The following is a 144,179-nucleotide window of genomic DNA, read 5'->3' on the forward strand; positions in this document are numbered from 1 at the left end:
TTTATGTTACAGTACCCAATTAGTTCATCACTTATTTATTTTGATCACAGATAGGATACCCTTTTTTTAAATCATGTTTTGCAGATAATGTTAGCATGATGGGAAACTCGTGGGCTGTTCCCAACCTGTCTGCAGTTTTGAATAGCTAGAGGAACACAGTCCAGAGCAGCTTAAACGTGGAACTCAACCTCGTGTGCACTGTATGTGTACAGGAGTGTCTGCTAATGATGCACAGTGAGTCATAGTAAAAACAATGCCCTCCGGTCTGTATCTAGTGTAAATGTAATGAATATGTTTTTGTTGAGATGCTGTTTTGAGGTCAGCTGTTTTGTTCACATAAAAAGAAAACAAATAGTATAGGTTGGGTCATTTTGAGATATTTTTTCCCTTTTATCAAGCAGTATAATACACCAATCTAGAGTTAAAGAAAATCTCAGAGAGAGAGAGAGAGAAAAAAAATCAACCTCCCTACCTCTCCCAAATCTCTGTACCTTTAATCAACTTTTTCTGTACATATTTTAATAAGATTATTGGAAAGAATTATTAATTTAAGTAAACTAAACTAAAATAAACATCATAATAAAATAACAGAAAAATATGCCTCATTTCATTTGTTACTCTCATTCCATCACATCACAACAAATTTGCCACCATGTATCAAGAATTGTTTCAAGATGTATCAAGATTTGGACTTTAATAATTAAGCTGTGGACAAATATAACACAACTATATCATGTAGTTTTTTTCATTATTACTGTATGATGAAGTAATTGTTACTGTAGGACCTGTTCACAACTATATAGTGGTGGATGAATATATCTTCTCTAAATCAAATGAATTAAACAGTAATTTTAGATTGTATTTTCTTATTCAGCAGTTTTAAACTCTCAGATACTAGTTTTTATTCGCATGCAGACAGAATATTTATATCCTTCATAACTGTGCATATGCACAAAAAACGCAGCCAATCTTTTACCCTAATAGTGTTGAACAATAATACAGCTTTTGCCCCATAAAGGCAGAGTGTACGGTTGTCACTTCCCACATCCCCATGTCAGTATAAGGGTAACAATTAACAGGTCTTACAACAGTAATAAACATTATTAAATGGTTAAGTATTGTCTCAACCAATGATAAACTGACACTGGGTAAGACATTATTGATCACTTCTCATTTTCTCATTACCTAAGAATGATGTATAGAAACATTGTGTTGTTAGTCTGCTTGTTAATAAAATTTTGCCTCTATTTCATATGCAAAACGCTTCCATTTGTCACTGTGGGCAATAGTTACAGTGGGGATATTTTGCAGCATTTATAAGAAAGCATTCCATAGAATAATCTAATGCCTATATTTAAATTGATTAGCTGGGTGTTAATTGGGAATTTGGAAGCATAAAGAAATATTTCCTCACTGAATAAATAGAAGATAGAAAGTATATGTGATGGGAGAACTTGTGGTGGTGTGATAATGTTCCAGCTATAAATCGGATATCACATGAGATTTGTTCCTGACGAAACCTCAGCTGCTCGACAGCTGAGTCTAATTGTAAGAACAAAAAAGGATTTTTTTAGTAAGTGTTGATAATTAAACATATATTCACTTTTTTCTTTGGCCACCCCTGATTTACACACTCCTAAAATCCACCATTTTTAAGAGAATTTCTGAAAACACGTGGCTTGCCTTCTGCTCCTTTTCTAGCTGCAAATGATGTTCATTTATACCTGGGAGGCAGTTCAGGGTTCAGTGTTGGAGGAGCTGTAAGAGTTTTGAACCGGGTCCAGGATAGAAAATTGGACTTGGCCAGCAGAGTCTATTAGAGCTGTGAGACTAATCATGATTAACTTCCCCAATGGGCATTTCAGCATCGCTCCATGTCTATAAATCAATAGTGAAAAAAAGTGGGAAAGACATTCTTGCTTCTGTCATAATAATGCATTTCCTGTCAAATTCTCTATTATGAGCACGAATTAGAGGGAGAAAGAATGCTTGTGGAATGCCACGAGAGAATCTCTCGGTATTAAGAATCGTTACTCACCTGCTGTCAGTCCTGAACCTGCTGCTTTCAGTGTGGAACGACTGGATTTAATAGAGATTTTTTCTGACTCTTGTTCTCAATGTGAACAGAATATTTGCGTTTTAGCTCACAGAAGAGATGTGTCTCATAGTTACTTTCATTGTTTCATTCTTAACCTTTCATTCTGTTATGTTTGGGGGTTCTGTACATCTCAGAGTATCTTAAAATACACAGTAATTTGTTTTATTTGGCGGATCATTTGAGAATGTCACACCTAGCAGTCCAAGCACACCTTTTCTGCCTGCACCTGCTGTTAACAAAGTCTATAGGTAAGTTATTAACCATGTAGCTTGATTTAGGATGTCCAGAATAATGAACACCTTCCATGGCTCGAAACATGTAAAAAACATACTAATTCTCTTAATTAATCTTGAGTGTGTTTTGGGCGTAATGTGAAATAAACCAGTTTGACTTTGGCGGATTGGTATTTTAACAACGCAGTGCTTTAGCTTCACTCATTCACACTGTGAAGGTGCGTTAGCAGCACATTTACGGGAACAGTAATGTTATTTTATTCTGTATTCTGTTTACTGTTGTTATAAAATTTGTTTTATGCACTACAGTGTGTCCTTGTATGTGTGTAACAAGTGGGAGTGTATATTATTTTATTATTTTTTGTTTTAATATTAAGGAACACACCAGTAGTAAATCTCTGGTGGGTCATGCAACAAGACAGTGATCCAAGGCACACAGTATTTATAAATGAAGTATATGTTAGATGCCAAACATGTCTTGTCTGATCAAATGAAATGAGGCCAGTGATCAGTGTTATTTAGTGATATTTTAGTTTTTTTTTTTTTTAAAGCACTACACAGACTCTGTACATACATCTATCTCTTAAGATTAATGCACCCTTGACTCTTAGCTTTGCTGTAATGCATCATAAATTAGATAATTAATGCTGCTTCATTCTTATAAACTCCATCTTTTTGTGTATTTTTAACTCAGGGATAAAATACAGAGTCATGCTTCATTCTATTCATAACTTCTAAAAATATCTGCCGTGTGAATGATGAATCCTCTAGCAGGCCCAACAGGAGATTGCCCTCACCAGCTTTTCAGACGCCACCGTTAATTTTCAGTGACAACACTGACGGCTCATAGTCTCGTTAGCACATCAATTTTTCACAGACGCCTTTTTCAGCTCGGACCTTCTGGACCTCAGATGGAGCCGGTGGCCCAGAGAACGCTCCGCAGGAAAAACACATCGGGAGAACAACAATGATGGATCTGTCACTCCAGTCACAAACAGCAGGAACATATTGGGGCGTCCCGAATGAAATCAGAGCAGATTTCACCTTCTCTCAGTAAAATGTCATGTGCTCTTTTACCCCCTGATGTTACGGAGCTGATGGATGAGGCTCCACACACAGCTGGACTGGTCTTTACAGCACAGCTGTTGGTATAATGGAGCCTACGGTGTGGCCATCAGCGGTGGGCATGCTGCATGGTAATTTTGCAAATTATATAATTTTACATTTTTTCTCATTTTGTATTAAAAAAAATCTTCTCTTGAGACCCTGTGTCCTCATATGGGGACATTGTTTCTTATTTATTTTTTAATCCTTCCCTTTGGCATAGTATGGAAACATTACCCATACCATCTAGTGATCACATGACAACATAACATTCCACTGATTGAAAACAAGATGGTAAGAATCCCAGTGAAAAGTTTCTACAGCCAGTCCAGACAGAAACATGGGCCAGGAAAAAAAATCTCATAGAATTTTTTGTTTAAAACTTTTTTTGAAATGTATTTACTTACTGAACAAAGCTAAATTTTGAAGTCATTTTGATCCCATTACTTGTTTAGCTACTGTACATTAACCTTGTATGTAGCTCCAGATCAGTCAGCCACTGAGTCTTGGCTGAACTTTTTAAACTTCTTTAAGATGTGCGTTTCTTAGCAACTAGCTGTGCTGAGTTGGTTCCTCTGGGCCTTTAGTCGTATGGTCATTAGACTGTGGCAGCTGTGTGGGAGGAAGCAGTGAATAACATTACTGAGTCAGAATGAAAGGAGGAAACTGGGAGACTGAAGAAATTAGAGACAATCTAAATGTGCAGCTACAGAGCAGCTCCTGTTACAACAGCATCGCCTCAGACTGGGATTCAGCTAACTCTCCACTTGTGTAGAAAGGTGTCGGGTCGGCTCGGTCGCCTGTGTTTGTTTAGAGGGTGACTCACGCTACTTGTTGATGCATAGCAGATTTCGCTAATGTTGGGAATTAGCATAATTCACACACTCAGAACTGATACTAACCTCAAGCCTGAAGGTTTTGGGGATTAGCATTAGAGTGCATGGACGCTTTCTGCTCTTCTGGGAATGTGATAACAGGGGATTTTAAGCAATTTAAAACATTTTGTTTGCAATAAACTGACTACTGTGCCATGCAGTCTAGTTTAGTGGAGATATTAAGTTAAAAATGAAAGTTGTGCAGTTTGCCCTTCTACTAGATGCAGGAGCATTACTGTGAGGATTTGATTGTATTTAGCAACATGAGCATTAAAGGTGGAGGAAATGTTTGATTCTTATATTCAATTGATTCTGAATCGATTCAAAAATGACAAAAATCGATTTTGTAGACGATGGAGGGATGCAAAAGGTGGTTCTCAGGAGTGCCATATAACAGAGATGCAAGATGTTCAACAAACCCAAACGGCTCAAACTAAGCGATGCATGTTTCAATCCAGAGCATGTCTGTTAGTGTGTTGCTTAATGCTTCAAGTTAATTTTCATTTTTTTTTAGATTTTCATAAAATTAAATGTTGTATATTAGATCTTTAAATTTATGTTGAATAATGTTTCTTGGAAGAAATTTGTTTGTTTTTTTTCTAGTTATTTATATAATGATACTACTTGGGCCACTTCTTTTGATTGTCAGGAATCTAGTAAACCACATCCACCTCCATCCTCAGCAAATATAATTGAGTCAGTGTCGTACATTTATCCAACGAAGTGATTGTGTTAAAGTTTAGCTATTAGTGGTGATATTGTAAGAATTATGGAATTATGTTTGTTAAGTTAGTTAAAAATGCATTGAGATTGTGTGAGAAGCTAACAGCATGGTTACTGCTAGTCAGAGTGCAGGACAGCTTTGTGTGTGCTAATGTTTACAACTACAAGTAACGGAAATAGTGTCAAAGGGCCTATTAAATAGCGGGATTCATTATGGATCATTACAGCTATTTTACTTTTAAAGTATCAAGTAGTCATGCAATGAGAAAAAAGAAAGCCCGTATAGAAGAAAAAGATGCATTCAAGATCTATTGATAATCTAAATAACCTGAATCATAATCAAATCTTAAGATGCCTAGAGATTCCCACCCCTAATTAGCATAATGCCAGGCATACACCGTCATAGCCGACTGGATTTCAGGGTCTGTCCAAAGTTTGGCTGGATTAACTAAAAGCTTATCATGCACAGTATGAGGGGGGAAGCGATGATTAAGTCGGTTTTTTGTCAAGCAAGCTGAAAACCTTCCACAAATACACAGTGAATTCCTGCCTGCCTGGATTTAGTAAGAATGTTTAGTAAGAAACTCTTCCCCTCCTCATTCCCAACTCCCCAACTCATCCCAAAGTACTGATGAAGCACAATCATTTCCAGAGAACATTTCCAGTTCCACTACTCTACGTCTCAATGCTAAGATGGTCTAGACCCCTGTACATTCACTACATAGGCTAAAGTATAGAATTCAGGTGTTTGATTCAGCACCATTGCCACAGGTGTATAAAACCAAGCACCTAGTCTACCTGAACTAACATTAGCGAAATAATGGTTGGTTTTAAAGAGGTCATTGAATTTTCCTATGTGGTACTGTAAAAATATGTGAGTAAAATTTATTTGTGATATTCCAACATCAACTGTAAAAAAATGCAGAAATAGCACTGTACATCTCAGCTCTTGTTTTTTCCAGGTGAAGGACTGTGTGATATGTGAGCCTCATATGTGGATATTAGTGTGTACACTCCGCATACATACTCCCACATGGTATAGCCCCATGTCTTTTAGGTCCATTTGGTTTCCATTAGGTCTATTTGGTATAGCCCTTCAGCTACAGCCCTACCTCTGTCCCAGAATTCTCTTCTCCTCATCTCTCTCTCTCTCTCTCTCTCATCCTCTGTGGAGTTGATTTTCTGCTCTGTTTGTCTTCCTGTCTTTCTATCAAAGATGTCGGATAATTTGACTGCCACTTAACGTTATCAGCTGCTCCCCACAAACATGCGTGTGCAAACACACATATACTCACACGCACAATCTTAAATTCAAAATGTTGTGGTTTATTAGACAGCATATACAGACATTAAACTTCATATACTGTCCAACACATGCACACAGACACAGTATGAGACTCTGTTACAGGTTCAGTCCCACTCCAGCCTGCTGTGAAGTGTATCTAGAGGGCAAACCACTTAAACAAGCAAATGCTGATGGAGTCTGAATGGCTGCCTCAGAGAAAATAGGGCTGCTGTGAGAGTGTATCACATTCTATAATCTTTACTACAGCATACTCCACTACAGTATATTCCTCTACACCATACCCCACTGCACATTTTGTTTATACATCTAAAGAATGTGTTAAGCTGTATAGTGGTGGTGGTGTGTAGTGTGACAATGTGTGGTGAAATGGGGTACGATATAGTGTGATAGGGTATGGAAGCGTAGTGTAACAGGTGTGTTGTACTGGGCAAGGTGTAGTAGGGTAAAGTGTAGACATACACAAAACGGTTCCCTTGCACAGCCAACAAAACTTGATGACTTGATTAACTTCTTTAACAACATTTGATGCTTAATTGTGTGATTAGGTCACAGAAAAGGCTTTTTTAACTGTATGGAATCTGGTAAGGTTGTTGTTGTGTTTTTTTCCTTTATTACAGGCTATATGGTTTTAGCCTGCTATGTTAAGGTGGACTGTTTAAAATAGTAGGTGGGCAATGTGGACAGTCATCTATAGGTCATCTATAGTCAGTGTGTCCGGTATCGTAATGGTGCGAAAAATACACCTTGGGCGATGGAAAATGCACAAAAGGCATGCACTAATTCTCTTAATGAATCATGGGTTTTGTTCATGTTTTGTTCGGGATGTGAAATAAACCAATCAGCATTTTACTTGGCAAGAACAAGGTTCACTGTGACTTTGGCGATTTGGTATTTAAGGGGTGCAGAAACCTGGACATGTCCAATGCTTCTCAGCAGAGGAAACTGCCCTGCTTGTTCACACTTGTTTATTCTGTTAATTATGTTGATTATTGTATATGCTATGGGTTTGTGCACTGCTGCATTTCCATGTGTGCGTAACATGTGGGGGTGTACATGCCTTGGGAATGTGCTTTTGACAAATCACTGGCAATATTGCAATGAACATCTGAATGTTGACGCCTGCCAAGGTTCATTTCAGTCAGTAGCGCACCTGTTGTTTCTGTTGTTGAGATAGCAATATGCCTACACCTTACACATACATACACACCTTATTTTGTAGCCTCCACACCCATCGGTGTAGATATATTTACAAGCACGTGTTATTTAAACAGTGCTGGGGCAATGAAAATAGACTGTTGACGCAGTGTGTAGCATAGGGCCCATAGTGTAGTATACAAAATGTAATGTTGGCAAAATTCCTCTTTCTTTCATGTGATATGGAGCTACAAACACTTCCATGATTCTGAAGAGACAGTAATTGCCAGGGCTCATTTCCTGCCCTTCACAGGTTGTAAGGTTATACTTCACAGTGACAGTTATTGGGCACCGGACGTGTTTAAATGCCTCCTGGATGATGTTGGCTGGACTACACTGTGACCCCAGCCTTCACATAAAGAAATAATAACGCTACTGTATCTAAGACCCAGCCTGATGATTAAAAGTAAGCATTTGTAATAGTTTAATACTCATTCTATGCCAATTTATATGCCAACTATTAGCAAATATAAACATTATAAAACACAATACAACTACACTTTCATATGTATAAATACTGTTTTCTTGGCCAGAACTTCTTTGGTCTGAACATTTCTGTGTGTGTGTGTGAATGTGTGTGTGTGCTCTAAGAGAAATCTCATATAAGATAACAACAGCTACTTCATCTTTTTCATCACACTGCATTCGAGTATATATTAGAAACTGTGTGATAAATGATTTGTACACTGCTTCTTGCAATGCATTGTGGGTCTTAGGTATTGAGCTATGTAAGCAGTAAATTTATCACCAGCAGTCCAATGCAGCTGACACACTAAATACTACAGTTCTGTAATAAAGAGCAACTTTAAACACTTATCTGCAAGTATTTTAAAGTATACACACTTATAAACACACACACACATATATACATATATGAATATGAATTTATAAAATGCTTGACTTAGGGAGTAAACACAAACAAGTTACAATGTATCTGTACTACTTCTACCTGTGCAAATAGCAATAAAATAAAGAAAAGTAAAGTATATCTGTATGTGGCTTGGCCAATCAGATTTTTGAAAAAAATAAAAAATAAATAAATACATTTCAGGTCAAATAAAGTAACTCAGTGCAGAGTTGGGGGTAAGAGTTTGTTACTTTAATGAAGGTTGACCTTGAAGGTTTGCATGTGTGTGTGATCATATACGGTTCTGTTGCCTGTCAGTGTGATGGTCACATCCCCCCCGAGGTCCAATCAGCTCTAAACAGTCCCCGAACAAACACTCCAACACACAAGGTCATTCCCCTTACTGAATGTAGATCAAACCACAGCCTCCACATGTCTACTGTGGCCTCTTATATAACACACAGACACACACACACACAGGCGTGACATTCTGGAGCCATCAGTGGGAATTACTTTACTGGCCGGCAGAGCGTTAACTCATTTCTGGAGCTTTGATAAAGATGACGTTTCCATGGTAGACGAAACTAAGCTCACAAAACATTGCAATAAAATACGACAGTGTGTTTATTTATGTGTATTGTACTTAATTATATTCATAGGCGTCAACCTTTAGAGACAGTACATCTTATATTCCATGTTCAATGCAGCGCTGAACTCATTTTGTGAGACACTAAGCAAGCAATGCAACAATGCAAGCCAGCCTCAACAGAACATAAAGATTAAGCCTTAAAGCTTAATTATACTAAGAGTTGGGTAATACAGCTCTGGAGTTTCTTTGATTTTACCAAATTGAAAACCTCTGGAATATAATCAAGAATTAACACAACCAATCAAACCAATTTTTGCATCAGGAGTGGCATAAAGTTATCCAAAAGCAGTGTGTAAGACTGGTGGAGGAGAACATGCCAAGATGCATGAAAACTGTGATTAAAAACCAGGGTTTATTTCACCAAATATTAAACTACTCAAACATATACCTATAAATAGCAAAATTACAGAAACTGATTCGTGAACCAAGGTGACCTCTTCCAGAGCTGTATGACAATATTTGATGATATTGTGATATTGTTTTTAAGCATGCTAGGAATATTATCAGTGCTAGATCAACATTAAACCAACTGCATTATTTATTATAAAGAGTGCATTTAATGCTGTTTAATTGGGTGAAGGGCAGGGTATTTTAAATATAAAAAGATGTATACTGCATTTTGAGCATAGGCATAGTATTTTAATTGTATTATTAATTTCATTTGTTGTCAAGGATCTGTTGCTACTGATGCATTTTGATTATGGTATGTGTACAATACAAGATAATATTATGTATCATAAAAACTTTTGTAAATATTGTGATGAATATTTTGACCATATTGGCCAGGCCTAATTATACTTTTGCATTAAGTCAATGCAGTCAAGCTATGCTGTAGGGTAAGCAGCTACATGGATTGCACAGTGTACATTTCTGTGCTAATTAATGGATAATTAATCAGTTCAGTACTTTTTAGCTTTGTAGATATAGATTCTGTAGAACTAACATTTGAATGTAATGGTTTGGAGAAATAGAAGTTAGATGTTACACATAGGCTTCTCAAAAAAACAAGGCTTAGGCCAGTCAGAAACCTACAGCCTTTTCTTTCTTTCAGAGTGAGTAGCTTACAGTTAACATCCTGTTGTTCTAATTAAATGTAGCTTCAGGGTATTTCTCAATATATTGTCATCAATAAATAAATGTCATTTTCCCCACTCAGTAACTATACTCATAGTCACACTCATACTGTACAGGAGAATAGGGCATGAGAGCTAATACCTTTTGATTGACCTACTCGATTTCCTTTTTGTAATCACAGCTTAGGTTGTTTCCACGGAGAATCCTCTCTTCTCTCTTTCCAGATAAATGGAGCAAATTGTGTTTTTTCTACCAAATAACTCAGACTAAGCTGTTTGGACAGGAGCTGCCCACTCCTAATGAACGACTGAAGGCTGTGTACTCAGACCAGTGAAGTTCATGTACACAGCGGATGCCCCAAAAGCAAATCCACAGCGTTTTCAAGAACAGAAGCTGCTTTCTAGGAAAATATTTATGATTTTTCATCTCAGAACTGTTGATCAGCCAAGACATGGTTTGCATCGTCTGAAGTTTACTTCTATAGTTTTAAACTTAATCTACAATATGAATGTAGCTAACAGATATTGGGAGCTAATGGTGCATTCCTTTCAAAATCAGATGTCATTTTTTTCTGTAAAAAATTTGAACTGAAACTGAAAGGTTGAGTCAGATTTCCAACTTGAAAAGTTTTCGGAGAAAGCCTCACCAACCCTGACTTTAGAATTCAAGATTTCTGCTCAACAACAGAATTGTATTAGTACATCTTGCTATTTAATGACACATTGTTAACAATGCTAAAATGCTGGGAAAGTGCTTAGAGTGATAACATGGTACATTAATAAATAATGGCTGTTCAAATATAAAATCTCACGCTTCAACAGAAAGAGCTAATTTGCTTGCTTTACTGCTTACGCTTTGAATGAGCGTCAGCAGGGTCAGCACGTGGATAAGCTAGTGTATAGGCCTCGCTAAATGAGGAGATCTGTGCAAGCGCAGTAGCCATATCAAGCAGAAAAATTACATTGTGCAATATGGAACTATTTGGCACTCCTGGTTCAACTCCTTAGTACCCGAGGAACTCAAGGTGGACAGTCCTTTCCGGTTAAGAATATGTTGTGTGTGATTGGCTGTTGCTTCTCACCAGTGTGTGTGTGGATAAGTGCTGAGTGTAAGGCTGTAAGTGTGTAAAATGTAATTGTAAAGTATCATTGGGTGACTTGAAAAGCAAGAAGGTGCTATATGAGTGTAATTTTAAGATAATTTAATTTTAAGTAATTAAGTAAGAATATTTGGTTTTCTCCCTATTCAGTCAGATAGAAGGCTAGATTTGTATCAGTGGATTTAACTGTTTGGTCATGTTTCAAGGATTACCACAGAGTGAACTGACTTGCCTATAAAGGCTTTGCTTATATCCTACCAATTAGCATGGTGCTAACGGCATGAATAAATCATCACACACACCCTCGACACTTTAAATACTTTTGGACATTTGTAGAGTAACTTTTAAATTGAATCTTGTCTCTTAGGCTTCAGATTATCTGTCTCGATCACCTTCTGCATTAAAGTCTGTTAATGAGACAATCTGCAGAAAACGACTCCAGCTGCATCTCCTCAGCAGCCAAACTGCCGCCTCAGGACCAAAATCCTTTAACCTCCTCGAATTATAGCGCGAGCATTGCTTTCCTGCAAACAACAGCAGTGAGATGTAGAGATAGCAGGGAAATAAAGTTACAGCTCCATCTGTACAGGCACTGAATGTACTTTAGAACGATAAGGAACATCACAAAGACACTGTTGCTACTTTTCTTTTGATCACAAATGAAGGAAGATGGTTATACCAAAATCTGCTATGCTTAGAATGAGAGTTTCTCCTCTGGGTTATTTCTAGATCTGAGCTGAGCTGAATATTTGTTTGCTATGCTGAAATTTGCTTTTAGATTTAACAGGGACTCACAGAGCTCTTTGGTTCATGCTATTAGTATAAAAACGTAAAGAAAAAAGACCCTCTACTATAATTAGAATTTCTGTTAGCGCTCGTATGAATTTCTAACATCGTATGATGTTAACATGATTATACATCTAATAGTATAGTCAGTGCACATCAACAATTTATATAATTCACCATTGTATGACAGAAACTCCAAGGTTGAATTAAAAGTTTACAGATTAGCAAGAAATCCTCAATTCTAAGGTTGGATGATAATGGTATTGATGATGATGATGATGATGATGATAACAATGACATAACCATGGAAAGTAGGGGTGCTGGTGGTGCACACCCTCTGATGACATGAGTATGACTCTAACATACTCTAACTATAAAAATTACAAGAAAAAAAAAATGTTGTTTTTTTTTTATTTTTTATTTTAATCTGCCCGCCAAACACACAGTGTCCAATCTTTCAGTCTTTCACAGCAGCCAAACTCTCACAGAGTTTGAATGCTTGGAGACGCTGTTCACAACTCTCTATGAAACATATAGGAGACAGTCTCAGATATATCTAAAGCTTTACAGTCTCAGCTGCTTCATCCGAAAGAACATTCTCTATTGCACACCGTGTATTTGGCATATCTGGCCACCCTGAGAGAAAGGCTGGGTTAGGTAGTTAGGGAAGGACCTGGGCTGGTTTGGCTGCAGTTAGACAGTAGGACAGTGGTTTGTGCTGTTGTATAAGTAGGTTTTTTCGTTATGTTGTGCTTGACTTTAAAATATCAAGATCATACTTACTGTTTAGGTGTAATGGTTTTAAAGTGGTCCTACCCCCTTCCAAAAGAAGACCATGGCTCTGTGACCCCCCATAAAATACCTTCCAGCAGCTATGGGTAATGATGATGATGATGGTGATGATGATGATGAAGATGATGGTGGTGGTGGTGATGCCTGTGTTGTAGAAGACCAACCATATGAAAATTAATGCTTCAAGCTCAAATGAAAAACAAAAAAGCAATCAAAACAATAATCTTAACAAATACAAAGATATAAAACACACTATGATTCAGTTTTCCAGACTGGGATTAAGCCTAGTCTTGGGCTACAGAGCATTTCAAATGGAGGTTTTCCATTAAAAGAAAAATATAGCCCACAACTAGAATTATTCTCTACAGGGGGAAACTGACTATACATGTCCAAAAGTTTGTAGACACCTGCTCCTCGAGAATTGCTTTTGAAATCAAAGCTCATAGTAGACAGTTTGTTTTAAGTTTGATGCATTAAGAATTTAGTGCCATTCATCCATGAGAGCATTCTTGAGACAAGTTACTGATAATGGACGAAGAGTTATAATATATCAAAAGTGCCACATAGACTTATCTCAGAGGTATTGGCTGGAGCACTTTTGAGAAGTCAGTTCCAGTGCTCTACGACCCAGTACTAGATGGCTATAAAACGCTCTATCTGCCATTGATGGCACTGGGCATGGTGCCTCTAGACCATTGACAGTATATATTAACTGGACCAAGCCATCCTGCTGATTTCAACGGATCCAGGTGAGGCCAATCGTGTCACTTCCTGATCAGCTTCTCGTGGGGCGTTAACTGGGAAAGAGAGAGACTGCGCAGGCACCAGCATGACGCAAATCTTCTGCGTACCGTGCAAACAACCGTACTGTTCATAGGAGCTGCACAGAACTATTCACTCCACAGTGAGAAAAGCTCCATTCCATCCCAGAATGGGGCTTTTATTGAATGAACAGCAGATATAAACTAGAATTTTTGATACCCAATATTAGTCCACGGATTTACAGAAAATTATTCATAGTTTGTCTATATAACAAGCATTTAGAAACTCTGTAATGATAATAATAAATGTGTAACATAAATTATAGTTATATCTATACATTATAATTCTCATAGTCTATCTTACTTCTATTTACTTCTATCTTATTATCTACAATGTATTATCACTGTTAGTAGTAGTATTATATTTGCATAATAAAATGTTACTTTGACCCTGCTCTAATTCAATCAGCTCTGTACTTTTAAATTAAGAGGAGCAACTTCTCCAAACATTACAGCACGGTATTTTGGGTCGCGTTTTTTCATCTCATCGTTAGCATAGTTGTATAAAAAAGGTATTTTCTAAAGCTATAAACAGATTATTAATCTTATGGATCAAATAGCAGAAAATCCGTTATTTGTAAAAAAAGAACACGGGCCGTGTCATAATAGAAAACGGCTTGGAAATACATTTATTATTAGTTCAAAGACACCCCGAAATGAATGGAAGTGAATGGATAGCTTCGCTCAAATGGTCCTCTCATCCCTCAGCAGCACACTTCCGGTGGCACGTTTTGGAAGGGAAAAGCTGGGGGCCTGTTCTAGACTCATGGCTGGCTGCTCCAGAGCATCCTGATATTCTAGCAACTGTTTTGTGGCGATTAAACAAGCAGTACATGTGCACCAAAATACCTCGGCTAGTAAAGAGTGCATTATAAAACGGTGTATGGTCTGTATACTTTTGCACATATAGTGTATATACAACTTCAGTCCAAAAAAAAAAAAACATGACAAAGTGCAGAACACAAACCATACAAGCCGCCAGACTGTTTACAATGCTCTAAATTATGACCTTATTCTTTCTTTATTGCATGTTCTCTGTAGTTGATAGATTGAAACAAGCTTTTTCCATTTGAAGACATTTACTGCTGGTGTGTTAAACTCAGCCTCCACACCAGGCATACACAGCCGTAACCTTTTCGAGAGGACATGTGAATCTATCAGCCTTACGACTTCATTTAGTCCGGAGGGGATGTTATACTGTGAGTGATATAGTCACATCTCCGTGGCTGCTGTACCTGATAAGACTGAAAAACCTGGGCCATAAAACTCTCTATTTTTCTACTTTTCTTTCCTAGTTTATATACAAACTCTACTGCGAGACTGTAGACCTCTCAGAGAATGCATTACACTGCAAACACACAGCAAGGGATGCTTCAATCGATTTATAGTTGAGCAAAAAATGTCTTCTTCTTTTCTTATCTTCTACAAAAGTCATGAAAAAAAATCATGAAATTACGGAGTGTGGCAGTGGACAAACAGCTATTTTATTAAATGCAAGGTGATGAAAATCAGACATGTGGGTCCGGACAGGACTTAAAGTACCGGATGACCACGGAGTTCAACAAAAAACAGTAGGTAATTCATTTTCTCAGAGGATGTCTGACAAAAACACATACACAAACATGTACTGGGCAAAAGTTTTAGGCACCGAAGCAAATTACACTAATCCATTTACCTGAAAAAAGCACCACATATGATTTGAACAGACATACAGTAAAACATAAAGGGATTTCTCATTTTTAACTAAGTATGTTATATCCTGTGAGCCAAGCGGAAGAACAAAGTGTAGTTCCAGAGTTCCAGAAGAGTCTACAGTCTGTATTTATGTAAATGCAAAGTGCTTCTGTATGCTCAGTGGAATGGATACTTTAGAACTGATGAACAATGAATGTAGACACAAGGAGCATATCCCATAATATACTGTCTTGACTGTACAATTGTGTTTGTACAGTAACAATAAAGCTGTTGGAATTGTGATGTAATATCAACACACTACAGCACCCTCCCTAATTATTGGCACTTCTAGTTAAAATGGTTTAAAACCTTAAAATAAATTTATTTTTTTCACAGAAGCATAATCTCACTCTGAAAACATTTAGAAAAAAAGCAAGCTTCAACTCAAGTGAATAAAAAAAAATCCTGACTAAAAAATAATTAGTTTTTATAAAATAACCCGTTCCACAATTATTGGCACCCTCAACAATTTCTTAGAAATAAATGTATTTGAACCATTTATGCAATTTCTACTGTAGTTTATAAAGTGGATCAAAGTAAGTAGGACCCTTTAATTAGTTATTCATCACTTCCTGTTTCACTGGGCCTATTTCTCTTACTCACTCTTTAACATGGTAAAGACAAGATTACACACTATTCAAATAAGACAGATGTGTGTCGACCTTCATAAATCAGGCAATGGCTAAGAGAAAACAGCCACTCGCCTGCAGATGCCCTTATCTACAGTCAGAGCTGTCATCAAAGTTTAAAACATCTGGAACTTAGATTTTTCTCTTTTTTTTGCATCGTTCTCCTATATTATATTTAAAAAGAATAATTTATTAGAAGAACACTTCTTAACCAGTAATTACGGAGGGCGCTGTATGTAGACTTTTGTCTTATCTATGATGAAATTCCACACACATATAAATCTAGTTTGTTATACAGAGCTGGTGTGTTGATCTAGCAGTAAATGAGAAGTTTGTTTGCTACTGAATGTGGTCTATTTCTGCTGCTGGACATGGTCATGTCACTGATGTGTAATCCATTATACATACAAAAGTCATTCCCCTGAAGAGTGCTAACAAGCCAGAGTACTGCGGACCACTAATGACTAATGACTGGTAGTTCGGCACTGCGCTCATTTCTTTATGCAGGTCCAAAAGAAGCCTTTTTTTTCTGTAAAGAGAACAGATTGGTTTAGAGATGTTGTTTTAGACTAAACAGTGCTTTAAATGTAAATGGGTAAAGGCTGCTTTTCCGCTTTAAAGCCAGGCACCAAGTCCTACCAGTATATTTCTGTGGGCTGATCTGAAGCAAATTGCAGCCCTGATAGAGTATGGTGATGAATGCCAATGAGATGCTGTTTTGGTGATCATAGTGTGACAAATAATAGTTTTCTAACATTTGATTAAACACAGAAATTATGTCAACAGAGTGAGATTGGGCTGAGCTGATGCATCAGCAGTTGCCCACACACATTTTAAGGAGATTAGTGAAAGCCTGCAGCATGGATTTTGTGACCTAAATACTCCAAAGAGTTATATCTGTGGTTTTCAACTTCTAAGCCAAAGTCCAAGGCATCCAACGACTGCATCCAAATGCTGTTGTTTGGATATCAATGGACATTGTGTAGCCCTTGCAATATCAGGACTATACCTGATCTGATCTTTAGAGAATGTATCTGTTAATCAGATCACTGAGGTACAATGGAGCAAGACTATGAATAAATTTAAAAAATTGCTCCTTTTCTCTATCTGACTGTCTGTCTTTCTCTCTCTCTCTCTCTCTCTCTCTCTCTCTCTCTCTCTCTGTATACTAGTATATGCAGTAGTATGCACAACCACTCTATCTCTCTTCTCTCTTTAATTCCTTATTATATACAGCTCTGGAACAAATGAAAAGACCACTTCAGTTTCTGAATCACTTTCTCTGATTAATATTTATAGGTACATGTTTGAGTAAATTGAACATTGTTGTTTTATTCTATAAACTACAGACAACATCTCAAATAAAAATATTGTCATTTAGAATGATTATTTGCAGAAAATGAGAAATTACTGAAATAACAAAAACAGATGCAGAGCTTTCAGATCTTAAATAAGACTGAAAGAAAACAAGTTAATATTGTCCAGAGATGTATTTCCTAACAAGTGTGTGATTTGTTTAATTCACTTTTGACATATGTGAATAAAGCATTGCTATTGCTGGATTTAGACGGTAGAATACTTTTATTCATCTTGAAATATGGAATAAAACTAACACTCACTACCCCTCCCTCTCTCTCTCTCTCTCTCTCTCTCTCTCTCTCTCTCTCTCTATCACACACACACACACACACACACACACACACACCTGCTAAATCCCAGTTATCCTTTAAAGGGGTGTTGATTAGTAGAAGTTTTACAGTTTCAGGTGAATGCTGCACTGTAGTACCTCCTCATTTCCTCCATTGAAGCTTTGTAAGCATTTGTAGAAAGAAGAGTAAAGAAAGAGTATGTGATTCATCTTGTGATGATCATGCATTGATTCCTTTATATATAGATGGATCTCTCTCTCTCTTTCTCTTTCTTTCTGTATACTAGTACAGTGCCCTCCATAATTATTGGCACCCCTGGTTAAGATGTGTTCTTTAGCTTCTCATAAATTGAGTTTTGTTCAAAATAATATAGGACCACGATGGGAAAAAAAAGTAAAGTCCAACCTTTAACTCAAGTAAATTTTAAGGGGGAAATAAAATCCCTGACTAAGAAATAATTATTCTTCATAAAATCACCTGTTCCACAATTATTGGCACCCCTAACAATTCTTAGGAAATAAATTTAATAAAAGTATTTCTGTCACTTCTACAGTAGTTTACGAAGTTGATCAGAGTATGTGGGAACATTTAATTAGTAATTCACAACTTCCTGTTTCCCTGGGGTATAAATATGACGTGACACAGAGGCCATTTATCTTCAACATGGGAAAGACAAAGGAACATACCATTCAAGTGAGGCAGATGTGTGTTGACCTTCACAAGTCAGGCAATGGCTACAAGAAAATCGCTACTCGCCTACACCTGTCCATATCTACTGTCAGAGGAATTATTAAGAAGTTTAAAACAACTGGAACAGTGGTAAACAAGCCTGGACGAGGACGCAAGTTTATTTTGCCACCACGCACAGTGAGGAGGATGATAAGAGAAATAAAAAGTTCTCCAAAGCTCACTGTTACAGAATTGCAACAAATGGTAGCTTTTTGGGGTCACAAAGTCTCCAAAACAACCATCAGGCGCTATCTACATGCCAACAAGCTGTTTGGGAGGCATGCACGGAAGAAACCATTTCTCACTCACAATCATAAACGCAAACGTTTGGAGTTTGCTAAGCGGTACTGGGACTTCAACTGGGACCGTGTGCTTTGGTCAGATGAAACAAAGATAGAGCTTTTTGGCAACAAATGCTCTAAGTGGGTCTGGCGTAACACAAGAGCTGAGTATGCAGAAAAGCACCTCATGCCCACTGTGAAATACGGCGGGGGATCAGTGATGCTGTGGGCCTGTTTCTCTTCTAAAGGCCCTGGGAACCTTGTTAGGGTGCATGGCATCATGAATGCTCTAAAATACCAGGACATTTTAAAACAAAATCTGGTGGCTTCTGCCCGAAAGCTGACGATGGGTCGTCACTGGGTCTTTCAGCAAGATAATGACCCTAAACATGTGGCCAAATCTACACAGAAATGGTTCACCGCACACAGAATCAAGCTCCTCCCATGGCCATCTCAGTCCCCAGACCTCAACCCCATTGAAAACCTGTGGGGTGAGCTGAAGAGGAGAGTGCAGAGGAGAGGACCCAGGTCGTTGGATGATTTAGAGAGAATGTGCAAAGAGGAATGGTCAAAGATCCCTCTTTCTGTATTCTCCCATCTTGTGAAACATTACAGAAGATTAGGTGCTGTTTTGTTGGCAAAAGGGGGTTGTACAAAGTATTAACATCAGGGGTGCTAATAATTGTGGCACACATGATTTGATGTTAAATAATTATTTCTTAATGTGGGATTTTTTTCCTACTGAATAAATTCACTTGAGTTAAAGGTTGTATTTTACTCTTTTTTTCCATCGTGGTCCTATATTATTTTGAACAAAACTCAATTTATGAGAAGCTAAAGAACACATCTTAACCAGGGGTGCCAATAATTATGGAGGGCACTGTATATCTATACAGTATGTACAACCACAGTGTCTGTAATACCTTATTGTACAGTATATCTCCTAACTAGCGAATGATTTGTGGTTAGTCCCAGTGCAGCAGCCAAGTGAACATGCAGAATCCGACCCCCTCTCAGCCCCCCTCGCTGCGTAAACGAAGGAAACACTCCTTGAACAGAGCAGCTCCATTGTTCAGCCAGGGCTGCGGGGGCGGGATCTAATTTGAATGCAAATTTTCAGAGACACTCCACTTTGGACGTTCATTTATTCAGCTTCTCGGAAATGGAACAGTTTATTCCTCATCTGAAAACAATCGCCAGCACTGAAAAACAAAGGGAGGTAATGGACACTATTCATCTAAAGGGCCTGCTGGGGCCGGCAGGGCAGAAGCGCTAGCTAATTGGAAAAGATGAGGAGGATCTTGAGAGGAAGCATTAGGGCCCATTTATAATGACACTACAGTCTAAAAGAAAGCACATTTTTACTGTGTTTTACAATTAACACATTAATATTAATATTCTTAACATAATTGTTTATATTCATAAGTGTTAGATTTGTACCTCAGCCTTTTATTCACCCTTATTCTTTTGCATGTTTGTAACAATTAAACCCCTCCTGGTTAAAGCATAACTTAACTGTGGTTCACTGTCGCTCTCTAGCCACTCCCAGGCCTGATTACTGCCACACCTGACTCAAAAGCTAGTTATCATTCCAATATACAAAGAATTTTAGGAACAAATAAGAAAGAATTAATTGTAACATATCAGTCTGGAAAAGGTTATAAAGCCATTTCTAAAGTTTTGGGACTCCAGCAAACTCCAAATTGAAAGCCATTATCAACAAACAGTGAAAATGTGGAACATCTCCCAGAAGTGGCTGGCTGACCAAAATTACTCCAAGAGCACAGTGATGACTCATCCAAGAGGTCACAATAGATCCCACACCAACATCCAAAGAACTGCAGACCTTATTTGCCTGGGCAAAAATGTCCTGCATGGCTAAGCAAAAAGAGCATTAAGGTTCGTCTCAAATTTGCCAGAAAACTTTTGATAATCCCCAAGATTAATGGGGAAATACTCTGTGGACTGATGAGACAAAAGTTGAACCTTTTGAAAGGTGTGTGTCCCACTTCCTCTGGCATAAAAGTAACACAGCATTTCAGGATAAGATCATCATACCCACAGTAAAACATGGTGGCGGTAGTGTGATGGTCTGGGGCTGTTTTTCTGCTTCAGGACCTGGAAGGCTTGCTGTCATAAATGGAAGCATGAATTCCAGTGTCTACTAAAAAGTCCTGAAGGAGAATGTCCGGGCATCTGTTTGTTTGGGTTCTGCAGCAGGACAATGACCCAAAACACACCAGCAGGTCCACCTCTAAATGGCTGAAGAAAAACAAAGTGAAGACTTTGGAGTGGCCTAATCAGAGTCCTGACCTGAATCCTATTGAGATGCTGTAGCATAAACTTGAAAACGCCGTTCATGCTAGAAAACCCTCCATCGTGGCAAAATTACAACAATTCTGTAAAGATTGCAGTTGTTGGGTGGCCCAACCAGTTATTAGGTTTAGGGGCAAATACTTTTTCACAGAAGGCCACGTAGGTTTGAATTTTTTTATCCCTTAAGAATGAAAACCTTCATTTAAAGACTGCATTTTGTGTTTACTTGTGTTGTATTTGACTAATATTTAAATTTATTTGATGATCTTAAAACATTTAAGAGTGACAAACATGCAAATAAACATAAATGTTAAACATAAATGTTAAATATAAATATATACCTAGGAAAACTAAGATTACACAAATTCTAATCCAGTGAAATCACATATAACTTAACTATAAATAAATAGCAAATAAATAAATAAATAAATAAATATGTAAATAAGATTGTATATTGCACATAATGACACATATTGCACTCATGGTGGTGAATGGGGGATATTTTACATAAAGCAGTTTTGCAGTAAACAGCTGTTTTAAATATCTCCATTTTTATATATCATTTTATTCTTTTTTGTATAATTTAAAGGCACCTTCACCAGCTGCCCTTAACATTTTGTAAATCGAATGGAAATTGACCATCTGTTTTTTTTCCATGCTGCATTCTATTGGCCTCTCTTCACCTTTGGGTATTACATTGCAAATTGCAGGCCTGATACAGTTTATGCTGATGCATGCCAATCAGATGCTGTTTTGGTGATCATAATATGTCAGAATGAGCTGCTCCTATTGTTGTCCTGCCTGTAAACAACAGAGCTTTCAGTGGACTCAGGTGGTTTAATCACCCTGAATAATGAATGAATTAAACTCAGAAAGAGCCCAATCTCTCACAGCTCAGCTGGTGCCTCAACAAATGCAAACACACTTTTTTACTGCCCACACTTTTTAGGAAATTTGTGGAAGCCTGCAGCATCAATTATGTGACCCAAATACTCTCTTTGAAAAAGTCTTTGAAAAAGTCACAAACTAAAGTCCTGAAGTCGTCCAAGGACTGCATCCATATGCTGTCCAGCTCTTGTGATATCGGGTCCACAGCCATCTGAAAGATGCCATTTTGAAAGGAGGTTATTATAGCAAAATATGCTTCAAATTGAAGTCATTATAGATGTGAACTGATACATTTGGCTTCAAAATGTGTCATTATTAGAACTGTCAGGGGAGCTCATCAATGTGAATAGTATATATGAAGTTAATGATGGTAAAATAATGGAGGAATAGAATGGATTTTTGGGGGCAACTATTTTCTCACACAATACTCTGCCCCCAAACTATGGTAAAATTGTTTATGAGCCATAATTTGGTGAGACGATAAACTAAGATATCTCTCAGATATCTGCTTCCATTCATCATCACTTTGAAAATACAAACATTAATTGGCAAGTGTACATGGTGTTTTACCTGTGGAAGTGGGGTGAAATAACGATTACTAGCCTTTCTCAGTGATTTTAGTCTCATTTCACATCTTTAAAGATTCCGCAATTGTTTGCCTCAGGTAAAATGAGCCATAAAATAACTTCACGTTTATATAAATTTTGTGTGAACTCACGCGTGTGAGGATACATTTTCCATCATATCCTGTGGAATAATAGAGCCTTTGTGGCTCTTCTAAGGTGTGGAGGAAATTGTGGAGGCATTTAAATTAATTTTGCATGGCACAGATATCTCAGAGGCCCTCAAGTTCGTGGCAAACCTCAACACTAGTGTAAGTAAGCCAATTTTAAGTGTAGCCTATGGCGTACATATAGAATATATAAACATGTAGGTGATAATTTTCTAACTAATTATAATTTCATTATTACTATTAGTGAGTTATAGGATAAAGATTTAAACATTTTTTTGGATGGGACAGCAGTGTGTAAATTGAGTAGCCACTCCCATCTCAGTTAATTTTGCTGATATTTCTTATCCCTTTATAAGGGATTATATGAGGTTAATCCAAAAACGTGGTCAACAACAGGCAGGGTCAAAACCAAAATACAAAAATGTGAGGCAGCAAATATATCAAGGAAAATGAGACAGTATTAGAGTGCAAGGCAAAATTCGTAAGGGTAATATAAAAAAGAGTCATACACAAAGAATAAACAGAAACATGAGTAAGAATTACACTTTATAGATGACGGACAGAACCACATCAAATACTCGGAGAGGACTGCGTGAAGTGCAGGGGTATATATAGAGAGTGCAACAGGTGAAGTCAATATTCAGGTGATTGTGGTCTATATGTGTGGGACATGTGAGGGAGTGAGTAAGTAATGTCCGTGTGTGATGCATTCTGGGCAGTGTTGTCCGGAGATGGAAAATCACAAAGGTGAAGGAGGAAAAATTATATGTTTTGATATGACAGTCATATGACATCCTGTAGTATCACACCTGCACACTCTGCGCCTTTAAGATCAGCCTCTCTGAAGTACTAATAAGCTGACTCTGCCCTCCCACACACCTGTGGGACATCATCTAATAAGCTGGACAATTTATACTAGGGCTCTTGCTTCGTCTAGTCCAGAGATATTGTCACTCCTTATCGAGCGTTATTTGCGTTTTTGTTATTTCAGTTTTTGTGATCCTTGCTTGCCCTTGACTACGATTATTGCCATGTGTTCTATATCTTTTTTCTTTTCTTTTTTATCTCTGCCTGTTTTTTGACTATGTTTTTTCATGGTGTTTTTTGACTATAAACCTGCTTGCATTTGCATCCAAACTATCCTGGTTGATTCTTACATGTAGTAAAAACACACCACTCCACTTAATCTGAATAGGGCAAGATTTATTGTGATTCGTTATGCAGATAAATTGCCAATAAAATTGATTATTGAGGCAATATTATAATGTTTTGCTGGTCTAAAATTTGTGATCTGAGCCTGCATCTTCACAAAACTTGACACAAATCAATTCACCAAGGAAATTCAACAGTCACTGCTTTGCTAATGGGCGATATCAGTCTGTGGGCTCTAATTGAGATAATATTAAAGTTTACTGCATCATAAAGGTCACACAGAGTTAATCAGACCTGATTGACTGTCTAAATGCCTGCTGATGTTTTCATCAGGACTATTATTCTGCAGTGACACTGATTAGCTATTGTGACAGTGGGGAGTGAAAGAGCAGGCCACCTCCATCTGCTGGTTCATTTCACCAACAGGAAGCTGATTAAATATCACTTAACTTCTTAACTGCACTGCACTGAGCTTACTGAATACAGACATTACAAATCTTTAAAGTTCAATAAAGTGGTTTTCCTTTTACCATAAACTATGTGTCTTGTGAAAGGCAACACACTGAAGTTTAAATATAACTGTATGAAATGCTGCAGCAGTCATATAAACATACCTCAACTCATTAAATATAAATAAAGATCCAGTGCCCTCCAAAAATACTGGAACAGTGAGGCCAGTCTCTTTATTTCTACTGTAGACTGAAAACATTTGATTTGGACATTAAAAGATGAATATGAGTATTGAGTATTGGAACATTTGACTATCAGGTGTGTTATGGTGCCCATGTGTGTCCTTGATTGATTATTCAGACAACAAATAGTGCTTTCAGGTTCAGATTTCGAATTTGCACATGAGGAGTGAAGAGTGTTCAGGTAAATTTCTGGCAAATTGCTATCATGGTAATGGAAAACACAGGTGCACCACTGATTGCTTTGAACCCTGACAACAGTGAACAGTCAGATGCTCATTGTTAACGTAGCAACACTCATTACACACATACACACAAAGACACACAATAGTGCACAAACCTAACTTTTACATCTACAGTAAACAGAATACAGAATAAAATAACATTGCTGTTATATTAAATTACCTGCTTGCACACATTGATCAAGCTTCACAGCGTGAATGAACAGGTCAGAGTCCTCTGCTATAAAGTACAGAAGTGCTGCGCCATTAAAATACAAATCCACCAAAGTCGTAACACACTTGGCTCTTAAAGGGAATGGCGAGTGACACGCTGACTAGTTTATTTCATGTTATGCTTAAAACTCACTTTTGTGCGTTTCTAACTCTGCAAAGTGTACTTTTCCTGTCGCTATGATATCAAAGACCCACTTACATGTCTTAAATCAAGCTGTGCAATGCACGGTTGACTGCTCTCCTAAAAGCTAACTAAAAAAGGGCTCTAAAATAGGACTCTTTAAAGACTCATCTGAGAACAAAAAAAAAGACTAGGCTTGAGTAGCACAGCACTAGCTGGTATGCTAATAAAAAAAAAACCTATTGAAACTTCAACATATGCTATTTTTTTTCTTTTCTTTTTAGCAAAGCTCACACAAGCATGTCTCTTAGAGATTACTGAACTAGCCCTGAGGCGTTTTGATGAACATCATGATACACAATTAGCACTATGCTAATTAGCGATGGTGTTTCTGATTGTTGATGTCCGTCGGGCTGCAAAAGGTCAGTCATCCACTCCCCACGGCCCCCGCGATGCCAAGCTGATGAGGAGGTGGGGGCTGAGGGGGTTTTATTTGGCCCTATTTCCTTCACGACCCGGTTCCAGCAGGGGCTACATCACTTCTCCTTTAATTGACCTCGTGAGAGCTGAGGCGTAGGCAGCTGCCATCTCCACTCAGAACCTCTGAACAGACCACACGTCTCTCTCTATCACTCCGTCACACTCACGCTGTCTCTTTACATCACACGTGCACCTCGCTCTGCACGTCCGAGAGCCCCTGATGTGCAGCTTCAGGCACCACGGGCGGACACTGTACACTGTGTATATCATTACAGGCACTACATGCAAACATTACTCTACATGTAACCTGACATGTTTGTGAGTCTGTGATGGTAAATTATCACTCATTTCATGTGAATATGTCATATTTGTTACAGCTCTGAGGATGAGAAATGACTTTCCCCTATAAGATCAGCTCAGCCCCCTCACTTTTAACCACTTTCCATAGACTCTTAAGTGTTGTTTCTGCTGTTTAATCTTCTTTCCTGTATTAATAATATGTTATAATGCCTCTGATGTTGATTAAAGCTGAAGCGTGTAATTTAATTGTCAAGGCCACAGGTCTAGGGGTGTGCCCCATACATGATAATATTTAATGTGTTGTAATATTTACTGTGAAGCTCGCAGTTTATACACATGCAATATACACTATTGGTCAAAAGTTTTACATCACCCCTATTTTTTAGTATTCCAGTTTTCTCATCTTATCAATGACTTTATTACTGCACTTCACCTGTCAGACCTCTTATTCTTCTTTTCTCTGCTGAATCTGAGACTTTATACAATGTTAAGATAAAGGCGTTGCCATGTGTGTGTCAGCCAGACCTCCTCCTTTACCAGTTTTCTCAAGTCTTGTGTAGGAAATGGTATTCACCGATCTCTGTCTTCATCTGTAATTTCTTTAAAGAATATACTTTTAATAGTTACAGAGTCTCTGTATTTCTGTGTCTTTTTCTAGTTATTAAGTGTGAAAGTGCTGTGTGTAAGTGTCCAAATGCTGCAGTAACATGATTTTACCAATTAATTGTTTGACTCTCTTTTTTTTAAACAATATATGTTTTTTTCAGGGTTTTTCTTTTACAATATGGTATTTTTTTACAATGCCAAAATTACTGTTTTCTGGTTTTAATTTGTTTTTCTTAAAGGCTCTGGCAGCACACTGACCTTTGTACCATTTCCTTTTTTTGATGGGACCATGGGCATTAGTGGGGGGACCTGACTACCCAGGGTCCGGGAAGGAAAAGGGGCCCCATTTTGCTCACGTTCCTTGTGTACTGGCATGGATTGGGGCCCACTGACATTAAAAGTGTACAGGGCTCACAATTTGCTGCTACGCCCCTGGGCGGGACCCCTGAAGAGCTTAAATGGCAAAAATTAAGGGGAAAAATGGGAGTGTTCTAAAACTTAGTAGCGTATACTCTGCACTTTAGTATTTTTTTTGTATGTTTTCATTTTTCACTTTTTTTGTATTTTTTCTTTTTTTTTCATTTTTGCATTTTTACATGACATTGTTTTTATGTTATATTATTTACATTGTTACATATTTATAATTTAATGTAAAATCTTGAAAATTAACTAGTTTTACAAAGCACATTCTTGAAATGGACATAGTACTTTTTAATGTTTAGTGATATTACCAAGAACTTTGCAATAGTTTAGGCCTGTAACACTATGCAGTACAGTTCTCATGCTTTAACACAGTTAAATCAGGATCAGATTCTTTAAAACCTGTAAGAATAAAAAGCTATTAACAGGTTAACCGCTTCTGTCATGTTTTGAAGCAATACTGGAAAAAAAAGCAAATTTATTTAATCTTGCAGAGGATTATCCAGTAACATAATGTAATGTTGTAGCGGGTTCATCCACTAGATGGAGACCATTTGCAAAAGTGTCTTATCATTCAGTGCCTGACATGCTTTTTAAATTGGCCAGAGCTGTCTGGCACAGGAGCATACTGTAAATATAGGGAGAAGCTTCTGTGTTCCAGCGCTTATATCTGTGCAGTGTGCAGTTGCTGGGTTGGATCGAGACTAGATCATGTTCTTACCACAAGCAAACCACTCCAGGAAAAAAAAAAAAATCTGTGCATTGGGCAGGGGCAGGGCAGATTATGCCAGAAGTAGAGGTTAAAAAATAATAATGCATTACTGATTAAATGAATCGCATGAATTAACGCCTGTATGTTACTAAAAGTAGGAAAGTCAACAGCACTCCACACAGGACAACTGACACTTCTCAGATTATAAGATTTAATTTGACCTCTAAAAGCTAAGAAACAGGGTCATGTAGAAAATCATCAAGGCAGTAGTTTCAAAATGTGTACAGACTTATTGTGCTTGGAAAGATAAATATACAAAAACCATGACATTATTTATGGTTAATTGTTTAACCATGTAAGGCTGCTATGAACTAACAATGACAGAGAAATAAGGTTTAGCTGTTCTGATGTTCAGCGAATGCCCATTGCCCCCTGAAAGAGCTACTGTAGATTCCATAGTCCAGGTTTAGTTTTTTTTAGTCCGCATTTCCTTTTATTTCAAAGGGAAGTGTAGATGTAGACAAAGATGATGACCAGCAGGTTGAGGATGGTTCCTGCGATCCCCAGACAGGCCAGAATGGACTCCTCCCTGCTCTCGCTCTTCTGCTCTCGGGGCTCTTCATTGTCCATGGAATAGTTTAGCATTTTCCTGTGGTGGGTGAAGAGCCTCCTCCTGAAGCCAGTCTGCACAAACACGACAGATTCCTTTTAAAAACAAAAAATGAACACAAGACAGAGTTACTGTATTACTGTATCACTCCAGTGCTGATTAAAAACTAGTCTTACGTGTTTTTGCCGTGGGAGAAACTGCCTGACTGTCATATTTCTCTGGTTTAAGTAAAACTTGCTGGTGGTGAAGCTTCTTCTGCTGTTCTGTCCTTTGTCCCACTTTACTGCTTTGGCAGGAGTTTAATAACAAACATACCGAGCAGCTCCATGTGAGTCAATGTACTCTCCATGCTGACTACTGGTAGCTTTTAAACATTGTGTTAACCCTTTAACTCCTGCTCAATCATCTGGCAGAGCACATTTGACTCACTATTTCTGTATTTATTTTTTAATTTTTTAATTTGCACACATATGTGAAAGAAGGAAGCAAACAGGGATGCGTATTAGAGAAATGAGAAAAAAATAAAATAAAACGTGCAGGGAAAGCCCATAGGGGCTTACATACAGTACTTTCCCTCTAAATAACAAACAAAATCATAAGAAAAGAATTATAATATATCCAAATAAACTTACTATAACTGATAAGCGGGGAAAAGCTAGGTTTAATAATTCCACCAGAAATCACTGTGCTTTACAGTCATGTGCCTTTTAAGTTCTAGTCTGTATCTCACTCCATATATGTGGTTTGATTTTGATGGAATTTTGAAAGGTAATGTGACCTAGTGAAAATGAATGAGCAGTGATGCGCAGGTAGGAGGCTCACGCATGAGTACACAATAAATTCACCAGTGTTATATCAATACTATTAGTGTTAAATTAACACTAAGAATGTAAAATTTAACACTAACAGTGTTGATTTACCACTGGTGAATTTACTGTTTAGAAGTGAGTGAGTGGAGTGGCTGTATGACTGTTATAAGTATAGCATAATTGTTTTAATTATTACTAAGTAGATGTTGAAAAATGGCACTTATGCGCAGCTGATATCCTTAATATGATCCTTTTTTGTTCCCTGATTTTCTTGAATTTCTCCCATGTGTATGTCTCCTAGTGATTGATGTTATCATGAAGCTGAGCTTATCTTAGTACGTCTTAGTACCAGACAGAAGTTGGGACACGTCATCTCATTCAGTGTTTTTCTTTTGTATTTCTATTAAATTTATTTTCTAAGTTGTAGATTAATGTTAAAGACATGAAAACAGTTAAAGGACATATAGGGAATTACATATTGAACAAAAAAAAAATTTGTCCTCCACAATCCTTCAACCTAAACCCAATTGAGATGGTGATTCGGGATGAGCTGGAGCTTCACAGCATGAAGGAAAAGCATCAACTATTGTTCAGCACCTCCAGGAACTCTTTCAAGAGGCTGAGAAAACTATACCAGGTGACTCTCCCTTATAGAGACACTGAGATTAAAATACCAAGAGTGTGCAGATCTGTCCTCAAGGATAAATGTAGAAGAATGTATAAAAACTATTCTGAATTTGTTTAGCTTTAATATCTTCAATATCTTCAATATTAAATTTACAACAAAGAAATTCACAAAAAGAACGAAAACACAAAAAGAAAAAAAAGGGGTGTCCAAACCTTTGACTGGTACTGTATAACCAGCTATGCTGAATACTTTAATATATATCATATTCATGTTGAGATAAATAAAACAAATATTTATAAGACAAATGTTTATAAGACATAAGACAATTTTTTTTTACTATTTTACTATAAGTTATTCTAATAAAAACATATTTTTGGAACTTGATCTTGAGGAAAGAATACATTTACACTGTTATATAAGCTGCACAAAGACTACTTTTCATTGTGTCAAGGTGTCATTTTGTCAGTGTTGTCCCATGAAAAGATCTACTTAAATATCTGCAGAAATGTGAGGAGTGTACTCTATTTTGTGATTCACTACATTTTTTAAATCATGTATCTTTGATATTGTGAAAGGGGTGCGAAAAAAAAAACGAAACATTTTATCAGATTAATCAATATTTTAACATCCTCTACATTACATATGGTCCATGCTGGTGCTGTATAATTACAATAAAAATGCCTTATTTAGGCTGTAGTTATGTTAACCTCAAGTAACGTTGATACGTTTCTCTACAGTAAGCCATGTATATGTGTTCATCTTATCTGTGCAGAGAAGTCTCCTTTATTATGCTTCATTTTGGTGGATTGTTTCTTCTCTTTCTGTAAAAACCTGGGTAAATTATAGCAGTAAAGCAGTTTATGAATGAATGAATATAAAGGAAACAGTATATTGTTGTTGTTGTTTGTGAGTAGAAGACACACCTGATACAGCATCAGGAGAACGTGAGCTCAGCCTGAGTATCAGAATTGTGCAGAAGGTCAGTCTCTCTGTTCCACTTCACCAGGTCTCTCCTCACACCTGCTGCAGGGAGGAGCTGTGTGTGAGGGTCTTCACACACGTCCAGTCAGATACACGTCCAGAGTCTGGGAATCCTGATCACTGCTGAACAAAAAAACAGTGATATACCTCATTTCCTTGAACCTAAAACACACAAACTCATTATCTAGTTGTTCTTTCATTTAGACAGTACTACTCAACTCTTCGACTCTGTACGATATGAAGCAGTTTTAAGAAGCTAGAACTGGAAGTGCGAATGCAAAAGATAATGTGAAGAAATTACTAACTTTCGAATTTCTCTGCAAATCAAGATTTTCCACACATACGAATATAGAGAAATATAGAGCACACCTAACCGTAGTAGAGTATTCGCGACTGTTTTAAAAACCTACTAAGTCACATGTGGAACATCTTTGTGTCAGTGCAGGTCAAACCATCACATTAAGTGTGTAAACACATCTAATTATCAAATTATTATGGTCTTATTTTTAGAAACCATCACAGCAAGTCTCTTTTTTTATTTGTGAAGGTAAGTTAGGAATTTTGAACCCTACACTGCAAAAAATGCATTAATACAAAAACAGAAAATATAGAAACATTTTGACGTATATGCTTATATTAAGCAAAAAAAAAAAAAAAAAAAAAAATATATATATATATATATATATATATATATATATATATATATATATATATATATATATATATATATATATATATATATGTATATAATGGGGTTTACCAATTTTAGTTAGATTTCTTAAAATAGGCTAAATTTCTCAAAATGACAAATGATGGAATTTAAGTTTTATAATTTTACTTGCTAAGATTAATAATTTTGCAGTGTAAAAAAAGGGGGTTGCACAGTGAAAAGGGTAAAAAAACACCACAGAGGAATTATGTTTGTTTTTCTTAGGAAACTTTTTAGGAGACCATCTTAGTCCAAAATACGCTAAGTGATCCAATAAACACAGTCACATGGGACCTAGAACAAACATTGTTTAGTTCCAGAGGATAATTAACAAAGAATAAAAAATATATATTTTTGATTCTGATCTTGAAATGCTCTTTGTCGTAACAAAAGTGGTTCTATAAGAAAAAATTAAACACACAGCCATTACCTTATGTACTGAAATAATATAATAGACCAAGTACCAAATAAAGAAACTCCCCTTACCTGCATTCTTACATCTCCTAAAGATCATGTTGGCTCCAGGGGAAGGACATCTGTGTGGGGCTTTTTTATCCGAGGGTCCAGCAGGAGCACCTGTAGTAATTATCTCTTTGTTTGTCCAGTTCAGAGATGTTCCTGAGGACCGTTCAGGCTGCTGAAGATCATCCAGCTCCCACCAGGTCGTCTCTGTCTCCCTCTGGAGCAGAAGTGTCAAACACCCTCCAGGCTCCACAGCCACTGACCTGATTCAGTGAGCACAGCCAAACCCACATGGAGGATTCCTCTAACACACTGCCTCGCGTTTTACAGAAAAAAAGGGGTTGCCAAGCAACAAGAAGAGAACAGGCGAAGTGCTGTGGGAAGAGTGGGTGTTGTAGATGTCTGTGGCAGCCTGCAGGTCAGTGTGTTTCTGTTTACATTTCTCTATAATGGTCTTTTTAGAACCACTCATGCAAGTTGAGTTGAAAGTTGCTTCTACTGCTGTTTTTATTAGTGCCATTTACTTTTCTAGTCTTTTGTTGTTACGTCCCAACTTTTATCAGATGCATTGCTGCCACCAAGTAAGTAATATCAATATTATTGTTGTTATTTCCATGTAAGAAAGAAAGAAAAAGAAATACAAAGAAAAGATAAAGAATAGATCACACAGATGGAAGTCACATCTGTATTCAAAATTGGCGAATGTGGTGATACCCATGGGAGGGAGAGAGAGAAAGAGAGTGGAAGCAACAATGCATGTTTTGATGTATCTGTGTGTGTGTGTGTGAGAGAGAGAGAGATAGAGAGAGAGAAAGAGAGAGAGGAAGTGTATTCTTTACACATCTGCACAACAATACATGTTTTGATGTATCTCTATGTGTGTGTGTGTGTGTGTGTGTGTGTGTGTGAGAGAGAGAGAGAGAGAGAGAGAGAGAGAGAGAGAGAGAGAGAGAGAGAGAGAGAGAGAGAGAAAGAAGGATCCATCAACTCTTAAAAGCATTGTGAAACAAGCAGGACACAGTACAGTTATGCACAAAATATAATACATGTATATCTAATTATTCATCAAAGCAGCTGATTACTGTTAGATTACTGTAATTACAAGTCTTTAGTTATTTTCCAAAACATTAATTAAGCTCCAGTGGAACATTCTCATCATCATTATGTTCTCCTCTGATCCACCAGGACATGCAGTGTTGAGCAGGTGTGCCATAAGTGTGAAGAATACAGGACCTATTGTACATTCTGTGTGAAAGTGTGCTTATGCTATTGAGAACAGGACATACTATACATGTACTATTGTGCTATACAATAAATCGATTGGATCTAGTAAATTTATTCTCAGCAAATTAAAACCCATTTAACTATATCTTTGGTTATAACACTAAATATGAGTGAAGTTAACTGCTGTAGGCTGAATGGGTGGAGCTAAACTGCACACTGTCTGACGGTCACTCACAGGACTGCACACTGCAATACAGACAAGGAAAAACTTTCAAGAACATCAGGCAGATGAGGAAAATTGTAACAAACATAACATTAAAGACTGGGGAGAGTATGATACATTTGGGGGAAAAACTTGTTAATAACATGGGAGCTGCCCAATTTTTACAGGTATAAAATGAACCATTTACCTCCTGAGCCAACTCAAATAAATCAGTGGTAGTACATGCATGTGTGTATTTGGGCACTAATTGGGTTTTATAATCATCACAGTGGTCAGAAAGAGTATTCTGTGTGAAGCTTCACCGTGTTCGCTGGGATGTTATTAGGTTCCTCATGCAGAATGTAAATGAATCTATTAGGCGGACTAATGGATTTACTAATGGATCTGACCAGGCTGAAGAGTCTCAATCAATAAAATCTCTTAATTCCACCGCACACACAGTGAGCTAAGGTGGAAGAGAGAATTTCAGAAATGAAGAGCTTTTTACACCTGTCTGCTTTGTGTGTTGGGAATGAACAGGTCTCTGATAAGAAAAAAATAGTCTCAGAAGATTGGATTTGCATGTGATGCTGGAAAAGTAGCCGTGACAAATGTCAGATTTCTTATTTACTTGTACAAGCTTATTTGCTGAGCGCCGGAGGTCGATATGAATCTTGCCCAGTCTTTATCTAGTGTGTAATTTATGCTCTTCAGGGGAGCTTGCCAAATTTATGTATAACCTTCTTTCTGTACTGAGGACCTACTAAGGAAACTTTTGGGTATCAAGTTTCTTATGGCTCTATTAAACTACAATGTTCAATGTTTATAGCGCCTGTTCTTCTTTTGAACAATTTCTACTGACTTACCCTCAGAAGGCAACCAAAAAGAGCCATATCTGCAAAAAATAAAAAATAAAATAAAATAAAAAAGCTACTGCTTAATCAATAGATCCACAACATTGTAACTTAATGCTTGATATAATTTATCGTTTACAAGAAACTTTGCCCGGATGGACGGTGCTAAATCAAGGCCTATGGTGCCTGGAGGGAGGCACTCCACTCTTTCTAATGTCCATAGCTCTGATTCCTTTAGTTTTTGTCTGTAAGCTGCATGTTTCTGCAGATCGACAGCTCTATTTGTTTTGTCTATTTGTATGCAGTGACTAGGTCTGGGAGAAAGTGGAATGCTCGAGAAGCTACTCAAGCCGCAAGGAGGGCACTGGAGCACAGGGATGTTGTGGGGCAGGTGCAAAATGGGAGGGCAGGATTAGGTTTAGGTGATTCTTGGAAAGCATTCGGCAAGGCCACATCACCTGAGAAAAGGCGTATGGTTACAGGGTTTATTCGTGAGCAGGAGGAGGAAGCAAGGAGGGCAAAAGCAGCAGGGCAGAGTAAACAGGGGCAGTGGATGAGATGGGAAAGTGTAGAGAAGCGGAGAATCACCTGGCGAGAGTTATGGGGATTGGATACAGGCCGTATAAAGTTTCTTTTGGGAGCTACATATGATGTTCTGCCAACGCCACAAAACCTTGCTCAGTGGGTGGGTGAGGATCCAAGTTGTAAGCTATGTGCAGGAAGTGGCACGCTGAAGCACATTTTGTCAGCATGTAAGGTGAGTCTATCCCAGGGGCGCTACACATGGAGGCATAATCAGGTACTTAGATCTCTTGCAGGTGCACTTGATAAGAAACGGTTAGAAGTTAATAACATGCCCGTGGTAGGTTGCAGTAGGGTAATCACGTTTGTGCGTGAGGGGCAGCATAGTGGAGAAACAGCACAGTGCTTGAAAACTGCTGGTAAGTGGGCCAATGCACAAGATTGGAAGTTATTAGTGGATGTAGGTAGTAAACTGCAGATCCCAGAGTGCATTCTGGTTACAACCTTGAGGCCGGATGTAGTGTTGTACTCTGAAAGTAAGCGGATAGTGTATTTTATAGAGCTGACTGTTCCGTTTGAAGACGAGGTAGATGGAGCTTATGAAAGGAAAAGGCTGAAGTATACAGACTTGGTGGCTGAGGTGAGAGAGCGTGGGTGGCAAGCGTATATTAGACCGGTAGAGGTAGGTACTAGAGGCTTTGTTGCGAAGTCTGCCACAAGACTGCTGTCTGAATTCGGAATTAGAGGTCGTGTGCTAAGGACTGTAGTGAAGGAGTTGTCAGATGTAGCTGAAAGATCTAGTCAGTGGTTGTGGTTCAGAAGGGCTGAGGCTGTGTGGGGAAGGGAGTGAGTTTGTGCTTCTACAGCAAGCTTGGAGGGGGGTGGGTCTGGGACGCCAGACTTCACTGTTGAGCCTTCTGGAGGTGTCGTGGGCCTAATTCAGCGAAACACTGACGAAGGAAGGTGCCTACCTGATGACCCCTGAGAAGAGCTTGCACTGAAGTTTGTGTTAGAGTTTGGATGAAGGGGATTGGTGTGGTCCCGCTCTTGTAATAATTTGTCTCATGAGTTTTTGTAGACGTCTGAGTACTTGGCAGTTGAGGCACGGACCATGAACATAGTTCGCTATGCTTCTGGATTCTTGTCGAGCCAGTATCAGATGGTAGTGGTTGCTGTGTTCTGCTCACGCAACTTATAATGTGATTTATTGTGTGTGATTGTGCTTAGGTCAGTGTGTTGTTGCCATAGTTAAAGGAAGTGAGCTTAGATTAAGGAGGGATTCTGTTTGTTCATAGGTTATTTTTTGGTAGGTCTGTTACTTGGCAGTTGAGGCAATGGACCATGAACATAGTGTTAGGCTGTGCTTCTGGATTCTTGTCGAGCCAGTATCAGATTGTGGTGGTTTTGCTATTGTTGTTAGTTGAGTGAGTAGTAGATCCTGGCTGAGCCCTATGCATAACCCCAGCTGTTAGGTGCAGGATTTGTCAATTTCCTGTATTATATTACTACATGATTTTTTGCATTTTTCTAGCTTGGTCTATTTTTTCTTGGTGTACTGACCTCATGTTTGTTCTGTAAACAAACACAGAAATAAATCTCACGCATTCCAAACCTATCCAACCAGACCTAGACAATGGGCATCATTTCTAATGTGCAATACATCATCACCACCTAGTGGAGACTCCTTAAACTGCCCTTTTTCCTTTTTCTCAAAGAAAGTAAATTTCCCACATTTTCTTTATCCAGACCTGGGGACCCTGTTACAGTCCTGAACCTGGTAATTATCATTCATAATTGTATCTAACCCATTCATGTCCATGTTCTTCCATCCTGGATAATGATTGAAAGACTTTTTAAGAGTAGAAGTCATTGATGTCATTTAAAATTTACAGACACATAAATAAAACCTAATAACCATGCTTTAATCCAATGTTAATCTCTTCCTGTTGTTTTTTTTTTATCCTTGAGAGAGTTTCTCCCACACAGCAGATACTCCTGTTATGCAAAACACATTGATTGAAAGTTACTGTTTTTGTTTTACAATGTTCACAGAATAATACAGTTTAGCCTGAAATGTTCAACTCATTCCTATATATTACAAACCAAAAGTAGGGTTTCAATAATATAACATTCTGCAGACAAATATAAAATAAAATTCTGGGGAGTATTTAAATAAATTGTTGCAACCATAGATACCATAAAAACAACAATATTTTGTTTCAGAAATCCTGTCAGAATTATTTAAACATGTTAATTAAATGTTTTGTATTTCATATATAATATATGAAATACAAAACATTTAATTAACACATTTAAATTGTTTACATGGTTGAAACAAAGCTGTAAAAGCAAAAAGCACACATTAAAATTAGCTAGATTTATCTCCATCGCTCATCCAGCATTCCTACACTTTGTGAATAAGGTCAGATAAACAGATTCTCATACTGTGCTGTATGGACGCTCTTAGGATGTTTAGTTAATAGTATGTCACTTAGAAACTTCATGAATTTAAATGAAGGACAGAGTGCTGTAGGAAATTTTACATGTTTTAAATGTTCAGTGACACCATGGGTTCTAATTAGAATGTCTGTTGTCGTCAGTTCTCTTTTAAAAATATATATTTTCAAAATCTTTTCAAAATCTCAAGTTCAATTATTAAAACATTAAAAATATGGTTTTGGTCAATTGTGTCCTGAATTTTTGTTTTTTGCTTACTGAAAAATGGTCATTTCAGTGAATTCACTAGAAACTCCAGGGGCCAGTTGTTCAAAAAATGTAATCCGGATCAAAATTATCCAGATTTGGTAATCACATTTTTTGCTATCCAGGATCAGGTGATCTGTCTTACTTTTAAGACAGTTTTTCAAAGCAATATTGGACTGGATCAACCTGATCCAGAAACACAGTTTTCAGGATTACCTAATCCGGATTACCAGCTATGTAAAAAACAGATAGAAGAACCAACATGGGTTGATGACTCCTTTTCTTGCAGTAACAAGATACTGCTTATTGCAAAACAATACGAGCAATCGAGTGTTCTGCAGAGACGCTTTGCATGCCTTAACTATTTGCGAGTCGAACCACAGGGAGCATGCAACATAACACTTGCATGTATTGTCCTGCCCAATGTTGCTACCAGACGCAATATCCCTCTCTGTGATGTTCATGATGCACCTGAGCCTGTTGAAGAACCAGAACAAACTCTGGTGTTCTTTTCAATTGTTCGAAATTATTTTTGACAGCTTCATATCTGATAAATGTTTCTTTGACATTAATATACAGTGATGAAAGACAGTGACGTAGATGAAAAAAATGAAAATATTATTTTTGTTTGTTATTGAAATCTTTTGAGGGGTTTATTTAATGGGGTCAAGAGTGTTTTTATTTTTACGTTAGTAAAAGGCTTAATTGGTAGCCAATGTCTACTTTATCACTGTAACGGTTAAACAGGTCAAGTGCAAAATAGAAGTAAATGTATATACACTAAATTGTACAAATGTATTTTTTTTTACTTTAAAACTTTGATTTTAAAGTTTTACCACATTTACTTCCTGAAATCCCCCTTGAAATCCTACCCCTTGTTGGGATCAGGGTAATCCTGTTTTTTTTGGATCAAAGTTATCCAAATCCTACTGAAAAGTTTTGAACAACAGAAACTGAAGGTTTGATCCATTTACAAATTAGGATTGGATTGCGTGATCTGATCCGATTTCAGAATGCTTCTTTTCCTTTTGAACAACCCGTTTTTCAGATTTGATCCAATCCGATAACCAAAATCCGATCAGATTTCCTTTGAACAACTGGCCCCAGAACGTACATTTTTACACACCTCCACTAGGGGGCAACAGGAAGCGACAGGGAGGCGTGTGGAGAACATTGTGTTGACAAAAGTAAGGTTTTTAAATGTGGAATTTACATCCATTTTCCAGGCTTACATATTTTTTTAAGTTGGAAGACTGATCTTCAGGGCACCTACTGGATTCCTAAATTATTTATTTTTGTCTGGTTTAACAGCTACTCGAATAGAAAACAAACTAAATGTGGTTGTTTTTGTTTTTTAGAACCCTTAAAATAGCTTTTTAAAATAGCATTTTTATATACTGACCCAGAAGTAGTTTAGTGCCAATGAATTGTACTGTATTGGATCAAGACTACAAAATATATATAATTTAGTTTAGAATGTTCTTTGTAGGATTAAAAAATTAAAGATGAAAAGTAGGTTTTTTTTTTTCGTTTATTTCGAAATAAACTTCTTTATGCTGGATTATCAACATCATACATTTGTTTATTTGTAAAGAATTTTCACAAATCAGTGCTTTTCTCAAGTCAAGTAAAACTGTGGCACCTAAATCTGCTTTTAAAAACAACCACAGTGTTATGTGTTCTGAACACTGCTATGATAGTCAAACAGCAACACATTAGCAACCATTTGAATACTTCTTAACAGACACTGGTAAAACATTGTTTGGGACTTTATTTGGCTCCCGAGGGCACGTTATTTAATGGTTTTGGAGCCAAAATAAGCAGAAAGAGAAATACAAAAATGTATCTCTGTTAATCAAATACCTTGAGATTACTGTCCCAATCGAAGAGACTGGAGTATGCTGTCTACATTAGAACCTTAAAAACTAAAATCTGACAGTAAATATATATTTTTAATATGGATGTTAACAGGCTTTAAGTGTTTAAGTGTTACCCAGGAACACATTTACAACAATGTTAAATATAAAATAATTACAATTTTGAGTTTAGGAGTAATTTGTCTGTGCATAAACAAATATACAAATCACCCCCTATTTAAACAAGCAAAGTAATCTGTCCAAGCACAAGTATTTAGGAAAAAAATGCCTGCCAGATGTTTTATGGAATTGGGAGGAGAAACTCAAATTAAATTCACATAATTAAAGAAAAGTTTTCAGGGTTAAGAATATAATGCCTTTAAAATATTTTATTGACAAAAAGTATGTATTATTTCAAATCTACAGCTCATATTTCAGTTCATAATATATTTCCATTGTACATCTTAAATATGCAGTGCATTACATGAGTGTTTCTAAAATGATCACAGGAGTAGACAGCTGAGATAAAGTAAGTGCGTGTTGATGCATTGTGGTTCTGAAGACTGGAACTTCTGATGTTTTTGGTACTCTTGACATCACTTCCTTCAGTCGGCTGAAAGCAATTTGGTCTGGTCAGCCTCAGTTGAAATGTGCGCATCTCCAAATCCACGTGGCTCCCACTGACTGGCTCTGCTCCTACTGTTCCTTCTCTGCATCCAGAAGAGCGGACCTGATGCCCAGTTTCTCCAGTTCCTCCACCAGATCTCCGCTCTGATGCATCTGCAGGAGAATATCGCAGCCTCCCACAAACTCCCCATTAAAAAACACCTGAGGAATCGTCGGCCAGTTGGAGAACGTCTTCACTCCTTTAAAGAAGAACAGAACAAAATCAATTAATTTCCCTCAAATCGTAACCAATTAACCAATCATACAGTCGTATCAAAATATATTATGACCACCTTCTTGTTTCTACTTCTGTTACTCTGTGAACTTCGTTAGCCTCTTTTCCTTCTGTATTTCAAAAGGTCAGGACCCCAGAGGACCACCACAGAGCAGCAATTATTTGGATGATTAGTGATTATTCTCAGCACTGCAGTGGCACTGGTGAAACACATAGTGGTGCTGTATTATTGTGTTGTATAGGTACAAGTGGTTGGATCAGACACAGCAGTGCTGCTGGAGTTTTTAAACACCTCACTGTCACTGCTGGACTCAGAATAGTACACCAACCATTAATATGACAAACTATGCAGGAACACAAACTTCTGTCTCTGAAGTAACAACTACATGGTGGAGCTGCTAGGTAGGAGACTCAGTATTAATGCTGTGCTGAGAATGACCCACCACCCAAAGAAACTGGTCTGTGGTGGTCCAATGGACTATTGAAGACCATTGAAGAACAGGATGAAAGTAGGATAATAAGGTACACAGAGAGACACAATGACTACAGTCTGTGACAACTAAACTACACAGTGGACCTGAGAAAAATGTATAGTGAGTGTAGAAACAAAGAGGTTGTCATAATAAGAAATATACATGCTATAGTACTATTACTTCTGCTGCTGCTACTAGCAATAAAAATAGAATTTGCCTTGATGGTTTTAACACAGATTCTCATTAATTAATTAATAACCTATTTTAAGCAAGACTATATGTACTAACTAACTAAAAGAAAAGTAAAAATAAACCCAAAACACAACACTGTAAAGGTCCAAGAAAGAGATAAAAAGCAGGCAGCAGTGTCAGACTGTATCTGTACTATAGGATGAGGTTAAAAGGTACAGCAGAGGAACCATTAGAAAACAGCGGGAACATAGGACAGACTCCATGTGGCAGATCTGTATCTGAAAACATACCGTAAACATATCTACTATAGACACATTATTGTCCAGAATGGTTTCATGCACGCGCGCACATACACACTTCAGTTTTTTGGGGGTAGTATCTAGTTCTCTGGGCTGTGAAGTCGACGCCCAGTCACTGCTGCACATGACAGATAAAGGCAATCTGAGGGCACAAAGCTCACACTTAACGTTTGCCTTCACCGGAGAAGCTCAGCCATCAGCAGCAGCTGACGCTCACATTCAAACTGCACTCCTGACTGATCCTGAAAGCAGATGGAAGCTCAGGGCAGGGACTGAGGGGCTTTTCAGAAAGAAGTGACCACAGTCTCGCTGCCTTTGTCTTCTCCTGGATCACATTTCCAAGCTTCAGATAGATAAACTGGAAAACAAAACTAACCCTGTTCAGGTACATTTACATGAGCTTCATGAGCTACAGATAAGGTAAAAATGAGGAGAGCAGACAGTATAAAAAAAATTAAAAAAAATAATTAGTTGATCCATCATGGACTGCTACTTTCTTAAGTTCATAAGTAAAGAACATATTTTCACACCTGCCTACATTTATTTTTTTGTCACGCAGCCATAATCTTACTGTAAAAACAAGCAAGAACACCACTTAAGCTACATTTGAGATTTTTTGGCCTTAATGTGATGCTGATAAGATTTTTCAGGGCTGTGTGGACACATTTAATCTGATCTCAAACTGCATTAGAGTCATTTCATATATGGTCCCAAATCTGATATGTTTCCAGGTTATGGGCATGTAACACAAATGTATCCACCCAATGCTAAGCATTTCAACTATAAGCATATCTGGTCTTATGTGGCTGTATTACTTAGATCTGAGAAGATCTAGTTGATTGGGCTTATTCTTAGAATTAAAAGGTACTTTAGTTGAACTGTGCGGAAAACAAAACTTAAAAACCTAAAAATATTTTTTTTTTCAGGAAAGCCAATCACTTAGTTCCCAAATTGTCTGAGAATGGAAGGACACAATGAGTAGTGACTGGGCTGGTGAACTAGCAGTGTGACTCGCATTAAGGACACAATGGGCATTACATGGATCACATGTGACCAACTATACTACAACAGAACCCAATATCAAGAATTCAGCAATACTTAAGCGTTTTCATTATTCTGAAAAGCAAAGCTTCTTGCCTTATGGTCAAACATCCACCAATTTTTTTTTATCAAGTTCTAGCACACATATGCCTGATTTGTGTAACAAGCTATTCTTCTATATCTAGCACAGTCTGGCATGCTTACCAGTGGTGGTAATCCTGGGAAATACAGAAACCTGACAATTAAACTAACCAAGAGGTTAACAATATAATATCATCAGGAACTAAAGTGATATTAGTGTGTTAATGGGTCACCATCTTGGATTAGGGTTGGAAAACTAGTTTCTGTAACTATGTGTGGGTTACAGACTTATGAAAGTTTAAGGTAACTTGAATTATGAAAGCCTTTTTGCTAATGTGTTAGACCACTAGCTCCTTGAACATGAATAAGACAGACTACAGGACTCTCTTAATTAGCATTACAATCTTCTCTGACAAATTTTCTTCGTTTTTGGCACTAGGCTTGTATAACTGAAACTTTTTTTTACTCAAAATAGGCTATACTATGAGAAACAGGTTTTAATTGATGTTAGCTATATTAGCCTCACAGCAATATGCTTATTGTAAGCTTCCACATTTTATAAGCTACATTATACTTGTGGCCTCAGTGTTATTTGGGGGGCTACAAGCTTAAAATACCAGCATGTCTCAGCTGACTGATTACATTTAGGGTGAGATAAACACTGATTTAAAGTAATGCGTTAATATATTTTTTTTTTACAGGAACACAAATTATCATAACACAGGAAGTGCTATCCGGTCTATCTGTTATCGACCAAAGGAGGACTGTTTTCCCCCTGCTGAGTCTTGGTTCCTCCCAAGGCTTCTTCCTCTCAGTCAGACAGAGATCTTCCCTGCCAGTGTTGCTTTTGGCTTACTCCAAGAAGCCTTTGACACAGATCTGTTTAAAGCTGCTTTGTGGCAACAACTGTTGTGCTGGCAATGTTATGAAAAAATATAGTAATTCCTGATTTGTTGTCTACTAGTTTTCTAGTTGTAGTTCTTACAAAAAAATAAGCTTTGTTCAGTTTTTTTTATTTGTGCTATTTTCCAGGATTTCAAAACTGTGCAAGCACAACACTTATATGAAGCAAAAATAAGAATATACGCTGTCTAAAGCTTTTTTTAGGAATAGCAAGCAGCTCCCTTTAACATTATACTTAACAAAATGCAAAAATAACCTTCTCATATGTCACCTAAAGAAAAGTGGAAAATATAAAAATATCTGCCACAGAAGAGTTCTCTACAGGTTTCTGACAGTAACGAAAGTCAATCTACTATTTAAAGCTTGAGTGATGCCCTGTGACAGGGTCTATATGTAAACATGTACAACCTCTATTAAATCATTTTGAAAATCGCATTAAAACAGTACTTGGAATTATCCAAATTAAATTTTTAAAGCCTGACACTACACTACATAAATTAATTTAATTAAGATTTAAAGTAATTTTACAAAGGCCTGAAAACATACACAGTCATTCTGATGTTTTTTCTTTAATATATACTTAGGTTACTTTATGGCAAACTTTAATCTTTTCAATCAATCAATCAATCAATCAATCAATCATTATTTTCCCTAGGGATTACATTACATTTACAATGCAGTAAAGCATTTACACTTTAAAAGGAACTGAAAACATCTAGATAAGAAATTAGAACTAACGTAAAAAATGATAATAAATAACACATTTAAAAACATTGCTAATCTCAAACTAATCCAAAAAAAAGATTTTTTTTTACACATAAAAAGTAAAGAGTGTATAAAATATAAAATAAAAAAGGATATTAGTAAAAGTAAAATAAAATGATTTGAATATGAAATCATACAATGATTAATAATGAACTAAGAACAGAATTATTATTATTATTATTACCCATTTAAATATATCGTTTAATGTATGATCCAAATAAATATGTAAAAACTAATTTTATAATACTGAATTCAACTTCTCATCTATCTGGATCTACTATTTGTGTACTGAATTAGCTATATTACTGTTATATTAATGAACACAGGTGAGAATGACCCAGTTCTCTCTCTCTCAATTAGGTTCGTTATTCCACCTGTAGCTGCTCCAGGCGGTGAGACAGGCCCGCTGTGAGCCGGCCTGCTGGAGGAGGTCGTATCTGCACTGACCTTGCCTAAGGTCCTGGTCATCCAGCACGTTGTAGGCGGCGTAGTTGTCCACGCCATGCATCCTGAGGATCTGCACCACGGCGTTACTGAACCCGCACATGGGCTGCGCCGGGGTTCCCTTCATGAACACCACCACCTTATCCTTCTTCACCATCTCCTCCAGGCTCTTCTGACCCTCAGCCGAGCACAGGAGCCGCGAGCACGCAGCGCCGCCGCCGGGCTGAGTTAACCTGGGGAGCGCTGACAGCGCCCGCACAGACCGAGCGGCCGCTCCGAACACACTGTTCATTCTGAAAACGGTGAAAAAAACACCAACAAAACAAACAAACGACCAAAAACTCGCTGGACTTCACCGCTTCCTCCGAGACGCCACGACAAGCCAGACTTTTCAAGACAAGTCTCTGTAGCCCCGCCCCGCCAGCGGGTAAGCAGCACATCGAGAAGCTCATTGGTGCACGCGTGTTGGTGCTTTTCTATGATTGGCTAAAGCGCACGTCTCTCAACGCAATCGTGCGCAGCTCTTGTACGCAGGAAAGCAAATCCGCCGCTATCCAGGGAGGGCGCGTCTGAAACGCTACTATATTCCCTACAAAGTGCGCCATGCGATTATCTTCCGTGTGGCTTCGGCGTCCCTCAAGTGTAATACATGTGATATGATGCGCGCTGAAATCACTTCTGCTCTTAGAATACATCAAGGACGGGCTCTGGGATTTGTTCTAACTGTTCTTACATAGTGTCCTAACTATATAGGGAGCACATATGTGTTTGAGACTGACCCAGATCAAATGCTACCGGAACTACGGTACTAGGTGTTACACAAGCTGCTATGTTATGAAGCCAAACTTTTACATGTTTATCACTCGTATCCGTGCTAAATATAGCTTACGTGTAAATGACTTTGCAGTGTAGGCGGTAAATGACCAGAATGAAAAATACTTAAGAGAGACTCTTATTTTGTAAACGTGCACCGACGGTATTTCCGGGCAGTGCTGCTTAAATTCAGGCGCCGTGTCTCCTGTGTTGGTTCAGTGTTTTCGTTTAGCGCTTACAGGGTTTTTTTTTATTTTTTTTATAAGCTTTACAGGTTTTTTTTTTTATAAGCTTTACAGGTTTTTATAAGCTTTACAGGTTTTTATAAGCTTTACAGGTTTTTATAAGCTTTACAGGTTTTTAAGCTTTACAGGTTTTTAAGCTGTACAGTTTTTTGAAGCTTTACAGGTTTTTAAGCTTTAAAGGTTTTTAAGCTTTACAGGTTTAGCACTCATGTCAGCTGTAGGGCTGCCCTGCTGGTTTAAGGTAAGTTGTTTCTTTAACTATTTATCAGGCTTATATGTGTGTTTTAGCCTAATATAATCAAAACATACATTATACTGTAAAACAGGCATGTAGGTTATTTAACTAACCTTACTATCGTTAGCTAACCTAACTAGGTTCCTACTAGGGATGCAAATTATCGATTAATTCGTTAATCATTAGTTGATTGATCTTATCGATCGACTTTCGATTAATTGATAAGCGGCGTTTTTACCTGAATTTTAGTGTTTCAATAGGGCCTTTAAAAATACCAGCTAAATAGTTAAAACACTGAGCTCAAAAAGTATATATTATATTATGATAATTATATTGTATTATATTATATTATATATTCAAGTAATTATGCATTAGGAAAAGAAAGCAGACTTTTTATGGTATAAGAAAATACATTCTTTAATTTAAAAAGAGAAATAAATTAAGGACTGGCTCAGTTTTTGCGTTTTTGTACCATTAGACATATTAAAAAAAAAAAAAAAAGAATAGAAGAAATTAAATAGAGAGCCAAACAGATTATTATTGAGCCTATAGATTATGAAGAAACTGCATCCAGGCTATTAATTAGGAAATCCTCAACAATCCTCAATGCAAAGAGATCCTGAAACCCTGTACCGTCAACTGTCTAGATTGGCATCAAATCTCTCTTGATCATGCTGCATATCCTCTCTGTAATGTCCTCCGCCCTTCTCTCATCACACGCTCGCGCTCTCAGTGAAACTGTGACGGTGTTCAAATGATAACTGAGTGAGCTAGTGGAACTGTTGTATTTCAATACCGCATTACACAGAGAACATTTGACTTCTTTGCCTAAATTAACACTGTTGAAATGGTCCCACACCGCACTTATTTTCGCCCGCTTCATTTTGTTTTCAACCCTGGTCTCTCGCGAGTCGTGTTCACCTCTCGTTCTCACGCTCTGTTCAAGTTACTACAGTAGCGCCCTCTAGCGATTAATCGCGAGTAATACATTTTGTTCGAGCAACCTCTTGATCGACAATTAATCTAAAGTCGATTAATCATTTGCATCCCTAGTTCCTACTAGTTAGCAGTGTTTCAAATGTAACTACAAAAATGTTGTTAATTAATAGCCAGGTACAAAACAACGTGAGTTATTGTCTGTAGTGGTGTCAATCGAAAAAACAAATCATATTAATCACAATATAATTGTTATATGGAATTAGATTTATATTATTGGAGCCAATCCCCTAAATAATAATGATATTAAGTGCATCTGTATTTCGTGACTAAATCGTTAATTGATTAATTTTCTTTTTAGTGTGGTTCTAAACCTGGCTGACTAGTTTTAATACTTTTTAAACTAGAATGTTGTAATGTGCTGAGATACTAAGTTTTAATAGAGAAAATAATCAATAGTGGAGCTCCACCTTGAAAAAGGCAATGTGTCATGAGCTGTGTTTGTGTGAATAAGAGAATAACTAAAAGTTAAGCTACCTTCTGATGTGTTATGTGTTATATTGCTAAATAAACTTTTTTTTATATTGCTAACTAAAAAAATGTCAGTTGATTAATTTTCGGGGGAAAAATGTTAGTTTCCAGATGATCTGCATGCATTAATGTTGACAACCCTAGTTATTAGTGATGGGCAGATGCAGCCTCTCTGAAGCTTTGGAGTTTAGGCATTGGAGCCACAGAGAAGAGCGACATCTGGTGGCTGTAAGAAATAACTGCAGCTCAGCAAAGGTTTTGTGAACCCTGTGTGATTTTACAGTTCAGTGACTGTTCTGATACTTATCATTAAAACATTTCTAAAGTGCTGTAAAAAATGTTGTTGATTAGAGCATGAGGCCATCTATGAATTGAGTATATTATAAGCAAGATTTGTTTGCATGAGTAATTTATTCACAATTCATATTGGACATATGAAAATGGGACCTTAGAGTAATTGCGTGTCAGTATTCATTGTGGTATGTATGTATGTATAAGACGGTTTGTATAGTGATTTGTGCTGGATATATTATTGTTATTGGCTTTGACAAGGCAGTGCTGGAATCAGTGGTCATCTCCTGTAGATGGTGAACGACCCATTAGCACTGCCCAGATTAATGGAAGAACCGAAGGCGGGACCTCTTAAACTTGAGAGGTATTTCGTGCGATATTCTTTCAACACCTTTAACCCTCAGTCCTGTTTCCACGGCGGTGACAGTCTGGCAGTACTGTTACCAATCTCAAAACAGGCAGAGAAAATAAGCACTGGGATATTGTCTGTTTGGGCGAGCTGACCTCTCAGACACTTTAAATTGCCACACTTTACTGTTGAACTGCTTGAGCCATTAACGGTAATGTTCAATGTGTGTCCTAATCTTTTCTGTCTGTTTTTAGAGAGAACTTCTGACTGTGCTGTGAAGAGGTGACCTGATCTAAAGCATAATGGAACGAGATGGAAAAAGCTTTTCTGCACTAGTTTAATATGCCCTTTCCAAACGGGCCATATTCACTAATTACCCCAAGCTACTGCTTGATTTGTGCTGTGTGTGCTGCCCCCACTATTACATGTCAGAGTAAAGTTGGCGACTCTTGTTTGAGGCATTTTTACTTTTTACTGTTAATTTGAAAGCAGTAGTTTTTCTGTGTTAAGGAATGTATGCTAATTCATTCCTGCATCTTCTAAAGGCAGCATGGTCTGGGAGGTTTGTTGGATGTCATTTGCTTTGAACATTTAAACAGTATTTAATAAATGAACAAAACACAGTTTATTTAAATAAAAGTACTTCACATGTTGTGTGCATTTACACTTTCTCAGCAGAGAGGTCTTCATAGCCACAAAACTTAAAAAGTGTTGCTTATCCTTAAACAGCAGATGTTTGCTATTACTCCTGTTGCTACCTATGACTAACGAATGCAGAAGAGCAGAGCTCTGTTTTGCTTGGCTGTACTGTATTGTACTTCATTGTGTGATCTTGGGCTGAAACACTCCTGGCTCTGAGCTGAGTCACAGGATGTGTCAATGTATTTTTTTTTTTACTTTTTGGGGAAAAATGCATTTTCTTTAAAGTATCTTTTTTTATTGACATATTGGATGATATATAACTTATATTTTTGGTCCCCAGTTTTAAAACGATTGCTGTGGAAGGTATGTCACTTACAGTTGCACATGTTATTTGAACAGGGGTCAATTAACTGTATTATGAATTATCAGGAAATGAACAAATGAAGGAAAATGAACAAAGTGCAAGGTGAATTGTGCAATCCATGAGCATGATTACATATGACATGGAGAGTTAAAATATGTGTAAAGATAATTACCCTCTGCAAGAATGCAGAATAATTTTGTCCAGTGTATTCAGTATGGTATGGACAGTACATAAATGTTTTAATAATTACTGTATTTCAAAACCAGTGTGTATGTACAGTCTGAACAGTTAAAGTAATCACAGTCACAAGTCATCATTAGAACTTGTGACCACTATTTAACCAGTATATGGTGAGTGGTTAAGCTACAGCAAGTCAGAAGGGACACTACCCTTTGCTACTATTAGGGAAGAAATGGTGTACTACTTTAATTTTCTGCAGGTCAGCAGATTCTGGGCTTTTATATTATTAGCCCCAAGGTGCTCTTATTATTAGCAATGAAAGTGTTTGATCTGTATGATCTATAGCAGGCATGTCAAACATACGGCCCGCGGGCCGGACCAGGCCCGTTGGATGATTTAATCCGGCCCGGCATAAATTTCTGAGTATGTCAAAAAAAGAAGCGAGTTTCTAGCTCATTTCTATCAAAAGTTGTGATTTTTTTTTTAAATGAATACAAATTAAATGCTCTCTCCGGTCGCTAGAGGGCAGTAAATGTCCCGCATGCAGCACAGACACGGCAATCTTGCTTCACCACAGCAGCAAGTAGACTGCAGAGAGAGAGAGAGAGAGAGAGAGAGAGAGAGAGAGAGAGAGAGAGATGTGATGACACGAAATTTGTTTGCACTCATGAATACAGATCATTAAAAATAAGATTCATCTGGTTTCATATTACAGTTAATATTGTGCAGTATATGTTCTCAGCTTCAGTAGGCCCAGCCTAGTAGTTTGATCTGATGTAGTCTAATCTTATTGCCCATGCACTGCTATAACTTTTATTTTGTATTTCTTTTTTTTATTTATTTCAAAGCAGTATGACAATTAAGGTGAAAATATTTTTTTCATAGCTCCCACTTGAGTTTGTTGATGTGGTGAGTTGGTTCAGGTGTAAAACTGTTAAAATAAACCAGTTGTTAACACATTCACCGCCAAACATGAAAATCATTTTTTTCCATTGTTTTATGAATAAATGTGTTGTGCTTAGAAAAGATCCCTTTTCATCCATGATTATAATATGTAGGGTAGGCTAAAAATGTAGGCTGAATAATAAAGCATAGTACTGAAAAACAAAGCTAAATATTTGGAGTTGACATTCTTTTACTGATCCGGCCCACCTGAGAACAGAAAGTCTGGATCCGGCCCCAGAGCCAAACTGAGTTTGACATGCCTGATCTATAGTATGAAATTCTGAAATGAAAAATAAATATACATACTAGGTTGTCTTCCGAATGGTACTATACTTCTCCATGTAGGTCTTTGCTCCTTGTGCCTTTTGGCCCCCGATAACAGCCTCTTGCGGCTATATTTTGTTTAGTTTTCATTTTTATCTTTTATCTTATATTTTGTTTTTGTACAATAGGATGTTAATCCTGTTTAAGGAGAGCTTGCTGAGGAACTCATAAATAATTTCTTTGGCAGTGAATCAGTTTTGAGCAGGTACCAGGTATTTAGGTGAGATTGACACAGGCGTGTACATGCATGTGGGTGTTTGTGAGGAAACTGTGTGTGTGTTAAGTCTTGCATTAAGTTTCATAATCAGCCACAAGCTTTGCTCCTTTTTGCACTGAATCCGGCCGGCTTCCTGAGTAAAATGGATTCTCCTGTGGCTCATCTGGTGGACAGGCGGTTAGAACGTGAGAAGGATACAGCAGCTAGACGAGATAAAATCACATATAAAAACTGCCAAGGTAAGACACTAACACGTTCAGACAGGTTCACTCTGACATTACAAATCAACTCGATCTACTGTACAATTCTCTTCTACTTGGCATATAATATTATAACGCCACTTTTACTTCATCTTTATAGTTCTTTATATTTTTCTACTATATATTTTGTTTTATCTTATAGCACATAAAATAGTTACTTTGTAGTATTTTTTATTTTTGTGTGTAGTTGGAACAGATAAATAATATTAGGATCGGAGTTAGGAGTTAGGTTGTCTTATGTATTGTAAATATGTTGCATTACCCAATACCTAGACCACACTCTTTTAACAGTTATGAACAATATGTTCTTAATTGTCTCCGCATGATCCTAATCGTGTTCACTAATTAAAGGATTTTCTTAAAACCTTACACACAAAGATGAAACCAAGAAGCAGTAAAGTTTAGGAAGCTTTGGGAGCGTCATTTGTAAGAGTGTAGTATTTGGCTGACTCCTCAGGCTGGAACGAGCTCCAGCCACTGCTTGTTCTCACCTGCATTCACCCGAGTGTTTTCTTAAAGGAGCGCTTAATAGCCTATAGCCTAAAAAAGGCTTTTTCACATTCCTCCTTACCTTCACAGAAATACTGCACAACATGTGAGTGATTGGTAAAAACATGAATGAAAACCAAGCAAAAAAAAGCAATTTAGCAAAATGATTCGCTGCTAATCAAAACCTGTGACAGTGGGTTTGTGACTGTGGTCTATAGAGTGCCCTGTAATTATCAGTGGTGTAATATTTGAATATAGTACAATATACTTAATTATTCTTCTGAGTAAATTTTACTTTAAGTAAATCTTACTAAGTCCACAGGTGAAATTGGTTATCAAAGTAATTGTGTGCAGTCATATAGCTCAGTTAAGATAAGAGTTAAATAGTTAAAAATACATAATGTGACAGCTTTTAATTAAGGTAGTCAATGGTTATCAAATTCTAGCTTTACAACAAATCACTAAAAGCAATAACAACTATTGTTGCTATCAGACAAAAAAATAAAAATTTTAACAATTTTTAAACTATTTCAAATTAACAGAAGCACTACTGCATAGACAGAAAATGTTGTTTCATGCCAGCATATTGCCACAGCCAGCTGTTATTAAATGTTGCTTAAGTTACTTATTTAGCGATTGTAAGCTTTTTTATTTTGGTAGTTCATGCCCTTGGTCATACTAAGCACAATCACTGGTTAACAAAAATTACTAACTAATATTATCACAGCATACAAGCCGACCAGTCATTCTTTTTTTTGTTTACTTATTATTTATTATTTATTAATACGTATACTTATTAATATGAGTTTGTTATGGCATTTGTGTGAACGTGTGTTGTAAATACGATATTTTTGACATGACTTGAAGGCAGAATAACTCCATGTTTGTCTTGAATTAAGCTAACTAAATCAAATCATCCAATCAAATCCAGAAAGATGGCTTAATAATAATATTTTTTTAGCTTGAATGTCCCATTTTTGGGGAAAAAGATGTCCATTTTTATGGTTACCTATTTCTGTATAGACTTCCTATAACTCACTATTAAAGTAAAAAAAAAAATCCCAAAGATTTTGCCAGGCATACATTACTACAGGCTTTTTGGTAACACTACAATACGGATTAATGGAATAACATGAATTAATGCAGCATTTCATGAGTGAGTAAACATTCATTCATGCACATAATACATCATGAGTCATCATGAATATACATGAATTAAAAATGAACAATATATTAGTTAATGGAGTAATCAAGGTACAAACGTCATCAACTGGCATGAGTTATTAATGATGTTTATGCAGATCTTCATGTTAGTTATTAGGGAAATTGATCAGCATTACTTAAGCATAATTTCTTCATGAGGTTATATTACTCACTCATGAAATATTGCATGAATTTACGCTATTATATGTACCCTTATTGTAAAGTGATACCAGTTTTTTTCTCTTATTTGTGCAAATAGCTGAACCATGGGGAAATGCTATCTGACTCTCCAATAGAAAAACGTTTCTGAGTTGTTTAAAGTTGTCAGCAGAAGTAAATAGTCCCACATATGCATACTTAATGTTTGCTAAAGGTTGCAAATCAGGTCTTGCTAGAAAATGTCTTCCTGTTATCCATGTTAGCGTTGCATTGAGAAATGATAACAAGCTTGTTATGACCACATCTCCAAAAACTGCTCTGCAGGCATCTCATGACTGCACTGTGTTTTTAAACAGTTTGAAAATGTGTTTGCTGTATTTACTCTGTTCTCCAGGATCCAGAGAAGCTGTTCGGAAACGAACCTTCACACAGTGGATTAACACTCATCTAAAGAAAGTGAGACATTATTTTTTCTCCTTGCTGTCATTTATTATACATACAGTGTAAGTCAAACGTTTGGGCACATCACATTTGGGCAGTGTTTGTTACCAATGTTAGTCTGGCATCTTCCATTGTAAACCAATAAAGCACACATCAGATACAAAGCATGTGTTGGCTGATCAATCATGTAGTGTCAGTGATACATTATGGTCATTAGATTTTTCACATACAGTTCCTATAAGCATAAACATTTGCTTTAAATTGTCTTGAGGTTATTTAGTTAGTCAGTTAAAACTTAAACATATTGGATGTAACTGAATGTTCTAAAGCTTTAGAACAACTCAACTGATAAGACGTTTCTTTTTTTCTTTTTGTCTTTTTTCTCTCAGTTTGACCCTTCCATGCAGGTGGATGATTTGTACACAGATGTTCAAGATGGGAAGATTTTAATGGCATTACTGGAGGAGCTCTCAGGCTGTAAAATGGTTTGTTCAGTCAGTTTCATTGGTTATGTTATGACCTTCCACACATGCACGGTGACCCTGAAGTTTTTTAAACGTACCCTGAGATGCTGTGTGTGTGTGAACGTTAATGTCTGTTGTACAGTGCATTTCCTTGACTATATTTGGACAGCATTTGTGGATTAGGCAGATAAATTACAAATAATTTAAAGCAGGTTGCCTTTTTTTTGTTAAAACACTGGACTATCATCAGTGCTGCACACTTACAGACAAAGAGTGATTGTATCAGAAATATAGCATCCAATAATGCACACACTAGGGGTGTGCCATATCGTATCATGCTAAATAATATTGCCACACCTTTTTATTAATATTGTTACGGCAAAAATACCCTAAAATACAGTGATACTATTTTAGAGCCATATAGGCCTTCAGGGTATTGTTTGCAACAAAATAAATTTTTACACTGTTCGCATTTCCTGTTAAATATCTACTACAAATAGATAATATCTGTCATATTATTTATTTTACTTTAATACTGAATATATGGAGTGCACTATTAGTATCATAACATGCTGTATCATTGAATTCTGTTACATTCTGGTGGAAATCTTAATTAGGGGTGTGCTGTATCATATTGTATGCAATAATGGACAAATGGACAAATAAAAATGTATATAAATTTTGTTGCAGGAGTGTGATCTTGAAATTGACTATTAATATATAATTGACTATGTTTTGTTATATGGCCAAGAATATTGTTATCGCAAACATACCCATAATATCATGGTATTATTTTAGTATTATATCGCCCACCCCTAGCACACACCAAATCCTAATGGCCAATATGTTTAACTAATGCAGTCAGGAATTATTTATATCTCAGTAAAATTCCAAACTCATTCACTGTCTGTATGAAAAATGACAGATTTATCATGTGTTAATTATGTGGTTTCTGTTCTGTGCCTCAGCCGTGTAACTGCTTCTCTGAACTGTAAACAAGCCTAAGGAGTTTCTCAGTCACTTTTAGAATTAGCTGCCCTAGATGTTAGTTAGGTGTCTCTGGGAGTCTTTAATCAGTGAACAATAAGTATTGTTACTTTTCTCTTCAGCTCCACAGGTTCAGACCATCTACCCATCGTATTTTCACCATCAGCAACATCGCCAAGGTCCTGGAGTTCCTTGAGGACAGGAATGTAAGTGATGTTTACTTTAAATGTCCAGATCAGATGCTTTGGTTCAATGTAGAAGCAAATTTGCTGTCAATATTTGTTACCACTGTTTTAATATGCATTTTAATATAATAATAATAATAATAATAATAATAATAATAATAATAATAATAATAATAAAGGAATCATGCATGAGGCAGAAGGCCAGTCAAATTATCAATGGCAAAATACATATCCCATGCCAAAAGTCATGGGATATGTATGTAACTTGAAAATAAAGGGCCCAGTTTCAAGCAGGATGTTAATTGCACATCGTGAAGCTAGATTTACGGTGTGTCATTGTGTCTTTGGTATTGCAAAGGTCAAAACATGCCAAAGCCACATACTAAATCTCTTAATTATTCATGGGTGTGTTTTTGGCGTAACGTGAAATAAACTAATCAGTGAGTCACTTGCCATTACTATTAAAAGCCAGCTGCGCCCTGACTTTTGCATGTTAGTATCTTAACAGCGCAGCAATGTGTGCTTCTCAGCAGAGGATACTGACCTGTGCATCAGCAGGTCATTTATGGGAAAAGTAATGTTATTTTATCCTGTATTCTGTTTATTGTTGACGTAAAAGTTGGATTTGCAGGGTCATAAAGGGGGTGTACACACACTCGTGCACAGTGCACCTGCATAGCTAAGAAGAGAGGTATGGATGGATGACTATTGACTGTTGTCAGGGTTTAAATTGGTCAGTGTCACACCTGTTTTCCACTGCCAAGATGGAAATGAGCCCGGAAATATACCTGAATACACCTCATTTCCAGGCCACACATCCATCAGTGTAGATATGTTCCTAAACTCCGACATTATTATTTTTTTTTTTATCACAGTTCTGATAGCTAAGCTTTTTTAAGCACTTAGTGTTTAGCATTAGTTTACTCATCTACCAAAAAAAACAAACAGATATGGGCAGATTAGACAGATAAGATGCTTTGGTCTGTGTAAAAGCATCTTAGCATTAAGTACATCTTAACATGGAGAGAGAATGCTCATGCTGATGATCACTCGACCATCTAAGAATCATCTTTGTGTTAAGAAGCTTTTGGAAAACTCACCCCTGATCTGCACTTCTGCATTTAAACAAAGGGGTTTTCAAATAAAAACATAGAAAAGTCAACTGGTTTTATGTTATTATGAGTTTGACAATACATGTTCCCTATCCGTTTAATCAGGCTGTTGCAAGGTCAGAACTAACTGTGGTATAACATATACTTTGACTTTAGGCGAGAGTCATGAGCATGGAGGCTGCAGACGTCGCTGATGGAAAACCTTCAGTTATACTTGCACTTATCTGGACTATCATAGTTTACTTTCAGGTAAAGAACAACAATCACATGTCTAATGCACAAAGTAACACAGAGCATGCTAGAATTTGCAGTATATGTATTTAAAACTATAACATAATTCAAAAAGATTGTTCTTATTATTATTCTTTTTACTATTATTATTAGGTGGCAGTTGCCTTAGTGAATGACACTTATTCATCAGTGGTTTATTTTATTTATTGTTAAATAAGTATAATCAACACGTACATCAATAAAAGAACATAATAAACATGTAAACATGCTGTATAATAACCATAATCATAATCAGTCCATTAATCACATCATGGTGGGATCAATGATCTATCCTAATAAACATAATGTTATCATAATAACATATTGTACTAACAATAATACTAATAGGATGCACCTACCCAAATTCTGTAAATCCTATAAACTTTATTTCACTTCTCAAATATCACCGTGTTCATCTGATATATGATATATTTACAGAAATTGCTGATCTGAACAACCAATGGTTTATAAAGTAAAATATAAATTTATATTTAAATTACACATTACATATATTGGTTTTATTATTATATTATTAATGAAAATCAAATAAAACATATTAATGAAATAACCTCATTATCACAGATTCTGCCTGTATCTTCCTCTGACAGCTAAAGGAAGTCACAGGAAGTCTGGGGAGGCGCTTTTCCTCCAGTGTGTCCAGTCTGGTGTCTCTGGCGGACAGCAGTGACTCGGCCCGCAGCTCTCCTGTGCCCTCTAGTGATGAGCACTGCAGCACTCTTCCTTCCAAGAGGAAAAGAGAATCCCGCCAACCCAAATACTACCGCAGCAGAGCCATCAGCACACTGCTGAACTGGACTCAGACCTGCACCGCACCGTAAGAACAGACGCACATAGTCTTAGCATTAGAACAGAGTATCACATATTTATTACTTGTTTTTTGAGAAGTGAAAACCTCTTTTTACACTTTAAGACACTGATTTCTTTTAAAAGCATAAACTGTAGAATTAAAATCCCTGTGAAAACATATAAAATCCCTGAGTCATGTCCAGTGTATAAAAGTTTAAGGGACATTCCAGCGAATGGGTGCCTCTTTTGTCAACAGTAAATTACATGTGTAAATGTGCACACAAAATAACTTTAAAATACATTTTAATATTAGGCATAGTGTCTTGTACATTGACCTAATTGCAAAAGTAAAATACGTAATTAAAACCATTAATTAAACTACTTAGAACACTGTAAAAATAACATTTGTTAGGTCAATCTCAACACTCCTTCCTGTTACCTAAATTAATACTTAGATCTTATTTGTTTATTTTTTTTAAATACAAATTTTGGGAAAATCACTAGAATGTGCTCAGTGTCCTCATGCTATTAGCATAGCCGCCATTGAGCTAATTCTAAGCTAAAAACTAGTTCCTGTTACTTTCAGTCCTGTTTCTCAAAACATACAAAGTAACAGGAGTGAGTTCCAGTAACAGGAATGAGTGCCGTTAACAGGAGTGATTTTTAGTCATAAATGTCAATTATTTGAACATGCAGTCAACAATATATTTAAAATAAAGTCTTTCTGAGAGAAAATTAAAGAAATGAGTAGACCTTTAAACATGCTTTTTAAATGTCATGAGTTTCGGGAACAGGACTGAGAAAAATGTTACCATCTTCAGCTTAGAAATCTTGTAAAAATGTAAGTAAAGCTGCCTGAGTTTGACCAGTACATATTTTAAATAGTTAAAAGCATGTGTTATTAGATTGTGAGTTGAAAAAAAGATACAAAAAATAAGTTTAATTGGAAGACTTACAACAAGCAAATGGCACCTATAAGGTGGAATGGACCTTAAAGTAAATAGAAAAGCTTCCAGGTACGTAGTATTCTGCAGTATTGAGACGTTTATTTGTCTGCTTTTCAGTTTGTAATACCATCTTATATGAACCTTATCTTATATGAGTGCATGAACCAAGGTTTTTCAAAGTTAGAGAACATAATCATCATTGATCTGTATTCTGTGTTTAGGTATGGTGTGGAGGTACAGGACTTTGGTAAAAGCTGGAGGAATGGATTAGCATTTCTGGCGTTGGTAAAATGTGCCAGACCTGAGTCGGTGGACATGACAGCAGCTCTGACCTCAACCCCCAGAGAGAACCTCACACAGGCCTTCAGAGCAGCTCAGCACTGCCTGGGGATCCCTCCACTGCTGGACCCAGAGGGTAAGAAAAAACTAAACATCCCACAATAAAACATGCAGTCTGAACAGTGTACAAGAGTAGAAATAGGAGAGCACATTTATATGGTTTATTATTAAAGTTTTGACCCTTTAAATGGTCAGTAGCCACTTTAAGATTTAGCCTTTTACTCCTCAGTCCTGTTATTTTCTATAAGTACTGATAAATGAGCCTCAAGCTGGAATTAACCATGAGAAATGACCTACAGGCTGATTATTCAATTATAAACCACACTTTAATCTAGAGAATAATGTGTTATTATTATAATAAGCGATTAATATTTGATTATAGCATATCATAGCACATCACAGCACAAATAAGAATAAAACATTACATTATACTATAGTATATAAACATTTAAAAAATGTAATATGTTTTTAAAAAGTTTATAATGTTTATAATCTTACTGTCATATAAAACATTTGTATTTCTATTTTTTATGTATTTTTTGATGCTATTTTATTTGACAGTTCTCATCATTTTGTCAACAATAAAGTTTAAATATTTCTTGACGAATGGACTAATAGAAATTCTCAAAAACAAATTAACTGAAATAAAATGTCTTTACATTGACATCCATTAGAAGATAAAAAGGTCTCCTGTAAAGGAAAGCTGTTTGGGAGATACATGTTTTCCATTGGCCAGTGACAATAGAAATAGCTTCAAATGTGTATAAAAGCTTATAAAACATATAGGTTTACAATATTACTATGATGTAAAAAAATCTCAATTTTTTAAATTTTTTGTACCTTTTTTAACATTATTTAAATTTTCAGTTCTTACCATTGTGTCAAAATTTAAAAATAAATGCTTCAAAATTACCCGTAATTAAATCTTTTCATATTGACTAAAACCATTGACGCTTAAAAACATGTACTTCTCTTATACAGTTATAGATACAAGGATTTGATCCAACAGGAATTATGTTATCTGAAAGCTTTATGTGACAGTGTGTTACAGTATGTTTTGTTGTGAATGCATTTTTTATCCTGGTGCAGATGTAATGGTGCGCTCTCCGGATGAGCAGTCAGTCATCACGTATGTGTCACAGTTTCTCCAGCGCTTCCCACAGATCAGAGATGTGAGTAGTTTTATAAATGTTGCAAATTTTAAAGTAGAGAAGCTATAAACACTGATTTATAGTAGCTAAAATGAAAATGTAGAAATAAACTGAAAACGTAATTTTGTTTCTGATCTTGTTAATTTTTTATTTGTGCAGGATGACACATTGATGTTTCCAGGAGACAAATTTAGCCCTATTACAGATTATTCTGACTCTGAACTATCCAGCACTTCGCTGGGGTTTGAGGACTTCTCTGATTTCACACAGAAGGAGCCAAATCAGGAGCCTGGTTCTTACTGCTGCTTGAGTTCAACTGCAGAAGAAGAAGAATTCAGCCAATCAAATGGACAGTACCTTCATAGTTCCATTGAGAGGCACTGTTGGAGTTCTTTGCCACAGAAAAAGATCCTGGAGACGTATGGAGGCTTAGCTCATGGTTCAGAGGAAGGCATACACATTCTGCCTGCGTTGGACTCAGAGGAAGAGGATGCGTACAGCTACATCCTGGAGCTGGACGATGAAGAATTAAGCCCTTCTAATGAGCTTGAAAAATGCAGTGCACCAATCAATGCTCAAAAGTCCCATCATGATTTATTAGGTGATTTGCAACACAATAATGGAGAAAGGCATCATATATGTCCATCATCGGAGATACAGAAGCCAAGTCTCCAACTGTCATCAGAATCCTCCAGAGAAACACATGAAGAACACATTTCAGAAGGTGATGTCTCTCTTAAGACCAACAAAACTGATGTTCACCACAGGCAGGGTGAATTAGCTATAGTGACACCTACAGGTCCAGATCTGTGCACCCAGAAAGATCATCTAAATCTCAAACACACTCACAATATCACAAACATTCACAATCACATCACTGCTGAGCCTTCTGTCTCAGAGAGCCACAGAACTTTGATTAGAAGTGATTCTCCCTCAAAAGATGAAGGCCTTCACACTCTGATCTTTAGTAACACGGACAATCAGTCACTGTCTATGATGAGTTTAACAGAGAGTTCCCTTATACATGAAGATGAGCTTAATGAAGTTAAAGAGCCTGTAAAGAACAGTCTATCAGATGATTCTCCCCAATCAAGAAATTTTACACATCAGACTAATCTCAGCTTATCACATGAGGAGCCAAGCGAGACGCCCTCAACTTTAGAATCATCAAAGTAAGTAAAAAGTGGGAAGTATCTCCTTTTTTATTTTCTTGATTTTTAGTTTAATACAAATTTTAAACACACAAACTGTCCTTTACACTGGCAACATTTTCTGATCAATGGAACAATAGAAATTCTCCAAAATTAACCCGAAAGAGCACATCTTGACATCATGTGCCACATACCCTTTGAAATCTGTGTAAAATTATTCACAGCATCCTGTGCTTCATTTTAACTCAAGAAGTTACACATACTGAACATCCTAAGAGCATCACAGGACAGTGTGTGAATCTGTGTTCATTTATCTGAGCTTTTTTTTTTACAGAATGTAGGTGAGGTGGGATAGTGTAGGTGAGGTGGGATAGGAGATAAAACTAGCTTATTTTAAAAGTGTATTCCCTGCTTTTTTCCCTGTTCTGTTCCAACCATTTCAACAACTTAAACACTTAAATGATTTAATGAAATGTTTACGACCCATATACGTTTTTCTAACCTCATTTCTAGAAAAAAAATCTATATAAGCTATAAAATTGTTTTTGCATCGTTTACATTACATCAGGATTTAAAAGAAGAGCTGCTCACTGAACTTTCAATTTTGAATTAGGTATCAATATTCAGAAATGGGTCCTGGCTCTTTTGGGTTAATTGAAATAAACTCTTTTTACTTTAACTTCATTGAACTGCTTTACGTTCATCTGGATGTCACATTAACCTTTTGATCATTAGGTCTGCTCTTATCTCACAGGTCATGCACTCTCTGTTTTGCAGGGATTTGAGTGTGACTGTACTTGGTGATGCCATGAACTCTGACTTACTGCACACAGTCCTTCTGCTGTGGATTCTCACCTACTGTATCTTCATGCTGCCTCAGATAGAGACCTGGACACTTTTTTGAAGCTAAAACTGCTTCCAGGAAAAGAAGATGTGCGCAAAATGGTAAAAACATAGTGCTTAAGGAATACACACTCTGCCTTCAGTATCAACTTCTGGCTGCAGTGTCCTGTACAGCCTTTCATTCATTTTGAGATCCATCATGGAACCTACTAATAATAACACATATAGAAATGCCTTATTTACATTTCTGTCTGTGCACAAGTACACAGTGGAGTGAAATCACATTCCTCTTAGACCATGGTGCAACATGGAACCATCAACAAACAGCTCATTAATGTGTTCATATTTATTTTGAAAATATATATATTAAAATATTGTAACAGACATATTTCCATAGCAATATGCTGTATGTGTTTTGGTCACTCTCCATGTTTTATTTATACCTCATTAATTAAACAGATTTAGACAATCATTTTTGTATTTGCATGTTCTTATTAATACACATTTAATGCAGCATCTGTACTATGCAAAAATGAATTTAATAATCTCTTAATAAACTCTTAAAATGTTTTTTGCACATATTTGAGTGTGCAGATGGTTATTTCAAATGCTACCTTTAGCTTTTTCAGCTTCCGCATCTCAGCTGAGTCTTTTATGTTCTTATTAATCACATTTCTTTAAATCTGAAAATTCAGCTTTCTTTAAATGTATATTAATAGTTATAAAGGAAACATGTTGAAAAGGAAGGAATTTCTAGATGGCAGAGCAGACAGGTATTAACAGAAGATTATGTAACCATACAGGCTTCTGTGGGCCAGTCCCCACTGCCCACTGATTCTAAGAATACTCTGCACTTCTGTTTGTTTGGAGTTTGCCTGTTGGTTCAGGGTCAACCGAATCAATAGCTTTTATCATGGGTGCAAGAAAACAACTTTAGCTGGAGTTTGGACAGTCTTCTACAGAATCTTCGAGTACCAGTGGGTTTCCATTTTTTTGCAAGACTAGATCACGGGTGCAAAATTGCATGACCAGAAAATACTATAATGAGATACATTGAGGTTTATGGACAAAAAAATGTTAAATAATAGCTCTAAAATAAACATTTCTGGCACGAAAACACCTCAGGGAAGGTTATGATAAAGTCAAATAAATTCTTTTCTTGGATTTCAGTGGATTTGGTTTTCAGTGAAGGAATAAAGAGTGTTTTTCATAAACAGGTTGTTTATCTGATTTTTCTTATCCCAGCTCATTGTACTTACAGGAAGGACTGATCAATTTTTCAATCAATGCTTTCAGAGTATGCAAATACAGAGAGTACCAAAAACACCACAACTGTTTGAAATAATATGATTATGTATATTATATGGATTAATATTTTATTGGCTGTGAACTGCTATAATCTGAGTTGTGCAAATGCAGGTGATCAGTGCAGAGCTCTATGTGCAAACATTACAATAGTGCAGAGGAATAGAACCAATATTGTGCAACAACTGCACTCAGTTAGGAGCAGAGTTCTCTGATGAGTGAAGGGGAGGAATTGTTTCTTAACACTGAACAGATTAGTGCTGTGGATTTATTTGATGTAAATCTGTACACAATTACTCAGATACTAGTGGTGCCACTGCAACAAAACTAATAGCTGAACCTTAGCTCTTTTATAACAGTCTGTATCGCTTAATACAGCTAGTGGCATTTGTTCAGCTTATAGTTCATTATTTATATCTGTTAATAAATGTGTATGCTCTACATATTTGCACTGTACTTAACTGTTATTCAAATATATATTTTTTTATATTTATTATCCATATTGATGTACATCCTTTCTGTATTTAATGTGTGTTATTTTATAGTCATATAAGTATTGTTGAAATGTACACATTAAACTTACAATTCAGTCATCCATCCAAATCGTTGAATACAGAGGTTCCGATCACTTCCATGGCCATGGGTTTATAAAACCAAGCAGCTAGACATCCAGACTGCTTCTACAAACATTACTAAATTAATGGGTTGCTCTCAGGAGCTCAGTGAATTCCAGCTTGGTACTGCCATAGGATGCCACCTGTTGAACCAGTCATGAAATTTCACTACTCACTACTAAATATTCCATAGTCATCTGTCAGTGGTTTAAACTTCACTGAATGCTGAAGTGCATAATGCACAGTGATCAATCACTGTAGACTTCCAAACATTATGAGGCCTTCAGATTAGCTTGAGAAAAGTGCATAGAGAACTTCATGGAATGAGCAGTTCTCCATTTGGCAAATGGATGGATGAGTCTGGGTTTGACGGTTGCCAGGAGAATGCTACTTGTCTGACTGCATTGCCCCAGGTGTACAGTTTGGTTGAGGGGGATTATGGTGTGGGGTTGTTTTTTAAGTGTTGGGTTTGGCCCCATAGTTCCAGTGGAGAGAATTCTGTTCCTTTTCCAACATGACAAGGTCCATAAAGACATGAATGAGTGACATTGGTGTGGAAGAATTTGACTAATCTGAGTGCTGGCCTCAAACTGATAGAACACCTTTGGAACGATGTAGAGAGGAGACAGAATTTCTTGTCCAACATCAGTGCCTTACCTCACAAAGGCACTTCTGGAAAAATGGTAAAAAAAATCCATAAAAACATTTAGAATTTAGAAAAGGTTAAGCTGTTTTAGCTGCAAAATGTGGGCCATCATATTAAACCCCATGGATTAAGAATGGCAGATGGGTGAATAAGAGTGAACACTTATGGCAATATAATGTACTGATACATATCTGGTTCTGGATTGGAATTTTTACATTTCAGCATAATTTGTTGTGTAGTAGAATATACAGTCATATGAAAAAGTTTGGGCACACCTATTAATCTTAATCATTTTTAGTTCTAAATATTTGGGTGTTTGCAACAGCCATTTCAGTTTGATATATCTAATAACTGATGGACACAGTAATATTTCAGGATTGAAATAAGGTTTATTGTACTAACAGAACATGTGCTATATGCATTAAACCAAAATTTGACTGGTGCAAAAGTATGGGCACCCTTATCATTTTATTGATTTGAATACTCTTAACTACTTTTTACTCACTTACCGAAGCACAAAATTGGTTTGGTAACCTCAATGAGCTTTGAACTTCATAGCCAGGTGTATCCAATCATGAGAAAAGGTATTTAAGGTGGCCAATTGCAAGTTGTTCTCCAATTTGAATCTCCTCTGAAGAGTGGCATCATGGGCTCATCAAAACAACTCTCAAATGATCTAAAAACAAAGATTGTTCAACATAGTTGTTCAGGGGAAGGATACAAAAAGTTGTCTCAGAGATTTAACCTGTCAGTTTCCACTGTGAGGAACATAGTAAGGAAATGGTAGACCACAGGGACAGTTCTTGTTAAGCCCAGAAGTGGCAGGCCAAGAAAAATATCAGAAAGGCAGAGAAGAAGAATGGTGAGAACAGTCAAGGACAATCCACAGACCACCTCCAAAGAGCTGCAGCATCATCTTGCTGCAGATGGTGTCACTGTGCATCGGTCAACAATACAGCGCACTTTGCACAAGGAGAAGCTGTATGGGAGAGTAATGCGAAAGAAGCCATTTCTGCAAGCACGCCACAAACAGAGTTCTGTTCTGTTTGTGGCGTGCTTGCACCAAACCAATTTTGTGCTTTAGTAAGTCAGTAAAAAGTAGTTAGGAGTATTCAAATCAATAAAATGATAAGGGTGCCCATACTTTTGCACCGGTCAAATTTTGGTTTAATGCATATTGCACATATTGCACTGTTAGTACTATAAACCTCATTTCAATCCTGAAATATTACTGTGTCCATCAGTTATTAGATATATCAAACTGAAATGGCTGTTGCAAACACCCACATATTTAGAACTAAAAATGATTAAGATTAATAGGGGTGCCCAAACTTTTTCATATGACTGTAGCACAACACTTTACACAATAAATGTACAATTACAGAGTATTAGAGTTTTCTTAGTATTAGTAAATTCCATTGGCAAGGCAAGGCATATAATGTACCTTTATGTTTAAACAACATGACTCGCAAGCACCACATTCTAGCTAATACTTTAACTAATAAATATGATGATACTATACCAGTAACAAAGCGTACAACATCATAAAAGATCTTGATAATGTTGATCAGAGCTAAAATACTTTGGTTCTTTTTATTCTCACTTGTGTTTTTTTAAAGTTAACCGGGGAATGGGGCACACATTGGTTCTGCAGGTAGTGTGTGTGTCACACAGATCGAAGGGCCTGGGATTGTTGGCATGATCCCCACTCTGGCCACTACATATCACTGTCTGTGAGGAGTGGGAAATGGAAGTCTGAATGGATGAATTAACCACAGAATACTGTTTTTTATTTTTTATTTTTTTTTTTGTACCAAAAAGTGCTTCTTTAGGTAGTTGATAACGCCATCAACACCCTATAATGATTTCTAACATGAATAAAAAAACACCTTAGTAAATGTCATGAACTCAAATTAGTCCCCCATTTGGATTTCAGTGGAAAACACAAAAATATGTGTTTTTAAGAACCAGGTGTTTGTTTTATCTTATCACAGCTCATTGTACTTACAGGAGTGACTGATCAATCGGTCAATCAATGTTTTCAGGGTATGCAAAAAAAATGACTGCGAAACCACACTGCCCCTCAATGCACACACCCCCCTCATCTAATCCTCTATTACTAAATATGTTTTATCATGCTATTGACATGGCAAAGGCTATTACATGTATGGTAATATATTTGTAATTCCCTACTATATTAAAATATATCTAAAATATATTAAACTAATAATATATTAGTTGTAATATATATTATACTAAACTAATAATATATTAAGATTAATAAAATGCTCCCACTCAGTGCAGGAGCTAAAATCACCTGACTCAGCATTGCTACAACAGATTGCATCACTGCATGTTGTATTAGAGTGGGTTGTGCCTGATTGGCTTCAGAGAATGTAATGTTGGTTGTGGGGTTAATGTTTAAAAGTAGTAGCTCACCATCAAAAACTATAAAAGGATGGAACTGTATTAAAACAGTCTCCTGTGGCCAGGACACTAGTGGTAAGTAGACACATTTAAAATGCCTCTATTGGTGATTGATTCCTAATTAAAAAAATATTAAAAATAAATAAATATAAAAGAAACACATTTTTTTATTTAGAAATGTAGTTTTATAAAAAATTAGTTAAGATTTTGCAAAAACATGGTTTCATGTTGGATTCCTACTTTTCCTAATATATACTCATTCATTACTAGAGTGCAAATTTACCTTTAATGACTTAACATATATCAACCATTTTTTCCTTTTTACAATAAACACTGAAATATATTTTATTTAAACTTTTAATTCCTTGTTCATGAAGATGCCTAAATAAAATAACAATACAATTAATTTTGTAGATGTATCATATAGGAAACCTCTTACAGAGGCATCTTAAGAGAGCTTTTAACCATTGACATCACTATTTTACAGAATTATTTCCTCCACTTTACGTTAATACCAGAGGAAAAGTACTTTCCTGACAAACACTGCATAAAACTTACGTTTCCTTAATCTTTCCTATTCTGTTCTTCTTTCTTTACCTATCTCAAATATATCACTATTTTAGCTTTTTCAATTTTTTCCACCATTCTGCTTTCCACCATTTGAAACGTATGTTGCAAAGTCTTAGATCAGACAATCCTATTTTAATACATGTATATTTAACTTGTTGTATATGTTACCTGATGTCATTCATTTCAAACAAAAGCACATATTTAAAATTATTTTATTTTATCATTATTACATTTTCCAGGTGATAAAATGTGGGGAAAAGGCTGTTTCTTGGGTGCCCTTCTGCTGACAGTGGCCTGGGCTGCCCCGCAGGGAAACCATGATCAACATCTCCACCATGGTAAGGATGAACCTCACCCCAGCCATGAAGGAGAAGATGATTTATGCCACAGACTCTCCCCCCACAACGCCGACTTCGCCTTCTCCCTCTACAAGAAGCTCTCCACCCACCCTGAAGCCAAAGGCAAAAACATCTTCTTCTCTCCACTGAGCATCTCCATGGCTCTGTCCATGCTGGCTCTGGGGGCTAAAGGTAACACCCACTCTCAGATCTTCAGCACCCTGGGCTACAGCACCCTCACTCCTGATCAGGTCAATGAAGGTTACGAGCACCTGCTCCACATGTTGGGACACAGCCAAGAGGCCATGCTGCTAGAGGCAGGAAGTGCTGTGGCTGTCCGAGAAGGCTTTAAGCCCGTTGACAAGTTTCTGAAAGATGCTCAGCATTTCTACCAAGGAGAGGCCTTCACTGTGGACTACTCCAAACCTGAAGTTGCTGTGCAAGAAATCAACAAGTACATCGCCAAAAAGACCAAAGACATGATCACTGACATGGTCAAGACCCTGGACCAGCAGACTGTGATGATGCTCATCAACTACATCTATTTCAGAGGTACAGTAGCAATCTTACCATGTCATACCAGAAATGTCCTTCTCTTTCTCAGTAATACATGTTTTTAAATTCTGTTCTCTTAGGTAAGTGGGAAAAACCTTTTGAAGTTGAGCACACACACAAAGCTGACTTCAACGTAGATGAAAACACCAAAGTGTCTGTGGACATGATGAAGAGAACCGGCCGATATGACTTCTACCATGACAGAGAAAACTCTACCTCCATCATTATGGTGCCCTACAAAGGCAACACCTCCATGATGATCGTTCTTCCAGAAGAGGGAAAGATGGAAGAGCTGGAGAAACACATCTGCAAGGGCCATCTCAGGAACTGGCATGGGAAACTCTTCAGAAGGTAATGAACTTTAGTTTTCTTTCAACATTAGTATTGTAACACAGTTTTCAGGGAAAAAAGGGTGTAAAGAAGAAATACCATAACTATATTATTTCATTATTGCAAACAACACTGCAGGGAGAAAATATTAATTTCAGTAGGGGGAGATAACGGACCAAAACTAGTGGCACAACTGTGGGACTGCAATATAAATTTCAGCTGGGGCAGAACAGCAGACAGGCTGACATTTCATCAACATTTTTATCCATCTTTATTTAGACAGCAAAACCCAGAGATCCCAACTGCTCAAAACCTTTTTTTGGTTTTCTGTTGAAAAAAGACAACAGACAATCAAATTCAGAGGTAGTACTTATCTCAGCAGGATAAAAACAAACTTGAATGTATAGCTATGATTTAGTAGTCAGAGGATAAATATTAATCATAAAATGTGGTCAGTCAGAGAATGAAGAAAACATGAGGACTTCACAGTAGAAACATCTGAATTCCTTTTTTCTCTAGCTCTGTGGATCTGTTCTTGCCCAAGTTCTCCATCTCTGCATCCTCCTGTCTTGTGGAGACTCTGAAGGAGATGGGAATGGTTGATGCATTCTCAGACACTGCAGATTTCTCTGGGATCAGTGAGGAGACCAAACTGAAGGCATCCAAGGTATGCAGTGAAATCTTAATCCATTCTCTTTGTCAATATGCAGCCTTTACTGTAATCTCTGAGATATGGAGAAGATTTTTATTCCTCATTTTAACTGATAACTTCATGCTATTTTTTTCTTGTAATAATCCAAATATTTTACTGTCAAATCAGGCGACACAAATGAAAGCATCAATTCTTAAGGCACACACTGATCATATATCTGACAGGGCAGATTATTGTGAAGTCACTGCTCTCTGCATATACAAGATTTTTATGCACAAAACATATACAGATGTATCACTAAACTCTTTTTGCATGTATACCCATCACTACAAATTATTCTTCTTTTTAACACTACATGGCAGTTGACAAAACAATTAATGAAAGATTAGAGATATATCTATATATTATCATATTATCTGCCGAACTTTGATAAAATGTGCTGTGTTTACTAATGTTTGATGTCTTTCACACAGGTCCTTCATCAGGCAGTACTTAAGGTTGATGAAAAGGGCACTGAAGCAGCTGCTGTCACCACCATAGAGATCATGCCCATGTCTCTGCCAGACACCATGATCCTTAACAGACCCTTCCTGGTGTTCATTGTGGAGGACAGCACTAAGAGCATCCTCTTTATGGGCAAGATATCCAATCCTGCTGCATAGAGACAACTTTATCAACCCTATACCCCCAAGCAGTATTAAGACTTATTACATCAAGTCTTTAAAAAAGATCAATTCAGATATTTTTCTTTTTTTAACCTGTACATTACTGTCAATGTTGTTTTTGTTGGCAAATTGCATAATAAAAAAACACATCCAATGAAATAAGGGACATGAAAAGTGACAAAATGTAATGCTTGCATGGTTCAAAATTATACAAAAAACACTAGATATATGACTGGGATAGTATTATATGCATATATTATTAACACATTAGACCAATAGACTATTTATTTCATTGCTTTCATAAAGTACAAGAACTACGCTCATAAGTAGCCAGACTAAAAACATGCTTTTAATATTTGATGAGCATGTATTTTATTGGTTTACCACACCTTGTTCTTCGAGCAGCAATAATAATGCATAATATGCTCTTTAGGATGCAACTAACAAATGCTATAGGCCACTTTTGGCCCTGTAAATTTTAACATAAGACAGCCCTCATGGATGGAAACAGAATCTAAAAAAGTGGTAAAATCAGCATTCCTCAACACAGGGTCCCTCTCTACCCTGTCAGGGCAGGAACCCACCTGGAGCATTAAATAGACCGAAAAGCCTTCTATTAAATTCAATCAATCCTAAAGGTATGCATAATGCTGTCCTGTTTTATTTTTCTTGCTCACCTACTGGTGATTGGCACATACATGGTAATAGTCAATACACAAATATATATTGACCCATCAGGACTAGTACTTGGACTTACTACCTTATGTAATACCAATAATACCAATAATTCCTTTATATGGGGCTTTACCAAATCATAGGAGGCAGTGTACTGATTCACTGCAGTAGAATCCAAAAGGATGGAATAGCACAAAATAGTATGATAGAATTGTAAGTTAAACCAATAAATTACAATCGTAATTACCATCATGCTGACTATAAAGTATTCTTAAAATGATAAAGCAGGGCAAATATGTTGATATGCTCTTCTCTTTTGACATATTAAGTAGTGGCAGTATGACCAGGTTTACTGCAATTAAAGCATATACATTTACCGTTTTCTTGGAAATAATATCATTCTTTTGTAAGGGAGCCACCCCTAGGCTTGCTACATTTCGCAAGAACCTCAGGTGTTTTATAATCTAATTGGGTATAAATACTACAATGTTATACAGAGGGCTAATGGCTACTAATTGACATGGCTTCTTCTGCCCATCAAAAAAAACCCTTCTCTGTGAATATCTAAGTAGGTTAAAGTAGGGCTTAAGCAAGCCTGATGTCTTTTCTACTCATCAATCAGCATTTACCAACACAGGGGCCCTCGCTAGCCTGTCAATGCAGGGACCCACCTGGAGCATTATATTTACCGCAAAGCCTCCTATTAAATTCAAACAACCCAAAAGTTATTCATAATGCTGTTCTATTTTTTTGTTTTGCTCACCTACTGCGGCTTGGCACCGAGATGGCAATAGTCAATACACAAATATATACTGACCCATCAGGACTAGTACTTGGACTTACTACTTTATGTATGCTTACTCAATTTCTTTGTATGGGGCTAAACCAAATCATGTGGGGGTGGTGTTCTAATTCATCTATCTCGCTGCAGTAAAATCCACAAGGATGGAATAGCACAAAACAGTATGATAGAATAATATGTTGAACCAATAAGTTACAATCCAATTACCATCATAAAGTGTTCATGAGTTAATAAAGCAGGACAGATATGCTGAAATCCTCTTCTCTTTAGACAGACTGAATAGTGGCAATATGACCAGGTTTACTGCAATTGAAGCATATATACATTTACATCTTCTTGGAAGGGAGCCACCCCTAGGCTTGCTACAGTTTGCAAGGACCCCCATGTGTTTTATTATCTAATTAGATATAAATACTACAAGACTATACAGAGGGCTAATGGCCACTAATTGGCTTGCCTTCTTCTGCCAATCAAAAAAACCTTGTCTGTGAATATTTAGGAGGGATAAAGTATACCCATTTGCCAAAATAATAAATAAATCACCCACAAAATGCAAACAAAACAAATAAGTACTCATATAAATATACTAATCAAAAAGGTTGCACAATATTCACACTTTGTTTAGAAAAATAATACAATGTTTCTATTTTTTTTAATTCCATGCTGAAATATCCACTGTGATAGACATGGTGTAAAGTAAAATCTTGTGCAGTATTAGCAAAACTGTTCAAATTATAGCTCATGTTTAGCTGATGGGCTAACTCCACCAGAGAGCTCCACTGGACAAGGATATGGGTACTTAGAAGGAAGTGGTGCTACAACTAGGGCAAATCATTAAATATTCTATATTGAAAACACAGATGAGTGTGGCATGGTCATCAAAAGTAGCAAATCAGTTTTTCCCAGTGGCTGATCTAGAAGACATCTTAGACAAGCTTTGCAAATACATCTACATTTTAAACAAAGTCTCCATTCTTTCTGTGGAGATAATTGTACCTAATAACAAAAATGCCATAATTTATTGCTGACATTTGTTCTTTCATCTCTATTTAGAATCACTAATTAACAAATCAACACTTGGGTCTCAACATCACAAGTTGGTCCTGTGCATCATCTAATGATGCACACCAAGTGGTTGACTCTATGGATGCCAGAAAGAAGTTTGCAGCTAGGAAACAAACCTTAAGATCAATATAACAACATAATCAGCTTGCTACAGCTAATTTTAATAAACCTAAACTAAAAAGTGGATTTTTGGATTTTCATAAATTAATCTTTAATATAGACACAAAAGACACAATGCATTCCAAATCCTTTACTAACTGTACATAATTCACACTCTGAAGAAAAGATCCTTCCTTTGCACAGAACTTTTGGCCTCAGCCCCAACACCAGTATGCTGCCAGTTTTATGAACATTTCAATAAACAACTCTCGCCCACAATAACAAAAAATAAACTAAATAAGTTTCTAGTATTGATAGCTCAGTTAAATAATTTTTTAAAGATGTAAATCATTTAAGTCTCTAATATAGTATATTTAACTTTGGCCAGTTCAAACGATCCAGTGTATGGCTTCCTAGAAATGTGTAGTAAGCAGTCCTTCTTATTAATATTGAGTGTCCTTTGGCCTGTTTACTTTAGAAAGAAAACAAATGTGAGCTTTGAGATGGACAAGGTTGTACTGTAAAAATGAAATACATACACACACTTATGGTTTCCCAGAAAGGTTTTAAACCTATATCTATATTTCTCAGATTTTTCAGTGGAGAAAAAATATGCCTAGAATATGCTCTGAGAAACATAATGACAGATTAAGCAAACTCAAACTAATTAACATTAACTTTTCTAAAACTGGGACTACTAGTTCAGACGTGCAGTACATCCCTGTGATGCAACTGAAATTCTTCACACTGCTAGCTTTACAGTAACTGCATGTTGGGATGTACTTTAATGTCTTTAATGTCATTATGTATTTTTGAACTTTCAACCAAAATTGCTTGTAATTGCAACATACTTACCTATTAAATACTAGGTAATTACCATGCCAGAGAATACTAGGTTTACCAAAATGCCCTTATTTAATGGAATTGTTGCATTTTTTTGGTAGCTTTGTTTTTGAGAAGCTTAAAGAAAAATACAAATACATTTTGTATACATAGAAATGGGCATTAGATCTCCAGTTTGTAACAAATGCAGAACATTTTTTAAAAATATTTAAAACAAGACTTTTCAAAAAAGGAATCTACTGATTTTTTATAGGGATTTTAGTGCATAAAGGACAAGCGCACAAGCCTAAGCTGAACCATGGTTTCCAATCCCTCAAACAGCTCTGCATCAAGAATCTATCATTTAAAAATAGCTCATAGAACCACATGGGCAAAAATTACTTTGGCAAACCTTGCACATAATAAAATGCAGAGATGCATTGATACATGCTCCTTACAGGTCATCAGGACCACATCTTTATAGAGACGACCATACACTTATCAGCAAGAAAATGCAAAATCACATGTTGCACACATTACAAAGGCATGGCTATGGAAAACCCATGTTTTTTTAGAAGCTGCTAACCAAGAAATAATCTGCAATTTGCAAAATAGAATTTTTATGAATATCTGCTAACACTGATACTGTATTTAGAATTGGGGTAAAGTGTAGTGTTTGTAACTAGCTGGGTATCATTGTGTCCGAGTACCAGTACTGACCCTGTGTTAGAATACTTGTCTATCTACACTAGGTGGAGTGGTTGACTCAGCTGGATATCAAAGTGTACAGTTTAAGTTTTTCTCAAACCTACTTGAAAATGGGAAAAGAGCTAGCAGAAGAAACTTTTAAATGTTTAAGTCTAAGCCATTATTATCTATATAAGCTTTGTAATTTAATAGTTTTTGCATTTTCCTTTTGATATTTTGGTTTGGGAATCAGGTTTTTGGTTCTATTTGAAAAGCGCCCACTTCAGTTGCATCACTGAGGGTTGTATAACAGTGGATTGTAACTGATTGGCTTCGGAGAAAGTGATGTTGGTTCTGAGGTTAATGTGTAAGCACTGTGGTCAGACAACCCTTATGAAACTATAAAAGGATGAAACCTCTCTTTAAACAGTCTCCTGTGAACAGGACACTGGTGGTATGTAGACACGTATATGTATTTTCAATGGTTATGAACTTTAAATATTTTAAAGACTATTCTAAAGATATTTGCTTGCAGAATGTACAAATCTTACTGAATTTAACAGATATAAATATATATATTTTAAATTACTGCTGCAGTAGTCTATGATTTTCTATAAATATGTTTCAGGAGCTATATTATATGAAATAAAAGTAATTTGTTGTTGTTATTGCTGGGTTATTTATACAAATAACCTCTTACAGTTGCATCTAAAATAATTTACTGGGCTATATCCATGCAAACAAAATGTTATAAACAACATTTCATGATCTTTCTAGAAAATATTTTTATTCACCCCCTCACATACCATAATATAAAAAAAGTTTCTTGCACACAAGAAGCCACATCCCAGGTATACCCCAACAACCAGGGAAAAATACATTAATTACAAAGCGTTGTAAAGACTTTTGTAACACAGTAACAGTTCACATAATGATGACTTTCTCTAAGCATTTGCAACTTTTGATCAAAAGTGTAATAAAGTTCCATTCCTCTATGCAGGCTACAAAATGTGGGGAAGGCTATACAGCTGTTTCCTGGTTTCTCTCCTGTTGATGGTGGTCTGGGCTGCCCCCCAGAAAGACCACGATCATTCAGAAGACCACCATCAACATCTCCACCATGGTAAGGATGAACCTCACCCCAGCCACGAAGGAGCAGATGATTTATCCCACAGACTCTCCCCCCACAACGCCGACTTCGCCTTCTCCCTCTACAAGAAGCTCTCCACCCACCCTGAAGCCAAAGGCAAGAACATCTTCTTCTCTCCACTGAGCATCTCCATGGCTCTGTCCATGCTGGCTCTGGGAGCTAAAGGTAACACCCACTCTCAGATCTTCAGCACCCTGGGCTACAGCACCCTCACTCCTGATCAGGTCAATGAAGGGTTCGAGCACCTGTTCCACATGCTGGACCACAACCAGGATGCCATGCTGCTGGAGGCAGGAAGTGCTCTTGCTGTTCAGGAAGGCTTCAAACCCGTCGACAAGTTTCTGAAAGATGCTCAGCATTTTTACGAAGGTGAAGCCTTCACTGTGGACTACTCCAAACCTGAAGTCGCTGTGCAAGAAATCAACAAGTACATTGCCAAAAAGACCAAGGACATGATCACTGATATGATCGAGACCCTGGATCCACAGACTGTGATGATGCTCATTAACTACATCTATTTCAAAGGTACAGTAGCAATCATACAATATTGTGTCAGAATTATCTTTTTTACAGTCAGTAGATTTTTTGTCATATGATTTAAATTTCCTTCTATAAGGTAAATGGGAAGAACCTTTTAAAGCGCGGCTCACCCATAAAGCCGACTTCAATGTAGATGAAAACACCAAGGTGTCTGTGGACATGATGTCAAGAACCGACCTATTTGACTTCTACCGTGACCAAGAAAACTCTACCTCCATCATCAAGGTGCCCTACAAAGGCAACACCTCCATGATGCTCGTTCTTCCTGATGAGGGAAAGATGGAAGAGCTGGAAAAGGACCTCTGCAAACACCATCTCAAGCACTGGAATGAGAAACTGTCTGGAAGGTAATACATTTTATATTGTCTCTAGGTGCAACAACTGAGCCCACAGTCTGATTCACTTTATGAGACTGGGTTCACAATTCAGTATTGTCATAGTATTATTTAATAAATCTGAAGAAAGGATCAAGAAATCAGAATGTCTGTGTGTTAAAAGGGCATGTACCATTGTTTCTCAAACACCAAAACCCTGTGATGCCACATCAGTGTCAGACCAAAATGAGGCAGTGTCTGACTTTACATGTGACAGGGGAGCTATGTGCTAGTTGCCACCCACCTAGTGTTAAATGCGTTTCTTTTGATGGGGCATATAGTATTTTCTTTTCTTTGGAGATTAGATCTGCTGATGACTGGGGTGTGCCTTTTTGCTGGTGGTTAGCTTGTTGCATTTTGTCAACTGGAGCTTTCGTGCTAAAAGTCATTTGCTGCTGTCATTTGCTGCTGTCTCCCTGTGTTGACTTTACTTGATTTCTATGTGTAGATGTGAGAAATGTATTTGTGTTCTCCAGGCCTGTGGATCTGCGGATGCCCAGATTCAACACCTCTGCCTCCATCAATCTTGAGAAAACTCTGCCTGAAATGGGAATAGTTGATGCTTTTAAAGACACTGCTGACCTGTCTGGTATCAGTAAGGAACTGAAACTGGTGGTTTCTAAGGTACGTAGAGAAATGTGAAGTTCTATATGTGGCGATAACAGCAATATAAAAGAGGAAGTAAAGTACCTTATTAGAGCAGGTACTTCAGTGTTTAATGAGGACAAGTTTCCCCTTACCACTACACACATTTGTGTGACAGTAACAGTTTATTAGATAGACACAGAGTAGGCTATTTTATAAAAAGAAAGAAGAACTAAATGTACAGATAACCATTTAAGAACCTGGTGTGATTTATAACGCTAAAATGTAAAATTGTTAAAAATAATATTTTTATTAATTTGTTAACTAACAAACATAGCATAAGCCTACCCTGGAAAAAAGAACTACCAGTAGTGGGTTTATTTATTATACAAATCAGCATTGTGTAACATTTTTATTATAATATAACAGCCTCAAAATTTATTTGATGTGCCATTGTGTGTTAGAGGGAGAATACTGGCTTGGCCTGCTGCCAACTGCACAATGTATCTTTGGTAGAGCCATCAGGATAACACTTGCAAGAACTGCATAAAATCATCTGCATAAATCTTGTAATATTACTTAAATCACAAGTCTACATATTCTTTTGGAGACTAACAATCTCTAAAAACTGTTCCACCCGTCTATAGTAGTATGAAAAAGTTTGGACCCCCCTGATAATTTTTTATGATTTTTCTTTATGAATCATTTGTTGCTCAGATCAGCATTTTCAGTTAAATATAGCATATAGCAGACAAACAGTGATATTTGAGAAGTGAAATTAGGTTTTTACAGAAAGGATTTACAGAAAGTTAGGCAGTGCTCGACCGAGGCATCCTCCAGGGCATCAGAGGGCGTGCCAGACCAGCCCTGAAAACTAATTTGGCTGATTGCCAACACCTGCGATTAATGCCTTATAAGTGACGCCAACCAGCCACCCTGTGCTCGATCTTTGATGTTCCTCAGAGCGAATCTGTGCCGGTTTGCCAAGCAAGCTTCGGCTCATTTCTTTTCCTCCCTGCTCTATTCACGGCAAGTGCCGTTTTCCTGCCTGTGCTTTGGAGTGAGATTGGACAGCATAGCCGGCTTTCTCCTCCCTTCTCGAGTTTCCACTATCTCCTTCTCTCTCTCGAGTCTGTGGGAGCCAGGGCTGAGTGTCTCTCTGCACTGCTCCCCCCTCCCTCTCGCTCACTTTCTCTATCCAGTGACCGAGTGAGTGTGTGTGTGTGTGTGTGTGTGATCGGCACGAGGTTCACACCCGCTCTCCTTTTTTTACCTTTTTGTTTCTCGACCCCGGTTCCTCCTTTTCCTCGGAGGAACCAAAGCTCAGACCACAACGTCCTTAAACACTTCCTGTTCAGTTCTGAGAAGCCGTTTGTTGTATTTTCTCTCTCTCCCCCGGTTTATAAACGCCACAGATTTTCACACCACAGATTTTCAGTAATAATTAGGTCTGGGGACTGAGATGATCATTCCAGAACGTTGTACTTGTTCCTCTGCATGAATGCTTTAGTAGATTTTGATTAGTCATTGTCTAGTTGAAGTATCCAGCCCCTGCACAACTTCAACTTTCTCACTGATTCTTAAACATTGTTCTCAAGATATCTGCTGATATTGATGAAATTCATGCAACCCTAAACTTTGCCAAGATTCTCAGTACCTGCACTGTATGTACTTAACCAAACAAATTTTGTGTTCCAGTAATTAGCGCTAAATATATTCAAATTAATAAAATGACATGGGTGCCCAAATTCATTCACCTGTCTAATTTTGTTTAAAGAATTATTACACACTTTCTGTAAATCCTATAAACTTCATTTCACTTCTCAATTTTTACTGTGTTCATCTGCTATATGATATATTTAACTGAAACCGCTGATCTGAACAACCAGTGGTTTATAAAGGCAAATCATCAGGGGTGCCCAAACTTTTTCATACTGTATTATTATTATTATTATATTATTATTTGAAATAATCCTAATTCAGTGGGTGTATGTTTATCTATGTATACACACCACGTGTGTTGTACCATTAATGCTAATATTAAGGAAAGGAAAGTTTCAGGTCATTTTTATATCTATGTTTACCTCACACTTCTTTTTGATGATTTTCCCACAGGTCCTCCATCAGGCAGTGCTTAAAGTTAATGAGGAGGGCACTGAAGCAGCTGCTACCACCACCATAGAGATCTTGGAGAGGTCTTTATTAGTTTCTGAATCTATGGTTCTCAACAGACCATTCCTGTTGTTTATTTTGGATTCCAACACCAGAAGCATCCTCTTCATGGGCAAGATCAACAACCCCACTGCATAGACAACTGAATATCCATCAAACCAGCACACAGTATAAACTCTTCAACTTATGTATTCCAGTGTTAATGTTGCATATATTGGATTCTGTATTCATGGACATAATGAAATAAATAAAGTAATAAAGAAAGAGGGTTATAGCTTTATAAATGGAATTCAATTATTTGCCTTATAGTAACTAGTGTCACTTATACTATGAAAACTATTGTTTTTTTTATAAACTATTCAAAAGCTTGTATTTACCAAACAAATTAACAAAAGTCTTTAAAAGACTTGAATATCTAACATAATCATAATGAATCTCTGCCTGACATCAGAAATACACTGACCAATCAAAAAGCTTACATAGCTCCAACCCTCTCTTCGAGTCTGAGCACCTGAAACCAGCAAGCTAAATACTGTTAATCTGTTAATATCTTATTTTTAATCATTGTAAAAAAAAAAAAAAAAAAAAGGAAGTGGAAAGGAATGTATTTTGTTCCATTCATATTATTAGTATGGCCTAAAGATTTCGGTATGGTAAACGTCTAAAATAAAGATTTGTGGAATTTTAAAGGAGAACTCCATTGTAAAATTGACTTTGGGTGTAGTAAAACATTGATAAAGAGTACTAACCTTTGTTGAATGGCCCAGCTCCGCTTTCCCACAACTTTCCGAGATCCAGTGATCTTGTGCTTTTTGCCCAGCACTCTTTACAACGGCCGCTTCGGAGCATCCAATTAAATCGACTTTTTACACCATTATTCAGGCTCAAAGTAGCTCCACATCTTATTAGTAAAATCCAGAGTGCCCTGACATCTAAAATGAGGCATCTTGATTCTTAAAAGAGTACAATAAGTTTATTAAAAAACACTGTTTACATCCCGTAGCATAACTTAGTCTCTGGGCTGGAGATATAGCTACGGGGTGTAAACTGTGGTTTTTAATAAGCTTTACAAAAAAAAATAATGTAAAAAAAATAAATAAATACAAATTGATCTGTTTATTGGATTTAACAAATGCACAACTCTGTATTATGCATCCAGAGCATGTGCATGGGGGTGGGGTCCTGTTTTTAAATTATAGAATAACGGATGGGCAGGTGATTCAAGCTACAAACAGAGTTACAAGAAAGACCTTTTTAGGGTACTGTCTTGAGCAAAGGGATCTACAGGAAGTGGTTCATCATTATTGTGAATATAGCCTGTATAGGTATATTTCAAGGATTCAAGGATTCAAGGAGATTTTATTGTCATTCGCATCACATGTGGTACATGAGGTGGAACGAAATTGTGATCTCACGATCCAGTTTTACACCCAAAGAGCTGTTATTAATAGATATATAGATAAAAAAGAATACAATAAAAGAAATAGAATATACAAAATAGATAGATAAATATCCCAAGAATAAAAAAAATAAATAGAGAGTAGAAGGTTCAGCAACATGAAGTCCAGAGTGCAAGTGTGCTATAGCAGCATGATAATGTGAATTAGAGCAGTGGAGATAAAGTGTCTCAGTGCAAGTAAAGTGACCATGTTGGTAAACAGTAAACAGTAATTTGTCCTTGGTGTCAGTGCAGTGTGTTGTTAAGTGGAGTTTAAGAGTCTTACAGCTTCCGGAATGAAGCTGTTTCTGAGTCTTGTTGTTTTGCACTTAATGCTCCGCAGCCTCCGGCCTGAGGGGAGTGGGACAAAAAGTGCGTGTGCTGGGTGGGTGGGATCCTTCCTGATGCAGGTGGCCCTTTTCCTGCACCTGGAGGTGTAAATGTCTGTGGTGCTGGGGAAGCTAACTCCAACAATCCTCTGTGCAGCCTTCACCACCCTCTGCAGTGCTTTCCTGTCTGCAGCAGAGCAGCTTCCATGCCACACATTGATGCTGGAGCACACGACGCTCTCCACCACACATCTGTAGAAGGAGGTGAGGACTACGCTCCCGAGTCCAGCTCGTCTCAGCCTCCTGAGGAAGTAGAGCCGCTGATGTGCCTTCCTGACCAGAGTGGAAGTGTTGTTGCTCCAGGTGAGGTTGCTGGTCAGGTGCACACCCAAGTACCTGTAGCTGTCAACCACTTCCACCGCAGATCCTCCAATGTGCAGGGGGAGGTGGGCATGCTTGCCCCTTCTGAAGTCCACAATCATCTCCTTTGTCTTTTTACATTGATGCAGAGGTTGTTTTCTCTGCACCAATCCTCCAGGTGTTCCACCTCCTGCCTGTAGCTGGACTCATCTCTGTTTGTGATGCATCCAACCACTGCCGTGTCGTCCGCAAACTTCACAATATGACAGCCTGGATGGAGAGGTGAGCAGTCATATGTGAGCAGTGTGAACAGGAGGGGGCTCAGCACACAGCCCTGAGGGGAGCCAGTGCTGAGGATTATGGAGGGGGAGGAGATGTTGTGAATCCTCACAGACTGCAGCCTGTTGGTCAGGAAGTCTAGGACCCAGTTGCACAGGGAAGAGCTCAGTCCAAGTGAGGAGAGTTTGGTTATCAGTGTCTGAGGAATCATGGTGTTGAAAGCAGATGTGAAGTCCACAAAGAGCATCCGAACGTAGGAATCCTTCTGCTCCAGGTGGGTGAGGGCAGTGTGGACCACGGAGGAAATGGCATCCTCTGTGGATCGGTTCTTCCTGTATGCATACTGGTGTGGATCCACAGTGATGTTGATGGTGGCTTTGATGTGGGTCTGAACCAGTCTTTCAAAGCACTTTGTGACGGAGTGAGGAGTGAGGGCTACTGGCCGGTAGTCATTCAGACCTGTCACTGTGCAGCTCTTGGGGACCGGGATGATGGTGGCGGTCTTCAGGCAAGTGGGGACAGCTGCCTGGATGAGGGACGCGTTGAAAATGTCGGCCAGGACGTCCGAGAGCTGGTCTGCGTAGTCTTTTAGCACCTGTCCGGGGATGTTGTCCGGGCCGGCAGCTTTCCGGGGGTTAATCCTCCTCAGCGTCCTCCTTACTTCTGCTGGTGTCACGCTGAGGGGCTCCTCTCCTGGTGAGTGTGGGAGTCTGGTGCTGGGGGGTGTGTCAGGGTTCTCAAAGCGGGCGTAGAACGTGTTAAGAGCCTCAGGCAGGGATGAGTCTTTGGAGCTTTGTGCAACGTTAGACTTGTAGTCCGTGATGCACTTGATGCCCCTCCACATGCTCTGTGGATCCTGGGAGGAAAAGTGTCCCTGGATTTTCTGAGCATATGCAGCTTTTGCCCTCTTAACTCCAGCAGTCAGCTCTCTTCTAGCCCTCCTGAGTTCATCCGAGTCTCCAGATCTGAAGGCAGCATCCCTGGCTTTCAGCAGGGAACGCACCTCTGCGTTCAGCCAGGGCTTCTGGTTCGGGTAGCAAGTCACAGTCTTGGTAGTAGTGACATCCTCCACACACTTGCTGATGTACCCGAGAACAGCAGATGTGTATTCCTCCAGATCCAGCTCACACTCAGCAGCCTCCCTGAAGACCTGCCAGTCTGTGCAGCCGAAGCAGTCCTGCAGCACAGGACACGGGCCACACCGTGATGGTTTTCTGTGTGGGTTTTGAGCGTCGCAGTGGGGGGTGGTATGCGGGGACCAGCATGATGGAGATGTGGTCCGATAGCCCGAGGTGGGGGCGGGGGAAGGCTTTGTAAGCGTCTTTCACAGAAGAGTAAACACGGTCCAGCGTGTTATTACCTCGCGTTGGAATGTTCACGTGTTGGTAAAACCTCGGCAGCGTGTTCTTCAGACACTGTGTTCTTCACACACTGTGAGTAATTTCCATTATTTAGGTTCCATTTGAGAACATCAAATGCTGAAGAAAATGTAAATAAATAAATAAATAAAGCGATTGTTATATTTGGAGTTTACAGTGTGTGTATGGATGTTGGTGATGAATAGTCAATCGTTCTCTACATTTCCTGATTCAGTAGGGTCTTGACAAACAAATGACAAAATTTGTAGTTTATAGCACAAAGCATTGAAGAGTTACACTGCATTATATTAGCTGTCCACCAGGCATCTCCAAAGTGTTCAAAATCTCTCCAGGAGAAGCCTTCTGGAGAAAGGCTATGACCTGATATGATTGGACACCTCTGAACAACAACGTGATCCAGTGCTAACGTTATTGGTTCAAAAGACGATCACTCAAGAAAAATAGTTGTTTGTTGACCAATAAAAAACACAGAATCTATAAGAGGACATCCTTAGCTTTGTATTCGCGTACAACTTTACGTGAAAACATTACATTGTGTGGTCGCTAGGAGCTTGAGAATATTACGTTGCGGTTGTGCTGAAACTAAAGCATGTTTGTGAGGAGCAGTGAGCAGGCGAATAAAGGACTTTATGGATATTTTATCTGCGGTTCAGTGCTGTATTGTGGATGCTGTGATAGTAAGTGAATTTTCTATAATGTAATCTGATGTTATTTTACATACTAATAATATTTATAAGGATAGTTTTGTTGGGGAGGCGTGTTTAAAATGTAAATTTCTGGCGACAGGTTCCATGTAGACGGCTGAAAATTTGCATACAGGTAGTTAAAATAGTACTAAAGAATATGAGTGTGTTTAGAATATTTGACGCTTTTAAGTGTTCTACTTTACATAGTCAGAACAGGCCCCCTAGAGTGCGCTTCTGGATTAACAGGTTAAACGCACTTGAAAAACACATGCATCGATGTTTTTACGTCAAATCGATGCATCGTATCGTTCATAGTTTGTATCGATGCATCGATACCACATAGGATATCAGGGAAGTGTTGGCCGTGTTCACAGGCCTACCTCAGTTCAGGTAGAAGCACTAGCTAGCTTGTTTTTACATATGGTTCCGTCCATGGTGAGCTTTTTTTTATAGGAGATCTTGTCCCAGTTTGTGCGATGTACAAACATTGACGTTGTGTGATGTTGTGTCTACTTAGTCTCTAAGTTGTGTCATAATTAGTTTTTTTCTCAGGGACTCCATCTGGCTACAATGTACACCTACCTGTAAATGGGTTTGGTCCATCACATTCCACTTTTCTCCAAGAACAGGACTTCCCTTTAAATTAGTGCAAATCAGAATAAGGGTTTGCATCTGTGTCAGCTCTGGTTGCATCTTTATCACATTAGTGCATGCATGACGCCTCATTTTTTGGGCAGGAAGACCATTCAGACCATGCTCCCACATTCCCGCACATTTTACCCTGTCAACAAAATTTGTCTTGGTTCCCGCAAGACAGAGGGTAAAACTGTACGGGAATGTGGGAGCAGACAGGGGTCTGTTTTATTGCACAATAAATGTTGCAACCGTGTCTGGGAATGGCAGGGGCAGAAACTAAACACACACACAAACTACACACCCACACAGGAGGAGGACAGCGGGAAGGTACACACTTTTACTAGCCCTGGGTCTAGTAGACCTGAACATCCTGTATGTAATATAAAGGTGTAATTGTATAATTCTTCCTTTGATAAAAAGTGAAAACGGGTCCCAAAAACCTGAACACCACGTAAGGGTTAAACTCCAACTAGCTAAGACACTGCATTGACACTTCACAGCGACAAATACTATTTACAACAATACTGACACTTTACCCACACTGAGACACTTTTCATGTAACTGATATCAATTCATAATCATCCATGCTACTATAGTAATTTACACTTAGACTCAATGTTGCTGCTACTGTCCTGCTCCTTATATTTTGTGTATTTATGTGTCTTTTGTATTGTTGTATTTTTACTCTATTATACTTTGTCTTTATATCTCTCTATATTAACAATTGCTCTTTGGGTGTAAACTGGGCTGTGGGACATTCCACCTTATGTGCCACACTTGATGTGAAATGACAATAAAATCTCTTTGAATCCTTTATTCAAAAATGATTTTATACAAAAAGGAAAAAAAATAAGGAAGTACTATTATCAAAAAACAAGTTAATTTAGAAACACATTAAATACTGAATTACTGAATTAATGTATTGCTAAGATATATCATAGAAACACTCATGATGTCACATAGAAAATGTATTTTACACAAAGATCCATATCTTTTGAGAACACTTAAAAACCCCTTAGACTGGATTTTAGTTCTGAGTTTCTGAGGCATTTTTACAAACTAGTGTTTGTAACTACTGTATATGGTTATAACTGTATCCAGGTGTCAGTACTGACTTTTGTATTTGACAGTAGTATGTCTTCTAGTCAGATTACACTAGATAAAAATGTGTAGTAATATTTTGGATTGTGCTGGAATTTTTTTAGATGTTACTGGGTTTGAGAATTAAATATCTAAAATCTAAATCTCCTGCAGTGCTTTAGTAAATTGCATCACAGAAAGTTGTTTTACAGTTGATTGTGACTAACTTGCTTCACAGAAAGTGATGTTGGTTCTGAGGTTAATGTTTAAACACATTAGTCAGACAACGGATCAAACTCTTCAAAATCTATTTATTATGTCTCCTGTGAATAGGACACTGGTGGTATGTAGACATGTATATGTATTTTAAATGGGTAATCTTAAAATGTAAAAACAGTCATTTTAATGTTATTATAAAATAATATAATTCTACTCCAGTTTAATTTCTTAAATCAGTGTAATTCTTCTAGCCCTGAACAGGTTCTGCAGTTAGGAATATTCCTATTATTGTGTCTATTTGCATTCAGAATGGAAACATTTGACTGACTTGATGATGGTAATGATGATTATTATTGTTTTTGTTATTATTATTTTTAAAATTATTATTATTTAAAATGTACAGTAGTATTATAGCATTTCCTTAAAGTTGTAAGGAATTTTATTTGTGGGGATGCAGTATATTTTAATGGGGGTCAGGTCTGGAGATTGGGCTGGCCATGACAGGGTCTTGATCTGGTGGTCCTTGCCCTGCTGAAAAAAAAAGTTCCACAGATTTGGGGAAAAATCGCCAGAGCAGAAGGAAGCACGTTTTCTTCCAGGATAACCTCTCCTTGTATGTGGCTTGACTCATGTGTCTTTCGAAAAGAAGAATATGCCTGATTCCAGTCTTGCTGAAGCATCCCCAGATCATCACCGGTCCTCCACCTAATTTGACAGTGGGTACAAGACACAGATCTCCGTCTAACCTGTAGACGACCAGATATTGGGCTTCATGGTCTTGTATGAACTTCTGACTGCCCTTTTTTTTGCCTCTTTTTAATAATGGGCTTTTTTTTCTAGTTTTACATAACTTGAGCTCTGCCTCTAGGAGTTTTTAACTGTCTCATCCCTGCACTCATCCCAGCTGCCATTTGCCATTCTTTTGTAGGTCACTAGATGTCATCCTTTAGTTACTGACTGACTTGTGAATGCGTTGATGGTCAATCTCTAAACCTTAACCATTGAAAGCCTCTGGAATGTAATTAAGGAAGATGGATGGTCACAAGGATTCAAGGAGATTTAATTGTCATTCGCATCACATGTGGTACATGAGGTGGAATGAAATTGTGATCTCAGGATCCAGTTTACACCCAAGAGCTGTTGTTAAAATAGATATATAGATAAAATAAAGAACACAATAAAAAATAGAATATACAAAAGAAAAGATAAATACCACCAAAAAAGAAAAAATAAATAAATAGAGAGAGTAGACAGGTAGCAGCAACATGAAGTGCAGAGTGCAAGTTTGCTATAGCAGCATGATATGGAATTAGAGCAGTAGAAGATTTAAGTTTTAAGCCATTAAACAAATCTGAAACGCTTGAATTTTGCACCAAGAGTGGCATAAGGTCACTCAAAAGCAGTGTGAAAGACTGGTGGAGAGCATGCCAGCATGTATGATAGCTGTGATTAAAAATCAGGAATGTTTTCTGAACTCTTAAAAGATTAGAATTGTTGTTTCTAAGTGAACATCAGCTTGTTTACTTTGCATTATTTTGTCTGAAAGTAGTGGATCTTTTTTTATTATTTTGACCATTTTATACATTTCATACATACACACTTACATAAATATGTATGTAAAAAAAAATATTGCAGAAGGCCAAGAGTTTATTCGCATAAACATCCCTTTATCGGTTTCTGCACATGAACTTCTCATTTATATGTGTAATGTACTGTAGGTAATTAAAAAAAAACTCCTGGTAATAAATATACATGTTAAAATATGAGCTGGACTGATTTTACAACCTCAAAACCAACAAGAAAACATACAGCTTGAGAAACTTTGTGAGATGACATATAGTCTTCTTGAAGCACTTATATGCATTACATGTATTTCACTTCACTGGCAAATCAAATAAGCGAAATTATTCAATTCTAATACTCTGCATTTTATTACTAAAGCAGTGCATAAAATTTTATTGAATTGAATTCTGAATATTACTTTTTAAAGTATTCTGAATATTAGTTATAGTTGAACCTCCTTGATAATGTTAGTTATATTATTACTTCATTAAGAGTAATCATTTGATAACAACTTAGACAGCTATTGATTAATTACAATACAATTACCATACATTGTAGCTCTGTTCTTTACATGGTAAAACATTTAAAACATATACTTTACAAATTATATAAAATGTTTCTTACACAGTAATAGTTCACATTATGATGAATTTGTAGCTTCTTATCAAAAGTGGAATGAATTTCCATTCCTTTGTCCAGGCTACAAAATGTGGGGAAGGCTGTAAAGCCTTCCTGGTTTCTCTCCTGTTGATGGTGGTCTGTGCTGCCCCCCAGAAAGACCACGATCATTCAGAAGACCACCATCAACATCTCCACCATGGTAAGGATGAACCTCACACCAGCCACGAAGGAGCAGACGATCTGTCCCACAGACTCTCCCCCCACAACGCCGACTTCGCCTTCTCCCTCTACAAGAAGCTCTCCACCCACCCTGAAGCCAAAGGCAAGAACATCTTCTTCTCTCCACTGAGCATCTCCATGGCTCTGTCCATGCTGGCTCTGGGGGCTAAAGGTAACACCCACTCTCAGATCTTCAGCACCCTGGGCTACAGCACCCTCACTCCTGATCAGGTTAATGAAGGGTACGAGCACCTGCTCCACATGCTGGGACACAGTCAGGACGCCATGCTGCTGGAGGCAGGAAGTGCTGTGGCTGTCCGAGAAGGCTTTAAACCCGTCGACAAGTTTCTGAAAGATGTTCAGCATTTCTACCAAGGAGAGGCCTTCACTGTGGACTACTCCAAACCTGAAGTCGCTGTTCAAGAAATAAACAAGTACATCGCCAAAAAGACCAAGGACATGATCACTGATATGGTCAAGACCCTGGACCCACAGACTGTGATGATGCTCATCAACTACATCTATTTCAGAGGTACAGTAGCAATCTTACAATATCCTGTCAGAAAGATCTTTCTTATATTCAGTAGATTTTTTTGTCATATGGTTTAATTTTTATTCTCTAAGGTAAATTGGAAGAACCTTTTGAAGTAAGCCTCACCCATGAATTCGACTTCTACGTAAATGAAAACACCAAGGTGTCTGTGGACATGATGGAGAGAACCGACCAATTTGACTTCTACCGTGACCAAGAAAACTCTACCTCCATCATCAGGGTGCCCTACACAGGCAACACCTCCATGATGATCGTTCTTCCTGATGAGGGAAAGATGGAAGAGCTGGAGAAACAAATCAGCAGGGACCATTTCAAGAACTGGGAAGAAAAACTGTCTAAGACATAATAAACTTTAAATTATCTTTATGGTTATTATTATGTTAGCAAGCTGTATTTCTCAAATATCAATTTCCTAATTGTTACTAAACGATTAGTCAGTAAATATAGAGACAATTATTTGATAACAAAATGGCAAAATTATAGTAACAACCTTGCTCGATATTTCCCCGTTCATAGTGGAGTATTATCAGCACAATTATTCTTATAATTATTCTTAATTATAGTTTTCAGAAGAGAAATGTGTGTAAAAATTAATTTAGTTTACTTATCTTAGATTAAATTAACTTAGTTAGCTTCTTAATAATTAAATAATAATAAACAATAAGAAGTAACTGTTGTAAATGGAGTTATAATTATATTTTAACTATGTAAAATAATACATTAGATAAATAACCACTGTTATATCACAGTCAATACCACTCCACAGACTTTTACTAATCTGAAATATTTTTTTGTTTTCAGCTTTGTGACTCTATATATGCCCAGATTCAAAATCTCTGCCTTCATCAGTCTTCAGGAAACTCTGCAGGAAATGGGAATGGTTGAAGCATTTTCAGGTGCTGCTGACTTTTCTGGGCTCAGTGAGGACAGCAAATTGATGCTTTCTAAGGTATGTGGATAAATCTGCAGTCTTCAGATAATAGGATTAAAAACAGGTTTAAAAGATGAAACAGAAACCATGGCTTGTTTTCACAAATTTAAGGTAGACCTTAAATAAAAAAACACTATTTTTTATCATTTTGTTGATTTAAAAAAATACCATAAATCTACTGTAACTTTGGTGGAGCTGTCAGTGTGAACCCCATCATTTGGATGACATTTTGGAATATTACTCAACCACGTGATTCTTTAACTTTCATTGACAAAGACTGATGTGTCTTTGAGAGTTGGAAGTCTAAACTACACTTCCCAGCTGTAGGTTGTCTTCACATAGGGTGCTATGGGGTTGAGAACTTCTCCACACTAATCTATAATTAAAAATGTAATTTTGATCACACCACCAATCAAAGAAACTGATAATGTGATCAGTCTTCAACTCACACTTCTGTATACTGATTGTCTCACAGGTCCTCCATCAGGCAGTGCTCAAAGTGAATGAAGAAGGCACTGAAGCAGATGCTGCCCTCATTGTAGAGCTCAGGTTGCTATCAGGGTGGCTCTCTGAAATCATGGTTCTCAACAGACCATTCCTGGTGTTTATTTTGGATTCCAGCACCAGGAGCTTCCTCTTCATGGGCAAGGTCAACAACCCCACTGAGTAAAAGCTGCTACATATCCATCAAAGCAGCAAATAGTATGAAGGTATTAATGTTACGTATCAGGCACATGTAAAAATGTTGCATCCATCACAAGGCTGTGTCTCTTTTGTTGGCATATCAAATCAATAAATAAACAAACAACTAAACATGGAGTTGAATGAATTATTATTTTCTTAATAATAACCAATTAGGTGTCAATAATACCTCTTAGAACTGTTGTTTATAGCATGTATCATTAGAAAAAAAACATTAAAAGGCTTGGAATCACCAGATTTATAAAATAACCCTCTGTGGTCTACAGAGCAACTCGCTCTGCTTCAGTGTTGTGAAGCTTTGGATTTAATAACGGGTTGACCCTCCTTTGGTAGCAATGACCTCGACCAAATGTTTTCTGTAGTTGCAGATCAGACCTGCACAACAGTCAGGAGGAAGTTCACCAATATTCTTGGGATATTAGTTGTGAATCGCTCTCTTAAGATCATGCCACAGTATCTCAATTGGGTTGAGGTCAGGACTCTCCACAAGGCGTATTTTCTTCTGTTGAAGTCATTCGGTTGTTGATTTACTTCTATGTTTTGGGTTGTTGTCCTGTTGCATCATCTATCCTCTGTTGAGCTTCAGTTGGCGGACAGACGGGCTTAAGTTTTCCTGCAAAATGTCTTGGTTAACTTGGGAATAAATTTTTCCATTGATGAAGGTAATCTGTCCAGACCCTGAGGCAGCAAAGCGGCCCCAAACCAGGATGCTCCCTCCATATGTCTCTGTCGGGATGAGATTTTGATGATTGTGTGCTGTGCCTTTTTTCTCCACACATAGTGCAGCAATGTTTTTTTTAACAGCAGTGGCTTCCTCTGTGGTGCTCTTCCATGAACTCCCTTCTTGTTTAATGTTGTTCTTATTGTAGATTTGTCACCAAAAAGATTTCTGTACGTCTTTAGCTGACATTTAGGAGTCTTCCTCACCTCACTGATAATTCTGTGCTGTGCTCTTGCAGTCATTTTTACAGGACGACCACGCCTAGGGAAAGTAGCAACAGGGCTGAACTTTCTCCATTTGTACATATGCAGTACTGACAATAAAACAACTTGACTTAATTTGAGTTGACTTGAGCAGGTTATTTTTATCCAGTTAAACGTGTTCAGGTAGCTGTGCACCTAAAAAGGCACGTGGCTCTTAAAGGGAATGGCAAGCGACACACTGGTTGGTTAATTTTATGTTATGCTCTAAACACACCCATAATCAATGGGCTTTTTGAGATGCCGAATGCATACTTTCCCCGTCATTATGATAGCAAAGACACACTACCATGCCATAAATCTAAACTAGAGCCTCTTATCTTGACCTTCACACTTCCTGTTAACCGGTATTTGTTTTTTTGTAAACTTCTCTTGCTTTTGGGCTGTTTTCATTTTCACAGTGCTCGGCAGCTGCTTAGAAAAACTCATAGCTGCTGTTTATGGGACAAGGTTAGAGGAGTGTGGGTGTTTAAAAAGCTTTGCAATTTGCATCACCTGGATTCCCTATGATTGCAATGATTGTGAACAATCAAAAGCAAAGTTCTTACAGCTCCTAGGATTCCCATACTTTTGCAAGGTATGCTTACCTTTCTCAACTCAAAACATTTCCAAACAAAAAAAGGAATACACAGATTTTGGTTAAAAGTGCAGAGTGTGTTCTTTGTGATGGCTTAACCCGTTCAGACCCTGCATCCATTGCAGTGGACAACATCTGTTTTCTTCTCAGTCAGCATCTTAGCCCCACCCACCCACTGCCTTATCTTGAGTCTTATTTTTATATAATTGCTGTTTTAATGGCTGCTGTTGAATCCAATATGCACCGACCTTTGTATTCTTTTTCTGCTCTAAGTCTGCTCTGTTCTGTTTGCTTGAACTCCTGATTGTGTACACTATTTTGTATTATTTGGCTGCTGATATTACTCAACTGAAGTAGTTATTCATTCAATCATTCCAGTAATCCTACTGTAGACTACTTTATATCTGCTCTAAAGATGATTCATGAAATTGATGCAGAACAATATAGCAAAATAGCAAGTTAAAATGTCATGGTATGGTGCAGCTTTACATTAGTATCTTATTTGCAAATTAAATGATATCATTTAATTTCCAGCTATTTACACATAATGCACAAGGTCCTACAAATTATTTCATTTGACAGCAATTTTAAATCTTCTTAATTCTACTAAGATGAGCTGGTGTTCAGTGGAGTAGCAGGCACAATATAATTAAAGGAAATCATGCAGTAATTTGTATATTTTCAATTTATTATTATTTATGTTTTTTATATTTTATTGAGTAGTTGAAATGGTTACATAACTGTGATTGAACAGTGCACTCATCCCAGTAAAAATGGGGTGGGAATTGGTTAATATTTAAGCGGATCAAAATCACTCAGTTCTTCAGTTCTGTTTAGTCACTCTCTCTGCAGCTGAGGAGACACTGGTAAGTTAATAACAGGATCAGTTTGAAAGAGATGTTTTTAATATATAATTTCTATTTATATAAACCTATAATTTCTGCATTTCTTATGTATTTGTGTATTTAATTTTCTAGAATTAAAAAAGAAGAATGAGAGTAAATAATTTTAAGACCTTTTTAACAGTATGCATATACTTGTCATTCAGCAAATTATGGCAACAATTATGTATTTTATTCAGCTTAACTGTCTGTATACATATGCAAGCACTGCTGTCATGCAATAAGCTGGTATCTTTAATTTTCACTTTATGACATATTTTGAATCTGGATTCTGTTAAAATATGAATTAACAGACATGCTGAACAATTAAATAATACAAATACACACATGTTTGGTGCAAACCAAACACCTGAATTTGAACACAAGAACTGTATATAAACTGTGAGGCATGGGAGTGGAAATATCATGGTTTGAGAGCTTTCTGTTCAGTAATTTAACCTGAAGAGGAGCTGGACTATGCCAGCCCAAAACGTTTCAGTAATTCCACCAAGATAAAGATAAATGATTTAAAAGAAACTGAGAATTAAAAAAAAAAAACTACAGGGAAATTACATTGCATTATACAGTATTTTACAAATATTTCTTAAAAGCCATCATCCTTTTTAATTGTATTACATTCATCTCTCAGTGTTATGTAAATTAAGCTCAAATGTCCAGAAGCATAAAAGTAATGCCTTTTTAATGTTTTAATCACTTTTCTTTTTTAGCTCTATCTTTAGCCAAACTTACATGAGAGCTCTGAATTCGATTACATAATCCAAAATTATTTTCTATGCAGGCTACAAAATGTGGGGAAGGCTGTACAGCTGTTTCCTGGTTTCTCTCCTGTTGATGGTGGTCTGGGCTGCCCCCCAGAAAGACCACGATCATTCAGAAGACCACCATCAACATCTCCACCATGGTAAGGATGAACCTCACCCCAGCCACGAAGGAGTAGATAATTTATGCCACAGACTCTCCCCCCACAACGCCGACTTCGCCTTCTCCCTCTACAAGAAGCTCTCCACCCACCCTGAAGCCAAAGGCAAGAACATCTTCTTCTCTCCACTGAGCATCTCCATGGCTCTGTCCATGCTGGCTCTGGGGGCTAAAGGTAACACCCACTCTCAGATCTTCAGCACCCTGGGCTACAGCACCCTCACTCCTGATCAGGTTAATGAAGGGTACGAGCACCTGCTCCACATGCTGGGACACAGTCAGGACGCCATGCAGCTGGAGGCAGGAAGTGCTGTGGCTGTCCGAGAAGGCTTTAAACCCGTTGACAAGTTTCTGAAAGATGTTCAGCATTTCTACCAAGGAGAGGCCTTCACTGTGGACTACTCCAAACCTGAAGTCGCTGTGCAAGAAATCAACAAGTACATCGCCAAAAAGACCAAGGACATGATCACTGACATGATCGAGACCCTGGACCAGCAGACTGTGATGATGCTCATCAACTACATCTATTTCAAAGGTACAGTAGCCATCATACCATATTCTGTCAGAAAGATCTTTCTTATATTCAGTAGATCTTTTTGTCATATGGTTTAAATTTTCTTCTATAAGGTAAATGGGAGGAACCTTTTGAAGCACACCTCACCCGTAAAGCCGACTTCAACGTAGATGAAAACACCAAGGTGTCTGTGGACATGATGAAGAGAACCGACCAATTTGACTTCTACCGTGACCAGGAAAACTCTACCTCCATCATCAGGGTGCCCTACACAGGCAACACCTCCATGATGATCATCCTTCCTGATAAAGGAAAGATGGAAGAGCTGGAGAAACAAATCAGCAGGGACCATTTCAAGAACTGGCGAGAAAAACTGTCTAAGAGGTAATCAACTTTACGTTGTCTTTATGGTTATTATTATGTTAACAAAATGTATTTCTCAAATATTAATTTCCTAATTGTTACTATATGAGAAGTCAGTAATTATAGAGAAAATTATTTGATAATAAAATTGCAAAATTATAGTAACAAGTTTTACTAACGTAAATGATACATGCTTCATTTTCAAGTCCTTATGAACTAAGATAGCATTTGTAGTGACAACACATTTATTGAGCATTAATTGAATGGTAAAATAAAGCAAACAACCTTTTTGTAGCTAATAAATGCATGCCAATTGTTGGTTTTTATTGAATAATAAATGTCAACTAGATTGCAGTTCCTACAGAAACTGCGAGTGTGATTGCAGTGCTGGCTGGTATCTGCTATGGTGTTGCTAAGGTGTTGCTATGGTATCCGGGGTGGTTGCTAAGGTGTTGCTAGGTGGTTGCTAGGGTGTTGCTAGGCGGTTGCTAAGGTGTTGCTATGGTATCCGGGGTGGTTGCTAAGGTGTTGCTAGGTGGTTGCTAGGTGGTTGCTAAGGTGTTGCTAGGCGGTTGCTAAGGTGTTGCTATGGTATCCGGGGTGGTTGCTAAGGTGTTGCTAGGTGGTTGCTAGGTGGTTGCTAGGGTGTTGCTAGGCGGTTGCTAAGGTGTTGCTAGGTGGTTGCTAGGTGGTTGCTAGGCGGTTGCTAAGGTGTTGCTATGGTATCCGGGGTAGTTGCTAAGCTGTTGCTAGGTGGTTGCTAGGTGGTTGCTAAGGTGTTGCTATGGTATCCGGGGTGGTTGCTAAGGTGTTGCTAGGTGGTTGCTAGGTGGTTGCTAAGGTGTTGCTAGCCGGTTGCTAAGGTGTTGCTATGGTATCCGGGGTGGTTGCTAAGGTGTTGCTAGGTGGTTGCTAGGGTGTTGCTAGGCGGTTGCTAAGGTGTTGCTATGGTATCTGGGGTGGTTGCTAAGGTGTTGCTAGGTGGTTGCTAGGTGGTTGCTAGGGTGTTGCTAGGCGGTTGCTAAGGTGTTGCTATGGTATCCGGGGTGGTTGCTAAGGTGTTGCTAGGTGGTTGCTAGGTGGTTGCTAGGGTGTTGCTAGGCAGTTGCTAAGGTGTTGCTATGGTATCCGTGGTGGTTGCTAAGGTGTTGCTAAGTGGTTGCTAGGTGGTTGCTAAGGTGTTGCTAGGCGGTTGCTAAGGTGTTGCTATGGTATCCGGGGTGGTTGCTAAGGTGTTGTTAGGTGGTTGCTAGGTGGTTGCTAGAGTGTTGCTAGGCGGTTGCTAAGGTGTTGCTATGGTATCCAGGGTGGTTGCTAAGGTGTTGCTAGGTGGTTGCTAGGTGGTTGCTAGGGTGTTGCTAGGCGGTTGCTAAGGTGTTGCTACGGTATCCGGGGTGGTTGCTAAGGTGTTGCTAGGTGGTTGCTAGGTGGTTGCTAGGGTGTTGCTAGGCGGTTGCTAAGGTGTTGCTATGGTATCCAGGGTGGTTGCTAAGGTGTTGCTAGGTGGTTGCTAGGTTGTTGCTAGGGTGTTGCTAGGCGGTTGCTAAGGTGTTGCTATGGTATCCGGGGTGGTTGCTAAGGTGTTGCTAGGTGGTTGCTAGGTGGTTGCTAAGGTGTTGCTAGGCGGTTGCTAAGGTGTTGCTATGGTATCCGGGGTGGTTGCTAAGGTGTTGCTAGGTGGTTGCTAGGTGGTTGCTAGGTGGTTGCTAGGCGGTTGCTAAGGTGTTGCTATGGTATCCGGGGTGGTTGCTAAGGTGTTGCTAAGTGGTTGCTATGCGGTTGCTAAGGTGTTGCTAGGCGGTTGCTAAGGTGTTGCTATGGTATCCGGGGAGGTTGCTAAGGTGTTGCTAGGTGGTTGCTAGGTGGTTGCTAAGGTGTTGCTAGGCGGTTGCTAAGGTGTTGCTATGGTATCCGGGGTGGTTGCTATGGTGTTTCTAGGTGGTTGCTAGGTGATGTATATGCATAAATTTGATTAAATGGTGTTTGCACGTTGCTACGCAACGTGCAAATACATCAATCAGCTATGCACGCTAGGTTGCTCTGGCCGTTCGGGGGTGTCCAAACTTTTGACCCGTGGCTCCATTACACACAGTACTGGGGGGCCGGGGTGTCCAAACTTTTGACCCGTGGCTCCATTACACACAGTACTGGGGGGCCGGGGTGTCCAAACTTTTGACCTAACGCTGATTTATCCCATAGCTGCTCCATTACACACAGTACTGGAGTTCTAGCTACCTGTCCTTCGATCTAGCTGCCGTCCTCCGATTGGCCCCATTCATTCCAATGGGGCCACTTCGTACGACATTCGTACGAAATCCGTACATCGTAACTTTTCGTAACGCATATTTTCGGAAAGAGCTCAATAAGTTCTACAGGTCCTCAATTGGTTTCATCTTCGTATTTCAAAAATTGCGACGTCCACGGGCGTGCAAAGTTCTGCCCATTCATTGTCAATGGGCAAAAAAACGCGTACTTACGAAGTTTTTACGAAAAACGTAAGTCCGATCGGAAAGCTGTATACAAGCCCACCATTCCCGATATGGACGCACGTTTTCTCTTTTGAACAAAGTCGATATTTCGAAAACTGCGGCACTAGTTAACCGGACAAAAAACAGGTGGAATAATAATAATAATAATAATAATAACTAGATTGCAGTTCCTACAGAAACTGCGAGTGTGATTGCAGTGCTGGCCGGGGTACCCAAACTTTTGACCCGTGGCTCCATTACACACAGTACTGGAGTTCTAGCTGCCGTCCTTCGATCTAGCTGCCATCCTCCGATGGCCCCATTCATTCCTATGGGGCCACTTCGTACGACAATCGTACGAAATTCGTATGTCGTAACGTTTCGTGACGCATATTTTCGGAAAGAGCTCAATAAGTTCTACAGGTCCTCAATTGGTTTCATCTTCGTATCTCAAAAATTGCGACGTCCACGTCCGTGCAAAATTCTGCCCATTCATTTTCAATGGGCAAAAAAGCGCACACTTACGAAGTTTTTACGAAAAACGTAAGTCCGATCGGAAAGCTGTATACAAGCCCACCATTCCCGATAAGGACGCACGTTTTGTCTTTTGAACGAAGTCGATATCTCGAAAACTGCGGCACTAGTTAACCGGACAAAAAACAGGTGGAATAATAATAATAATAATAAGAAGAATAAGACTTAAGAAGAACAATACTGTGATTGCATACTGCAATCACACTAACTAGATTGCAGTTCCTACAGAAACTGCGAGTGTGATTGCAGTGCTGGCTGGTATCTGCTATGGTGTTGCTAAGGTGTTGCTATGGTATCCGGGGTGGTTGCTAAGGTGTTGCTAGGTGGTTGCTAAGGTGTTGCTAGGCGGTTGCTAAGGTGTTGCTATGGTATCCGGGGTGGTTGCTAAGGTGTTGCTAGGTGGTTGCTAGGTGGTTGCTAGGGTGTTGCTAGGCGGTTGCTAAGGTGTTGCTATGGTATCCGGGGTGGTTGCTAAGGTGTTGCTAGGTGGTTGCTAGGTGGTTGCTAGGGTGTTGCTAGGCGGTTGCTAAGGTGTTGCTATGGTATCCGGGGTGGTTGCTAAGGTGTTGCTAGGTGGTTGCTAGGGTGTTGCTAGGCGGTTGCTAAGGTGTTGCTATGGTATCCGGGGTGGTTGCTAAGGTGTTGCTAGGTGGTTGCTAGGTGGTTGCTAGGGTGTTGCTAGGCGGTTGCTAAGGTGTTGCTATGGTATCCGGGGTGGTTGCTAAGGTGTTGCTAGGTGGTTGCTAGGTGGTTGCTAAGGTGTTGCTATGGTATCTGGGGTGGTTGCTAAGGTGTTGCTAGGTGGTTGCTAGGTGGTTGCTAAGGTGTTGCTATGGTATCTGGGGTGGTTGCTAAGGTGTTGCTAGGTGGTTGCTAGGTGGTTGCTAGGGTGTTGCTAGGCGGTTGCTAAGGTGTTGCTATGGTATCCGGGGTGGTTGCTAAGGTGTTGCTAGGTGGTTGCTAGGTGGTTGCTAGGGTGTTGCTAGGCGGTTGCTAAGGTGTTGCTATGGTATCCGGGGTGGTTGCTAAGGTGTTGCTAGTTGGTTGCTAGGTGGTTGCTAAGGTGTTGCTAGGCGGTTGCTAAGGTGTTGCTATGGTATCCGGGGTGGTTGCTAAGGTGTTGCTAGGTGGTTGCTAGGTGGTTGCTAAGGTGTTGCTAGGCGGTTGCTAAGGTGTTGCTATGGTATCCGGGGTGGTTGCTAGGGTGTTGCTAGGTGGTTGCTAGGTGGTTGCTAAGGTGTTGCTAGGCGGTTGCTAAGGTGTTGCTATGGTATCCGGGGTGGTTGCTAAGGTGTTGCTAGGTGGTTGCTAGGTGGTTGCTAGGGTGTTGCTAGGCGGTTGCTAAGGTGTTGCTATGGTATCCGGGGTGGTTGCTAAGGTGTTGCTAGGTGGTTGCTAGGTGGTTGCTAGGGTGTTGCTAGGTGGTTGCTAAGGTGTTGCTATGGTATCCGGGGTGGTTGCTAAGGTGTTGCTAGGTGGTTGCTAGGTGGTTGCTAAGGTGTTGCTAGGCAGTTGCTAAGGTGTTGCTATGGTATCCGGGGTGGTTGCTAAGGTGTTGCTAGGTGGTTGCTAGGTGGTTGCTAGGGTGTTGCTAGGTGGTTGCTAAGGTGTTGCTATGGTATCCGGGGTGGTTGCTAAGGTGTTGCTAGGTGGTTGCTAGGTGGTTGCTAAGGTGTTGCTAGGCGGTTGCTAAGGTGTTGCTATGGTATCCGGGGTGGTTGCTAAGGTGTTGCTAGGTGGTTGCTAGGTGGTTGCTAAGGTGTTGCTAGGCGGTTGCTAAGGTGTTGCTATGGTATCCAGGGTGGTTGCTAAGGTGTTGCTAGGTGTTTGCTAGGTGGTTGCTAAGGTGTTGCTAGGCGGTTGCTAAGGTGTTGCTATGGTATCCTGGGTGGTTGCTAAGGTGTTGCTAGGTGGTTGCTAGGTGATGTATATGCATAAATTAGATTAAATGGTGTTTGCACGTTGCTACGCAACGTGCAAATACATCAATCAGCTATGCACGCTAGGTTGCTTTGGCCGTTCGGGGGTGTCCAAACTTTTGACCCGTGGCTCCATTACACACAGTACTGGGGGGGCCGGGGTGTCCAAACTTTTGACCCGTGGCTCCATTACACGCAGTACTGGGGGGCCGGGGTGTCCAAACTTTTGACCTAATGCTGTTTTATCCCATAGCTGCTCCATACACTCACAGTACTGGAGTTCTAGCTACCTGTCCTTCGATCTAGCAGCCGTCCTCCGATTGGCCCCATTCATTCCAATGGGGCCACTTCGTACGACAATCGTACGAAATCCGTACGTCGTAACTTTTCGTAACGCATATTTTCGGAAAGAGCTCAATAAGTTCTACAGGTCCTCAATTGGTTTCATCTTCGTATTTCAAAAGTTGCGACGTCCACGGGCGTGCAAAGTTCTGGCCATTCATTTTCAATGGGCAAAAAAACGCGTACTTACGAAGTTTTTACGAAAAACGTAAGTCCGATCGGAAAGCTGTATACAAGCCCACCATTCCCGATAAGGACGCACGTTTTCTCTTTTGGACGAAGTCGATATTTCGAAAACTGCGGCACTAGTTAACCGGACAAAAAACAGGTGGAATAATAATAATAACTAGATTGCAGTTCCTACAGAAACTGCGAGTGTGATTGCAGTGCTGGCTGGTATCTGCTATGGTGTTGCTAAGGTGTTGCTATGGTATCCGGGGTGGTTGCTAAGGTGTTGCTAGGTGGTTGCTAGGGTGTTGCTAGGCGGTTGCTAAGGTGTTGCTATGGTATCAGGGGTGGTTGCTAAGGTGTTGCTAGGTGGTTGCTAGGTGGTTGCTAAGGTGTTGCTAGGCGGTTGCTAAGGTGTTGCTATGGTATCCGCTGTGGTTGCTAAGGTGTTGCTAGGTGGTTGCTAGGTGGTTGCTAGGGTGTTGCTAGGCGGTTGCTAAGGTGTTGCTAGGTGGTTGCTAGGTGGTTGCTAGGGTGTTGCTAGGCGGTTGCTAAGGTGTTGCTATGGTATCCGGGGTAGTTGCTAAGCTGTTGCTAGGTGGTTGCTAGGTGGTTGCTAGGGTGTTGCTAGGCGGTTGCTAAGGTGTTGCTATGGTATCCGGGGTGGTTGCTAAGGTGTTGCTAGGTGGTTGCTAGGTGGTTGCTAAGGTGTTGCTAGCCGGTTGCTAAGGTGTTGCTATGGTATCCGGGGTGGTTGCTAAGGTGTTGCTAGGTGGTTGCTAGGGTGTTGCTAGGCAGTTGCTAAGGTGTTGCTATGGTATCTGGGGTGGTTGCTAAGGTGTTGCTAGGTGGTTGCTAGGTGGTTGCTAGGGTGTTGCTAGGCGGTTGCTAAGGTGTTGCTATGGTATCCGGGGTGGTTGCTAAGGTGTTGCTAGGTGGTTGCTAGGTGGTTGCTAGGGTGTTGCTAGGCGGTTGCTAAGGTGTTGCTATGGTATCCGTGGTGGTTGCTAAGGTGTTGCTAAGTGGTTGCTAGGTGGTTGCTAAGGTGTTGCTAGGCGGTTGCTAAGGTGTTGCTATGGTATCCGGGGTGGTTGCTAAGGTGTTGCTAGGTGGTTGCTAGGTGGTTGCTAGAGTGTTGCTAGGCGGTTGCTAAGGTGTTGCTATGGTATCCAGGGTGGTTGCTAGGTGGTTGCTAGGTGGTTGCTAGGTGGTTGCTAGGGTGTTGCTAGGCGGTTGCTAAGGTGTTGCTACGGTATCCGGGGTGGTTGCTAAGGTGTTGCTAGGTGGTTGCTAGGTGGTTGCTAGGGTGTTGCTAGGCGGTTGCTAAGGTGTTGCTATGGTATCCAGGGTGGTTGCTAACGTGTTGCTAGGTGGTTGCTAGGTTGTTGCTAGGGTGTTGCTAGGCGGTTGCTAAGGTGTTGCTATGGTATCCGGGGTGGTTGCTAAGGTGTTGCTAGGTGGTTGCTAGGTGGTTGCTAAGGTGTTGCTAGGCGGTTGCTAAGGTGTTGCTATGGTATCCGGGGTGGTTGCTAAGGTGTTGCTAGGTGGTTGCTAGGTGGTTGCTAGGTGGTTGCTAGGCGGTTGCTAAGGTGTTGCTATGGTATCCGGGGTGGTTGCTAAGGTGTTGCTAAGTGGTTGCTATGCGGTTGCTAAGGTGTTGCTAGGCGGTTGCTAAGGTGTTGCTATGGTATCCGGGGAGGTTGCTAAGGTGTTGCTAGGTGGTTGCTAGGTGGTTGCTAAGGTGTTGCATGGCGGTTGCTAAGGTGTTGCTATGGTATCTGTGGTGGTTGCTATGGTGTTGCTAAGTGGTTGGTAGGTCACTCCTAAGCAGTTGCTAGGTGGTTGCTAAGGTGTTGCTATGGTATCCGGGGTGGTTGCTATGGTGTTTCTAGGTGGTTGCTAGGTGATGTATATGCATAAATTTGATTAAATGGTGTTTGCACGTTGCTACGCAACGTGCAAATACATCAATCAGCTATGCACGCTAGGTTGCTCTGGCCGTTCGGGGGTGTCCAAACTTTTGACCCGTGGCTCCATTGCACACAGTACTGGGGGGCCGGGGTGTCCAAACTTTTGACCCATGGCTCCATTACACACAGTACTGGGGGGGGCCGGGGTGTCCAAACTTTTGACCTAACGCTGATTTATCCCATAGCTGCTCCATACACTCACAGTACTGGAGTTCTAGCTACCTGTCCTTCGATCTAGCTGCCGTCCTCCGATTGGCCCCATTCATTCCAATGGGGCCACTTCGTACGACATTCGTACGAAATCCGTACGTCGTAACTTTTCGTAACGCATATTTTCGGAAAGAGCTCAATAAGTTCTACAGGTCCTCAATTGGTTTCATCTTAGTATTTAAAAAATTGCGACGTCCACGGGCGTGCAAAGTTCTGCCCATTCATTTTCAATGGGCAAAAAAACGCGTACTTACGAAGTTTTTACGAAAAACGTAAGTCCGATCGGAAAGCTGTATACAAGCCCACCATTCCCGATATGGACGAACGTTTTCTCTTTTGAACGAAGTCGATATTTCGAAAACTGCGGCACTAGTTAACCGGACAAAAAACAGGTGGAATAATAATAATAATAATAAGAAGAAGAAGAAGAAGAATAAGACTTAAGAAGATCAATACTGTGATTGCATTACTGCAATCACACTAATAAGAAGAAGAAGAAGAAGAATAAGACTTAAGAAGATCAATACTGTGATTGCATTACTGCAATCACACTAATAATACAATACAATAAAGATAACAAGTACCGTATTTTTCACACTGTAAGGCACACTTAAAATACTTACATTTTTCCCAAAATCCTCAGTGCGCCTTATAATCCAGTGTGCTTTATGTATGAATTTTACCAGTCAGGTTGTAAGGAGCAGTAAAGCCATTCTGCTGAAAGACAGAGTTATACATGAGTTTCAGTTTAGTTCTCCAGCACAGAGAGAGCAGTATTAGCATTAGCCGCTAACTGCTATTTCCTCGTTTAGAGGGGAGTATTTTCAGTCTATAGCCTGCTGCTAACCCCTGCTAGCACTCACTGCTGTAGCTGCTAATGCTAGTACCCCAGCCTAGTGCTGGAAAAATGTGTGAATCTAGGCTTACTGTAAATAAACGAAAGAGCAATACTCTCTCAAATAACCAATTTCAGGAGAGAAATCTGTGAAAAAAATGGTTTCACTTTAAAAGAAATATTTTTTTGTTTATTTAGCTTAGCTTTACTTAACTTAGTTAGCTATCCCCCACCACCACTCAGCAGCGAGACCTGCTGAATTAGAAGTTCCTTACAGTGTCTCATAAAATGCGCCTTAATAATCCAGTGCGTCTTATGTATAAAAATAGACCAGAGAATTGACGTTCATTGATAGTGCACTTTATAATACAGAGAGCTTTATAGTGTGAAAAATACGGTAGTACCTAAAATGCAGATGTTCTAATTATAATTAACAAGTAATAATAAATAAGAAGATGTAACTGGAGTCTAATGAAATATATAATTAAATATGAACTATGTAAATTTATCTATTGGATAAATAACCACAGTTATATCACAGTTAATACCACTCCACTTTTACTAATCTGAAATATATCTTTTTTTGTTTTCAGTTCTGTGAGTCTGAGTATGCCCAGGTTCTCAATCTCTGCCTTCATCAGTCTTCACCAGACTTTGCAGGAAATGGGAATTACTGATGCATTTTCAGAAGACGCTGACTTGTCTGGACTCAGTGAGAACAGCAAACTGAAGATTTCCAAGGTATGTGGAGAAATGTGCAGTCTTACTGCATCTGCAGTGATATATGTGGTCATAACTGGGCAACATAACACACCTATCAGTTTCAAAACTTCTGTTCACATAAAAATGGGTGGGTTCAGACAAACAGCTGCTGTTGTTACAGGTCTTAGGCATGAGAACCGTAAGCAGATAATACACTCGAAAAACAGGTTTAAAAGGATAAAACAGAAACCATAGCTTGTTTTAATTAAACTTTTTTTTTATCACTTTTTATCAATTAATCGTTAGTTCAGAATGATTTTGGTGCATTTACAGCACAGAACTCACCTGACAAACAGGTATAAAATGATGAAACAGAAACCATGGCTTACTTTTACAAATCAAAATTGAGGCTATAACATTTAGTTACAACACAGTCAGCACTACACTGCCATCTACTGGACGCAGCAGAGATCAGCCTTAGAAATTAAGCACATTTAAAACAAGCGTAACACGGCAGATTAGAATAAATATACATATATATATATATATATATATATATATATATATATATATATATATATATATATATATATATATATATATATATATATATATATAAATGCTGGTAAATGAAACGTGAAATGTTTTTGTCACATATTTGTCAAAGAGCTTAAGGTGTTTAAGGTAGACCTTACAGTAAAAAAAAAAAAATGTATTTGTTGATTAAAAAAATACCAAAGCCTAAATCAACTTGGTGAAGCTGTCAGGACAACACTTACAAGACCTGAGCAGGGCTCTAGACTAACTGGTTGCAGCGGTGCACCTAACTGACATGTTTTCGACTGCATTTCCTTAAACACTGCAGTTTTACAGGTTGACTTTATTTTAGCACTGTCCATCTAGGCAATATTGAATATTGATCTAGTCAGCATAAAGTTCTTAATTTGAAGCACAATACCAGAAGAAAGGTAATAAAATAAAATGTAAAAGTGCAAGTGTTTTAAGGACTTCAAACATATAATATCTTATGGATTATCCTTCATGACCCAAGATCAATTTTATAAAGTTTGATGCACCTTTATTCACTTAAATTACAAAGATTTTTAGAAAAAAGTCACACATACCAGCGGTTACTCAAATAAGATTTAAAGATTAACTACACATTTTCATATTAATTTAAATTAATATAATAATTCATATTAATTTAAAATGCTTAAAATGTTAATATTAATTTAAAATGCATAAAATTAGATGCAATTATTAATTATTATATATTATTATATATTTGACCGTATTTTGATCAAAAATTTAATTAGTAAAGTCAAAATAAAATAGATTTTCTTTATTGTTCTTGGTTTACAAGTGTAAGTCTACAAACTGATCTGATGACTTTTATTATGACATTTAGCGGATAGTGGATTTACTGGCTAACTGTATTTCCGAGCTGAATAAATCACTGTTTTCTTACTTAATTATGTTGAAAACACGCCTTGGTTGGATTCTGAGTGACGTTAAAAATATAATTATATTACAGTGGGGTTCTGCTATTTACTCACTCTGATTGGTTTAGACAGGGATATGAGCCTTGAACCACACGGAGATGGCTGGTCGGTCTGGGGTGACCAGAAAAAATAAAGTTGCACTATTGAGAAATTAGCCCTGCTGTGCAGTGTTGTGAAGCCCATCATTTGCATGGAACCACATGATTCTTTAACTTGACTGTGTCTCTCAGCTTGTGAATAAATGCATGTGTAAAATGTGTCCTTGAGAGCTTGATCAAAGTGTAAACTGTATGTTGTCTTCACATAGGGTGCTATGGGGTTGAGAACTACTCCACACTAATCTATAATTAAAAATGTAATTTTGATCACACCACCGCGTGTGTTAATCTACCAATCAAAGAAACTGATATTGTGAGCATGTGTCTTCAACTCACACTTCTGTATGATGATTTCCTCACAGGTCCTCCATAAGGCGGTGCTTAAAGTAAATGAGGAAGGCACTGAAGCAGCTGCTGCCACCGCTGTAGAGATCGTGTTGACATCATTTCAAATCTCTGAAATCATGGTTCTCAACAGACCATTCCTGGTGTTTATTTTGGATTCCAGCACCAGGAGCATCCTCTTCATGGGCAAGATCAACAACCCCACTGAGTAAAAGCTGCTGAATATACATCAAATGTTACGTATCAGGCAGATGTAAAAATGTTGCATCCATTATAAGGCTGTTTCTCTTTTGTTGGCATATTAAATCAATAAATAAACTAACTCTAAAATGCAATTTAACAACTTATTATTTGCTTAATAATAACCAAAAGGCTGCCAGTATTACCTGTCAGAACTGTTGTATCTTTAGGTAAACCATTTAAAAGCTTGGAATCACCAGATTTATAAATGAACCCACTGTGGTCTACAGAGCAAATCGCTCTGCTCCAGTGTTTCTACTGAAAGCTTTGCATCCAATCATGAGCCAGCATGTGACTCACAGCCAGAGTTACAAGCCTATAAATTAGGGCTACTTCCTCTAACTCTTACCCTAGCTGTATAACTGGGTGGATTTGTGTAACTGTCATTTAATCATCACAATTGTTGTAATTGAGTAAAAATCGATTTGATTAATCGAGTAATCAGATAAAACATATTTGCTTGTCTAAAAAGCAATAAAAAATTACACAAGAGAAAACAAGAAATTTTGCTTAATAATGAATGGCCAATTGGTTTAAATGTGTAATTCATAACATACATTTGCACATTGCAGACACAAATAGAAATAAATTAAACACAAAATCTTAGCTTCTCAACAGCAGAGACGTTGCCAGATCTGCCAGTGTTGGGTAAACCTGCTGCATTCTTTTCCCACCAAGTCAGTGGATTCTGCTTCTTGGGCAGGGGACGATTTCTGAGCTGTTTTCATTTTCACAGTGCTCGGCAGCTGCTTAGAAAAACTCATAGCTGCTGTTTATGGGACAAGGTTAGAGGAGTCTGGGTGTTTAAAAAGCTTTGCAATTTGCATCACCTGGATTCCCTATGATTGCAATGATTGTGAACAATCAAAAGCAAAGTTCTTACAGCTCCTAGGATTCCCATACTTTTGCAAGGTATGCTTTCCTTTCTCAACTCAAAACATTTCCAAACAAAAAAGGAATACACAGATATTGCTTAAAAGTGCAGAGTGTTTTTTTGAAAAGGCTTAACCCTTTCAGACCCTGCATCCATTGCAGTGGACAACATCTGTTTTCTTCTTTCTTGTGCATTCTTGCATTTAACACAGATTGAGGCAACATAATTGACAATTATCAGCCAATCAAGCAGCAGCTTAGCCCCACCCACTCCATTGGTCAAAATAAAAAATAATTGTTTTTTTTACTGCTTAGAGATGATTTGTGAAATCAAACAGTTATATAAAAACACAAATAACAATGCTAAACAAATGAATACACATTTTGGAGTGCATTACAGATAGAAAACAACATTCTTCTTATATTTTTTTTATCACTGGAACATAACTCAGGTCTAAAAGGGTTTAAAACGTATTACTCATTCTGACTGCAATATGATTCCTGGAGCAAGAATATTAATTCTCATATAATAATAAATATTAAAGTAAAGCACTTTGATTGACCCTGTGAATAAAATCTTCTATACAAAGAAACTTGCCTCATCTTGAATCTTATTTTTATATAATTGCTGTTTTAATGGCTGCTGTTGAATCCAATATGCACCGACCTTTGTATTCTTTTTCTGCTCTTAGTCTGCTCTGTTCTGTTTGCTTGAACTCCTGATTGTGTACACTATTTTGCTTTACTTGGCAACTGGATGCTGCATTACATTTGGTTATTGGCTGCTGATATTACTCAACTGAAGTAGTTATTCAGTTATTTAATCATTCCAGTAATTCTACTGTACACTACTTCATATCTGCTCTGACATTAATAAAGCTGTGTACAAACAGTTACAGATCTGATTCATGAAACTGATGCAGTACAATATACAATAAATATCAATTGAATGTCATGGTAAGATGCAGCTTCACATTAGTATGTTATTTGCATGCCTCATGCAAATTAAATTCTCTATTTTACATTTACACATAATGTAAAATGTCCTACACATCATGTCATTTGACAGTAATTTTAAATCTACTCAATTCTGGTGTCCCATGGAGTAGCAGGCTTTTTTTTTTTTTGCTAAGCTAAAACATGTGGCTCTGTACCCTCAGAAAAAATACCTGTTATTGTTTCTCATCTGTTGAGAAGGGATTATAATATATTTGAAGGAAATTATCTCATGCAGTAATTTGTATATTTTCAATTTATTATTATTTATGTTTTTTTTATATTTTATTGAGTAGTTGAAATGGTTACATAACTGTGATTGAACAGTGCACTCATCCCAGTAAAAATGGGGTGGGAATTGATTAATATTTAAAAGGATCAAAATCACTCAGTTCTTCAGTTCTGTTTAGTCACTCTCTCTGCAGCTGAGGAGACACTGGTAAGTTAATAACAGGATCAGTTTGAAAGAGATGTTTTTAATATATATTTTCTATTTATATAAACCTATAATTTCTGCATTTCTTATTTATTTGTGTATTTAATCTTCTAGAATTAAAAAAGAAGAATGAGAGTAAATCATTTTAAGACCTTTTTAACAGTATGCATATACTTTTCATTCAGCAAATGATGGCAACAATTGTGTATTTTATTCTGCTCAACTGTCTGTATACATATGTTAGCACTGCTGTCATGCAATAAGCTGGTATCTTTAATTTTCACTTTATGACATATTTTGAATCTGGATTCTGTTAAAATATGAATTAACAGACATGCTGAATAAATAAATAATACAGATACCCATGTTTGGTGCAAAACAAACCTGAAGCACGCTTTTAAACAAAAGAACTGCAAATAAACTGTGATGCATGGGGGTGGAAATATCATGGTTTGAGAGTTTTCTGTTCTATAATTTAACCTCAAGAGGAGCTGGACTATGCCAGCCCAAAAGATAAAATTATTTCTTTTTTTTTTTAAATAATTTATTTGTATCTTTTGGGTCAGCGTAGTCCAGTTTCTTTTAAAGGGAAATTTGAAAGAAATTTCCCTTACAGTCTCTCAGTTATTAAAATGAAACTCAAATGTCCAGAAGCATTAAAGGCATAAAGGTTTTCATAAAGAGCCTTTAAAAAAAAATCACATGACTGTAATAGCCATAAAATAGCCATTAAATGAGAGCTCTGAATTCTGTAACATAATCTAAAATACAGCACTTTTCTATTCAGGCTATAAAATGTGGGGAAGGCTGTACAGCTGTTTCCTGGTTTCTCTCCTGTTGATGGTGGTCTGTGCTGCCCCCCAGAAAGACCACGATCATTCAGAAGACCACCATCAACATCTCCACCATGGTAAGGATGAACCTCACCCCAGCCACGAAGGAGCAGACGATCTGTCCCACAGACTCTCCCCCCACAACGCCGACTTCGCCTTCTCCCTCTACAAGAAGCTCTCCACCCACCCTGTAGCCAAAGGCAAGAACATCTTCTTCTCTCCACTGAGCATCTCCATGGCTCTGTCCATGCTGGCTCTGGGAGCTAAAGGTAACACCCACTCTCAGATCTTCAGCACCCTGGGCTACAGCACCCTCACTCCTGATCAGGTTAATGAAGGGTACGAGCACCTGTTCCACATGTTGGGACACAGTCAGGACGCCATGCTGCTGGAGGCAGGAAGTGCTCTTGCTGTTCATGAAGGATTTAAACCTGTCGACAAGTTTCTGAAAGATGTTCAGCATTTTTACGAAGGAGAGGCCTTCACTGTGGACTACTCCAAACCTGAAGTCGCTGTGCAAGAAATCAACAAGTACATCGCCAAAAAGACCAAGGACATGATCACTGACATGATCGAGACCCTGGATCCACAGACTGTGATGATGCTCATCAACTACATCTATTTCAAAAGTACAGTAGCCATATTCTCATATTCTATCAAAAAATATCTTTTTTCATATTGAGTAGTAATATGGTTTAAATTTCATTCTCTAAGGCAAGTGGGACAAGCCTTTTCAAGCGCGGCTCACCCGTAAAGCCGACTTCAACGTGGATGAGAACACCAAGGTGTCTGTGGATATGATGTCGAGATCCGGCCGATACAGGTTCTATCGTGACCAAGAAAACTCTACCTCCATCATCAAGTTGCCCTACAAAGGCAACACCTCCCTGATAATCGCTCTTCCTGATGAGGGAAAGATGGAAGAGCTGGAGAAACACATCTGCAAGGACCATCTCAGGAACTGGCACGAACAACTGTCTGAAAAGTAAAGAACTTACTTATATTTTTCAACTTTGTTTACACTGTCTAGAGGTACAATAATTTAGCACACTTTCTGATTGTATTGAGAAACTCTGCTTTTTTTTTTTTTTTAGGTCTGTGTTCCTGCAAATGCCCAAGTTCTCCACGTCTGCTTCCATCAGTCTCGATGAACCTCTGCAGGAAATGGGAATAGTTGATGCATTTTCAGGTGCTGCTAACTTTTCTGGGCTCAGTGAAAACGCCAACCTGAAGGTTTCAAAGGTATGTGGAGAAATCTGCAGTTGCATATAAGTGACAAAAGCGAAGTAAAATGTAAAAATAGATTATATTATGATCTTACATCATAACTTGAGATTTACTAAAATAACAGTACAAATGTGACTTTAAAGTAGAACCTTATGCCAAATCCCAAAGTAAAGTAAAAAAATAAAATAAAATAAACAAAATAAAACGGTTAGTATTACTGTTTCATTTACTTACTTTATTCTGGCTTTAGACACAATACAGCTGGACTTTTTTGAAATTGAAAAATAATAAAATGACAAAAAAAAAGAACAATTGTTCAGGCATGAGTCATTTGATAATAAAAAATAATTAAAAAAACGAGGAAATTTGGGCTAAAAGTCTTGGATTTTTTTTTCTTACCAATTTGGAATGTCAATTAACCCCAACCACTCATTAGGACCCCCCCCCCCCCACCCATCACTATTAATGCTATTAAATACTATTTAATACTATTAAAGCAGCAGTATGATGCATTTTACTTCTCCACTTAACTGTAAGAGAGAGAGTATTTGTTCTTACATATGTGTCTACATATGTTTGCCTACAGGTCCTCCATCAGGCAGTGCTTAAGGTAAACGAGGAGGGCACTGAAGCAGCTGCTGCCACCACTGTAGAGATCATGTTGACATCAATCCGAACCCAGGAGTCCATGATTCTCAACAGACCGTTCCTGATGTTCATCGTGGATTCCAGCACCAGGAGCATCCTCTTTGTGGGCAAGATCAACAACCCCACTGCATAGAGACAACTGAATACTCATCAAAGCTGCAAGCAGTATGAAGTCTTCATATTATATATCAGACAAGGAAAATGCTGCTTCCATTATTATGGTCTGTCTTTATATTTTGTTGATATATAAAATGATAAATAAATAAACGACTCTAAACATGGAATTCAATGACTTATTATTTATCTCTCAAGCTTTAATTTTGGCAACGATACTATTGATTCTAAACTGAATGAATCTGGGCTGTATAGATGCATAGTACATATCTTGTAAACTATTTACCTAAATTGAATAAATTATTTAAAGTATTAATATCCACCTGGTTCTGCAGCAGAATGTTGAAGAACAGACCATCATCAAGTTCACTAGGGTAAGTTTATTTTCTTTGTAGGTTGCTAATGTGATGGGCAGTGCTGCACCACTGGCCACCAGCAGGGGAGCTCGGCTACAAGGGGGAAGAATCAGTGGAGTTGGTTTCCAAAATGCCAATTCCCACAATCCCTGGGGGTGATCAGTGCCAACCAGCCACACATGTGCAGCATGGTATGAAAACACAGCCCAATGCCTCACACTTAGTCGCACCTTTGTAGAGGAATGACTGGTAACAGAGGTTATGAGAAAAGAAAAGAAAACAGAACAAGAAAAAGGAAATCCAATATAATAAATACAAAGGTGTGTTTTATTAGAAAAGAAACCCAGTTTGTAAGAATTAAACAAAGCAAAGAAACATAAAGTTTCAAAGTTTTGAGTTTATTGTGTTTTGAGTTCTAGTGCTTGTGAATGAGTGAGCATTTCAGGGATGCTCCCTTTATACCCAATCATGACATTTACCTGTGTCCAATTAACCTGTTCACCTGTGGAATGTTCCAAACAGGTGTTTTTTGAACATTCCTTAACTTTCCCAGCCTCTGCCATATAATTCTATGGAACGTGTTGCAGCATCAGATTCAAAATGAATAAAGAAAACAACAAATCTTTTCAGTTTGAACTATAAATATATTGTCTTTGTAGTGTATTCAGTGGAATTTAGGTAAAAAAAATATTTGCAAAACTTTATATTATGTTTTTATTTATGTTTTACACAACATCTCAACTTAAACAGTGGGGGAACCACAAAGCCACTCTGAACTCCTGCCCGAACAACGTCTAAGTTTCTAACTTCTACATTCTTGTGTTGCATAACAGCGTGGTCCCTACTTGCACCATAGTAGGGAAGATCAAAGGATAATGGCAGCATCTTTAGTGACCTTACAAATATAAACAGATGGCAACGTGAAGAAATGCTTTCAGCTTTCCAAAGTGCATGTTATGAGCCTGCATGCATAACTAAACTCACATAGATAACAAACAGTTAAAAATTGTTCATAATCTTCTGGTCCCTTTAATATTGCTATGTATAGTGATCTAGATTTGTACATCTGTATAGAACAATAAATAGAACAGCTACTCTGCTCATTATTGTTTACATAACTTTTAATGATGGAAGGACCAATAGAGACAGATGCATGGACCAATATATATATACACTTTTCTACATACCAGGACTGATTACCATAACACTTTTATAAAATTTAGTCTGAAACAAGAAAACAAAGTAGATTATTCTACTTCTAAAATCACTACAGTAACAGAATCCTTTTTAGTGCTGCTACTAGTCTTTACATCACTGAATGGTCTGAGTCTAGAGTATATTGTCGCGGTCCAATAAAACCAAAACAGACTATTTACAGGATAGATTTGAAAATCAATTAAAAAGAGTTTATTTCTTTAATTTTGGAGAGTTTCTATTGGTCCATTCATCAAGACATGGTTTCAAAGTATGTAGTAAACTAAAAATCCACAAAAATTGAGATACTTGTTTTTCATCGGACAACGATGATAAGTTCCTTGTGAATTCTGTTTGAAACTGTAAAGGTGAGGAAAAAACATAGAAGAAAGGTTCCCTTGAAGCATCTTAGGTTTGCTTGGAGATTCATCAAAGTACCTTAAAGGGTTCCTCCACACTTTCTACTTTTACCAGTGTATAATTAATTTTACCAGCTTGTTAATTGGACAGAAACAATATATTTCTGCTGAGAAGAACTGTATAGAGTGTGTCTTTTAGTGATGGCTCAAAGAGCAAACTACTCTTTCTGACCATATCGGCAGGAGCAAGAGTTTATAATAATGTGATAATATTAATCACGCTGAGTGAGCACTGTGTATAAAATTTGCTCTACAGCTAAACTTGTCTTGTCTTGCATATTACATATTACATTTTAAATCGAGTAACTGATGTTGAGTCTGAGTTTGACAGACTCTGACCTTTGTATTCTTTTGCTGCTCTTAGTCAGCTCTGTTCTGTTTGCCTAAACTCTGAACTGATTGTGTACTCTGTTTTGCTTTGCTCTGCACATTACTGTTGCTCAACTGTAGAAGTTTCTGAGTCAATAATTTTACTGAACATACTGTAGGCGTTTTCATCATGCCTGCTCTGGAATAAATAAAGCTGTGTAGAAACAGTTACAGATCTAATTCATGAAACTGTGGCACAACGTCAAAATACCTGATCATTTTAGAGAAATCTAACATTGTGGAAAGATACACCTTCACAATAGTATCTTTATGCATGCCACATGTAGATAAAACTCTCTAATTTACAGTCATCAACATTTAATCCACATGGAACACATCACAATTTGACAAGAACTAATATATATATATATATATTCATATTTTAATATATTCATAATTTAAATTCACTTCACAAGTCTATCTTCTAGAGCTGGAGTCAAGTGATTTATTAATTTATCACTTTATTTTTTTTTTATTTATTTAAAAATCCTTGGAAAAAAAATGAAAAAAATACATTTTATATGATTATGCATTACTTTCATTTGTAAATATTTTAGAGTATCTGAATGAATGCATCACTGTGAGTAAAACACTGTTATTAGTTTAGTAAAAATGGGGTGAGGGGTTGGTTAATGTTTAAATGGATCAATTTGATTTGCTCAGTTTTTCAGTTCTCTTCAGTCGGTACAGAAGATCCCACTCTTTCTGCTGCTGAAAGTAAGTAACAGTATTTTTCTAATAGCTGTTTTTTTTTGGAAACATTACATTTCTATTCATATATGTTTTTAACTTTTAAATATTGTATATAGGTATTTTACCTAAATTGTAAACAGAATGTGAATAATGTTTTTACGGCTCTAATAACAAAAATGAACAATTGGTCATTCAGAAAATTATGGCTACGCTAAAACTAAAGCAGTTTCACGTTGTGTGCATTTGTATGCATTGCTGTCCTGCAAAAATTGACATTTTTCACTTTTGTCATATTTTAAATATTTATTTCACTAAATCCACCAAAGAAAAAATCAAAACAAAGAAAAAAAATCCCAAACATTAACCTTTTTTTAATAATATAATGATGTTGTTAGGTAAATTTAGATTATGCATTCAAGAAACTCCTGCACTCCCCTCTTCTGTGCCATTTGTAGTGTGTCCCCCCTGGATTCTTTTAAAGGACGATTGAAGCAGAGTATAGAGAGACTGGATACCAAAATCTTCAGCAAATTAACAATTTATTAAAACAGGGCTTTGGAATGACTTTCACTCACGAGGGGTTCAAGAGAAAAAGTTCAAAGAGTATTTCACACACACACAAGCATTTATAGACAAACCCCAGCTCAAGGTCACGGAGGAAGGCACCCTAGACAGTTCCCCAAAAACTGGTTCTGGCTGGTTTTGAGTAAAAGTTCTCTGTCCTAATTAAATTCTGTCTTACACATACAGTAGAATCCAATTCTTTTGTCTAACGACGGGCTGTTTTTGAGGCCTAGGCGTTAACGGACAGATCTCGCAGGGAATGGACAGTTAAAAAAGAGAAGAATTTTAGAAAACTGGGCGAGTTTATGGCTAAGCTTTATGTCACATCATGTTGCGACCATAGTCTCACACCTTTATTCATTATGCATTTGATTATACTTCATTAGCTTGACTAGTATTGGGATTATAGCAATGCAGGTAATTATACCTCATTAGCTTGACTAGTATTGATTATAGTAAACTTTTTAAAGCATATTTCCCACATTATTTAGCACAGAATTGAAAGAAGTTTACATGGACAAACGGTCTTGATGGAACAGACTGGTAGATAGTAATAAGAAATGGTTTATTGTTGTGGTTATGTCAGTGAAAGTGGGAAAGATCTGCTATAATAATATTCTAACTGTTACTCACAAGAAAAATGCATCACAATATATTTTATAGTTCATAATAAGTATAATTTATTCATTTTTATACATAAACACAGCACTTTTCTATGCAGGCTACAAAATGTGGGGAAGGCTGTACAGCTGTTTCCTGGTTTCTCTCCTGTTAATGGTGGTCTGGGCTGCCCCCCAGAAAGACCACGATCATTCAGAAGACCACCATCAACATCTCCACCATGGTAAGGATGAACCTCACCCCAGCCACGAAGGAGCAGACGATCTGTCCCACAGACTCTCCCCCCACAACGCCGACTTCGCCTTCTCCCTCTACAAGAAGCTCTCCACCCACCCTGAAGCCAAAGGCAAGAACATCTTCTTCTCTCCACTGAGCATCTCCATGGCTCTGTCCATGCTGGCTCTGGGGGCTAAAGGTAACACCCACTCTCAGATCTTCAGCACCCTGGGCTACAGCACCCTCACTCCTGATCAGGTTAATGAAGGGTACGAGCACCTGCTCCACATGCTGGACCACAGTCAGGACGAAATGCTGCTGGAGGCAGGAAGTGCTGTGGCTGTCCGAGAAGACTTCAAGCCCGTCGACAAGTTTCTGAAAGATGTTCAGCATTTCTACCAAGGAGAGGCCTTCACTGTGGACTACTCCAAACCTGAAGTCGCTGTTCAAGAAATAAACAAGTACATCGCCAAAAAGACCAAGGACATGATCACTGACATGGTCAAGACCCTGGACCCACAGACTGTGATGATGCTCATCAACTACATCTATTTCAGAGGTACAGTAGCAATCTAAACCCAGTCAGAAGTCAGAATATTATCACCACATTCTTGCTTCTAGACATACCATCCATCCTATCAGCTCCACTCACCATATACAGTGTAAACACTTTGTAGTCCTCTAGTTACATACTCTAATACACGCTTTTTACAACTGATGTTCTAACTAAAGAAGGACTTGTCTGTAATTGTTTCAATAGAATATGTACATTTATTTATTTTCATCAATTGCAGCAATAAATGACAAATCCCAACGTTTTCAGGTAAATGGAAGAAGCCTTTTGAACAAAGGTTTACCCAAAAAGCCGACTTTCATGTGGATGATAACACCAAGGTGACTGTGGACATGATGCAGAACACGGGACGATACCATTTCTACATAGACTGGGACAATTCCACTTCAATTATAAAGGTGCCCTATAAAGGCAACGCATCCATGATGCTCATTCTTCCTGATAAGGGGAAGATGCAGGATCTGGAGAGGAACATCAGCAAAGATCATATCAAATACTGGCATGACAAATTATCCTACAGGTAATTTTCACTACCAGCTTTTCAGTTTTGGCTACAACATGGCATCCAATGAAAGCAAAGCAAAAACAAAATAATTTCTTTTGTTTTGTTGACTGATACCAACTTGACATTTTAGAGGCTATAAGGAATAATAATAAAAAAGGTAACAGTTTACAATAGGAGCACATCAGTTAACAGTCATTATTGAATGTTGAAATAATGTTAATTAAATAATGAATGGGAAATTATTAAAAAAATATTTTAAAAATTAGTAGTGTATATTAATAATTAGTTAGTGTTAGAGATATTCTGTACTACGTTCTGTTAATTAATGTTGTAAGCACTGTTAATTAATGTACCCATATAAATTGCTACCAAATTTATTTTATACCGAAATGTATTATTTATGCTTGTAGCATTAAATTACACATTAAACAGTACAGAAACAAAGTTAATTTATGTTACAGAAAAGCACATATTGTTTGTAATTCAGAGACTGTCTCTGTTCTGTTGTTTAGAGTCGTGGATTTTTCTATGCCCAAGTTCTCCATCTCTGCTTCCTCCTCTCTTGCGGAGACTCTGCAGGAGATGGGAATGGTTGATGCATTCTTAGACATTGCAGATTTCTCTGGGATCAGTGTGGACACCAAACTGTTGGCATCCAAGGTAAAAATATATCTATATAAATAAATAAATAAAATTCATAAACTGCTTATAGACAAACCTGAGTTAGACATGGTTAAAGTTAAAATTGAACAAGATGGGTGGAATGCTATTTTTTATTAATTTTATTTTTAGTACTGAGTTAAACTCCGATAAATTCATGATTTATTTTCAGTTTTACTTAAGCCATATTCAGCTTTCTATGTTTGTTAGTTTTGCAGTTAACACAGATAAGTGTGTTATTCTTCTAGTTGAGTTGCATTGTGCATTATTATTCTATCACATTTGTCTGTAACAATTTCCCCGCAGGTCCTTCATAAGGCGGTGCTCAAAGTTGATGAGAAGGGCACTGAAGCAGCTGCTGCCACCACCATAGAGATCATACCACTGTCAATGCCAAGAACCATCACCCTCAACAGACCATTCCTGGTGTTTATTGTAGAGGACAGCACAAAGAGCATCCTCTTCATGGGCAAAATAAACAACCCGACTGCATAGAAGCAGCCAGCACACTTTTTTATTTAAAGCAACAGCAGATTAAGCAAAAAGCTAATAGAAAATAGTATGTAATATCAGACATCCCAGCTAGTAAACAAGTGTGTCAAATTTGGGGAAGTAACTACCAGACCTGCCAAAGCTCTGAACTAAATATACTGACATGCATGCATACATTTGTACAAACTTTTCTACTGAATGATTTGTGCATAAGCAGTTCTCATCAATAAATACATTCATTACCAAGACACAAGTTTGAGTTGTTCTGTGCTGAATAAATTATTAGCATATCTAATGCTATATGATATGTAGCTGTAGTGTGTGTGGTATAACGGCTTCTATAACACAGAGCAGAATCTCAGCCATTTATATTTACGTTGTTATTTGTTAAACATTATACAGCAACAATACAAATTAAACCAAAAGAAGAAACAGAGAATATATTTATTGATAAAAAAATATTGGTTCAAATAATATTGTGCAATATGTTGTAGCAAGTGTGCTGTGTTACTGATCCTGATAATGATAAATTCCTAATGAAGAGCACAGAGTTATCATGTGTTGGTGTTTACTCTCAAAGAAGAAAACAGGCACATGTCATTCATTATGTAACAAAACATGCATATTAATTTGCAAAATAATACATAGAGAAGGTAGGTAAAGAGGTCGGAAACAACAGATAGTGATTTGTATACAGTAAGCCATCTCTTTGACTGACAGTGTCATCAGAAGGTCTTCAATGGAGATAGATAACTGAAACACACTGTGACAGAAAAGAGTGTTTTCTCTCCTAAGATGTGGAGAACTACATGCTATAATATTTCACCATGCTTTGCTCATTTTTGGAGTTTTCAATTTGGTAGTTAATGTTGATGGGTAGTTTTTATGAAAAATTAACAACCAAACAGAATTGCAAAGTATTAGCTCTGGACCATTAAGAAGCTTAAGGAAGTTTTTTTTTTTTTTACTTTAACCCTGATGTCCAGTGTTGTATAAAGTACTGAAATCTCACACTCAAGTAAAAGTATAGGTACCCCTCCAAAATATGACTTTGGTAAAATTCGAAGTCACTGACTCAAATGTTACTTGAGTTAAAGTCTTAAAGTATCTGCAACATCTTGTACTTAAATATGAGAAGTACTGTAAAAATTGTACTCAAGTAATGTAATGAAAAGTATTAAGTAAAAAGTACACAAGGCAAATTCAATTTGAATGACATTTTTATATTTTGGTCAAAACACAGTTAAAATGTGCAATCAAGTGCAGGCAAAATGAACAAAAAATAAACCTTTTGTAAGCCTTCAGTGTTTCTTCAAATAAGGTCAGTGCTATCTGTTTAAAATGTACACACAAATCAAGTGCATTACACTATTAAGAGAAAAATGAAACAAAAAAGGCTGCCTGCTACTGTTATTGCAATCATTATAAACAAAAAAAATAGAAGACAACTGAAGAGTCCAGTTTGAAACTCTTTGTAAACATTTCTAAAAAATAAATAAAATAACTCTGCACAGAAAATGCTGCCAAAATCACCAAGAAAAAAACTGCTATGATTACTTCACAAGCTGTCTTTGTCTCCGTCTCCGTCTGGTCTTCCATGTGGCTGCTGATTGCAAGCTGGCTTTGTGCTTAATGGGAGAAGCCAAACAGGTGTATCTTATTGGCGGTGATGAATAAGCCCAGGCATGACCTGACTTCTTTTCAGTCAGTAGGTGGGGTCAAAACATTGCGTTTTCTATCTCTCTCTCTCTCTCTCTCTCTCTCTCTCTTTTTTTTGTAACGAGTAACTAAACCGAACATTGAAAATGTATCGGAGTAAAAGTATGCAATTAAATTCAGAAATATAGTGAAGTAAAAGTGAAAGTTGTCAAAAAAAATTTAACTAGAGGAAAGTACAAAGTATTCCAAAATATACTTAAGTACAGTAGTGAAGTATTTTTACTTTGTTACTATACAACACTGCTGATGTCAGAAAATAACCTTTTAACTTTAGAATAACTTTTTTTACACATCAAATAATCGTTAAATTTAAATCATTAAGTTTAATTATAAACTGCTAAAAAAAAAAAAAACATAGAAGTATGTCAACATTCATACTCATGCTACTCTGGCACTCAGTACACAGTTCCCGTGGATTTCTCTGAGAATATTTACTCCCTAGTGATCCTGAATTTGTGAAGGTTTGTTTATTTGTTAATAAATGAGGTGGTAGATTACTTTTTTATGTATTATAGGAGGCATGTGCTTGTATTAACCCTCCTAGTGTCTGAAATATCATACGTCAGAGGGGAGAACAAGTATGTGGATTGGTTTAGTCGGCTCATCTAATTTGAGTAAAGTTTGGGAAAATTTGGTAGCAGTTAAGCCCCCTCAAGTTGATTTATCCAGAAAAGGTATCTGTTGATGTGTAAACACTGGCCAATGTTCTGGACTGTGAGATAAGACAGGAATAATGCTCTGTGGACTAACAAGTAGGCAATACTTGGCTAAGTCACAGGCAGACAGGTATATACTGTATATACAAAGGCTAACGAGGTTAATGGCTAATAGGTGTGAAGTATTAGCAGCCAGGTGGCTTGTGAATATGAAAATGACTGACAAAATAGAGAAAGGTGGATTATGGGAGATTCAGAGAGGAACAGAGCTGAGGAGGGGAAGTACATAGAAAAATGTCAACATAGCAGTGATAAATGATAAATTGAACCAATAAGCCTACTTTATGAAGAATCCTTTTAAATGTATTTCAAGGTTTTTAAACAATTTAGAAAAGTCAGACTATGATTATGTTTTGCTTGCATTGTTAAACAGGGCCCAGTAATAACATCAGTGCATCATTTCATTCTGTGGATGCTGATTAAACATGCTGTTAATTATCAGGTGATGGGAGTTTAAAACTTGTGTATTATTGTATATCAGATGACTGAGGGAGATTAATAATTGGTTCTGCTAATAGAATCTGTCAGATAAATGAATAGTAATGACAGATTGTAGATTTGATGCAGGGTTGTTGGTATGCAGAATAAATAGTGACGGCCTCTTTCAACAAGCTTTTCCAAACCTTGAACTGGATTCATTTTAATAAAAGCTACTCAGAATCCCAAGTGGGTTCTAGGGCTTAGCACTGACCACAATTTAAATAGGAATTGCTTTCATGCTGTTGCATTCATTTCAGTACTGATCTTATAGGCCCTCTCTACTCTCAGCATTAACATCAATCAGAATCAAAGCACAGCATGGTTGCACTTTTTTTAAAGTCCTTTTCAAAACTAGATTGGAAAAAAAGTTGATTGGACATTGGACAGTTTTTTTGTGAAGTATGTTTTTTTATTCTTTAAAAGTTCTACTAAAAATCCGGGATATGATGCAATCAGTACTGGTCAACAGAAATAAAAATAAAACACATAACCATATAAATTCAGCATATTTAATAAGAGATGTGGGTACAATTCTCTGTGACCACAGGTAGCTGTTTTTTTCTCATTGTTATTAATAGTTTGCTTTTTAGCTTTGTTGTAGTTTACTAAATATTGGTGGGTAAATCCAATTTTTTTGATACCTTTTCATCTGTTTTGTAACCGAGACCCTTGTAAAATAAAATTGCAAGTTTATTTTTTAAAATTATAATTGAAATGGATAAGTACATACATTTAGCATTAAAAATGAATGTACTTAAATACATACTAAATGTACTATTTGAAACTTATCGCAACTTTAGTATGTTTTAATAGTAATTAAGCTATATTTATATACAACATACAAGCATTGAGTCGAGCTTATGATTGTTTTTTTATATTTACACATCATTTTTAATACACTTGAAGTATATTGTAAATGTACTACTTTGCGTATTGGTGCATATATTGTGTACAACTTAATGCTACTGGAAAACAAACCTACAGCTTTGTTCTACAGTTCTACAAGTTCACTTTAATCAGTATTTAATGGCACTACATTTAATTTTTCTGTCAATACAATGTATAATGAAAAGCATATTGCTTCAAAATACATTTTATGGAAATACAGAGAAAGTATATTTAATGTGTATATTAAACATAAAATATATTAAATAGAAAATATACTTTTAGCATTTTTACCTAATTTGAGCAAACTTTTAATGTTCTTTTTTAGTTTTTTAGGTTTTAGTTTATTTGTTTTCAGGTTTAGTTTGTTTTGGCCTGTGCTTATCCCTGAAGTTGTATTTCCCGAATCTGATTTTTTCTGACCATATCCGATGTTTATTTGAGGCTGTTTACACAAATCTGTTTAACCCATACTGTGCTTGAGCTCACTGTAAAAAGTGCATATTATTCAGGCACAGTCAGGTTTTTATGCAGCCATGACCTGTAGCTGCATTCAGCCAATTCATTAGGAACACAGAGTGAATGTGATACAAGCCTACTGATATTATTGGAGAAGAGACATCACCCCAAATATTTCAGAGCTGTTAGCTTATTTTTTGCCACCAAAGTCCTTAAATTAATGCTGTTTTCCATTTTCCTGCTTCTCACAGCTTTTTCTGCCATGAAAAAAATAGTTTGTTCAGTTTAACTTAAAAAAAAAAAAAAAAAAACACCACTTCGGGCTTATTTTACCTGCCTAACTCACACCCAGCTTTGGGCATGGTGGCCCTGGTGCACATGGTCTGCTTCTTCAGATAACCTCTACAGTTTGTTAATGGTTTCTATGGGACGTTCAATAGAAGAGCTGTGAAAAGGAAGTATACTAAAGAGCATTAAATGTATGTTTAAACTAGGTAAAGAATACTAAAAGTGCATTTTCAATTTAATATACTTTCTCTGTATTTCCATAAATGAATTTTTACCAATATGCTTCAAATTTTACCTTGTTTTGACAGAAAATGTATTTGCAGTGGCATTAAATACTGCTTAAAGTACACTTTAGTGTGATTTTTTTTCCAGTATATGCAAAGTAGTGTATTTACAATATACTTCAAGTGAATAAAAAAAGTGTTTAAAAATTAGATACCTAAATCTACTTAAGTTCACAGAAGTTGTTCGAAAAAGCATTAAAAAGCACAATTTAATGTTTTTAAGTTGTGTTTAAATATAGCTTAATTACAACTGAAATATACTTTAATATGCTCCAAAAGTTGTTCCAAAATAGTACATTTAGTATGTATTTTAGTATGTATTATTTAATTTTAAAAAGTATGTACTTGTCCATGTTAAGTATACTTTCAAAATATATACTTAATACACTTTCCTTTTACAAGGGTAGTTATAGAGGCAGTTAATTACATTAATTAATTTAATATTAAATAGAGATTTACCTTTTGAAAGGAAAATAAACTCACCTTAATAACTGTGAGCGTTGTACATACAAAATGCTATTTACTTATACAATTACATATCATATTTTATCTAATTACTGTTTAATCAATTGAATTTGATGTGCACCAAACTTTTAATATTTTGCTGATCTTAGTCAGCTCTGTTCCGTTTGCCGGAACTGTTTGTTTTAACTCCTACTTGTTTACTGTCTATTTGTCTTTGCTGTGCATGGTGGGGTGTTGCACAACTGAAGAAGTTAATCTCATTCCAGTAATCCCACTGTAGGCTTATTGTCTGCTCTAAAATAAATACAGCTGTGACTAAACAGTTAAAGATCTGATTCAGGAAACTGCTGCACAACATCAAACAACTAGTAGTTTATGAGCAATTCAGCATTTATAAAAAGAAACAGTACACCTTCACAATAGTATCACATTTAAAAGTGGAAAAAGTGGGGAATCTCATTTCCTTCTTTACCTCCTTCTTCTATCCCATATTTTTTCTTTGACCTCCTTTAGGCCCTGTCTAAAGATGTTTTTTGCCCTGAACTTCTATGTCCTCTATTGCTAATGTACATTATTATTTTAAGTCACCTTGGATAAAAGTGTCTGCTAAATGTAATGTAACATAATGTAATAATGCTATGTAAATGAAACTCTCTAACTTCCTGTAATCTCTCTCTCTCTCTCTCTCTCTATATATATATATATATATATATATATATATATATATATATATATATAGTCCTAGGCCAGATAAACTGACACAGCTCCTGGACAGGGTTAACATACGGGTGTTGAGATTGGGCTTGTGTCCTAAACCATTATGCACTGATTTTTTTATTTCATTAATGGTTTAACAAATGTTTAATTATTATGGCTTGTATTCAAATCCATTCCAATCTTCCTTTCATGAACATTGTTTTTAACATTTATTGGATTATTTTCTCACATTTTTCTTTTTTTTTTTTTTTTTACAAATTCCCCTCTGCTCATCTTTGCTCCTCAGAGACTCAGCCTTTAGTGGATACTTCTTTTGTATGAAATCATGATTATAATCACCTGTGGAGATCACGTATTTGGCTTTACATCAATGTTTATTATAATTTTTCCCCTCCCTAATAGATCTAAATTGACACTGTACCAATTAGTTTTGTAATATACAGGAATAGCTATACAATAACCCATAAAATTAAGTTGACCAGACAAAACAATGAAATATGAAATAAAATATCTTTGTTAAAAGATCAGTATGGTTTGTTTGTAATGTTAAGACATGTTTCCTTAGACCCATGTATTATGGAATAAAAACATACATGCTCTGTCATAAAAGAAATTTGTAATTTTGTAATATTGTAATTATTATGCATTACTTGCATTTATAATCATGTTTAGAGTAACTGAAATAAATGCATCACTGTGAGTAAACTGTTTAGTATAAATGGGAGGGGAGGGGGGGATTGATTAATGTTTAAATAATGAAAATGATTCATTCAGGTTTTCAGTTCCCTTCAGTCACTATAAAAGACCCCTGTCTGTCTGCTGCTGGAAGACACTGAAGAGAAGACACCAGTAAGTAAGTAACAGTACTGATTTGAAACAAATGTTTTTCCAGGTGTAATATTTCTAGTTTAAGACATTTGTAATGTCTATTAATTTAATTATTTTTTCACATGTGAAAAGAACTATCATCATATTCAGTTCTGTGTACATAGTACGTATGCCTTCCTGTCATGCAAAAACCTTGTATCTATATTTCCTTCATTTTTTTGTTCATTGTATTCTGTCCAAATATGAACAGAAATGCCACATAATTAGAGAATTTCTTATACTTACTTTCTTTAGATTTTCTTGTAGATAAAAGGTTTTATGTGACAGATAAACACACACATGTTTAGTGCCAATCAAACACCTCAGCATTAGAACATTAGAACGCAAGAAATGTACGCCAAATGTGAAACATGAGGCTGGAAATATCATGGTTTGGGTTTGCTTTTTGTTCAAATATTGAACCTAAAGAGCTGGACCATGCAACAGGACACTGACCCAGAACATTTCAGTAAATCTACCAAAGAAAGGAAAGAGGAAATTGATCTTAATCATATTATGATGTGGTGAGGTAATTTAAATCAACTTATTCTATTCATCACACAACTGAAAGAGGTTTACATGGAAAAACATTCTCTCACTTGATCAGAGACTGTTAGATGGTTATAAAAACATGTTTAAATGTGGTTATTTCAGACAAAGAGGGAAATTCCGTACCTGCTATAATGGTGTAGGTTATTCCTACATTATGTCAGGTTAGCCTTTTTCTTTGTATTGCCTTTTAAATAAACTTTATTAATAATTTTCAAAGCACATTACAAAGTTACTACAATTCAAACATTTTTCATCATAATAGTCATTTCCTTACACAACATATACTCACCTCAAATATTCAATTATACATTATTCAGTCAATTATTTCTAATTAAAGAACATCTAGTTAAAAGTGTCCAAGGATATTTGTTTTTTATTTTAGAGTCCTTAATCTTTTAAGTTTGCAAATTATCTGTTTAAAAATTACATTTACAGGAATTTGTAAATCAATAAATCAATCTGAATATTGTCATCTTGCGGCGAGTTTTTCACAACTTACTGATAGTGATGCATAAAATGTGCCAAAAGAAGTCTCTAGTGTTAGAATCGAGAGTACTATTAAAAATTCCATAGAGGATCGTGTTGTGGTTTTAACTCAATATCATGGCAGATATCCTTTAGTAGTGACCACGTGTCCATTGGCACGTGGCACGTCCATTGACCACGTGCCCATTGGCACTCCACTAGAAGTTCCACTGTTTTATGAGCATGACAGTTCGTAAAAGGACATTCCTTTGTGGTCACAAAGCAGATCCATTATCTTTGTATTGCCATTACCCCTCAATATAGTTAAAATTAAGATTAAGTTACTAGATGCATATATATGCTTAAAAAAGAACATGTTTTTATTTGGTGGACTGATTTTTTTTTCACTTGACTGTAATAGTGATCTGGAAAGGATTGTGCATATGTTCTCTTTTAATTATGTTTCATCTGTAACATAATTTAAAATACAGTACTTTTCTATTCAGGCTACAAAATGTGGGGAAGGCTGTACAGCTGTTTCCTGGTTGATGGTGGTCTGGGCTGCCCCCCGGAAAGACCACGATCATTCAGAAGACCACCATCAACATCTCCACCATGGTAAGGATGAACCTCACCCCAGCCACGAAGGAGTAGATAATTTATGCCACAGACTCTCCCCCCACAACGCCGACTTCGCCTTCTCCCTCTACAAGAAGCTCTCCACCCACCCTGAAGCCAAAGGCAAGAACATCTTCTTCTCTCCACTGAGCATCTCCATGGCTCTGTCCATGCTGGCTCTGGGGGCTAAAGGTAACACCCACTCTCAGATCTTCAGCACCCTGGGCTACAGCACCCTCACTCCTGATCAGGTTAATGAAGGGTACGAGCACCTGTTCCACATGTTGGGACACAGCCAAGAGGCCATGCTGCTGGAGGCAGGAAGTGCTCTTGCTGTTCAGGAAGGATTTAAACCCGTCGACAAGTTTCTGAAAGATGTTCAGCATTTCTACCAAGGAGAGGCCTTCACTGTGGACTACTCCAAACCTGAAGTCGCTGTGCAAGAAATCAACAAGTACATCGCCAAAAAGACCAAGGACATGATCACTGACATGGTCAAGACCCTGGACCAGCATACTGGGATGATGCTCATCAACTACATCTATTTCAGAGGTACAGTAGCCATCATACAATATCATACTAGAAAAAAATATTTTAAATAGTTAAATTTTTTAAGGTACATGGAAAAAGCCTTTTCAAGCGTGGCTCACCCATAAAGCTGACTTTCACGTGGATGAGAAAACCAAGGTGACTGTGGACATGATGAAAAAAAATGGCTAATTCCACTTCTACCAGGACTGGGTGAATTTTGTCTCTATTATCAAGTTGCCCTACAATGACAAAACATCCATGATGATTATTCTACCTCGGAAGGGGAAGATGCAGGTTCTGGAGAGGAACATTACCAAAGAGCATCTCAAATACTGGCATGACAAATTATCCTACAGGTAATCTCCTTTACTAGACTTTTAGTTTCAGCTACAATATGGCTTCCAATGAAAAAAAAACTTATTTCTTGATTTTATTTAATAATCAACCCTTAAAGAACAGTTTTTAATGAGTGTAGCATTAAATTACACATTAAACAGCACAGAGACCGAGCTACATTATGCCTTTTAATATGCATTTCATTTCAATATATTTTAAAAAATCTATCTTTGTTGCATGTTAAACCCATTCTGTCAAATGAGTAAAGCAGTAAGCAAACATTCACATGCCATATTTTGATGTTCCATGAATCTCAATTGAGTGTGTAATTCAGAGACTGTCTCTGTTCTGTTGTTTAGAGAAGTGGATCTTTAAATGCCCAAGTTCTCCATCTCTGCTTCCTCCTGTCTAATGGAGACTCTGAAGGAGATGGGAATTGTCGATGCATTTTCAGAGACTGCAGATTTCTCTGGGATCAGTGAAGAGAAGAAACTGCAGGCTTCCAAGGTAATAAAAATAAAATCCATCAACTGCTCATAGGAAAACCTGAGTTGTGAACAGATGTTAAGACTAGATGTGTCAAGTGGTATGCAGTTTTAAGTCCTGTAAACATAAGCCAAAATTTGAAGTACATACAACTTACTATCAACCACATTTCTATCACTTACAACAGTAGGTCATTTAAATTTCCACCTAACTTATTCAACTTAACATATATTTTTTCCTACATTGTAAGTAATGCAAAATGCCAAATACTCAATACTGAAGCAGTTAGGTGATACACTTATTCTGTGCAACAGAGATCTTCCTGATGAGAGCCAGTTTCATCATATTGTTAGTCTTTGTTGCTTCTCTTTTTAGAACTGTCTTCTAAAGTATGCATATTTATATTATATTTCTCTGTCACATCAATCACTTTCGTAATCAATGTCATTGCACATTGCACTTTACTTAATTATTTAATTATTTAATGTGTTGTTGCTGCTGGATGCCTAAATTTCCTTCGGGATAAATAAAGTATCTATCTATCTATCTATCTATCTATCTATCTATCTATCTATCTATCTATCTATCTATCTATCTATCTATCTATCTATCTATCTATCTATCTATCTATCTATCTATCTATCTATCTATCTATCTATCTATCTATCTTCACTTGAAGATACTTTCAAAGTTCTTAAAATATTTCGGTTTGACTGACCTTTATTTCTTAAAGAAAGAAACCTCTTCAAAACTTTACAACTGATGCTCTCAAACACATTAAGAGGCAAGAAATTCAAGTAATTATTAACTATGAATTATTCAGTACAGCTGTTAACTGAAAGCCATTCAAGGTGACTATATCATAAAGCTGACTGAGAAAATGCTAATAATTCAATATGGTTTTCTTCATAGTTTGGATGACTTTAATATTAATCTACAATGCAAAAAAAAAAAAAAACATAGGTCATGCATTACGTGCTTATTTATTAAGATATTTAATTCTCAGTTTTGTTCAGTTTTCTCTTTCATTCCTAAAAATAAAAAGGGTGTCCTGGATGGAACATATTTGTTACTGTTTCACAGCACATCCATAATTTGATTAAATTGACACAAGAGGGAGCTCTTGCCTTGTTCCACAGCAGCCATTCTGACAAGACTGTCTGCTGATGTGTCTTCAGACATTTTTTTTTTCATTTAATTTATTTATTTTTAGAAAACAAGTATTTTGACACTTTATTGATTAATTGATTAGTCAACCAATTAACAGGAAAGAATACATGATAATTTCAAATCATTATTTAAACATACTCAGGTCTGATTCAGACGCTTTCCCTGTAATTAGAGACTGCCTCTGTTCTGTTCTCCATCTCTGCTTCCTCCTGTCTAATGGAGACTCTGAAGGAGATGGGAATTGACGATGCATTCTCAGAGACTGCAGATTTCTATGGGATCAGTGAAGAGAAGAAACTTCTCTCAGGTGACCCTGAGCTTATATGATATTTGTACACCTTTAAAGTTCCTGGTCTAAACTGACCAGCCTTATGTATATAAATGTGTAACTTTATAAAATTTTGATCATACATCAGATGAGCACTGTTCTTACACAACCTCACATGCATATAAATCCAGACTGGGAGCAGGGGAAGATCTTTAAAAGCAGACTATTCCTACAAGAAGAATATCTCATTGTTGCAGTTTTTGTGAAATATTGAAACAATGTGTTCTATGTGCCAATTTAAACATGCATTTATATGCATGTTTTATGGGTTTTTATTATTTTTGACCAGGAACTTAAACTAGGTAACGTGAACACAACAGACAGGTTAAAGCTAGTAAGTGTTGTTTTTTTTATAGACTATTATTGGAAACCTTCAATAAGTAAGAGTCGAATTCTGGGTAAAAGAAAAGAGTCTAACCCACTTTAGTGCTAAATTGATTACATAGTGGATTTTAAAATACTGCTGCTCTTCTATTTGGGTTGTTTTGTTAAAAAGGTACTTTTAATTTTATTATCACATATTATCACATTTAATATGTAACGACTTCCCTACAGGTCATTCATCAGGCAGTGCTTAAAGTTGACGAGAAGGGAACTGAAGCAGCTGCTGTCACCACTACCAGAGTGCTGATACCATTTTCACTTCCGAACACCATGAACCTTAACAGACCATTCTTGGTGTTCATCGTGGAGGACAGCACAAACACCATCCTCTTCATGGGCAAAATAAATAATCCGACTGCATAGAAGCAGCCAATCACCTTCTAATTTTAAGAAATGTCAAGGTAACACTTTATTTGGATGGTCTATTATAGATGCACCTCACCTCATTCATAGGAGCCAAAATAACATTCAACTAAATGTCTATTAAATGTAACTTAACTCTTATTTGACCCTTTATGGAAACTAAGTCTAATGGATCAGCTGTCATGTGACTTGGGATTCTAGGAATTGTCTTTGATAGGATGGGGTTAAACACATGACTGACAGTGCACAGGAAGGTGGATTGTGGGAGATGTAGTCTTCAGAAAGGAACAGGATCATATAAGTGAAAGGAAAGTACATAAGAGTGACAGCGTCACTAATATGGATAACACTCTTTGAGAACCTGCAAGGAAGTCCTTAAAAATATAGTAAAAGGCATGTAAAACATTTAATTTAACCAATAAAGCCACATTTTAAACAACAGAATTCTGAAGCAGCTACTTCAAGGTTTTTAAACACTTGGTTATGTTTTGCTTGCATTGTTTAACAGAGCCCAGTAATAACATCAGTGCATCATTTCATTCTGTGTATGCTGATTAAACATGCTGTTAATTATCAGGTGATGGGAGTTTAAAACTTGTGTATTATTGTATATCAGATGACTGAGGGAGATTAATAATTGGTTCTGCTAATAGAATCTGTCAGATAAATGAATAGTAATGACAGATTGTAGATTTGATGCAGGGTTGTTGGTATGCAGAATAAATAGTGACGGCCTCTTTCAACAAGCTTTTCCAAACCTTGAACTGGATTCATTTTAATAAAAGCTACTCAGAATCCCAAGTGGGTTCTAGGGCTTTCCAAAAGCACTGACCACAATTTAAATAGGAATTGCTTTCATGCTGTTGCATTCATTCCAGTACTGATCTTATAGGCCCTCTCTACTCTCAGCATTAACATCAATCAGAATCAAAGCACAGCATGGTTGCACTTTTCAAAAGTAGCTTCTGGAGCCAGGTATTGATTGGACATTGGTCATTTTCCTTGTGAAATATTTCTTATTTATTATATTTTATGTTTTAATTATGTATGTGCAAATTTTGTTTAGTAGCCACAAGTGAAGCTGAAGAATCTGGACTCAAATGCACTCAGCAGTGGTTAGCAGAACTGAACAGAACAAGTCAGGTGTTTTTGTAGTTGGTCACCATGTTTGTGCACATCTCAGGGGGGATTTTGACCCACTCCTCTTTGCTGAAAATCTCCAAATCCTTGAGTTTTTGAGAATGTTGCTTAGCAACTTGACGTTTAAGCTCCCTTCACAGATTTTCTATGGAATTAAGGTTGGGAGACTGGTTAGGCCATTACAGGATCTTAATATGCTTATTCTTAAGGCACTCTTTGTTGCCTTGGACATATGCTTTGGGTCATTGTCATGCTGGAAGATCTATCCAAGGCATTGTTGGCTTGGAGCACAATGCTCAGCTTCTTCAGATAATCTCTACTATTGGTCAGTACTTATCTGTGGGGCAGTAGAACACACTATATGGACTGTCCAGAAAGTGTTAGGGACATGTGTTGCAAGAAAGGGATTAAGCCTAGTCTACACGGCATTTTGAATATAGATTTTCCACTGGAAGGAAAATACAAGGCATGTATGGGAACATGTATGGGAACATGTATGGGAACATCCCTAAAGCTAGCTAGCTGTATGGGAACATCCCTAAAGCTAGCTAGCTAGCTAGCTAGCTAGCTAGATAGATAGATAGATAGATAGATAGATAGATAGATAGATAGATAGATAGATAGATAGATAGATAGATAGATAGATAGATAGATAGCATAATTTACAAACTATGTAAAAGGTGACAAAAAATAATAAACCTAATATTTGAATGAGGCATTTTAATATGATAAATAATCTTGATGGCTGTATGAGAGGTTAATACTGTATCTCAAAGTGATGTTAGCTATAGTACAAGTACACTCACACTTCATGTTAATATATATTCAATGCAAATATTAAGTTAAATGCCTGGAAACCAATCATAAAATAAAGATTTCTTACACAGAATCACCAGAGATGTCTGGGGATGTCTGTGGGTTCAATCAGGTTTTACAGGAATAGGGATTTTCAATAAATTATTAAAAATAACAGCAATTTATGAAGACGTCAGTAAGGTATGGTAAGACTGGAACAAAAATAAATTTGAACTGTACAGTATAAACTGCAAATCAACAAAGCCAAACAGTACCTGACCTTCTCTGGTCTTCATTTGCACACAGAAATTGTCTTTCTCAAAATAGTCCAGCTAGTTTAATCAGTTTAAGTGTTTTTCACAGCTGTACTTGATTTTACACACAGAAACTTTTCCGTTATTTCCTCTGGTTGCAAAACTTACTGTTATGTTCTCCCTTTGAGTCAGAGAAGACGAGAGTGGGCACTGAGATAATGTGTGTGAGTGGGTGTCTGGTGAATGTCTGCACTGCCTGAGACCAAAAGAAGCTGCTACACTGCAGAGCAACTCAGTGAACTCAACAGGGGATCAGGAGATTTTGCCCAAAGTCTCACTTTTTTATACTATTTTCATACTCTACATATTATACTCTAAAGACCTAGCATTTTATAAGCTAGCACTGTCCCGATCACAATCCCAAAACACTTAAATTTTGTGTACTAAATGGAAGTTGTACGGAAGTACATGCTTAAACATAATAGAAGTGAAATTAAGCTGTAGTGTTTTACTCTCACAGTTCGATCAGCAGCTCTTTTTGAAAAGTTAGAAGTTGTGCTTTTTCTCTGGGCTTGTTTTCATCTCTCTACCAGTGGTTCCTTTATCTCTCTGAACTTCTTCATCTCTAGTAGTGAATGTTTTATCTCTCCGTAGCCGCTCAGCCTCTTCAGTCAAGCTGTGTTGATTGGACTTGCCTGGGCAGCGCACGACAGACAGTCTCTGCTTTTTCTGCCTTTTTCTTTTTGTATTTTTTTTTGTATTAGAGTAGCATACTTTTAAGCTAGAAATAACTGAAGTTTGAAGAGGGACTACTCGCAAATAATCCTCTTTCTAAATGCAGCACAAAAATGTTTCCAGAAACCTTTGCTAGGAGGAGTAGGAGAAGTAGGAGTAATTGAATAGAAAATAGAAAAGCTGATCCCTTTTTACTTCCTAGCCAACCAGAGCTTCTGTCCATTTAATTGTGATAATAGTGTTTGTTTAATTTCCTGGATATATGCTGTAATGGAAACTGCTATTGTTCTTCCTTTTTATCACGTTTTTTTTTTATATGCTTTCGGAATTTAGGACTTTTCGTTTTGGGTCTGAGTTGTGAACCACAGTCCAGACCAAAGACCAGAGTTTGGTCCAGCAAAAATAGGTGGTTTTATTCCAGATCTACTGGAGCCATGAACCAGTTCATCTGCAGTGTGAACGCACTTTTCTAAATGGTTTGGATTTCAGATGCGAAATCAAGGCCACTTAATTTAAACCTCTTGAGACCCTCCATTCTCATATAGGGATGTTACATTTCTGCTTCTCTGCACCATGATGAGGACATTACACTCAATCGATTAAAAACAAAATGGCAGGAATCCCAGTCAAACATTTTTACAGCCAGTACAGACAGTAGCATGGGCCAGTAACAATTCTCAACCAATTTTACGTTTGAAACTAGTTTAATCACTTGTTGTGGAAAGCTTTTTGTTTTTGGATTAATCGGTTCATTTTGATCCCAAACGGCATCATTAAATGTTAAAATAATCTACTATCCCCATTTGAGGACAATGTTTTTGCAAACACAAAGTTTTGTTTTTATATTATCAGGTCCTACTAGCTAGGAGAACCTAAACATGCACAACAAGTAAATGTCTGGATCTCAAGAGGATAATTTTGTCATTTTGATCATTGGCCTGTACCAGTCTGATGCCAAAATTATTTGTATAACAGTCTTCACAAACATCTGAAAGTATGATTTTGTGATTCTGTGTGTGCTGCACTTTCTGAGTTGGATAGTCTCATTTATCCTCTGCTGGAAGCCTCTTCTTTTGCATTTAGACAGATGACATCACAAAAACAATTTAAAGGTCACAGCGGAGAGCAGGATGATCGGTAGGACAGAGCAGCAAATTTTAGGGTGTCTGGATGTACCCCAAGTTTCTCAAGTTCTCTTTTCTTGCCTGGATCCACAGCGAGCATGGTCCACACTCTGCAAACAGATTATTTCCCAGCACTTCAGCACATTATGATTTAATCCTCCTCCCACTGGAGGAAAAACACAGTTCATTGCATTTTTTAGAGCACAATTATTCACCCTTCAGCAAAGAACGTAGCCTGGAGCAACTCTCAGGCTGCTGAAACATGGTGATACATTCCCAGCTCTGGAACAAAAGGAACGCTCAGAGATAAAACAGCACGCTTAAAGGAATATTCCAACATTTATTCCCCAAAAAGTGTATTTGCTTTCACTGTTCGGTGTCTTTCACAGAATTCTATTGGATTTTCAAATATGTATGACTTTCACTACACTAAAAAAAGTATTTGACTTTATTTGATTCAAATGTGGCAGTTGTACATGAATATAAAATATTACATCAACACAGTTGTCTTTCATTTTAGGAGGTACTTGTAGCACATTCATTTGTAACTTATTGATAGATTTATTTAGAGCTCAGATCTTTCCAGAATTCTAGAAGTATAATTTTAGAAAATAGTCCTGAAAAGTCAGTTTCCTTTCATATTCTTAGATTTATTCATTTATTTTTCCTTGAAATCCATTTACACAATTTTTGCTGTTTTATGAGCCGTGATTAAAAGTAAAAATGAAATAGTTTTATGATGAAGCTGCTTCATCATTTAAAACGAGTCTAATATATAGAGTTACAGAAAAGCATGTCAAGCTTTTCTTCACATAAGCTATTAAAAAAAACAAACAAACAAACAGCAATGAAGCCTCTCAGAACTACAAATTGATCTCATAGTCAAATCATTGGAAAAATAAGTCCAGTATGTTTAATTTTCTCACTATAAAATCAGCCAGTTCGGGCCAGACTATCTGAATTCTGTCTCCAGGATTAAAGATTCACACATGTATTAGACTTCCTCAAGTTTGGCTCATGTTCTCTTAAATAAAAGCATCAGTGTGCAATCAGTTCTTTCCCATCCCCAGGCCAATCAGAAACACACAGTCCAAACACAGCGCTGGCTGAAGAACAGTACACCTGTACTTCACAGGCACTTCAGATCCTCACAGCTGATTGGACTCAGAGCTGCAGAGAATTTGTGTTCAGGATACAGCAATCATACATACATTCAGCTGGGAGATTTATTATAAAGTCACAGATAATGATGTAAGATTTTTTATTCTTGCCACCGGAGGCAAGCTGGACCACAGTCGACCATGTTGCTGTCTCGCTGTTATGAGTTTATGACCCCAAGTTTGATATATTTCAGAGTGAATTTTGCCATTCAACCCAAGTTTAATCAGGGGTTTAATCAGGGGTACAGTGCCAGTCAAAGGTTTGGACACACCTTATACTCAGAGATTAGTAATCAGTAGATTAATACTAAAGTCATCCATCTATGAAAAAATAGAATATTGTTTAATAACAAACCAGTAATATGTTTTATATTTTAGATTGGCTTAGATGACAGTTTTGCACAGCTTGGCTGGATTTTCTCAGTCAGCTTTATAAGGTAGAGTCACCTGGAATTCAGGCTTTCAGTTAACAGCTGTGCTGAACTCATCAAGAGTTAATTACTTCAATTTACTCAGTTACTAAAAACTTCTTGCCTCTTAATGTGTTTGAGAGCAAAAGTTGTGAAGAGGTATACAGTTGGTATACAGTGGATAACCCTGTTTGAGTAATGTTCAAATCTATATTATAGCAAGAACTACTTAACTAGGTAAAGAAAAAGTATTTTGAAAAGTATTCAAGTGTAGTCACAAATACCATCAAAAATGTTATGATGAAACTGGCACTCATCAGAAACGCCCCAGGAAGAGAAGAGAAAGGAAAGGAAAAGAATTGCCTCTGTTGCACAGGGTAAGTGATAAGGATAACAGAGTTAACAGCCTCAGAAACCAAAGTATTTTGGATTGTTTAACAAGTTTAAGTTACTACATGATTCCTTATGTGTTTCTTTCATAGTCTGGGTGACTTCAGTGTTCATTTACATTGTAAGGAAAAAATAAAACGTTTGACTGCTACTGTATTTTGTGAGCTCTGTTTGCTGAACAATAAATACACTTTTTGCATCTTTTTTTATAGTATTTTATAGTATGTAGGTTTAGTATAGTAACAGTAGGTTTACAGGGCATTTCCAAATATCCATATACTGAGCCTACAGCAGGTTAACTCCGCCCATTCGCACTCGAAACACAGACTACTATTTAAACACAATAAAATGCAGAAAAGCCAATGGGAACAAACATCATTTACATATATTTTAGTAAATGTAAGGGACAATATAAACTTTGTATAAGTTATTAAGTGTAGAGTTTGTTCAGGAGTGTTTCAGCCCCGTAAACCCACCCAAACATAAATGCACACAAAAAGAAACATATGATATGTGCCCTATGTCTACACTACTGAGGCGTTAGGTTTTCAACAATTCCTAATAATTTATTAAAGACACACAAAAACTTTAATTTATGATGATGTAAATGATGATGTTAAAATTAACATTAGTGGTTGTAGAAACAGCTGTAGTGTCACACAGTTCTGCTCATACTCATTAGCTCACACTTACAGCCTTCACCAAGGTCATGTGCTGCTCCACATGGGGTCCGAGTGTTTGGATGAAACTGTGCTCTATAAATAAGCTGCTGAAAATGGCTTTATTTACCTCATGAATATGCAGCAGCAGAAATCAGCCCTTTGGTGACGGAGATCAGGAAACATCAGGCTTTAATGTGTAACCCTTCTTTTCTCTCCAGCAGCTAATTCCATTAGATAGAGATAAATAAAGAACCTGGCAATGAAAGCGAATCACTGCTGGAAGCACTTCCTACACTTTACACACAGAAAACACACACACACTTCCCATTTTAAGGCAGTAGTTACTGGAAGTCATACACTAAAACCTTGAAACCAGTCACTGCACATACAGCTCTGGAAAAAAGTAACCACTTAAAAATTATGATTTTCTTTGATTTTACAAAATTGAAAACCTCTGGAATATAATCAAGAGGAAGATGGATGATCACAAGCCATCAAACCAAGCTGAACTGCTTGAATTTTGAACCAGGAGTGGCATAAAGTTATCTAAAAGCAGTGTGTAAGACTGGTGGAGGAGAACATGCCAAGATACATGAAAACTGTGAAAAAAAACCTTAACTTTTAACTTTATAATATGAACTTGTTTTCTTTGCATTATTTTAGGTCTGAAAGCTCTGCACTTTTTTGTTATTTCAGCCATTTCCCATTTTCTGCAAATAAATGCTCTAAATGAAAATATTTTTATTTGTAATTTGGGAGAAATGTAGTCCGTAGTTTCAGAATAAAACAACAATGTTCATTTCACTCAAATATATACATATAAATAGCAAAACCAGAGAAACTGATTCAGAAACAGAAGTGGTCTCTTAATTTTTTCCAGAGCTGTATGTTCTTGGAATACATCACCAGGCTCTGTTACATGGGTAAACTAGAGCAGGACATTAAGGCCAAAATTGGTAAAATAATTAATTAATTAAAAAAATAACACCTGAAAGTTTCCAGATTACACGTGTTATCAATGACAGGACAAATTTATATACATATATATATATATACAGCTCTGAAAAAAATATGAGATTCTAAAAATGATGATTTTCTTTGATTTTACCAAATTGAAAATCTCTGGAATATAATCAAGGATGGAATGGATGATCAGAAGCCATCAAACCAAGCTGAACTGCTTATCCAAAAGCAGTGTGTAAGACTGGTGGAGGAGAACATGCCAAGATGCATGAAAACTGTGATTTACAACCAGGGTTATTACACCAACTATTGATTTCTGAACTCTTAAAACATTATAAATATGATGTTGTTTTATTTGCATTATTTGAGGTCTGAAAGCTCTACATCTTTTTTGTTATTTCAGCCATTTTTCATTTTCTGCAAATAAATGCTCTAAATTACAATATTTTTATTTCTAATTTGGGAGAAATATCCGTATTAGTCAATTAATTTATCTATCTATAGTAGAACTAAAACATGGATCTCAGTTAACCTGAAGAACTGAACAGCGTTGTGTTATTTTCATCTTGCCAATGTTACGCTTTTTAGACATTAAGATAATGTACCTTAATGCGTAATATTCCCTGCAGTGCCTCTGTGTGTCTTCTAGCTCAGCCTTTGGGCTTTAATCAGCAAATATCATTTTCCACGCTGTTAGCTCACAACAGAGATGTGCACACAACAGAGATGCATGGAGTGAGCTTCTGAAGAGCAAAATACAGATTTCCCAGCATGTATCTCACATCTTTACCAATATACCAACTGGAATCTGCATTGATCAATTAAGATATTCAAAATAAGGTGTGGAATCACTACCCTTAATTCCCTTTATACAATTTTAGCAATGTTATATTCAAAGATTAGTGTTAGAGTTTATATTCTGAAATGTTGGTCTAACAATCCCTGATGTCAGGGCTCTTTGGATTCTACCAATGAGATGTGGAGCTACTTTGAGCCTGGACAAACAGCTTAAAATTGCTGGATCTTGGAAAGCTGCAGAAGAATGGAGGTGTGCTATTCAACAAAGGTTAGTACACTTTATCATGTTTTACAACACCAAAAGTCAATTTCACAAGAAATTAAGGAAAATCAGGAAATCTTTAAGGAAAACTAACAGTTTGGATCTCATTCAGTTGATGTTCATTAAGTCACTATTGGTAGGAATCTAATTCTTAGTTTTTATTAATAATGGTAACATTTGTGGGGTGCTTTATATTTGAGTAGTGCAAATGCAGAATAATGCTGTTACTTGTTTTGTATCAGTAAACTATGCTGGACCTCGTTAGCAACTCTGTACCTTAAGTCCAGAATTACTTGTTTCCTTATACCTGTTCTAACTAATGCAGACAAATAAAAAGGGTCCTATTTGGCTTTATCACATAAAGGGATAAAAGATTCAGCTGTATTCATACTTAAAAAAAGTATAACTGTTTTGCATAATTTCAGAAAATAGATCCATTACAAAAAAAAACAAAAACTTTGGAAACCTACAAAGTGCTGAGAAGTTCATGCGTGACTTTTGGTGAACTTGTGCCAGTAATTCAAATGTGGCGACACCTTGTAAAAATGCTCTAGACATCAAAACTGCACTGAGTTTTGTGGTTTACTTGATGTTCCTGATGTTTCTCTTTCACCTGCATGATCCAAAACTTTCCCTCCTGAAGAGTTTCATTACTGAAGGTTCACAGAGAGCCCACACACTTCAAAGATTTCCACCTGTGTGTGTGTGTGTGTGTGTGTGTGTGGGCAAGTCATTACAGCTACTTCAGTCCCGCACTGCCAGACATGCAAAAATATTCACGCACATCATCAAGAGGCAGCGTATTTTAAGAACAGCGAGACACGTAATCTTTTTGAAAATTACTTTATTTATTTATCTTTTTAGCACTACAGGAAGTGCCTCAGCTTACCCAGGTGTTCCAGACGCCTCCTCCAATTTTATTAACAGAGTGACTGCAGTGTGTGTGTGTGTGTGTGTACTTCTAATACTTATGCAACAGAGGTTCAAATGTAAAGCTTTGCATTAACACTGTAAGAACAGGCAAATTGTGACAGCTGTATATTTTTAATTCTTCTTAAATGTATGGTATTAAATGTTTGGAATAAACATTTGGTATTAAAGTTTGAAATAACTTTCTTTATTGTCTATGTAAGACTATCTATTCGATTTTGGAGCTTTGCTGTGAGAATTTGATTGCATTCAGCAACAACAGTGTTAGTGACAGAAACAGGATGTTGGAGGATCACTAGCCCACCTCACTCCTAAATCCTCAACTAATTCCAACAGTATAGGATGGAACATCATCTTTCTAGAGAACATTATGTTCATGTTGTTAGAACATTTTTTGATATGAAACTGGAATAAATTCTAAGTTCTCTACTTTTTGTGTGCTTTTTTATTTCCATTTGGGTCTGGACTGCTCCTCTAAACACTTTAAGTGTGAAAAAATCCACCCATCCATTTTCTGTGATTCAGTTTCATATCTGATCCATATGCGTGTATAAGCCATTTGGATTGCTCCCCTTTTGTGACATTACAATTAGGAAACCAGCGTAGAGCCACCCTGGCACCACCACTCACCCATCAACTCCTACTAGAGCCGCACCCACTAGATATATTATTGTGGTAATTTTGGTTACAAACCTCACACAGTACACAGAGCAGGATTATACAGCAGACTTTGTCTGAGCGAGGGATCTATAGCAAGTCAGCAGATAAGGGAGATGTATGTACTTTCAAACAATGAGTTTTGTGCTTCTAACACAGTTAAGCATGAACTAGCTTGTTTGAGTATTACCATTTAGCACAAGCTAACACTTAAAGTGTGGTAAATGTTTAGCATATACAGGCCATGGACAGAAACAGCTTATTCGCATAAAAGTGACAAAGCCCTTAAACAGCTCCTTCTGAAAGGGACTAAAAGGGGTAAGAATAGCTGGTGAGATCTCTTTCTGTGAGTGATTTTGTGCAAAGAACTTCATGTATTTTAACTTATGAAAAGAGATATGATATGTATCCTTTAAAGATGTTCAAGCTTGTACTGGTTCAGCTTGTGTGCTTAGGTAACTATTGTTTAGTATTTGTGAACCATGCTCAATTTGACAAATGTATATGCAAATTATTTTCTAATTCATATTCATGTTTATTCACTCTGCCTGTGGACAGTGAGGGTTGGGAATTAGTCTTTGTTTGTTACTTTCTAAACAAATTAGAAATGTATTCATGACAACAGTCTTGGGAGTCTTTAGCTCTGTGAGGCAGTCAGACTGCATAAATAAAGATCTCATTGTGGCAGGTGTACCTGTATATTGTTTTCTGTATTATGGGCACAGACGTTTATTCAAAAAGGGTGGCAGCATTTTGACCTCTGGACGTAATGTTCCTTTCATCTGCCTGCTGCTTCTCTTTTGGGTGCCTGTATTGCAATATGCGTATTTCTGTCGTTGGACAGCAAGAAGGAGGATTAAATAGAAAAGAGATGTTCTTCAGAGCTCCTTCCTTCCTTTGTTTGATCCAATACTGTTTCTTGCATTTTATATGTATCTAGTTGTGTTGTCTGTTGTTTCATTTTTTTGTCATATCTATACCCCATGTAACATTAGAAACACAGATCAGATGCTCATGGATACAGCCATGTTCAAAAGCGTTGGCACTCCTTAATTTCTTTCCAGAAAAGGAAGTATCTGGGTAAGCAGTGGGGTGCTCTTGGGTCTCCTGCCATAGTTTTTCTGTTCTTACAAATGTTGACGGATAGTTTGCGCTGACAGTGATGCACCCTGAGCCTGCAGGACAGCTTAATTTTTTTTTGGAACTTGAATGGGATTACTTGTCCATCATCAGGACTATCCTTAATTGCAGACCTTCATCATTTACATTCAGGGAGATTAGCTACAGTGCCATGGGTGTAAACTTCTTGATTGTGTTGTGCACCATGGAGAAGAGGAAAAGATGAACAGATGCCGTATTTCAGATCTCAAATAATGCAAAGAAAACAAGTTCATATTCATATTCAAGTTTTAAGAGTTCAGAAATCAATATTTGGTGGAATACACACTGCTTTTGGATAACTTTATGCCACTTCTAGTGCAAAAATTAAAGCATTTCAGTTTGATTTGATGGCTTCTGACCATCCATATTCCTCTTGATTATATTTCAGAGGTTTTCAATTTGGTAAAATCAAAGAAACTCATTTGTAGTCTAGTATTTTTTTCCAAAGCTGTATATAAAACTGGCGTCTACTGACAGTGACAACCACTTAGCAAAATATAAAGAAAGAGATAGGGAGAGACAGAGAAAGTAATATAATGTATTAATATCTCTCTCATTATATTTTGCTCTGTGAGTGTCACTGTCAGTAGAAGCCAGCAGTGTGTTAAACATCAAGAGTTTTAAACAGAATTTCATCTAAATAGTCATGCAAACAGAAAATTGCTTATTGTTTTTATTCCTTTGGCTATATTAATTAGGGATGCACCGATATCACTATTTCCTTACCGATACCAATACCGATACCAATAGCTTTTCTGGTATCGGCCAATACAGAGTACCGATACCTATACCAACTGTTTTATCCTGCACTTTTTTTTTAAAGATCTGTATATACTGTATGTGTGCAGTGTTTCTTTAAGAGACCCCTCCCCCCCGGCAGATTTCTCTGCTCTCAGAGTCTCGGGTTACAGACCACACCCCCCCACCCGGAGTTGTAAAGTTACTTGCCAGGAGATGGTGGACGGCAGTAATCCTGCTCCATAGTGTTAGTGTTTGGCTTGGTTAGCCTTCGGCTCGGTAGCGTTCGCCTCGGTTAGCGTTCGGCTCGGTTAGCAGGTTAGTCAGGTTTGGTTGTTTACCGTTTGCTGCAGTACCAGCACTTTGCTATGCTGCTCTGTTTTGTCTGTATGTTCTACCCACGCTCTTTACCCCTCTATTTTTCACTCCCGCATTCCAAACCCGGAAATGGTAGTTGCCGATACCCATACTGTGTGTAAGTGCCATTATCGGTGCCGATACTAATACAGTATCGGTATCGGTGCAACCCTAATATTAATCCATGTTGTCACTGTATTACTCCTATTATAATGTGAAAGAATAACATCCGAGTCCTCTAGATGTGTGGAGGTCCAAAGTGACATCTTCAAATGTTTTCTGTAATCATTTAGTTGCTTCAGTTAGTGCTTAAAGACAACCACCACCTTCCCTGCGCTGATGAAATCTTTTGTGCCTTGCCTCATTAACTACCAACCGAGAGCACTCAGTCATAATGAATTGCTTCAGATGGCTGACATGAAACACCTAAAAAGCAGCTTTTCTTCCTCATTGGATCCACTTAAGATCCACAACTGGTCCAAAGAGGATGGCATATTCCTCTGCTACTGACCTGCCAGTGACTCTCTTGGACAAAAGGTCTCTTGGACATTTACATTACATTCATAGACATATTCATTCCTGCTGGACCTGAAATCCTTCCCTTGCAACTAGATCCTGGATGTCTTTACTTGTAGTCTTCTTGTGTTTGGAGTGATAACACCATTTCCAGCAGCACCATACTGAACATTGAACCTGGTCAGAGCTTTATTATTAATCCCCAGTGTGGTATTCTGACTGCAGACCCATGTCAGAACTGAATCACATCATCTAGTTTGCTGATGATATTACAGTAGTGGGCCTCATAAACTACAGTAAATAGTCAGGATACAGGAATGAAGTGAAGTATAGTTCAAACACATCATCAGTGACCTCTACTTGAACCTATACACCATCTGCTCAGCTAAGAGAAGCAAGAAGCGACTTTGTTTCCTGCAGAAGATGAATAAAGCAAGCCTCCCTTCTCTTATCCTGATGACATTCTACATAGAAACAACAGACAACATCCTGACCAGCTGTTTCACCATCAGGTAAAGACCCCGCAGCAGCTTGTGACTAGAGCTAAGGGGATCATTACCCACCATTAACACAGGGTTTCATAAACACAGCATCCACAAGACAAGCAGCACTGTAAACACTCCAGCTCATCCACCCACCCCACAAACTCTACACCTTCGTGCCATGTGGAAAAGGTAATGGGGAATTCACTACTGGTGCATTTGTAACAGCTTCTTTCCTAAGGTGGTTAGAATACTGAACACCACTGACTCCCAGCATCTAGCTGGATAAATAATCAAACATCCATGTACTTTAAGCTATTACTACACAGGGGTGAGAGGAGAGATGGAAGTACAGAGGGAGGAGTGAAGGACTGCAGATAAAGGGAGAAAGAATGTGATTCTCTTTAAGAGCTGAATTCACAATCAGCTCCTGTACTGCCTGCCTCAGGCTGGGGAAACTGCTTATTCAAACTACATCACTCACACACATTAATACACACATTTTTGAGCACACATACTCATAATGTACCTTTTCTGGATTTTTAGGAGATCAAACATATAAGTGACCCAATCCACTACTATTAAAAAGTTGATCTTAGTATTATTATCAACATTAAAGCTGATGTCTGTAAGTTTTTGGATCTAGGGACCTCTCTGGTAAAAAAAGGGGAATTGAACTGAACATGCGGAAGGATCATTTTAAACTGGGCGGGTGTGATGCAGTCTCCTTTTTAGAGCGGATGAATCGGATTCCATGTTATTTTCATTCAAAGAGAGAGAGAGCTTGATCAGTGAGGAACTTCACTTCAGCTACACACTTTGGTTTTATTATGAGTAAATGAGCTACTGAGCTCTAAGTTTCCCCTTCTGAAGTCTCCATTGCTCCACCAGCTGCTCGCATTCAGTAAAACTGAGCCGGATCCTCTTTTAGAGGCTTTACATGTGATGTAAGTACATAAAGTCGGCTGACATGGCCAGAAGAACTCCAGCGAAATGCGACCCAACACCCCAGTTTTTGGAAGGAATATATTAGGCTTAGCAGGAAAGATCGTTCCAGCACACTGGTACCATTAAACACAATATTTTGTCACTTTTCTGCTCAGAAATGCATCTGTATTCAGTTTAGAGACAAAATAATGTGAACTGCCACTGTATTGACTAAAACAATTAAAAATAATAATGTGAAGGTGTGGTTACCTCCAATCACACCCTTTAAATAAAATTCAACTGAATGTCTATTAAAGGCAACTTAACCCTATGTTGAACGAAAATTATGTAAAATAGAATCTAACCCTACACCTAATCCTAACCTTAACCTTAACTTTAAAACTAACACTAAACCCAATCCTAAAATGTTAAGATTAGAATTAGGGTTAGAGTTGGAGTTACATACATGAATGGGTTACATTCAATATATAATCATTTAAGTTCACCTTTTAGTTCAATTGCATTTAATAGACATGCAGTTGAATGTTAGTTTAATGTCAGTTGAGCATCAATGAGTCCATCAAATGGACCATCCAAGTAAAGTGTTACCCCCTAAGGTTGACTTATTATTAATAATAATAATAATAATAATAATAATAATAAATATAGCCGCAAGCGGCAATCAGCGGGTTCAAGCACCAACTGGCACAATGGTGCCTACTAGAGCATTGAATGGTGATGTGTAAAAAGGTCTAATATGAGTGGAGATGCCCTGTCACATTTATAGATTATCTAAAGTTTTTCACCTGTTATTAATGTTGAGCAGAGGCCTTTCAACATGACCAGTGCTTAAATCTAGTACTATATTAAATGGTGCTTCATCAAGCACCAACTGGCACAATGGTGCCTAACAGAGCATAGGATGGTGATGTGTAAGAAGGTCTAACACAATTGGAGACACACTGTCACATTTAGAAATTAAAGAGAAATTAAAAAGAAAGTCTTTCACCTGTTATTAATGTTGAGCAGAGGCACAAATGAGTGCATGTTCTGATATGACATGTAATTACAAAGTTATTCTAAATCTAGTTCTGAATTAAATGGTGCTTCATCAGAGTGATATTG

The 144,179-nt window shown here is 37.4% G+C and overlaps 7 protein-coding genes, 1 long non-coding RNA gene, 1 other non-coding gene and 1 pseudogene across 10 annotated transcripts; 8 read left to right on the top strand and 2 right to left on the bottom strand.

Annotated features, from left to right (window-relative positions):
- Positions 1–27,689: 27,689 nt before the first annotated feature.
- Positions 27,690–32,435, bottom strand: LOC125805034 (uncharacterized). 2 transcript variants are annotated; one of them, XR_007441311.1, is made up of 4 exons: positions 31,719–32,435; positions 30,466–30,646; positions 28,282–30,373; positions 27,690–28,179 (listed from the first exon to the last, which is right to left on the bottom strand). It is a non-coding gene; the product is annotated as an uncharacterized LOC125805034 (long non-coding RNA). The 2 variants fall into 2 exon arrangements; XR_007441310.1 differs by lacking the exon at positions 28,282–30,373 and having other exon boundaries at positions 27,690–28,200; positions 31,719–32,429.
- Positions 32,436–39,429: 6,994 nt separating this feature from the next.
- On the bottom strand, positions 39,430–44,576 carry glrx5 (glutaredoxin 5 homolog (S. cerevisiae)). Its single transcript, XM_007252947.4, has 2 exons — positions 44,158–44,576; positions 39,430–39,921 (listed from the first exon to the last, which is right to left on the bottom strand). Exons 1-2 carry the CDS (start codon positions 44,444–44,446, stop codon positions 39,752–39,754), a joined length of 459 nt encoding a protein of 152 aa, XP_007253009.2. The 5' UTR covers positions 44,447–44,576; the 3' UTR covers positions 39,430–39,751.
- Positions 44,577–47,466: 2,890 nt separating this feature from the next.
- LOC125785820 (small Cajal body-specific RNA 13) lies at positions 47,467–47,737 on the top strand. The gene has a single exon (XR_007428167.1). It is a non-coding gene; the product is annotated as a small Cajal body-specific RNA 13 (non-coding RNA).
- Positions 47,738–49,665: 1,928 nt separating this feature from the next.
- On the top strand, positions 49,666–61,503 carry clmnb (calmin b). The gene is made up of 10 exons (XM_022662526.2): positions 49,666–50,465; positions 52,732–52,793; positions 53,168–53,263; positions 54,352–54,435; positions 55,683–55,775; positions 56,405–56,631; positions 57,772–57,965; positions 58,979–59,061; positions 59,200–60,212; positions 60,969–61,503. Exons 1-10 carry the CDS (start codon positions 50,369–50,371, stop codon positions 61,093–61,095), a joined length of 2,076 nt encoding a protein of 691 aa, XP_022518247.2. The 5' UTR covers positions 49,666–50,368; the 3' UTR covers positions 61,096–61,503.
- Positions 61,504–66,077: 4,574 nt separating this feature from the next.
- Positions 66,078–69,298, top strand: LOC103033541 (alpha-1-antitrypsin homolog). Its single transcript, XM_007252946.4, has 5 exons — positions 66,078–66,101; positions 66,836–67,486; positions 67,570–67,840; positions 68,339–68,486; positions 68,945–69,298. The coding sequence occupies exons 2-5, from the start codon at positions 66,844–66,846 to the stop codon at positions 69,131–69,133; spliced, it is 1,251 nt and encodes a 416-aa protein (XP_007253008.3). The 5' UTR covers positions 66,078–66,101; positions 66,836–66,843; the 3' UTR covers positions 69,134–69,298.
- Positions 69,299–73,709: 4,411 nt separating this feature from the next.
- On the top strand, positions 73,710–78,391 carry LOC107197713 (alpha-1-antitrypsin homolog). Its single transcript, XM_049485297.1, has 5 exons — positions 73,710–73,740; positions 74,287–74,961; positions 75,053–75,323; positions 75,827–75,974; positions 78,051–78,391. The coding sequence occupies exons 2-5, from the start codon at positions 74,295–74,297 to the stop codon at positions 78,243–78,245; spliced, it is 1,281 nt and encodes a 426-aa protein (XP_049341254.1). The 5' UTR covers positions 73,710–73,740; positions 74,287–74,294; the 3' UTR covers positions 78,246–78,391.
- An 8,329-nt stretch (positions 78,392–86,720) lies between these two features.
- LOC107197708 (alpha-1-antitrypsin homolog) lies at positions 86,721–89,213 on the top strand. The gene is made up of 4 exons (XM_049485369.1): positions 86,721–87,448; positions 87,541–87,808; positions 88,268–88,418; positions 88,876–89,213. The coding sequence occupies exons 1-4, from the start codon at positions 86,752–86,754 to the stop codon at positions 89,068–89,070; spliced, it is 1,311 nt and encodes a 436-aa protein (XP_049341326.1). The 5' UTR covers positions 86,721–86,751; the 3' UTR covers positions 89,071–89,213.
- A 2,236-nt stretch (positions 89,214–91,449) lies between these two features.
- LOC111188773 (alpha-1-antitrypsin homolog) lies at positions 91,450–104,785 on the top strand. Its single transcript, XM_022662560.2, has 5 exons — positions 91,450–91,526; positions 92,341–93,015; positions 93,108–93,378; positions 102,397–102,544; positions 104,468–104,785. The coding sequence occupies exons 2-5, from the start codon at positions 92,349–92,351 to the stop codon at positions 104,660–104,662; spliced, it is 1,281 nt and encodes a 426-aa protein (XP_022518281.2). The 5' UTR covers positions 91,450–91,526; positions 92,341–92,348; the 3' UTR covers positions 104,663–104,785.
- Positions 104,786–106,919: 2,134 nt separating this feature from the next.
- LOC103041583 (uncharacterized) lies at positions 106,920–116,733 on the top strand. The gene is made up of 10 exons (XM_022662581.2): positions 106,920–106,998; positions 107,783–108,457; positions 108,543–108,813; positions 108,923–109,070; positions 109,642–109,833; positions 112,758–112,872; positions 114,119–114,808; positions 115,073–115,343; positions 115,841–115,988; positions 116,295–116,733. Exons 2-10 carry the CDS (start codon positions 107,791–107,793, stop codon positions 116,481–116,483), a joined length of 2,691 nt encoding a protein of 896 aa, XP_022518302.2. The 5' UTR covers positions 106,920–106,998; positions 107,783–107,790; the 3' UTR covers positions 116,484–116,733.
- A 4,366-nt stretch (positions 116,734–121,099) lies between these two features.
- LOC103041885 (alpha-1-antitrypsin homolog) lies at positions 121,100–128,674 on the top strand (annotated as a pseudogene).
- Positions 128,675–144,179: the final 15,505 nt, after the last annotated feature.

Source organism: Astyanax mexicanus, chromosome 1, assembly GCF_023375975.1.
Source record: "Astyanax mexicanus isolate ESR-SI-001 chromosome 1, AstMex3_surface, whole genome shotgun sequence".
Taxonomy (NCBI): domain Eukaryota; kingdom Metazoa; phylum Chordata; class Actinopteri; order Characiformes; family Acestrorhamphidae; genus Astyanax; species Astyanax mexicanus.

Coding starts and splice junctions, on each gene's coding strand:
- glrx5 (XM_007252947.4), bottom strand. CDS start 44,446: ATGAACAGTGTGTTCGGAGCGGCCGCTCGGTCTGTGCGGGCGCTGTCA. Junction 39,922..44,157: donor TGACCAGGACCTTAGGCAAG/GTCAGTGCAGAT, acceptor TCTTCTTTAAAG/GAGTGAAGACGTTCTCCAAC.
- clmnb (XM_022662526.2), top strand. CDS start 50,369: ATGGATTCTCCTGTGGCTCATCTGGTGGACAGGCGGTTAGAACGTGAG. Junction 50,466..52,731: donor CACATATAAAAACTGCCAAG/GTAAGACACTAA, acceptor TCTGTTCTCCAG/GATCCAGAGAAGCTGTTCGG. Junction 57,966..58,978: donor TCCACTGCTGGACCCAGAGG/GTAAGAAAAAAC, acceptor ATCCTGGTGCAG/ATGTAATGGTGCGCTCTCCG.
- LOC103033541 (XM_007252946.4), top strand. CDS start 66,844: ATGTGGGGAAAAGGCTGTTTCTTGGGTGCCCTTCTGCTGACAGTGGCC. Junction 67,487..67,569: donor CAACTACATCTATTTCAGAG/GTACAGTAGCAA, acceptor CTGTTCTCTTAG/GTAAGTGGGAAAAACCTTTT. Junction 67,841..68,338: donor CATGGGAAACTCTTCAGAAG/GTAATGAACTTT, acceptor TTTTTTCTCTAG/CTCTGTGGATCTGTTCTTGC.
- LOC107197713 (XM_049485297.1), top strand. CDS start 74,295: ATGTGGGGAAGGCTATACAGCTGTTTCCTGGTTTCTCTCCTGTTGATG. Junction 74,962..75,052: donor TAACTACATCTATTTCAAAG/GTACAGTAGCAA, acceptor TCCTTCTATAAG/GTAAATGGGAAGAACCTTTT. Junction 75,975..78,050: donor TGAAACTGGTGGTTTCTAAG/GTACGTAGAGAA, acceptor ATTTTCCCACAG/GTCCTCCATCAGGCAGTGCT.
- LOC107197708 (XM_049485369.1), top strand. CDS start 86,752: ATGAATTTCCATTCCTTTGTCCAGGCTACAAAATGTGGGGAAGGCTGT. Junction 87,449..87,540: donor CAACTACATCTATTTCAGAG/GTACAGTAGCAA, acceptor TTATTCTCTAAG/GTAAATTGGAAGAACCTTTT. Junction 88,419..88,875: donor GCAAATTGATGCTTTCTAAG/GTATGTGGATAA, acceptor ATTGTCTCACAG/GTCCTCCATCAGGCAGTGCT.
- LOC111188773 (XM_022662560.2), top strand. CDS start 92,349: ATGTGGGGAAGGCTGTACAGCTGTTTCCTGGTTTCTCTCCTGTTGATG. Junction 93,016..93,107: donor CAACTACATCTATTTCAAAG/GTACAGTAGCCA, acceptor TTCTTCTATAAG/GTAAATGGGAGGAACCTTTT. Junction 102,545..104,467: donor GCAAACTGAAGATTTCCAAG/GTATGTGGAGAA, acceptor ATTTCCTCACAG/GTCCTCCATAAGGCGGTGCT.
- LOC103041583 (XM_022662581.2), top strand. CDS start 107,791: ATGTGGGGAAGGCTGTACAGCTGTTTCCTGGTTTCTCTCCTGTTGATG. Junction 108,814..108,922: donor CACGAACAACTGTCTGAAAA/GTAAAGAACTTA, acceptor TTTTTTTTTTAG/GTCTGTGTTCCTGCAAATGC. Junction 115,344..115,840: donor CATGACAAATTATCCTACAG/GTAATTTTCACT, acceptor TCTGTTGTTTAG/AGTCGTGGATTTTTCTATGC.